We start from the raw sequence: 144,179 nt of genomic DNA, 5'->3' as shown, positions 1-144,179 counted from the left end.
GAAAGATATGGAGATAGGAGATAGATATAAGTAGAGAGAGATGGATAGGTAGAGAGGGGGAGAGGGAAGGAGGGAGGGGTAGAGAGAGAGAGAGAGAGAGAGAGAGAGAGAGAGAGAGAGAGAGGGGGCTAAGGCTGTGATTGAGAGGTAGAAAGATAGGTCTATATTTTGGGGGAGAGAGGAGAGAGTGAGGTAGAGATTTAGAGAGAGGATAAAGGTGAGATAAAAGTAGAGACGGGGAGAGGGAGAGGTAGGTAGAGAGAGTGAGAGAGAAGATAAAGAGTTATATGCAGATAGATGCATAGAAAGAGAGGGAGAGGGGAGATAGAAAGAAGTAGAGAGAGGTGGAAAGCGGGAGAGAGGGAAGGAGGGATAGGTGGAGGTAGAGATGGCGAATGAGAGGATGGAAGAGAGATGTATATAGAGAAAGATAAGTTGGTAGGGAGGGAGATAAAGGCATGTAGAGAGATAGAGATGTATATGTAGAGAAATAGAGGTAAGTAGGAAGTGAAGGGAGGTGTCTAGAGAGAGATATGAGACATAGAGTACAAACAGTAAAGGATGTGAGAGGGAGAGGTCTAGATTTTGGGAGAGAGAGAAGAGAGTGAGATCGAGATGTATAGAGGAGATAGAGGGGAGATAAAAGTAGATTGGGCAGGAAGGAGGGGTGGCGTGTGAGACAGAGAGAGACAAAGAGCGTGAAAGGGAGAAAGAAATAGAAGGTAGAAGAGAGATGTATGTAGAGAAAGATAAGTTGGTAGGAAGGGAGAGAAAGGTATGGAGATAAATGGAGGTAGGTAGAGAGTAAGCGGAGGTGTGTAGAGAGGAAGGAGATAGAGAGTAGAGAGTTAAGGATGTGAGAGGGAGAGGTAGAGAGATAGGTCTACATTTTCGGAGAGAGAGGAGAGAGTGAGATAGAGAGGTAGAGATGGGATAGAGAGGAGATAAAAGTAGATTGGGAAGGAAGGAGGGGTTGTGTGAGAGAGCGATACAAAGAGCATGCGAGGGAGAAAGAAATAGAGGGTCAAAGAGAGATGTATGTAGAGAAAGATAAGTTAGTAGGGATGGAGAGAAACGTATGTAGAGAGAGATAGAGATGTATATGTAGAGAAATAGAGGTAGGTAGGGAGTGAGGAGAGGTGTGTAGAGAGAAAAGAGATAGACAATATAGAGTTAAGGATGTGAGAGTGAGAAGTAGACAGATGGGTCTATATTTTGTGAGAGGAGAGAGTGAGATAGAGAAGTAGAGAGGGGATAGAGGGGAGATAAAATTAGAGAGGGATGGAAGGAGGGGTGGTGTGTGTGTGTGTGTGTGTGTGTGTGAGAGAGAGAGAGAGAGAGAGATAAGGTGGAAGAGAGACGTGCATAGAGAAAGATAAGTTGGTAGGGAGGGAGAGAATGTATACATAGAGAGAGATAGAGAGGTATATGTAGACAAACATAGTTAAGGAGGGAGGGTAGGTGTGTAGAGAGAGGAGTGAAAGTAGAGACTTAAGGATGTGAGATGGAGAGGTAAAGTGATAGGTCTAAATTTTGGGAGAGGGGACAGAGTGAGATAGACAGCTAGAGAGGCAATTCAGGTGAGATAAAATTAGAAAGGAAAGGAAGGAAGGAGAGAAGAGAGAGAGAGAGAGAGAGAGAGAGAGAGAGAGAGAGAGAGAGAGAGAGAGAGAGAGAGAAGGGGGGGGTAAATGTAGAGATAGATCGAGAAGTATATATAGAGAAATATAGGTAGGCAGGGAGTGAGGGAAGGTGTGTACAGAGAGAGGAGATATATAGTAGAGAGTTAAGCATGTGAGATATATGTAGAGACATGGTTCTAGATTTTTGGAAAGAGGGAATGGAGTGAGATAGAGAGGTAGAGAGGGCATAGAAGGGAGATAAAAGTAGAGAGGCGAGGAGGGAGGGGTAGAGAGGGCATAGAAGGGAGATAAAAGTAGAGAGGCGAGGAGGGAGGGGTGAAGAGAGAGAGAGAGAGAGAGAGAGAGAGAGAGAGAGAGATACGTATAGAGAGATAGATAGTTATATGTAGATAAATAAAGGTAGGTAAGGAGTGGTGGGATGTTTATAGAGAGAGAGGAAATAGAGAGTGGAGAGTTAAGGATGTGTGCGAGAGAGAGAGAGGTAGAGAGTGGATAGAGGGGAAATAAACGTAGAGGGAAGGAGGAAGGGGTAGAGAGGTGAGAGAGAGAGAGAGAGAGAGAGAGAGAGAGAGAGAGAGAGAGAGAGAGAGAGAGAGATGGAGAGAGATAGAGAGAGAGAGGTATATATGTATAGAAATAGAGGGAGGGAGGGAGTGAGGGGAGGTGTGTAGAGAGATAGGAGACAGAGAGTAGAGAGTTAGGGATATGAGAGAGAAATATAGAGATATGTCTAGATTTTGGGATAGAGAGAAGAGAGAGAGAGAGAGAGAGACCTACAACTCAAGAAAGATAAAGAGATTGAGCTAAAGAGAGCTATAAAATGTTGATATGAGCTTATTGATTACTAAAATTTATAAGATCTTCTAAAATCTAGAATTTTCATTATAACTCCTAGAGATCTGAAACCATTTTCAAACATCCTGCCAATATAGATATGCAGATAGATGAGTCTAGAGCTCAAGGAAGATAAAGAGAGCTAGAAAATATTGATAGAAGCTTGTTGATTACTAAAATTTAGCTGTCTAAAAATTTATAAGATCTTCCAAAATCTAGAATTTGCATGTTATAACTCCTAGAGATTTGAAACCTCTCAAACATCCTACCAATATATACATGAAATATAACTTAAAGTATTCACATTTCTCTTGGTCTTTTTCCTTTCTTATACTTAAATGTTATATTTCATGTATATATAAATTATTTTTAATATATATATATATATATATATATATATATATATATATATATATATATATATATATATATATATATATATATATATATTTCTGTGTGTGTGTGTGTGTGTGTGTTTCATAGATTTAGGCTCAAGATCCCTCCGTCAAACAAGATACCATTTCAAATTTTGGCTAGAGGGCCTGAAGCATATTGAGAGCTTGTTTTAATTGACACTTTTTTTTTTTTTTGCTAAGTCTGTGTTGATGGGCCTTTTATACTCACCTAACATATAAAATTCAGGAGGCGGAGCCTCTCCTAAAAAGAGCTAGGATTATGAAATCCCCACTCCCTAAGGTCTTATTTGTTGGGTCACAACGATGCAAAGGTAACTCAACGTTCATGTGCCTTGTTCAATCAAGGTGGTATTGTCGATTACAGAAGACACTCACACGAATCGCTCAGAAATAAAATACAAAAGACATAAGGGGATAAAGGAGAGACATAAATAACCATGCGAGTTTGTTAATCAAAGATGAGTACTTTCAAACAATTAGATATTATCAATAACAAATCATATAGTAGTAGGTGAAATTTCCATCCACATGTGAGCTCTACGATCTTACATGCAAATGGAGTTGATTAAACAACTTCATAGACCATAACAATGAAATCCACAATATTCAAAACATTCATGCTATCTAAGATGAGAGAAGATATCAGATCACAGAAATACTAACTTCATTCAACACAGATCGTGCAACAAGTGATCCACAAAGCAACTTTCATTGATTACTTATGAAAGAATAATGGTACCAACGAGCATTGATACTCGAGAATTTTAACAAAGTTTGAAACTTAAAATAGTGGAAATGAAAATGCTGCAAGTAAATCCTAACTAGGACCTCCAATCTTCAACTTTTGAACCCTTGGACTGGTCCGATTAGTTACATTTAGAGTGTCATGCCCCCTATTTCCTAGGAACAAAACATGTCTACGACCTAGTTACAAAATGGTAGGAGTCACGGTCGACATGCAAGTCGCTACTTTTGAACTCCACTTAGCTATCACTTGACGCACGTAAACCAAGAGTCTTCTTTAGAGGTGACTGAGCCTCCACTTTCCACGTGGGTGTGTCTTCCTAGCAGTGACATCTATGCATGACAACTGTGATCCAAGGCACCGTTCAAAACTGCAGTTATCACCAAGATTACAGTTTACCCCCTCTATGGTAACAAGGATGAGCTAAAAGTTAACTTCTTGTTTGACGCCTATTTGTCTTGTAGTTGCGATAATTCCCCAAGTAGTAGTCTATTGAAGTGGATGGTGGTGCTTGATCCGAAATTTTGAAACCCTTAACACTTCCCTTACCTCCTCCACCTTGTTGTCTAGTTCATCTACTATTTGTGTAGCTTGGTAACACTGAAGAATCAAGTGCATGTATCTGTCCATTGCTACTACGTCAAACTCAACAATCGGCGAGAAGTAGTCAGCTACATATACATCCAATTTTCTCAGGACTGCTTCTGAGTAGAGTGCACTAGACTACATTAAATTTGTCCCATACTTACTCAATAGTTTGTTATATATTGTTCATATTGTTCTAATAAACCAAAGAAGGATGGGTGTTTCTTGAATACTTTGGCTCTACACTGATCAATCATTTCCACCTTTAGCTCCAAGATATCAATACATTATTGCAAAGTGTTGAAGTCCTCTTCCCCTAGCAAAACTTGGTTCTTTATTACATCTTCACCCAACCCCTTGATCTTCTTAAGAACCATAGCCTCCTTTGAGAACTTATTGGACTGAGCTTACCACTACATGGAATGGAGGATGAGCCCATTTTCGAGAAGATGGGCGTCTTCACATATATTCCATAGCATCCTACAAGAACTCCCTCACTTTGCTTAGCTGATCTTTGGTTCTGACCACATTAGCCACCTGGGCGTCTTCACATATATTCCATAGCATCCTACAAGAACTCCCTCACTTTGCTTAGCTGATCTTTGGTTCTGACCACATTAGCCACCTTCCTCATTTCATGCAATGCCTTTACCTCTTCTTGTGGGAGTGTTGAGGTTGAAGGTAAAGTGTCATCTGCTCTTGAATCAAATGGTTTAGACATTTCAACAAGCAATCGTTTGTATTATTGCAGCTGAGCTTTAACTTCCTTCTTAGATCTATGCTCCTTTTCTATCCTCGTTTTTTATTGTAGAAGTGACAACATCAAAGGAGGCCATCTCCGTCTATATAGTTTGCTTACGAAGATTTACTTGGGAGAATTGGTAGCTAGGGGATGTTGGTCGTTCACCTTCTACATCTGGTATCAAGGTGGCTATACTGGCTATTGCATTTCCCGAATAACTTCTCGAAAGATGGTAGACAGTTTTGGGCTCTTTTGTTCTCCTTGGGGATTTGATGATTGCATCTTGCAAAGTAATGCTTGGGGGAACGATCTTCTTTTTCTTCTGGAAGTTGAAATTCAACCACTACGGCATGCTAGAGTCTTGTTGTTCACCTTGGGTGGTGACTTGGGTAGTGTTGCCCCACATTTGAAATACCTAAAATTTGAACTTTTAATTGGTCCTAATATTGTATGAAGGCTCAAATATGTGTCTCTGCAAAATGAGTGAGCATGTGATTTAAGGTTCTCGTTTTCAATCTACATTGTGGTCAATCATAAATATGTCGGTCAAAATGTGAAAATGGATGAGTTTTGGAAATTACAAGGAATTGAGAGAAATCGCTTTGTGAGTATGTCCTAAGCATCATTTTGTGTCATATGACCATTTTTTGTCTGAACCCAGTTCAGAGTTTGTGATTTTAAATTTTCAAATTTTGATGTCCCTCTCTCTAAAAAAATTAAAATCCCTCACCCTAAGTTTTCTTAATGAGGACCAAATGATGGTATATGCTCATTTTCCTACATTGAAAGCATGTTTCAAATTTTAGAGCCTAACTCCTTACCATTTAAAAGTTATGGCCGATTTGAGTTTGTGATTTTAAATTTTCAAATTTTGATGTCCCTCTCTCTAAAAAATTTAAAATCCCTCACCCTAAGTTTCGTAATGAGGACTAAATGATGGTATATGCTCATTTTCCTACATTGAAAGCATATTTCAAATTTCAGAGCCTAACTCCTTACCATTTAAAAGTTATGGCCGATTTTCCTAAATTTGGGTATTAAATTTTAATGGGAAATATTTAAATTATTTTTCAAAAATATTTTAATATTTTAAATTGGTTTCTATATATTTCCTATTGTGATCATTTCGGGGGGAAAGTTACTTAAAAATACCTTTCATCTCCCTTTTTCCCACTTCATGCTCAATGGCTTCAAAAGTCAAAATCATGACCTTTGAGAGATTAAGGTTAAGAACGCTCCGTTTTCAAGAATTCCTAACCCAAATTTATAACTTCAAAAGAAGAGGTTAGGATTGCTCCAAAATGGAGCATCTACCCAAATTTATAACTTCAAAAGAAGAGGTTAGGATTGCTCCAAAATGGAGCATCTCTAACTCACAATTATAACCTCTGACAAAAGAGGTTAGGGTTGGTCCAAAATGGAGCATCTCTAACTCACAATTATAACCTCTGACAAAAGAGGTTAGGGTTGGTCCAAAATCGAGCATCTCTAACTCACAATTATAACCTCTCACAACAGAGGTTAGGATTGCTCCAAAATGGAGCATCTCTAACCTTCCTTTCTAACATTGTGTGGGCCCGCTTTATGAGTTACATGAAAAAGTTAGAAATGTTTTTTTTTGGAGCATTATTAACCTTTTTCACAAGATAATGAAACTTTGATGGAGATGGGTTGGATTCGAGCTCCACTCGATTTGTTTTAATCATGATGATCAAGGAGAAAACTAGCTCAAGATTGAATTGGATTGAGGAGACGCTTCAAATGTGCATGTTCAAGGTCACTAAAAACTCTCAAGAGTGTCGATCGGCGGATCTAGTTGAATGTGCTATTTGAATCTCTCCTGAATTGATGCTTTTCTCAGTAGATTAGCCACACCAACTTACTCATCTCCTTTAGTATATGGTCTCATATGTGGCAGAAATTATATTGGTCAATATTCATGTAAAATGCAGAAGCACAGACTGTGCACCTGAACTATATAACAAAGCACCTCAATGAGAATTATCTCATTGTCTACAATGTTACATTTGAATATGCTTAAGACATGTTTGCAAAATGTGGAAGCATAGAACAAAGCCAACAAACTGTTCCAAAGAACACCTCAAAGAAAGTCGACTCGGGTTAATTTGGTCTCCTAGCTCGATGTGTTGTATATTATACACAATATGGATTTGTTAAAAAGGCTTTGGAAACTTTAGGGAAAATGCAAGACGACAGATGTAAATTCAAAAGCCACAACCTTCGCCAGTGTTCTTCTTCTCTACCAATGTCGAGATAAGAGCTTTGACAATAGTTCATGAGCGAAAATATGAAAGCACAAGGTACGACACACATATATAATGCAAAAGTACAAACTAAGAAGCTAATGTGTTCGACCGAATGTCTCAAAGAGATACCATCTCCAGGAGTGAAATGAAATGATTGTAGAATACAACCAAATGGATTTGTTGAAGTGGCTTTAGAATTTTTCAAGTAAATATCCAATGGACAGGCTAAAGCCAAATATTGCCACTTTTGCAATTGTTTTTCATGATTGCACTAAGGTAAAGGCATTGAAATAAAACATGGACATTGCAACCGAATTGCTCGACAAAAGACCTCGAAAAGATGTATCTCATGGGATGCAATGCTCACAGCAATGCATAAATGATTTGTTGAAAAGGCTCTGTAACTCTCAAGTAGACGTTGTTGGCATGATGATGATTTTTGTATTTGATGACTTCATGTGTTGTCATTGATGGCACACATATGTTTAAACCAATACTACTATTAAGTCATATGTATTGTTAATCGGTATCATTTGTATGGAGTAAGTTCAACTAGGATGAAGATATCTAAACCGGTATATGTAGACAATCGGTATATGCAGCTAAGACAATTGGTTTTGGTCAATTCCATTGTTACCAGTTTTGAGATGCAGCGAAGAGAGACAAGGAGGCGCGTGGAGACAATCACCCAGTATGAATTCAAGTGAATCGGTCTGTGAGTTTTAAGTAGTCAACACTTAACCGGTATCGGTGTTCTAACCGGTTTCCCAGTTTGTGCGATGAGTTATCACCGGTTGTGATGTGTTACCACAAACCGACACTTTGGCGGTGATTTGTATCATGTTAAGGAAGATTGTGATGTGTTACCACCAACCGACACAGGGCTTGGGATCTTTAACAAGATCTGCTCCTAACAGAGCATTTGTAGACCTTAGCCAGTCAGTTACCTATTCTGCAGATAGTTCACTTCTGAGTTCCATCTCACCATGGTTTTTCTCAGTTGGGTTTTCCACGTATAAATATTTTTGTTATGGTGAATGTTTTGATTGTGGTGAATGATTTAACAACACTTTGGATTATATGAAAAGTCATTGGTATATTGGTCAAGTGTTTTTACCGGTCTGTAATTAAAGTGTTACTATTTTTGCTTTCACTGATTCACCCCCCCTCTTAGTGCTTTACAAGTTTATCAGATGCAAGATGTGGATGCGTAGACAAGGAAAGTTAACACATCGACAAAATTATTCAAAGAGATATCATCTCATTAAAGGTTGTGGTCATGAGATAATAGAAACACCAAATTGTTCGAAAGGTATAGTAGCCATGAAGTTCACTTAACACGTGTGCACAATATGAAACCATTCACAATGCACCCGAATCGTTTGATAGCGCGCCTCAAATATATGTCTTCTCATGATCTACAATGGTTGCTGGAAATACTCAAAATCAATTTATTGAAAAGGATTTAGGAAATTGGAGTAAGGTATTTCCAAATTCAACTCATCTACTCAATATTGCAGAAGACAGAGAAAAAAATTATTGGCCACCATAGTGACAAATTGGCAAGTTCGCATGAATTTGTATACGTGGATAGGATAAAATCCCAAGACAGAAGATAGTTTTCTCAAAGTTGTTGACTTTCTTAAGGAAACTGATCAAGTGAAGAGCACGCCGATAAGACACCTTATGAGTTATGGTTTGGTCATACACCTAGAGTTAAGTATTTCAAAATCTTTGGTAGTAAATGCTATATCAAAAGAGATTATTCCATTGGAAATTTTGATCCTGGATATGATGAAGGGATATTTCTTGGTTATTCTTATGAAAGCAAAGCATATAAATGTTATAACAAAAGATTGAAGAGAATTGTGGAGAGCACTAATGTCAAGGTGGATGAGCTAAACAGAAGTCAAATCAGAACTTATGAGAGAGAACTAGCAGTGGAAATGATCATAATTGAACCGGTAGCACCTACACTGGAACAGAATGTTGAACTAGTTACTCTGGCAGTATCAGAAAATTCAACAGTAACTGAAGATCAGAGCACAGGAACAGAAAATCAGAAGACTCCTAAGTATGTTAGATTAAATCATTCAAAAGATTAAAACATTGGAGACAACATTAAAGGAGTGATGACAAGAAGAAGGTTGGCAGTTGATGAGGTATGTTTAATTTCTCAAATTGAAACGGCATCAGTAATTGAAGCATGTAAAGATGAATGTTGGATAAAAGCTATTGAAGAGAAATTAGATCAGATAAAAAAGAATAATACATAGACTTTAGTTCCTCGGCCTAAAAATAAGAATGTTATTGGGACTAAATGGGTTTTTAAGAATAAATTCAATGAAGATGGACAAGTTGTGAGGAATAAAGCTAGATTGATTTGTAAAGGATATTCTCATAAGGAAGGAATTGATTATGATGAGACTTTTGCTCTGGTAGCTCTGATTGAAGTTGTGAGATTATTTCTTGCTTATGTTGCCCATAAGAACTACAAGGTTTATCAAATGGATGTTAAGTGTGCATTTCTAAATGGAGATCTTGAAGAGGAAGTTTGCATTGAGTAGCCTGATGGATTCTCACTTTTAGATGAAAAAAACATGGTTTGTAGGTTAAAGAAAGCTTTATATAGATTGAAACAAGCCCCTATAGCTTGGTATGCAAGATTGCATAAATATGTTTTGAGGCTTGGTTTCACTAAAGGTAATGTTGACAGTAATTTATATTATAAGATCACTGATGATGACATATTGATTGTTGAAGTCTTTGTTGATGATATCATTTTTGGAGGTGAGCATAAGTTATGTATGGAATTCTCTAATAATATGAAGAATGAATTTGAGATGTCTATAATTGGGGAGATGAATTTTTTCTTCAGTTTGCAGATTACTCAAACTAATAAAGGTATTTTCATCTGTCAAACTAAGTATGCTAGGGAGTTGTTGAAGAAATTTGGTATGGAAAATTCTAAACCAGTTGATACTCATATGGTTACAAGTGAGAAATTGACTACAATAGATCCATCAGCACCGGAAAATCATACAAGGTACAAGTCTATGATTGGAGGTTTCTTATATCTGACTCATACTAGACCGGATATAGTGAATGCAATTTGTATTGTATCAAGATATCTGAGTGAGGCGCTAATGTTCGAAACAAAGGAGAAACATGAATTATAGAACAATCTCCAACACCTATACTTTTTGTCCCTCGTCACTACATTATATTTTTATACACACAAACCATTATTTTCACTTATTTCCTTGTAACTAGGAATTTACATTGAGAGAGCATTATAATAATTAAAATTTTCCAATTATAGTTAGACAAAACAAATTGTCAAAAAGTATCTAGTTTATTTGAGTGTAGAAGGAAATAGAACACTCAAGGGAGACATCTTCTTTACTAGAGTTCGATTTTCACGCCTAAATTTTGGTGAACCCAATGTTCTCGTGAACATTTTGTTAAAATTACATTTTTTAAAACAATTGTTTAAATAGTTAAACCAAATTAAGCCTTATATTTTCATTTAAAAGGTAGAGATGTTGTGTGTTTTGTCACTCTTCAGACTTTCACAACCCAATATACTTATTTTGTTGAGATAGCAAGGAGTCTCTAAAACTTAAATATGTGACGCTCCAAAAATAAAAAAGGCCCTCTTTGAGACGGACCAATTATCATGATCAAGAAGTATTCTAGAATTTTATCCTGTAACTACTCTTTGGTATACCTTAGTTAATTATTTCTTAAAACATTAACGGAACATTGATCTGCAGCACACCATTACTAACCTTGTCCACTACAAGCAATGAAATAGAGAGAAAGTAATTGTTTTCATTTTTTTATATTAATCTCTTTTCTCACAAAGCCCCTAAGTGCTCCATAATTTTGATGTCCAGCATGTGTTTTTGTCAAAAACTTACTGCCAATGCTTATTGTGAAGCAAAACTTATTGCCAATGCTTAGTGTGAAGTCATTGTTAGTGAAATAGAATTCTTTCGTGCATCTATGTACTGAAACACACGACTATCAACAAAATGTGACTCGATATGGGATCTCCTCCTCATCATTTCACTCTAATAGTCAAGGTGCAACGTCTTATTTTGGAGGGTGTACACAAAACAATTTTTTCCAAGCCAATGTAGTTGCCGGTGCTAGAGCACCTAGCCTACCACAAGCCTCTATGAGGCAAGTATTGAATCTTTTGCATTTTGAAGGATGCGAGCTGTAAATAAGGTCATCAAGACCATATTTGATGTAATAAGGTCAACAAGACCATTGGTTTGTATGTTGAGTCCCAATAGGAGCCATGTTGGCACAAATTGGCAAAATTGGTCTAATATGGGAAAAATGCCTCCATAGGTCTAATATGATGTTTTGTGTTGTGTAAGGGTCTTTTAGGCCTATTTGGTCCTATTTGGATCAATATTGAGTCATAGGAATCATGGACCAAGTGTAGACACCATTTGGAGCAAAATTGTCAACATTGTCAAAAATTGCTCATGCAACTTTTTATGTTTTGAAGGGTAATTAGGTAATTTTAGTGAAGTTGGTTTCCAAAGTGGTTATAACCGATCGGAGGCCTGAAAAGTGTTTAAAAAGGCCCTTCCCATGTTGATTTGGAAGTTGATGATGAATTTAACACAAAGGAGAATAATAACACTTTCAAATTCTGCAATTTTCCTTAAATCTCAAACGTGATAGTTTGACCACGGCCTTTGTTCTTCATGTTTCCTTATATATTTGCATTGTAAACCTGTTGGAAATTGTAGGGGCGTGAATCTAGTTTGATTTGCTCTTTATCTCATAGATTTTCACTATGTTTTTGAAGAGTTATTGTACTTTTGCCAAAATCTGTCAAAACCTTCCTTAGGGTTAACAGTGTGCAATAAGAAATCTAAATTCTCATGTTTGTTATTGGATAAGCCCCAAATTGGGCATAATTATGTATATTAGTGTGTTCTTTCATGTCAATGTGCTTGTAGGGTGTCTACCAATGATTTGCACGTGCTAAATGAAAACCAAGTGATTGTTTCATGTCTCAGACTGAGAATGGACAGTGGTTTGGAGTTATGACAAGGGTATGGATGCCAAGGAGGGACTTCCAAGGGTGTTGAAGCCTTGGAGGTGGTGAAGAAGAGTCTATTGAAGTGATCCAATGGTTAGGAATTGATTAAACACAGTGAACATGAAGATATCCTTGACTGCCACTAAGGCAGTGATATTGACTGAGACAAAGAACAGTGCCTAGAATCCTTTGTTGCAAGTTGTTGAATGAGAGGGAACTTTGGGTGAAGTAAGAGAGTGGGAACATTGAAACATCAAGACCATTTGGGAGGTATTTGAGTCCCTTGAAACAAGTATGTGTCTCAAAGCATTTGCCTGTCTTAAACCTGAGATGACTACCTTCATGTGACATTGATATGAATAATACCACTATTTGTGCAAACCAGTGAAGGAGTGTTGGTGTGTGGGGTCTAAGAAAGGCCTAGGAGGTTCTTGTAAACCCAATGGAGTAGTTGAAAGTCCCAAAGGGTGTGAACACTTTGTGTAATATTGATTGTCCTAAAGTACATGACTGTCCTAAAACATATCAAGGCTGCCCTAATAAGCAGTGTATTGATTGTGAATGAAGGGTAACCATGTTGGGTTGGTTGGGTGGGTATAGAGTCAAGAGTAGAAGTTTTGTGAAGCCTTCAGTGTCACCAAGGGTGATTGAGTTGTGAGAGTTCTTTACATGTTGAAAGTGGAGGTTGGAAACCTAGTGAAGGGATGGTGTTGGTCAAGAAGCTACAAAGAGTGTTGTTGAAGAATGATGTGAAAGGACTTGTGGATGAGCACAAACATGTTGTGAAGACCTAGTTGAGTATGTTAATAGTGGGTAGAGAGAGACAGAGTCTATGAGTGAAGAATGTGTCTTAAGGGTATGAAGATTTTGTGAGTAAACCCTAGCCTTACGAAGGGTTTGTGAGTGAGTGAGGCTTGTTACCTATTGAATTAGGTAAGTTGGGAGAAAGAAATCTCCCTAATTGGTTGAGTTTATTGGATGCTCTACATAAGTTACTATACCACAAGCTCCTAAAGTTTCTATATTAGCAACTCAGCAATACACATTGTTATCTAAACTACCTGATAGCTACTATAATATAAAGGAGAGGCTTCCAAATGATAATGTAGCGTCATAAATTGTATCCACATAAAGTTCCATCCTCACCTAAACCTCACCTTGTTGTTCTATCTTTTAGTGCCTGATGTCTTCTTTTATTTTGTTTACAACTTCCAAAAATCTGTATTTTCAACTCCCTTTCTAAACCCTATTCAAATATGAGTCCTAATTAACAAGACCAGGGTGCTAGGTGTGTCCTGGTCCTAGCTCAAGAATAGGGCACCCCCACCGCCCTAGTCCTAATCAAGACCCAAATTTCGTCCCATCAACAATCACTTCACCTGGGCGGGAATTTAGGTCACGTATCGACTTGCTTCAGAAATGATGAAAATAGGGCAGACAACTAAGAGGGGGGGAGGGGTAGGGGGGTGAATTGGTTGTCACAAAAATTTACGCAATTTAAACTTCTTCTCGGATCTGATAATTAACCATGAAAGCATAAATCAGCAACACGACTTGAACACACAAAACACCAAGATTTTTTATGTGGTCAAGGGGAAAACAACAATGGGAAACTACCCACAATATGATTATACTCTGTTAGAAGTATAGAATGATTACAATGAGGAATGCTTATGCATTTAAGCGCACTGCCTAGAGCTCACTGCTCAAAAAAAACAAGGGCTACAACGCAGGGAAGACTCGCTATCTTACAAATAGATTCGGATCACATCCGGAAGGTCATGAACTGGAAAATAGCATCTCCTTAATGCCCGGTTACAGTTCTGCTTAAGCACAACTTTCTTCATCACACTTCTCTGCTTCTGAAAGATTAATACAGTATTCGCACATATGCTTACTCACAACACCACACAATTACAAAGATATTATATATATTTATACATGACATCAACCTTGTGAAGATCATCAAAGTCGACTCAACACTCGCCACCTAATTACAAAAATATAACCACATGCTACAATATCACATGCAAACAAAGCAATTTCAGCCAAGACATAGCATGGACCCATATCACACACCTCGAATGCAAAACACCTCCAAGAATTATGCATTGAACATCTGCAACACACTACAAGCATCTAGTTAGCCAAAAACATGAAGGACACTAACACACCAGAGAAAATCATCAATTACGAGCTCAACGATCAATATGGACTACCAACACAAAAGGCACACGATCCAAAATCACCCACAAGCATCATGAATTACCACCGCAACATCTGCATCAACACAAAATACTAGAAACATCAACATCATTATACCAAACCTCAAAAACACTATCTACAATGACTGTCAACCTTGGAAAATAACTTGCGGAGCTCCAAACCACTAACAACCTGAATTGAGGATACACATCAACGTCCCAAACATATCTCTAAATCCGTAGATCGAGTTATTATAATGCGGAGCAATGAAAATTTCAAAATACTGACACTATGTCATCACTGAAAAACTGAAAAATCGATCTCAAAATAGATACCTATAACTCAATCAAATCTTCATGCGGACCACTGAAAATTACATTAAATTAACTACAAACAATCCTCTACAAACCCTTTAATCCGCAAACATTCATCTTCATCATGTTGAACAAACCAACATACTGAAATTCACTACAACACTATCAGAGACAGAGAAATATGTGGACATCAATGACAACACATCTCTCAGATATGTCTCAAGCACATATTTGCAGCATACTTACAACAATATCCCCTTTTGGCATTGATGGTAATATATGATGTGAAAAACAATCAATGACAAAGAAATCAACAGCTCTCTTTTAGACTTTTCATATTACTCTTTCCTCCTTTATCACGTCACAGTTTTTCACATGAATCTCTCCCCCTTTGACATCAATGACAAAGACACATATTTGCAATTAAAACACAAAACTAACTCACAAAATTGACTTACTGACTACTCCCCCTGAGTAGTAGACTCCACTCATCAATTTGAATAACAAGATATGACTGTGCAATGCATCGAACTGATGCATACCAATGCATCTTAGTTCTGATCAAGAGGGGCAATCACCTCTAACTTCTCTCTGAGATACTCAAAAGTATCTTTAGGCAAAGGTTTCATGAAAATGAATGCAATCTATTCCTTTGTAGGAACATACTCCAATCTGACTTATTTCACTCACCTTGTCTCTCAAAAAGAGAAACTTGATTGATATATGCTTAGTCTTGGAATGCAACACTGGATTCTTAGAAATGTTAATTGCACTTGAATTGTCAAAATAGATAGCAATAGACTCATCATACACTACACTGATATCTTTCAACATTTGTTTCATCCATTCCACCTAAGTACAATTGTTAGCAGAAGCAATATACTTTGCCTCTGCAGTAGATAGAGAAATAAAATTCTGTTTTTTGCTCAACCAAGAAACCAACCTTTTTTCTAAGAAAAATGCACCACCACTAGTACTCTTCTAGTCATCTACATCTCTTGCACAATCAGCATCAATAAAAGCACTCAAAGTAAAATCTGATGGAAAATTGTCATTAATGTCAAAGAAGGTTTTATGCTTATTGTGTGCTTACTATGTTCTCTCTATACCTCACATTATATATCTAATCATTCACATACACTTGCAGCAGCTTGCTTGTACAAATGAACATATACATCGTTTTATAAACATATATGTAACATATAAACAGATATATTTTGATCAAATATGGTCAAACTGCATCAGTATACCTTGATGGATTTGTGGCAAACATACAAATTGAAGAAGAAAAGTTTGACATACACAGTGATTTCAGTCCCAAAACAGAACATGATAGTAAGGGAAAACGAAATAAGGAACAATAGCAAACTAATGCCTATGATACCAAGACGTTATTCCATTTTTTGGTGATTATGAAATGCTACAGAAAAACAACTAAAAATATATATAAATGTTGCGGTTCGAATCAAAAATAGAATCAAATATATAATTATACACAGTGTGTGTGTGCACACACAAATATACAGCTCATGATTATATATACATATACAGATCTAACATATATCTGAAAGCAGATACAGTGCGACAGTAATCTGTTTAACAGTGATTGACTGTTACATCAGATTCGACAATATTCACCAAACATGGAAATGTCCAGTTCATTGTGAGAACAGTATGGCAAATCTCAACATAAGAGTTTTGGTAAGTCGTCTAAAAGATGATAGACGATCAGCACAAATATCTATAATCATTCGCCAAATTGGAGTGATATTTAAAGAACAGGGCAATTCATAAAGAATGATATATATAAATCACTGTATCGAACTCATAGTGTTGGCGATGTTCAAAAACCCAATAATAATCAAGATAATAAAAACGGTGTGCATATGTCTTACACAACCGACTCATCAAAATGGAACGTAGACATGGCAAAGAAGTATGTTCACTTATTTCAACACAAGATGCGATATCATTAAGGATGCAGTCAACAAATGAATCGTGATCTATAATGATTTGATTGTTGTATCATTTCAAGAAAGAGAGTTGTGATCAAATAAAACACGACAAAGGTTTAAGTCAAATCGCCTTGAATAAAAAGGTGTGGGTAGGAGTTTTGTTTAAGAAATAAACAAAACAAACAAAGAATGTCTTGTTAATAGCCAAAAGGTGTGAATTAGAAAGAAGACCAATTATATGAGTTGATTCATATTAATTACAAGATATTAAAAAGTTATATAAGGTATGGTTAGAGAAGCAAGCAGATCAATTAGCAACAAAAAGATATGATTACGGTTTAGAAAAGTCACAACTAATTGGGTTAAAAGGATACAACCTTTCATAGAAAGGTACGTGAGAGATATCTATATGTATATAAAGATTGAATTTGTAGTAGCATTAAGTGATGTTGTGCAGAAAGGTTGAAAAAGGTGTATGATGTTGTGAGAATAAGAATAAAGAGTATGTGGTTGCGCAAGAGTGTTGTGAAGGTATTTATGTATATCAGTATATAAGAGTTGCATAATATTGAAATCATAAAAGTTTTGTATGAAGTCAAAGTTCAGAATAATCAAAAGAGTAACAAAATACAAGGGCAGATATTGATGAATACATAGTTCATCTACAGCAGATCTGTGAATTAATTCCATGGTCAGAATTTGTGCAAAGGTTGGTGCTTCTTAAGTATGAAATTGGTGCTTCAATTGGGTTAAGTTGGTGCTTTATCTTGTGAGTGGGTGCTCGCTAAATCGGTTTGGGTAGTTGGTGCTTCTTGTGGGTTGGTACTCACAAATCAATTTAGGGAGTTGGCGCTTCGTGTGGGTTGGTGCTCACAAATCAAATAAGGGGTTGGTGCCTTTATAATTATTGTAAAATAATTCCATTAAACATTTATCAACCATGGTTTTCTTCCTCATTGGGTTTCCACGAGAAAAATTATTGCGTTCCTTGCAAATGTGTATGGTTATTTGAGTCAAATAAAGTAATCAATCAATCAAAGATCTGTATTTGGTCTTATTTGTTTAAGAGGAATCATCATCCTTTGTCAACTTTCATCCGATCACCATAGGGGTTCCAACTAGCTTTGTATCTTCCAAACCAAACTTCTTCAATAATTTTTTCACATATTTGGATTGAGATATAAAGATTCCTTTTTCTGACTGTGTGATTTGCAATCCCAGAAAGAATTTCATCTTTCCAATCATAGACATCTCAAACTCATTCTGCATTTCATTAGCAAACTCCTTGCACAAACTATCAATCCCTCCAAAAATAATATCAACAACAAAAACTTCAACAATCAGTATTTTATCATGATCAATTTTGAAGTATAGATTACTATGAGCAGTGCCTTTGTTAAATCCAAGGTTAAGCAAATACTTATCCAATCTGGCATACCATGCTCTTGGCGCTTGCTTCAATCCATACAATGCTTCCTTCAACTGGCACACCATATCTGCTTGATCAGTCAACTGAAATCCATATGGTTGCTTTATGTACACCTCTTCTTCCAATTCACCATTTAGCAATGATGACTTGACATCCATCTGATAGAATTTGAAATTCTTGTAAGCAACATAAGCAAGAAATAATCTCACAGCTTCAATCCTTACCACCGGAGCAAAAGTCTCTTAAAAATCAATTCCTTCCATTTGAGAATATCCTTTGCAAACAAGTCTAGCTTTGTTTATGTGTAGGGGAAAAAGTGAGACTAAGTATGGAAACCTTAATCCCACTCTCATACACACTCACGGAATACGAAAGAGCCTAGGGAGGTGACACACTTCGGGCTACTTCTTGTGTGGAAGAGAGAGTTGAGGATCACCTCTAAGGTTTTCTATTCCCTTGCTCTAAATGAAAGAGAGGAATGATTCAAAATGCAATCTAACCTAGGATGCAAGTCAGCAAGCAAACCCTAATCTGGAAATGCATATCAAAGGACAACTGATACACTACAGAAAAATACAGATTAGGAGGCAAAATCAAAGGTGCACCTATGTCTGAAATCTGAGCAGAAATGTCTGGGACCAGGGTGCCACGCCATTGTCCTGATCTGCAAGTCTGGAGCTGCAACTGACAGGGTGAGTTCTAAGGCCTGCAAGACACTGTTATGCCAAATCCTACTGACAGAGGGCGGGACCAAGGTGCCACGCCCCTGTCTTAGGCAGGATCAGGGCACCACGCCCCTGTCCTTGGGGTTTCTGGTGAAATCTGCACTCAAGAACTGTCTTTGTGTGCTCCTCCACACTTGAAACTTTCAGTGACGCTCGAAACCGAACCTATATCTAAATCTGTAAAATAGGGTTTTGAGCGGCTATATGGGGTTTTGTCTTAGTCAAACCCATGTGTTAGTGATTCCACCTCCACAAATAGTCGATAATGTACTGAAAATGTGTGCGCAAGAGTCTTGTTTGTGTGCAAGATCCTAAAATGAAAGCAAACAATCTAGAGCAACCCTAAAGAGAAAACCCTAATTGCTTATAATTGACAAAATAAATGCTCCAAATCCATGATGCAAAATGATCTAAAACATGAATATGAATCAAAATGAAGCTTATGCAAAGACATGAAAACAACATGAAACCATACCCAACCCTAAGGGAGAGGTACAAGCCAATCTTCAGTCGGTGATCTCCTATTGTTCTCCTACATCTTCAAGAGCCCCCAATTGATGAAATGGTGGTTGATGAATGAATGTTGAATGTTGTTGAAAACTTCAAAGATCTACTCTTTCGTTGCAAAGAAGGCTCTTTATGCTCCAAAGACTTGTTCTTAGATTTTTAGAATAAGACCCCTTCAAATGAAGAAAGAGAGCTCTTAAGTATGAAACCCTAGATCTTAATTTTGTCTTTAGGCCGACCTAGGATTTAAATTTCCTGCCAATCTTTTGGGGTTAAGCGTTGTTATATCATAGAATTATGCTCCCAAAATTTTGGGAAAAAAGTCGAGGACCATGTGCATTCCCGTCACGGTCCAACCAACTTTTCACCAAATTTTCGGGGTCGTTAAATGATGATATTAGAGCGCATCCAAAAGTTACAGTTGATTTCGAGATGTTTTGATATGTGAAATAGGGCCTTAAAGGTCGAAATAAGACAATTAGGGTTTATGATTAAATGATTCGTTGGAGGAAAAAAATGAAAAGGGGCATGCTTAGGGTAAAGGGCCCAACTTTATAACATGTAAAGTGATGAAACATGACTTTAGATTTAATTAAATTAATTAATTAAATACTTAAAGTGGAATTAGAAATGCAAGATGCAAGACACACTAAGTTGAGTGCTAACCCAAATGTGAAATTGTACCACCCTAGCAAGGGTATACAATTTACGACACTACAGCACCTATCAACTTCACCTTGTTCATTCAATTTGTTCCAAAAGAACCATTTAGTTCCTATTAGATTTTGGTCCTTAGGTCTGGGAACAAGAATCCATGTATTGTTATTTTCAATATGCATCAAATTCTTCTTCCATTGTTTTTACCCAATGTTCATCTTTACATGTTTCATTCACATCTTTAGGTTCAATCTTAGAAATCGAACAGTATTCAACCTGATCTTCAGCAATTCTTCTTCTTGTTTGAACACCTTTATTTCTATCTCCTATAATTTGATTTTCAAAATGATTCAACCTTACATACCTGGGAGTCTTAGGATTTTCTTGAATTTCAGACTTTTGAGTTATTTCTCACTTGCACTAGTTCCTTCACCTTGAGTTACTGGATTTACTAGAATGATCTGAACTTGATTTTGGCTATGAGGTTGCTTCCCTTTGTTTGCACTGTCATTCTAATCATCTAAATCATATCTACAAGAACTGTATTGTCTCTCATTGCTTTCATCAACCCTAACATTTGCACTTTCAACTATCTTTCTCAATCTCTTGTTATAAGACCGTTAGGCCTTGCTTTTAGTAGAATAACCAAGAAATATTTGTTCATCACATCTTACAATCAAACTTCCCTCAATCATCTCTCTTGATATAACATTTACTTCCAAAAAATCTAAAATATTAAACAGTAGGAGCATGACCAAACCATAATTCATAAGGAGGCTTATCGGTATCACGTTTGATATGCACCCAGTTAAAAGTGTAAACAACAGTACTCATAGCTTCTCTCCAATAAACATGTGGAACATTTCCTTCCAACATCATTCTCATAGAAGCTTCTTGAATGGTTTTGTTCTTCCTTTCCACAACTCCATTTTGCTAAGGGATTCTCGGAGCAGACAACTGTCTTCTTATCCCATGTTCTTCACAAAATGCATTAAACTCATCAAAAATGAATTGACCACCTTGCCAAATCTCAGACACTTCAGCTTCAAACCTATTTGTCTAAACCATAGCTTTGAAAATCTTGAACTTCTTTAGAGCTTCAGACTTCTCTCTTAAGAAAATAACCCACATCATCCTTGAATAATCATCAATCAGCAACATGAAATATATGTCTCCGCAAGCTTCTAACTCTATAAGGTCCATACAAATCAGTATGCACAAGATCTAATCATCCATTTGAAAAATGCTTCTTACTCTTAAAAGAAATTTCCGTTTGTTTCCCTAACTGACATTCTTTGCACATAGGGTTAGCAAGTTTCATCAACTTAGGAAGATCTCTCACAGCCTGAGTAGAACTTATCTTAACGATGTTATCAAAATTCACATGACACATCCTACTATGCCACAACCAACTTTCCTCAACCTAAGCAATCAAACGTCTTTTACCGGCACTATTTAAGTGAAAGATATTGTCTTTGCACCTGATGCAAATCTCAATTCCGAAGCTACCCAAGATTCTACACTTGCCATTCTTGAATAGAGGATCATATCTCTTGTCAACCATTTGTCCAACACTCAAAAGATTATGTTGTAGACCTTCTAGATACAAGACATCATCAGTATTATGCTTACCATTAAGAGAAATGGAACCTCTACCACGAATTATACCAACTTTGTCATCGCCAAACTTTACAACTCCTTCATACTTCTCCAAGCTCACAAACTTACTCTTATCACCTGTCATATGATGATAGCATCCATTGTCAATCACCCATTCACCTTTCTCTTCGACTTGTGTAGCCAAAGCTCTTTCCACATTCATGCAGCTAGCAAAATCAGTAGGTATTGGATCATCTTCCTTGATAGCAATAAACACCCATTCATTATCACTTGTATTTCCTTTATCTGATTCATCATCTCACACACATTCATCAGCAACATAATAACATCTCTTCTGAAATTTAGGTTTCAATTGTTTTCTCAAAACTCTTTTCAGACAGCTTGAGGACAAATGACCTATCTTATTACAAAAAAAAATATTTAAGAGCCAACTTTCCTCCATACTTACCGGCTCCTTTGGGTAATCTCTTGGAAATAAGTGTTTCAAGCTCCTGCTCTTCTTCTTCAATTTCCTTTCTCTCCTTCTCATATTTAGACATTCGGCTTGAATAACTTTCTCTTGGATCATATATCTGCTTATCCTTTCCAGAAACTGTGGCTTTGAATGCAGATTCTACCTTAGGAAGGGAATCACCAAACTCACAAGATTCAAAGTTTGATAGCTTTCCAATCAACATGTCGTTGGTTACATCAGTCACAGTCCGGATCTCCTCAATAGCAGCAACTTTGTGTTTGTAGGATGCACATAAGGATCTGAGCACCTTAGCAACAATCTCTAATTCTTCCAACTTTCCACTAGCACATCTAATATTGCACACCAGTGCATTCACCTTCTTCATGAAAGAAGTGATAATCTCATTTTTGCCCATCCTCAACATCTCATACTTTCCTTTCAAGCTCTGCAACTTAGCAATCTTCACATAACTGTCTCGTTCATACATAGTTTCCAACTTCTTCCAGATCTCATGAGCAATCTGCAATTCCATAACATTTGTCTTTTCATAATCTGTCAAAGCCCTAATATTGCATTCAGCTTCCTTTATCTCATCGGGAGTTGAAGGACCATTTGCAGGAACAATATACTTGTTCTTGGTAATATTCCAGTAAGCTTCGCCAATGCACCTCAGATGACACTCCATGCGACTCCTCCACAGAGAGTAGTTAGTACCATCAAATAACGGATTGTCGTTCTTGTAAGATGTCATCCCGGATAACCTCAAACAGTTAAGCTTCTTCGGAGGAACCTGCTCTGATAGCAATTGATGGAAATAGGGCGGACAACTGAGAGGGGGGGTGAATCAGTTGTCACAAAAACTTAAACAATTTAAACTTATTCTCAAATCTGATAATTAACCATGAAAGCATAAATCAGCAACACAACATGAACACACATAACACCAAGATTTTTGACATGGAAAACCCTGTTAGGGGAAAAAACATGGTGGGAACCTACCTACAATATGATTATACTCTGTTAGAAGTATAGAATGATTACAATGGGGAATGCACATGCATTCAGACACACTGCCTAGAGCTCACTGCTCAAGAAAACAAGAAGGGCTACAACCCAGGGAAGACTCACTATCTTACAAACTGATTCGGATAGAATATCATGAATTGGAAAATAGCATCTCCATAATGTTTGCTTACAATTCTGGTTAAGCACAACTTTCTTCATCACACTTCTCTGCTTCTGAAAGATTAATACATTATTCGCACATATGTTACTCACTAATCCACAGCACCACACAATTACAAAGATATTATATTTAATTATACATGACATCAACCTTGTGAAGATCATCAAGGTCGGCTCAACACTCACCACCTAATTACAAAAATATAACCACACACACTAAATATCACATGCAGACCAAGCAATGTTGGCCAAGACATAGCACGGACTCATATCACATACCTCGAATGTGAAACACCTCCAAAAATTATGCATTGAACATCCGCAACACGCTACAAACATTTAGTCGGCCAAAAACATGAAGAACACTAACACACCGGAGAAAATCATCAATTACGAGCTCAACGATCAATGTTGACCACTAACACAAAAGGCACACAATTCAGAAACATCCACAAGTATCATGAATTAACACCGCAACATCTGCATCAACACAAATTACTAGAAACATTTGCATTACCAAACATCAAGAACACTAACTACAATGACTGTCAACCTTGAAAACTAACTTGCAGAGCTCCAAACCACGAACCACCTAAATTGAGGATACACATCGTCCCAAACATATCTCCAAATCTGCAGATCAAGATATTACAATGCGGAGCAATGCGGATCAAAATAATGACACTGTCATCGTTGAACAACTGAAAAATCAGTCTCAACACAGATACCCATAACTCAATCAAATCTTCATGCAAACCACTAAAAATTGCACTAAATTAACTACAAACAATCCTCTACAAGCACTTTAATCCGCAAACTTTCATCTTCATCATGTTGAATAAAACCAACTCACTGAACTTAATGGCAACATTGTCACAGACAAAGAAATGTGTTGACATCAATGACAACACATCTCTCAGATATCTCTTAAGCACATATTTGCAACATACTTACAACAATCTCCAACAAGAGATCCAAATATTTTTTGGATGGTTAAGTATAAAAGGAGGCCTACCCTCATTTGAAAGATAGATGAATGGATCTCTCTCAATTACACTATAGCAAAATCAATTCAAGTGACCAAGCAATTAAGCATTCATCAACCATTAAAGAAGATGTCAAGTCAAGTTCAAGCATTCAAGATGGCATAGATGATCAACCTTCCATAAAGGCATTCTACATGACATCCTAGACCCTTGGCATGATGATTCAAGCAAGCTTCATCAAGGTATCAACTTTAATTCCAAACATTCAAATTCAAACCGAGCCTTTCCCTCAAAAAGAAAGTATTATGTTGCAATTCAACTCCATTTCAATTTCAAGGTTAGTTCCTAAATTCAAGTTCGACCTAAGGCAAACCCCTATCCACAACCATTTTATCTATGTGGAAATAATTGATTTAAGTGTTGCGATCGAAGATTCCAACAAAACAGATGATGATGAATAGGTTCGGCTTTTATAGGTGCCAAAAGCAGAGGACCAGGAAGCTCCCACCACCCTGGTCTGGAGAATTTTGCTCGATCTTCTTACAATGGATTTTGTGTCTCCCTAATTCGAAAAACGTCCCACTTGTCTACTCCATAGTTGCATGACCAAGGTGCCCTACCCTCCTAGTCCCAAAGTTATTCAACCCGAATTTCTAGATATAAGTTCCAATTCATTTTCCCTTCTCAGATCTTTGTCTGCAGCTCTAAATGAAATCTCGAACACACTGTCATTGTTGTTTGATTCAATTCCTCCTTATTTTCTCTAGATCCAAATTTACATTTCAAATACAACTTCAACTCCAAAAGAGGAATTAAAAATATGAATCCAATCAACATCTCAACCCTTTCTTTAATTGAATTGTGGCTAGATCTATTGGTTTCGATTCCTCTTGTAAATGTAAAGAGTTAACCCCATAAAAAATAGTAGTTTTACCTACATTTTGGTGAAGCCCTAACTCTCCACCCTTCATAGATAAACTAGTTACTCTTCAAGAAATTAGATTGCTCCCTTTGGATAAACCATATATGAGTTAGTTTGATGAGCACACAATTGACGAATATCATTGTGTCCTACGAAATGATACCTAGAGGTGTATCCATCCCAGACACTTAGTAATGGTAGCATTCAGATTGTTGATAAGAAACATGTGAACAAATCTATTAAGAAACCAAACTAGCAATTCCAAATTTACACAAACTCATTTTCATTACATTCAACAAAACTCATCGCACACAACTCCTCCTTCAACATCTTGTGAGTAAGTTAACATGTTTAGCATTGCTCCTATTTCTTTGCTAGATCACAAGTGATGTCAATTATCCTTAGTAACATTCACATCTAACAATCTTCCATACATAAGGAATGCATTCCTCTTTTACACCCCTACTAATTTTAACTTGAAAACCATTAATGGTGTTCTAGTTGATCATGCTAGTAGGGTGATTGTTATTAGAGAAGAAATCGTGTTCCTTAATTGCTTTCATAGAGAATAATGTAATAAATCTTTTGTGAATGTTAGTACCCATGATGGTCCTTTACTCAATCCAAGTACGATACAATTTGATATAGATAACATTAGTAGTGATCCTTGGATCTGACCTTTTCAAAGTAAATTTATGCATTCCATACTAATAGATAGTTTCCATGAATGTGGTCTCTTCAGTTATCAAAAAATGTCTCAAATTTCCCCATAACAATGTTGTGGACACTATTTAGGACACTAGATATAAGCCATTAATATTTTGTGGGGCCTTTTCTCTTTTGTCATGTCCCTTAAGGATCCTTGCATCCCACGGGTGTATTATTATTGAAAGTGTATTCTAAGTTCAAAGCTAGTTACTCGATGGCTTCTTCTACTACTCCTTCAACACCTTTGGTTACGTCCCCACCCATCTCTCAAACATTGAAGCATGCATCTACCTCTATGCCTTCCTCTTTGACAGCTAGAGACAAGCATGCATTTATATATATACTATTTAAATTAAACCATATACATATTGAATGAAAATAGCATTATCATATTATCGTTGTATTAACCGATGACTTTCAAGTCATGTTCGATATTACTACTATTGTATTGTTATTGTTAATCACGATAAGTATCGAGCACGATAGATGATTCGGCGCATAACTAATGGTGGTTGACAATATATGGTGAAGTGCTATGGATACGTAGGGTCATGACCCTACGTGGCATAAAGCTACGTAGGGGTCATGCCTCTACGTTGACATAACCCTTCACCGATATATATATATGCCAATGATATCAGTGCTTGTCGATAATGAAATCAATAATCGTGGCAATTACATTATATAGCAAGCAGTCCATAAGTAATATATTCATCAGTTATTATTTGTCAGAATAGAATACATATCAGCAATCCCTTTGAAATAAAAGACTATTGTTTTTCTCTATCAATGATCTAAATTCCTTAACATTGTATCAAAGCCAGGTCCAGGCTAGGAGACCCAAGCACATGAGAGGTGTGGCTTAAGGGGGGTTGTTGGTGTTGGAAATAAGCCACACCCGGACCGACGATGGACTGGTCCAAGAGGGGCCAGTAGCTCAGTGGTAGAGCACCCCAACAGCGTTGGAAGGTCCTAGGTTCGAGTCCTAGCTGGTCCATGTCTCAACAACGTTGATATTGCAATCCCCTTTATGTATAATTACTCTGTCAAACTGACTTTGCCCACTTCATACTCAACTGAAATATCACAACTCATCCTACCCTCTTCACAAAAAAAAACTATCTTCTATAAATACACTCTGCAACACCTCACCACACCAATTAGGTCAACTCCAAAACACATGCAAAAATGAGTTGCAGATCAACCCAAAGCATAACTCAACTCAAGGCACATCAAAAAACATTCTTCAAGGCAAATAAGATAGGTCAAGATCATCCACAAATGAAGGAACTAATGCTATTGCCCAAATCATCATCAATACCACCAAAACTACTAACTATTCACCTTCAAGCCACTAGAAAGAAACCAAAAGCATTATGCTGGCCAAAAAGAAAGCAATGTGGACCATCTACAACCTCTCTAAAATCATTTCCAAAAGAAATTAATCATCAATTGTTGGCGCAAGCGAAGAAACCCATTGAACTGATCGAAACAGAGTAATCCAGATAGACTTTGACAGTATAACATATTGGTTATTGCACTACGGAGCATGTAATCACATGAAACTCATAATGTTGAACCAATATACCTTCCTTATCACATTCCCAAGTGCACATAGACATATCGGCTACTGTAGAGTAATGCAAAACATTTTGGTGATCATCTAAGATACATAGCTCTATTAAACAGTAACTCGGAGATCAGCCAACCATAACTTTTGTTGTAGAAGATATTATGACATAAAATCCAAGAAACATACTCCTTAGTGACTAACAAACTTGTCCCTAAAACTACAAGGCCAAGCCATGCAAGTCACAGACCAAAATACCAACTCACATACTCAGAAAAAATACACTATTTAACCCTTAGACAGTTTTACTCAACCATACAAGTAAGGCCAGAAGAATAACTGACGTTTATCTAACTCCTTGAAGCATAGAGACATCATGTAAGTACATCTCATACTCAAAGCATAAAGCATGTGTAACAATGTGTTACCATATACATACAATACATCTAAGTTGATCTGGTTTCTAAAGACTTAGGACAGAGACTTTGGAAAAATTAAAGGGCAACATGGCCAACCAATAACTAGAAAGAAGGGTCGGTAAAGCACAACACTTAAACACACAAGGTTATAACTTAAAGCTCAACAACTAGGTATAGCAAGTCAACTTCAAAAAACACATGACTCAAGGGTTTAAGGAAATGAGGCTAGGAGAAGAGCTTTTCATACTTGGCCAATTTTTTTCTAAGGTTTTAGCATAGAGAGAGCCAATAAAATTAATCAGGGGTCAACCATAACTATTCATGTTAAAATGTTGCCCTTTATTCCTCTCTTGATCCTACTCTCGGCTGCAACTAGATCGTTGCTACTGCTTCCCCTGCTTGCTTCACGCCCTCCAGTCCTGTTGGTACTGCATTTGAGGCTTCTGGGGTGTTATGTGTTGGTGGCAACCGGCGCTACCCATTTTGTGCCCTCTCTGCAATGTTTTGTTGTGGCAGTGTTCCCTCCTACTGTGGACCCTGGCGTTGGTGTGCCTTGTAGTGATGCGGGTGCTCTTCCTGGCACGGAGCCTTCTGCCATCTCCCTTCTCCCTGCCAGCATTGCTAGGTCTGCGTGTGATGCTCCACGAGTGAATGGTGATGTTGTTGTTCCCCATGGGGATTTGCCTGGTTTTTCTGCACTCAGGCCCTCTGGTGTCCGGGTTTCTGGTGATTCCTCTTGGCTGGGTGTTGCTTCTGCCCTCCCTTCTACTGAAAATGTTGTGGGTACTAGAGCTTCTCTTTCTGGTACCGCTGGTGCTGCCAATGTTGCGGGTTCTAAGGTTTCCAAACCTTCTACTGGTGGGCGTAGCTTTGCTTGTGTCGCTCGTTCTACTGCTCATCCTGCCAAGGGGATCCGCCCTTTTCCTTGTGCCAAGACCTCTCCTGTGGTGGTCTATGGTCCGGAAGTTGCTGAGAATACTGATTACTACAACGCATTGCGTTGGTATGTAGATTTACGGGTCTCTGGCCTTCTCTCCCGAATCTCCATCGTTGGGTGAGTGTTTCTTGGAAACCTTTGGTTGCCTGCAGCATTGAGCTTTTCCCTTGTGCTATAGGCTTTTTCATTGTTGCTTTTGCTTCTTCTGTAATGTTTCGGACCTATACGATGTCGAAAGACTGATCTACCGTACGGTGGAAGGGATGCCCGTACGGTGGCTGGGTGGTCGTTCGGTGACTAGGAGTCACTTGTACGGTGTTGGGTGGTCGTACTGTGACTAGGGTCACCCATGTCTTGGGGGTCGTACGGTGACTAGGGTCACCTGTACAATGGCTTGGTAGTCGTACGGTGACTAGGGTCACCCGTACGGTGGCTTCTCTCCTTCTGTGTGCCTTACACCTGCACCCCCTTTCGCTACGTATTTGCCTTCGTCAATAATATAATTGCCAGAAGTAATATAGTTCAAGGTCACAGAGATGGTGTGTTGCGTCAAGAAGAAATGATGACCAAAAAGTAACCAGGGCAAGATAGCACTTCAGATTAATAATGATGTACCCAAGCCCGTGCTGACCTTGCTCCGATCCCATCAAAGGATGACAAATTAATCTTACCAACCTTTCATTTGATATCATAGTTGTAGTAGCCATGACTTCTACTGCTCGAGTATTTCATTCGGAGTTCAACATAATCCTTGAAGGATATGTCTCCCTCGAGATTTGCTTCCTTCCAATCTTGATTTAGTTGTTCTTGCAGATCCTGAAAAGTGGCCTCTTGATCCCCACGAGGTGCTTCTATTCTCTGGGGAAATGTCGGCATCAGTGGTCGGAAATGGGAGCGTTGTGGGTTTGACCTTCCAATGACTGAATTATCGCCATGATCTCCATTTGTTTTACCTACGACCAATTGTCGCAATGTATCCTCCATGATTTTCTGTCGTTGTTCCCCTCTGATCATTGTTTTGTTGAGTTGAGCTTGACTTCTAGTTAGCTCCCTTAACAGTGCCATAACTTCCTTGGTAGGATCTTGTGGTTCCCCCATTCTATCGACAGAACGGTACCTCCTTCTGGTGTACACCTGCATCCACTACCCGACAGGCTAGCAAGATCACTAGCTCTGATACCACTGTAATGTTCCAGACCTGTACGGTGTCGAAAGATTGATCTACCGTACAATGGTTGGGTGGTCGTTCGGTGACTAGAAGTCACTTGTACGGTGTTGGGTGGTCATACGGTGACTAGGGTCACCCGTGTCTTAGGGGTTGTACGGTGACTAGGGTCACCCGTACGGTAGCTTGGTAGTCATATGGTGACTAGGGTCACCCGTACGGTGGCTTCTCTCCATCTTCCACATGCCTTACACCTGCACCCCCTTTTGTTGCGTATTTGCCTTCATCGATAATATAATTGCCAGAAGTAATATAGTTCAAGGTCACAAAGATGGTGTGTTGCGTCAAGAAGAAATGATGAACAAAAAGTAACTAGGGCAAGATAGCACTTCAGATTAATAATGATAAGACTCCAGATTTCAATAATGTCGAACTAAGAACAGAGCAGAATAGGGTGAGGGATGAGTCCCACCGAAACTGCGGATACCAAGCAAGGAGGGTCTTTCACCTCCGAAATGGTGGACAATAGAACTCCAACTGGAATTCGCAGAAACAAGAGAAATACCAAATTTTGCATACCTACACCAATGACTAACTCGGCCATAAATATGGGCTCCAGGGAGTTTCTCGAAGGGTTACAAACGGGCCGACACCAAACAACGTTCATAACTAACTAATTAATAAAAGGGGCCCGAAATATATTATGAAGTACGGAGCCATACAATAAATTATTTAAATTAACTATTTAATTATATCAGAGACATTACATCTTCCCACAATCGTGATTTGGTTTTGGGCAATCTGTGGGCTTGGGGAGATCACTCTCACTCAGCCAAACCCTGGACAACTTCCTTTAACCCCCTCACCGAACCACTGAATGTGTGTTTGGTTTGGGTTCGCCTACCTAATTGGCCTCTTCATTTTTGGGAGCACTCCTGTTATGAGGCCATTGGTAACTCTATTGGACGATTCTTGAAGGTCGATGATGCCACGTCCTCCATGGCTCACTCAACCTTTGCCCGCATTTTGATCGATATTGAAATTTCCAAGCCTCTCCCTAGCAATGTGGTTCTTATGGTTGGGGACAGACCTTGGACTCAATCATTGGACTATGAGGCCCTCCCATTTCACTGTTGAAGGTGCTTCTCTACGAGTCACTTGACTTCGAACTATTCTCTCTCTCAACACAAAGGTTCTGCTACTTGGTGGAAAGACGCTATTGTTAATCATTTAACGATCAATGTTGCTAATACTGATGACTCCTCTCTGGCGGATGATGACTCCTCCCGAGATGAGGTAGTGCCTCACACTGTTGTTGAAGCTCCTATTGAACCCCTCAATGTTTGCCGCCAAATTTTTTTGCATTATTCAGTTGCTTCTCAGTTTGCTTACAGGTTCTAACATTTTTTGTGTTTACAAATCTTTGTTTGAAAGAAGTTTCATATTGATTTCTGTAATAACAATCTTTGATTTTCATATTATATTCACCAGTTTGTGTATTGCAAGTTTAAAATTAATATTTTAACATATTTTGTATATTGGTATATGTGTTAATATATCTATGTATTTCGTTTAAGCTCCAATCTTTGCAAAAAAAAGAATTCAACAGTCTAACATTTGTAATCCTCTTGCACTGATATCTTGCTCAGAGACTAAGCTTTCCTTGCAGTTTGTAACGCCTCTGCATTATCTATGCATTATCTCTATCATTTAATGACTTTTCTCTCATATCATATTTTGCATCACATTATATCATGACGTCTCTGTTTATGCATTTATATCAGCAACTTAATACATTTGTTTGCCTTTGTGTGGTGTTTCATTTCTCACGCTTATGCAAATTTAAAAGGTTTTAAGTCAAGTTTTAAAGTAAGTTTTAAAAAGTCTTTTCATTCACGTATACTTTGAGTTTACTTTATAAAAGCTTAGTTTCTTTAAAATAAGGTAAAGTTTTAAGTTTAAATTAATAAGCTTCCATGTATTAAAAGATTTAAAATTTAAAAAAAGTTTAAACTTTAAATTTATTCAAAAACTTTAAAAGGTTTATATTTTTTATATATATTAAGTTTTTTTTAAATAAAGTTTTTAGTAGTTTTCTTTTATTACTATTAAATATTTAACCTTTTTTTAATATTAAATTTATTTAATTAAAATTTAGTTTCTTAAATTTAAATTTGTTATTAAAAATCTGAAAATAAATTTTTTGATAAATTTTTTTATTATTGAAATTTGATTTTTTTAAATCAAGGAAGTTATTTTTTCATTTTTAATCAAAGGGTGTATTTTTTATTTTATTTTTCAATACTAATCATAATTTGTTTATTATTGTAATATCATGTCTACTTTAATTCTTGAAATCAAGTTAAATAGTAGTAATTATCATTCATGGAAAACACATTTTTCTTTTATTTTTCGTTTCAAACAACTTTTAGATGTTGCAACTGATAAAACCGTTGAGTCCGCTACAATTGCTCCTCAAGCCAACCAAGATAGATGGAAGGCTCAAAATGAGGAAGCACTTGGTTTAATTGGTATTTCAATGGTTCCTGATTTGTATGTTTTAATTGGAAATTGTACAAAAGTGTATGAAGCTTGAGAAATTTTAAAAACAACTTATGATAACTCAAATGAATCCCGAAAAATTCAGCTTCAAAATCAACTCGAAGATCTTAGGTCTAGGGATTTTAAAACCATGGATGAATTCTTATTAAAGTTGGATTCTATTAATAGTCAATTAACTGGTTTAGGAGTTACTCTAGCTGATTTACATTTAATTCATCTTATTCCTAAAAAATGTCTTCCTCGTCAATTTCAGCAATTTATTACGAATATTCAAGCTCAACTTGCTATTCCTAGTTTAGCTACTCAATTAACTTATGATATTTTTCGTAATTTATTACATCGAGAGGAAGCTAAATTAATTCAATTTGGTACTTTTAAAAGTAGTGAACATGCTTTTATGTCTAAAAACCAAAATCATAATAATAATTTTAGATTCAATAATAATCACAAATCTTCTAATTATCAATCTCAGTCTAAATCCTATCATAACAAATCTCATAATAATAATCATAATAATACGTACAATAATCAAAGGAATAATTCTCGAACAAGACCCCATTGCAAATATTGTGGGAAAGATGGACATATTATTAATAATTGTTTTATGAAGCAAAATGGTAAAAAGCCCATGAACCAAAATAATCATAATAATCAACAACATAAACCTCATTATAAGAAAGGTAATAATAATGGTAATTCATCTCGTCATGCATTTACATGTACTTATAATGTTTCTCAACCACTTGAGTGGATTATTGATTCTGGTGCATCTCAGCATGTTGCTTCTCATAAAGAATGTTTTGAATCTTTGCTTCCTGATACTTCTAATATTCTTGTTCAATTAGCTAATAATCATAGTTGCAAAGTTGAAGCTATTGGTGATGTGAATGTTCCTAATGGAAAATTACATGATGTTCTTTATGTTCCTGAATTAAAATCAAATTTGATTTCAGTTCCTAAACTTTGTCAAAATTATAAAATTAACTTTTATAGGGGCATGTGTTGTATCATTGATCCAAAAACTAATCATGTTATTGCTACTGCTAAAATGGATTTGCTCCTACAAAGTATTCCTTGCTTACTACTGTTGATTTTACTATATGGCATGAAAGACTTGGCCATCTCAATTCTGATTATATTTCATTGATGCAAAAATCAAATATGGTTGATGGATTGCCTACTATTGTTCCTTCTCAAATTGTTTGCAATGGTTGCATGAGTGGTAAGATGCATAGGGAACCCTTTCCTCATGGTCAATCTTGGAGGGCATATACTAAATTGCATCTAGTTCATAGTGATCTCTTGGGTCCCATGGAGAATCCATCCATCCAAGGCTCAAGGTATGCTCTTACCTTTGTTGATGATTTTTCAAGGAAAACATGGATATATTTCCTTCATAGTAAAGATCAAGTGCTTGATGTGTTTACTGAATTTCATATGTTTGTAGAAAGGCAATTTGGTTCTAAAATTAAGATTATTCGTACTGACAATGGAAGAGAATATGTCAATAATGCATTTAATGATTATTTGAAATCTTTTGGAATTAAACATGAGCTTAGCGTTCCTTATACACCACAACAAAATGGTGTGGCGGAACGAAAACATAGGACCATTGTTGAAATGGCTAGATGTTTATTGCATGCAAAATATATGGATTACAAGTTTTGGGCTGAAGCTATGGCTTGTGCAACTTATTTAATTAATAGAACACGTACCAAAGCCTTAAAGGATAAAACTTCTAAAGAAGCTTGGTCTGGTAGAAAGCCCAATTTGCAGAATTTAAGAATTTTTGGTTCCACGGCTTATGTTCACAAACCTAGGGAGAAAAGAAAAAAATTAGATGATATATCTTTTCCTTTTATTTTTGTTGGTTATGATGAAAATACTAAAGGTTATAGAGTTTACAATCCTATTACTAACAAGGTAAAAATTGCAAGAGATGTTTGTATTGCAGGAAAAGGCAATCATGATTGTTCTAAAGTGGAGGATGATGAACTTGCTCAAAGCAAAGTTGTGCTTGTGGAGGACCAACCTCCTCCTCTTAACCCTACTCCTAATGCATCTCTTTCTATTCCTTCTAGTGATAGTGATCATGATAATAATAACTCTACTCCTCATGACTCTTCTTCTAGTGATGAATCCATTACTTCTAAAAGAAGACCTAAATGGTTTAAATCTTTAATTCAAAACAATGATTAGACTTCAAGCTAGAATGGATAGACTTCAAGCTAGAAGAGTTAATTATTGTAATTATGCTTTAATGACTACTATTATGAATTCTAATTATCCTAAAACATTTGATTAAGCTAAAAATCAACCACATTGGCAAAAAGAAATGAAGGAAGAATATGATACTTTAATTTCTAACCAAACTTGGGATTTAGTTCCCTTGCCTCATAGTAAAAATATTGTTTCTTGCAAGTGGCTTTATAAAACTAAATTGAATGTTAATAATCAAGTTAGTAAATTTAAAGCTAGATTAGTTGCTAGAGGTTTTTCTCAAATTGAAGGCTTAGATTATACTGAAACTTTTGCTCCTGTTGCTAAAATGCCTACAATTAAACTTGTGTTTTCTTTGGCTTCTAGAAGGAATTGGCCTATTCACCAAATGGATGTTAAAAGTGTTTTTCTTAATGGTGATTTACATGAAGAAATTTATATGGCTCAACCTCCTGGGTTTATTAAAGAAGGTAATGCACACTTAGTTTGTAAATTAAAGAAATCAATTTATGGATTAAAGCAATCTCCTAGGGAGTGGTATTCAAAGATTAATGCATTCTTTCTTTCTCAAGACTTTATTAGAAGTAAAAATGATCTGAACTTGTATATTAAACATAGTGAAGATGATGTTATCATTATTATCTTGTATGTAGATGATTTGATTCTTACTTAAGGTTCCAATACTTTGATTTCTAATATTAAGTTTCAACTTAATCAAAAATTTCAAATGACTGATTTAGGTCTTTTACATTATTTCTTAGGAATGCAAATTTGGCAAACCTCTAAAGGAAATTTTTAATCTCAAAGTAAATATGCTCAAGATCTCATAGATAAGTTTAACATGAATGATGCTCACCATGTTTCAATTCCTATTGAATTAGGCACTAAGTTAATGCTTGATATGCAAACTCCTCTTGTTGATCCTACTTTGTATAGACAATTAGTTGGAAGTTTGAATTATTTAACTCTTACTAGGTTGGATATTGCTTATAGTGTTGGTTTGGTTTCAAGATTCATGTCTAAACCTCAACAAACACACTTTAAAGTTGCTAAAATAATTTTAAGATATATTAAAGAAACTATTAATGTAGGTTTGTTTTATGATGCAAATTTTGATTTTATTTTAAACAGTTTTACTGATTCTGATCTAGGTGGAGATCCCAATGATGGGAAATCTACTTGTGGTTATTGTTTTTTTGTTGGTTCAGGAGCAATTTCTTGGAATAGTAAAAAGCAACAATCTACCTCTCTTGGATCCACTGAAGCTGAGTACAAAGGATGCACTAATGCCTCCAAAGAAGTCTTGTGGCTTAGAAGACTACTTGAAGATTTGGGTCTACCTCAACACGAACCAACTCCATTGTATTGTAACAACCAAAGTGCCATTGCCTTGGCTAAAAATCCAGTTTTCCATGCAAGGATAAAACACATTTCTCTCCAACACCACTTTATTAGAGAACAAATTGAAGACAAGCAAGTTTCACTCCTCTATTGCAAGGGGGAAGACCAAGTTGCAGATATTTTGACCAAGCCACTTTGTAAAGAAAAGTTCCAATTTCATTGTAAAAATCTTGGATTGCAACCCATTGAAGGGTTTGATGTAAACTCCCCAAGTAAAGCTTAAGGGGGGGTGTTAGAATATTTAATCTTTACTTGGCTTAAGTTTATTTGTATTTAGTTTAGGATATTCCTTTGGAATTCCTACATGTAATTTGTCCTCTAGTACATGTGTGAGGACAAGTCATTTCTTTTATTTTCCTTTATTAAGGAATATTAGATTTCCTCCATAAGAGGATATGGACACATATGACAAGTCATTTCTTTTATTTTCCTTTATTAAGGAATATTAGATTTCCTCCATAAAAGGATATGGACACATGACACACACAGTTTATGAATGGTGATATTCTATTTAAGAGATGTCTCCTCTCTCATTTCTTCTGAATGACATTATTGTAAAGAGCCTCTCTCTCTCTCTCTCTCTCTCTCTCTCTCTCTCTCTCTCTCTCTCTCACACACATTCATTTTAAGCATTGCCTCATTCATAATATCACAGGGGGTTTTTCTTTGTTTTTCCCCTTTCAAAAGTTCTTGTGCCTCCTCTTTCACATTTGGGTGATTGCTCCAAGGTTTTTGCATTTCTCTTGGTAACATTTACTTCATCAATAAACTTACTTGGATTTTGTTTTTCTTTCCTTGCTCTTGTATTTCCTTTCAATAAACTTATATTTTTTTAAATGCCCCTCCAACTCATGCATCATTTATAGATATGTTTTATATCTTATAATTTTTTTATAAGCCCCTCCAACTCATGTGTCATTCAAGCATAAGGGTCGTTGTCGATGTTTCTCCTTTGTGTGCAAAAGCCATTTGTGCCTCTTCAATGACCTTCATTGCTAATGGGTTGGCTCCCTCCTCGGATGTAGCTGGTATTGCAACATCTAGTGCAACAACAGTTCTTAATAGTGGTTTGGCTTACGATTTCGACCCTTCGCCAACGACTATTGGTTGTGTGCTAGGGCAAAAGATTGTTGCAGACCTAAAGGCTCGACCTGGCCTTGTTCTGGGATATATTGTGAAGAAACGAGTTTATGTCATTACTACTCGACCTAGACCTGCTCCCCAACATGCAGTACAGCCACTTTAATGTGCCAATTCCTCTTTGGTCATTGTTTGTGGTGAGGAACTATAGATAATGAGGATTTCTACCAGAGGCGTGGTTTAGTTAGATAATTCCCCACCATGTGGCCTACTCTTCTTGACCTAGACAACTAGCTTCAAATCCCTTGAAGATCTTTGGTGTTTGTTAAGATTGAACTTTTTACTTGTGCAAAGGGTTTTGTTGACCAGCGTTTTATGACCACACCAACACTGAATAAAGTTGCCAACAATCACTCTATCCTCTCTTGATCAAAATCCCATGTATGCTAAGATTGCAGAAAGATCATACGGTGATTCCAATGTTCCAATTGCGTACTTGCGACTTTATGATGGATATAGGCTCATTTGGTTTGATGTTCCTGGCAATCCAAGGGGACTTACGTGCACTGAAGACTTGAACAAATTTAAAACTTCAAGGAGGGTATATGAATGATTTAACAGTAGATAGCTCTTTTTGGAACTTTTCTCAATGAATAATGTGGAAAGTAAATAGGAAGGGTTTAGAAAGGTTCTAATATAATCCTAGGAAATCAACAGATAACAAAGACTTAGGTGACATCAACCACACTTTGTTTCGCCACTTTCAGACAACTACACAAAGAGGGTGCAATCTTCAAAGGTTGTTCTTGTAAGATTTTAAATCATCTATGAACACCATCAAAAAGCAATGTGCATTCGATAATCCTGATTAAGAACAAACATATAAGGCTCAATCCAACCTTGCATTGTAGATAAAAATCAACTAATTGCAAAAGGTATGAGCGAATAATCTTGCCATAAAGTAAAGTTATCTATTTCATTCATCTAAATACTTAAAGCAAATCTAATCTAAGTGAGGAAGATGAAACCATGCAAGCTTTTAAAATAACACAAGTGAACACCAAAAGCCAACGTATCACTCTTATTATCTCAACAACTCATAGCAAAAATCTCATATAATTCGCCCTTTTCTTACAAATGAAGGGGTGACCCCCTTTTATAGGCCCCAAAAAGAAAATGGACATCCTAAATTACATTTAGATCAATGGCTATGACTCAACCACGACAAACCCTAATTAGGGTTTGACCAAAGATTCCCAAAATGTGTCACTGAGTAGTGAGGATAGTCATTAATGAAGAATCTTGCCTACTACATATTAATTACCCTTAGTTCACAAAAAGGGCATCCATGATGCATTAAATGCCCATTATATTTTCAAGTTGCCCACTATGCATTAATGATCCACTAACTCCTTAAAAATGGTAGTCATCATGCAACCAATGAGCCACCACTTGGTCAAAACGTCCACCAACAACTAATGACCCACTATGTCGTCATGCATTCAATAGATTCTCATCCAAAATAGGATAACCATTATCCCTTTCATTGATGGAGAATGTGATGAATCTAGTCACGACAGCCTCCAGCTCTCCTATGGAGACACTTGGCACAATCTCCAAATTTGAATTCCATTATAAAAGTGTCATCTTCACACCTGGAGAAAAACTTATCCCATCTTGGTACAACTTCTTGATTCTTGCGCATTGTGTTGGAGAACAAGGAAACATTCTCCAAATGTTCGTTCGAGAAGGATTCCACGAAGAAGAATTCATGCAGACTATCCTTCAGGTGATCCACTATCAGTTTCTTATCAATCAACCTTCTTGCAAACAATGTTGCCATTGCATTGAGGATTTCTTCCTAAACCTTTTTAACTGATGCCCTCAACAATGTTGACTCCTTGTTGGAGCTTTTAAAGAATTCCTTTCCAATGTTGACTGCATAAAACCATCAAGGGAAATCATATATCTTGTTTTCATTAATATGACCTTCCCATCAATTAATGTTCAATTAATGTTTGCCTGGGAATCCCCATTAGTGCTTTCAGGCATGGAATTGTTAAGTCCTGATAGATATGTTTCTCTTCCCATGAATTGTCCATAGTCTCTAGCATGCTCACGATATAGCTAGGATCCTCTAGTAGGAGTGAGCCAAGTCTTCAATAAATTTACATGTCGAAGAGAAGACGTCCTCTACCCATTAATTAGAGCATTGAGCCATTTTCCTTTCTGCAATCCCATCCATGGATTCCTTCAAAAGAGAAGAGGAACAAAGGACTAATCTTCCTCTCTAAATGGACACCTCAAGCGCCGCACATATTCACACAAGACTTTATTCTCGCTCTTCAATTTCCTATTTTTCTCTTCTATTATTTTCATCTGCTCCTTCAATGCTAAGGAAGACTCATCAAAATCATCTACCATTTGTGCCTTGGAGGCACCTCCTAGGTCAACTATCGTGACATCGTACTCATTAGGAGTAATCTCGCTCATATCCTTGTCGACTCTAGGCACAGCCAAGTGTAATGTCCTAGATCTTGATTCATCCCTTGTGATCTTGGAGAATTTCCTTGTCGCCTTCTTCTTTGTTGGCCTATCTATCTTGTTCACAAGTTCTTCAAGTTCTAGCGCAAGATCTATCTCTACCTCTGGTTCTTTTCTCATTCTTTTTTTCAGCCATTCTGGAGTGGCTACTTGCTGGTCCAACATTTCTAGTTGTACTTGTTCCCGTGAAACTTCCTCAAAAGTTCCTAAGTCTCCAATGTTTGTTTCCATTGGAATTGAAGGAAGTTCATGGCTTTGACTCCTCTGTTGAACAAGCCTGTGGGAGGTGCTAACACTGAGAATATTTTGTGCTTGTGGAATGTCATGATCATCCTTCTATGGTCGATTTCTTGCGGCCTCTTCTATGAACATTTCAACTTCATGCACACTGGAAGAGCTAGTGGGTGATTGTGCTTCTTCTATCCTTGGTCTTTTCTGTTGTGGCTCTTCATGCTAAACTTCCTTTCTTTTCCTTCTTTGTGATGTCCCGAGAACACTTTTATCCTTCCCAGGTTCTATACTTTCCTGTAAAATTTCCTGTTCCCTAGTTTGGGCTCCTAATGACCCTTTTGTTGCATCGTCATGGGATTCCATGTCTCCAATCAGATCGTAAGTTAAGCGAGCATTCTTGGCTTTTAACTTCGCTATGTGTCGTTCAACCAAATGCCTAGAGAACTTCAGAACTGGCCTACTTAGAACGTCTAAATAATCAACTTCTGGTTCTAACCAGTTTGGCACCTGAATAGGCCTATTTTTCTCCTTTTCATACTTCGGTTCAACAATATTTTCATCCTCTTCAATCTTATCTGGCACTTGTATAACTTTACAGATTCTTATCAGCCTAAGAGGCAATCTGGAAAACATCCTCCTAACTTCGAAGTCATCCTTGGCATCGGCTCAATAATCTTCTAGCTAAAACTTATGCTTGTGCTTTACATCAGGAACCATCCTAATTTTATCATATGGGTCAAAGAATGTCCTTGCGTTATGAGATGCTAGGTGGTAAAATAATAACTCATCCACTTTCTTTTATGTTGTTGCCAATGACGGACAAATTTCTTTGTAATTCCTCATGACAATTGGAAATTCAAGCCCCAACTTCTTCTTCTTCAAAACTTTGTCATAGGTGGTCAACTATTCGGTAACCTCTAATAGCACCATCTTGTTTGTTGGATACCTTGGAAGTTTATATGGTTGGTCAACAAATCCTTGGACCCGAATATAAGTAAACTTCAGAAATTGAATGTACCAGGCTCCATACTTCTTTACGAACTTCCTTGCCTCCTACGACAACCTTGAGTGAAGTCCTCCTTGCAACAATATGGCGATATGCATAGTGAAGGTGTCACCAGCCATCTTGAAAGAAGTGCAATTGCGGATAGCACTCATGAACTTTCAGCTATCCTGATCCAAATCCCATGGATCTTTTGCTTGGCAATCCGTTAAACTTGCCCATTCTAGCTAGCAGGTAGATAACATACAAGCTCATATAGAAAGATTGAGATTGCTTTAAATTCCTCAACTGCTCGCCCAAGTTGTGGCTGACTATCTTTGCCCAATCTATCACCCTATTGCCTTCCATTACTTCGCCAATGAAGTAAAACATCCAAGTTTCAAACATGAAGGCTTGTGGACATCCCATGACCCGGCTCATCATTAGCACAAGATTAACATATTCTTGTTGAAAATCCATTCCAATGATTTGCTTGGGTAACTTTGAAATATGAGGCTTTGGCTTTTACATCCGTGCCTTACTGATTATTCCAACGCATCTCTCAAAACCAGCATCGTAAATCAACGTTGTTCTTTCCTTGCTCTTGTACGTCATGGACTAGTATGCAGGAATCCCAAAAGTTTCCCCAATCACTTCAGCTGTAAAGTTGGCTAAGAGCTTCGTAATGCTTCGCACATTCCATAATCAGCTTCGGGCACTGAATGGCAAGAAGGAAGCCAGCAATTGCTACAATCCCACTTTTGACTATCTTAGTGGCAATGGTTGATGGAGGACGTCCAGCTGTTCCATATACTCTTTTTCTAAATTCTCCCAATCTAAAAGTTCCCAAGTTGGTGTCATTGACTTCTCTCCGTTTTGAAATGATTTTTGACCCCGGGAGAAATCCTCTTTGTTTGTTCTTGATTTGTGCATGTCTGGAGGTATTTGACGCCTTGCTGGATTCTGGCATTATTGCAAAATAAAATAATTAACATTAAATTTGTGACAAAAGAAATCTAGAAATCCATCCAGAAAGGAATTTCACATTGATAATTCCAAACTTGGAATAAATAAAAACCTCCAAAGATGAGAACTTCTGGAAAATAATAAAAAATGTGTTGATTTTCTTCACTTCACTCTTGCTTCCAATTTCTCCAAAAACCTTTGTGAAGAATGAATTTCAAATCGTTGTTTAAATACAAATCACCCACTAAGTTGCTAAGTTGGCAAGGGGATAAATTTAGCAATCGCATTAATTCACTTCAATCATGCGTCATGTTTCCTTAGACGACTCGCCATGCAAGTGGACCCCACATCATCTTGAGTTCAAAATGGAAACTTCTATAATTTTCCAAGTTGTGCTTCATTAATATGAAATATTCTCTTTACATGTCGTCAACGCATCTCTTACGAAAATCTTTCTATCCTACGTGTAAAAGAGATATTTTGGAAGATTTTCTTGCCTTGGAAGAATTTTAACAATCTTTTCCACTTCTGAAGGATTCTCGGATGCCTAGAAATCTTGGAGAGACAATTCTTACCTATAGATAATTTGTGTTGAGGGAATTTTTAGATGCTCATGTATATTATGTCCTGAAAGAAGAATTTTCTGACAAATTGATCACTTTTTCATGTCCAAGGAATTTCATCATGTCTGGAGTCCTAGAGAGAGAAATTTTTCATACTTAGCCAATTTCCTTGTCCTAGAAATTTTCACACTTGGGCACAATTTTTTTGTGGTGAAGGAATTTCATCCTAGGAGGAAAATCCTCCTTGACTAGATTCTAGCGCTCTTCATCTTCCTTGGGCGCATTTTGAATGGTGTGGAGGAATTTCGTGAAAGTTGAGGAATCCTCCCTAACCTTGGTTTTGCACCTTCCAACCTTCTTGGAGTGCATTTGGGCACTAGAGGAGGAATTCTTGTTGAGGAGGAAAATTCCTCCTTAGCATGTGTTTGGCACCCACCTACCTGCCTAGAGTGCATGTCAAGAGGAGTGGAGGAATTTTGTCATGTTGGAAAAATCCTCCTTGGTATGCATTTTGTGCTCATGCACTATCCTTGAGCGCATTTCTGAAGGGGTGGAGGAGTTTCCGTGGTGAGGAAAATTCCTCCCTTACATGGTTTTGGCACTCAAATTTTTTCCTTGAACACATTTAGAAGGTGGAGGAATTTCCTTCAAAAGGAAAATTCCTCCATGACTTGATTCTAGCGCCCTCTTTCACCATTAAGCGCATTTTGCCTATGAGGAAGGAAATTTTGAAATTTGAACATTCCTCCTTGACCTTGGTTTTGTGCCCTCTCTCTATCGTTGGGCGCCATTTTGATGAGGTCATGGAATTTTGAGGATTTTGGAAAATCCTCCATGTCTTGAGTGCCCACCATCCCCTTTGAGTGCCACTTTGGGATAGAGAAGGAATCTTCAAGAGAAGGAAAACTTTTTCATGCCTTAGAATAGATTTTCATGCCTTTGCCATTTCAGGAAAGGATTCCAGACTTAGCCAAATTTCTAATCATTTGTCTGCTTTTTCAACTTTTCGGATTTAGAACTTGAATTTTCAAGGATGTTCTGCCATCAGTGTCCTGCCAACTGCCAAAGATAGACTTACTAAAAATAGTAAGTTCTTCCAAATATCAAATTAGGGCAAACTGAGGCATAGGGACACTTGCTAAAATAGACACTACTAAAAAATAGTAAGTTCGTTTGAACACAAAATTAGCCAATCTAGGACACAGTGAAACTTACTAAAAATAGTAAGTCCTCAGAATTCACTCAAATAGTAAGTCTTCAAGGGTTCCTACCGCATTGTTTCGTTCAAATTTCTCAAAACCCTAAGCTATTGACCTCAAATCTAAGTTTGAAGGGTAAAAACCCTACAATAGACAAAACAAGCTCCAAACTTAGCCAAATTTACTCAAAACACCTGCAGACTTGACCAAAATTCACCAAAACACTTGAGAACCTAAGGAGATTAGAGAAACTACTATTAAACCACCCAAAAGACCAAGTGTACCAAAAATGTGTGGGGTCCCCATTTGGAATGGGGTGATGTGTGATTAGGTCACAACAGGTTTTTTCATAGTTGAGTTTGCTTCATCTGATCACCGAAATATAGTGTTGGGACAATCTTGGACCTGGAGAGAGCATTCTTATTTTGTCAAACCCTAAACTCACCCTTTCAATCCCCTCACTAAACCATTCTTTGTGCATCCGGTTTGGGGTAAACTGCCTAACATTCCGCTTCAATTTTGGGATGATTCCTATTGCGAGGCCACTAGCAACACTATTGGTTGTTTTTTAAAGGTGGATGATTCCACTCCTCACTTGGGTAACTCCACCTTTGCTCACATTTTTGTTGACATTGGCATCTCCAAACCTCTTCCTCGGGATGTGGTTTGATGGTCAGGGAGAGATCTTGGACACAACCACTTGATTATGAGGGCCTCCCCTTTCGTTGTCAACATTGCTTCACTACCGCTCACCTAGCTTCAAACTGCTCTCAGTCATGTAGGAAAGGTTATGCTACATGGTGAAAAGATGCTAAGAAAGAACACTTAACTATTGAGGTTCCCTCTAAGGTGGACTCTAACCTAGAGACTTTTTTGCGTTGTGTTTCGAGTTTGACCCCGTCGTGTCCTGATGTTCCTTCTACAATTCATTTTGTTCCCCATTAGTCTTTGGGCACACAAGCCCTCTTAACTACCATCTTCTCTAGTGGTCATTGATGTGCCTCGAAATCTTGTTGCCCCTCCTTCGATGGTTATTGATCCAGCAACTAGAGAATCACCTCTTGTTTCCCCAAGCACTGGGGTGATGGATGATAGCATTGCCTGGACGATAATTCATCGAAGGAGGAAAGACCCTTCTCTTTTGAAATTGATGAAAGAGAATTCTACGATACAAGGTCGAGACCCTTGTCTTCTCTCTTTCTCAATCTCACCTCTCATAATATTCACTCTTTTTGCCTTGATGGCTAACTTGTTATGGGTTTGGGCCCTTTCCATGCTTATATAAATGAAACATATCTATAATAGGCAATAATAATGGAATGAAGAGCGTTTTGCTTTCCAAGTAGAGTTTTCATCCATTTAAGCTTTCTCCAAGGTATATTGTTTGCTGCAATTCTTGTGTGTTTCCATCACATGTTTATATCTCTAGTATGTGCTCTTGACATGTTAAAGTATTTTGTATGACTATAATTACATCCATATTGAGATAATTTAAGAGTGTTAACAAAGGAAACATAGGTTATGATCTCTAGGAAATTATGACATCTAGGAAAGTATCTCAAGGCTTTACAAATCAAATGGTATCCAAGCAAGGTTATAACCTATAACCTAGGATTTATGCAATTGTGTTGCTAATGTCATATTTTGCCCTCCACAAGATTTAAAGGGAGTGGAAAATCAGTACCCTTTGAGCCCAAAATTGGAACAAGAGAGTGGTTGAGGACAGTGAATAACAAGGGATGAAGGTGATGGAGAAGTTCACATTAACAAGTTGGAAGAAGGTAATGAAATTTTCTTTAGGCTGTTGGAAAAATATTTGCAAGGATTTCCAATGTTAAGAAGAAAGTGAATAAGCTTTAGAGTATGATGCTTGTCTTGATAGTAATGTTGAGAAACTGAGAATTTGAGAAGCAAAAGCAAGAGCAAGGAGACTCTTCATTAGGTGATTCTTCAAAAGTAGGGCAAGATATCAATATTTAACCTTATACTATTGGGATTAGCAAAGAGGAGCTTGACCAATGGGTCTCTCAAATAGACATTTACTTTAGCTTTCATAAAATATCTCCTCACCATTAAATGTCTTTTGCAAGGTTAAAGTTGTTAAGGATGCTCTTACATGGTGTGAGAGTAAGCACTATTTAGAGTCTCTAAACTGCCACCTATATCTAAGTGGGAGGAACTTAAAATGATATTATGCAAACAATTCTACCCTATTTTCCATGAAAAGTTGAGGATGATACAATGAGCCAAAGGCAAGATCAATACACGCAAGCCTATGCTAGTGAATTTTGGAAGAGTGGCTTGGTCCAAGTGCACTACCTTGAGCTAGACGAGGTAGGGCACTTCCTACAAGCATAAACAACAAGGTAAGAGAAGCAGCTCAATGGTGATAAGAATTAAGGGAGAGAATATAGATATAAAAGCAAGAAAAATGCTAGAGGAAGTTTATTGTTCTCATTGTTAGAGAAAAAACATTCAAATGAGATGTTGGATTTTGCATCCAAAATTAGTACTTTCGTGGGTGAACGAAGGGAAAAGAAGAATGCTACCTATGCAAGCAAAGGGCTTGAAATTGATTATAGCTTAAAGGTAGACAAGACAATTTATTGTGCCATAATTTGCAACAGCATTGGTTTGGTAAGTGTTGGATCATAAGGAAGAAGAGCTTGCTAGAATTTTCCATATCAAAATCCACACAAAAGGGAAGAAATTTGATGCATTGATTGGTACATGATTGCAAGGAAGCATCACTTCTTGGAACTTGTCTAATGAATTTGGCTTGAAGACTAAAGAACATCCTCATTCATATTTGTTGCAATGGTTTTAAAGGAGTGGCCATAGCAATCACTAAACAATGTAAGTGATGTTTACTAAATCTTGAGTTTAAAGAATGAGATGATGTTGGGTGCAATTCCCTTAAATGTATCTAGTGTTATTTTTGGGAGCCCATACCATATGAAAGTGTTAATATCTTCTATATGAGAGAATCATTTGTTTTAATGGGAAGGACTACCTCTTGAATTTATATACAAGAAGGTCCAAACTTTCTATGGCTAGTACTACACAAGTAAGGAGATTAATAAATGCAACTGGAAAGATCGTCTCCTTATGAATCATGGAAAAAGGGAACAAAGAGCAACACAGATAAGTCATGGGTTGTTGTCGTACAAGGAGCAATGATAAAAGGGTTTGCATGTGTGAGAACTCTAAGTTTTCTCAAGTCCAAAAGGTACCAAATTGAAAGAATGGTTGATCAAGGAGCTTGTTTGAAGCATTCAACAAGAAGTTGTGTTCAATTAGTTTTCAATTGTGTTGGTATGTTGTGTTGACAATAAAGATAGGGGTTGGAATAAGTGAGTTTGAGGGCCCACAAGATTTGGCATGCACTTATCCATGTGTTGGGGAAGCTAAAATGAACAAAGCCAACGGTATCCTAAGGGAGATGAGATGTGGGGAAAGAAGTTCCTCAGCTCTTCAAATGATTTTTTGGGGACCCAAAGCCTCTTAATGGGGGAGTCATAAACCGAAATTTGGTTTGAACAGTCTTATCCATTGGGGACATTTTGCTTCCACTTTGGTCAAGATTCATTGCAGAGCCTTTCAACCATGAATTCGTCAAAGTTTTGAGTGTTGCAGAAAAAGAAAGACTAGAATGATGTTAGAGGAGCATCTAAGCAGTTCAAAGCATCCTGGGAGTCTTCAAAGCAAGTTGTAGACTTCAATATAAGTAGAAAACAAAAAGATTACGAAATTGTTGGTTTGTAAAAACTATAGTTTGAGGACTCGGTAGCCCAAAATTTCGACTCAAACTCAAGACTTTGACAAAAACTTACCAATAAAAAAAAAACTCATAATTACACAGCAAAGAAAGAAAAAAAAAAATCACTACATTAAGAGAACATAAAAGTCCAATTTGACTATAGACTTGTCATAATTCAAACATTAGACATGTCATATGACCCTCAAACTCCCAAAATTTGAAATTTCAGTCACTATGTTTGTAATGTTCAGGCACCAAAAGAGTATGAGCTTAGGACTCGAGAGATCAACTCTAAGACTCGGGAGTCTTGGAGCAGAACTCAGCCAAGTACTCTCCAAGACTCGGCCAAACTCAGCTCAAGGGTTTGGTCGACTCAGCTTGGCCAGCTCAAAGAATCGCGAGTTTGGCAAGTTTTGCCGAGTACTAGATGAGTCTTCAAAATATGATAAAACCAATGATTTCTCCATCAACCACAGCAAAAACAATTTCACTACCTAGCAGAAGTGACAATTTCACAACTATGGAGACAAAATGTGGAATATGAATGGTTTTGTCAATTGACTTCTCTTGACATTTGTTCTTTCATTTTGGCATGATGGGAGGATAGATTAAAGTCATTCAATGTTTGGTACATGAAGCTTGAGGGGTTGGATCTCAATGTTTCCTTCATTCTTTAGTTCATTTTACATTTGGAAGTGTAAGAACAAGGGACTTTGAGTTGCAGAAACACATTGCAAGTGTGACGAATGAATTTCAGACGTTGACATGACTCCATGTTGCCCTTGCGGCACTGTAACACATTTGTAATAGACTAAGATAACACCCATTCAGGATTTCTCCAGGGTATATCATTTGTTGCAGCTGTTGTCTGTGTTTTCTGTGCATGTCTATATCTCGTACATATTGAGATAATTTAAGTATTTGAAAGTGTTAAAAAGTTGACAACTAAGGAAATATGTAGGTGATGATCTCTAGGAGAGTTTCTCCAAGGTTTTTTGGATCATTAGAAAGCAACATTAGTCTTAAAAGTCTGTTATGAAACAGAAATAAGTTAAAAATGACAGTGATGTGAACAATTCAAGCACATGGCTGGCTTGATATAAACATGCAGCTGGATCCCAAAATATGATTGCTCAGCAAAATTTTACATACAACAAATGATGAAATACTGGGTCATCGTGTACCATTCAACCTACCATAATTTTTGTGAAACCCATTAGCTTAATGCACCCTTACTACTTCCCCTTGACATGAGAGATCCAGCTGCTCCTGAAGCTGTCGAGACAACACCTGTTGTAACACCTGGCTTTGAAAGGTGAAGAAGCCTGCATAAATGTGCATATGTATGCATCCCATCAATTCTATCATATACGTTGCATGGATAAATCAGGAACATAGAATATAGAGGAGAGCATCGTAGCATAAGTAAGGATTTAGTATATTACGGTGCAAGAAACTCAGAAAATGATGAGATTGCTGCCACTGCTTCATGGTAAGTATCAGATGTAGATGGTGCTGATACTTCTACCAGTTGAAGTCCTGGTGTCACAGGTACTGCTTCATCAATGGCATGGAGCTTTGGAATTTTATGGACAGAAGTCACAGAGACTGTGATTCTGACAGTCCTTTGAATGTGGAATGCAAATCCAACCCTCAAAAGTTCATGATCAAGTTTGTACCCCAATGCATAAAAGAACCTCAGGGCATTACTGCTCACTCTACTATCCTCCCTATTTCGCACTAGCGCTGAGACCTGATCAGAAGCAGCACCTTTAAGGGCTCCCCCAATGTGTGCAACAGTCCTGCAGTTTATACAAAAAATAGATTAATTCTGTAGATAACAACTAACAAATAATAAGGCTTTGCTACTTGAGAACACTTAACTAGAACGAGAATGTTTTAACAACTTAAATATACTTAAAAAAATAGACTTATTTAGGAAACTTATATTTTGAACAATAATTTCACCATTAAAATAGGAACCATGCAAACTACTGGGTACCCATCTACATATAATTCTAAAGAATAAAAAATAAAGGTTCCTTAAGAATTTCTTTCATTTCAAAAAGCAGCTGGGTTTACCCCCCATAACCTCAAGGTAAAAAATCAATTGGAGTAAAATCCATGTCTTCAAACCCATTTGGAGTCTCCCCACAAACTTTACTACATTTCATTGACATTGAAACACTCTTCAGCTTCCCAACATCATCAATTTTACGCTTAAATTACAGATACAGGAACTACCACAAAAGGAGATACATGATCTGATCATATTTCTCCAAAGGATGTCACCAAGATTTGCCTTCAAAAGTTACATAGTGGGTTATCTCAAAATATTAACAAAATCCGATCTCATTAAATTTAGTTTTAACTTAAAAAGATAAATTTGCTAAATAGAGTGCACGTCCAGACTTGAAGAAATTAAGAATGATCATAAATGACTTTGATTTATAGGAATTTTGTTTGGTGCAGGGTCCAATATCAAATTTCAATAAATTATATTAACTGTCTACAAATACCTAGCATGGCGGAGCTCAAGAGAAAAAATCAACTATTTTGCAGTCTAGAAGGTTCAATAGATTTTTTCTAAATTATTATCACCATTCATGCTACTATTCTTAGTGTTTTAATGGTTTGATCCGTAAAAATCATGCAATGCTCCTTTTGTCCATAATAAATCTTTCCTCTTCCTGCTTAAAATGAGTGGCTATCAGAGGGCCCTCTCTGTTACCTTATACAGGTTATATGATACTTTACAGTGCAGATGAACCCTCACACCCAAGGAAAGAGAGCATTCAAACTAATCATCTACTGACAACAAAGACGAAATTTTTACAACAAAGATCTAGCTGTAAGAGGGAACAAAACTGATAAAATATTAAAATAGAGTACAAACTCATTAAAACTCACTTAACTACAGACTCATCAGCCACAGGAGAAACTGACATTAAGCCATTATTATCATAGTTCACAGACTCAGACTTGGAGTGTACTCAGGAAGCCAAATTTCCAACTTGGTGAAACTCGACAACTTAAAAAACACTTAACAAAAAAAAAGCATAAATTTTATGCAAAATAAAGCTACAAAATGTATCAAATGAGTTTGGTGGAGTTTGGGGACAACACCCCCACCGGGGCTGAGGTACAGCGCCCCTCACGAGAGTTTGGGAGCAGCACCCCTCAAAAGGATCTGGAAGCAGTGCACACCATTTTCATATTTTTTTAGAAGGCAAAAAACAATGCTTATCAAGCCAAGAAAGCAAAGTTTTTGGAGTGTTTAACCTAAATTTTTTTCCATGTTGCTGGCCTAGGGACTGAAAACGTTGGACTCACTAAGTTTTGCCAAGTTTTCCAAAGAACTTGATGTCATATTTTAGTGAGCTAAACCTGCAATTACTTGGGGACATGAAAAATTCACCAAGCTTGCAATCTATGATTACTATCACCTAAAACACAAAACAGCATGCTATGCATCTCAAATGAACAGAAAATCTGGACAAAAACATTAATCTGGACAAAAAAATTAACTCCAGATAAAAAAATTGCAGCAGGATCTTTGCTGCCATCAGTCAGCAAGCTTATCATGGTCTCTGCCCTGAAAAGCAGCATGTTCAACTTTCAGAGGCGGTATAATGCCTTCTGCAATCAAATCTAAAATGCTAACTCCAGATTGCAGAACACCTGTCCTCTATAATAGCTTTCTATATAGAATAGTCATGGTAGCACTGAATTTCCTCAGAAAAATCATAATCATGTATAAAATCCTTCCATCCACCACCATCATCTCTGTAGGAAGTCTTCGTGTAACTGAGTGAATGTTTACTGGGGTTCATGTCATGCAATAGTTGGGTATAGTCCTTATCTAGCCAACATTACTTATTCCACCTTATTCACATATGCCACCATATCTGATGGAATTCCCCAACCAAATATGCTAACAGGATTTCATATGTGTTTTCCCCATTTAAAATTCTTCTTCCTCTTTCCCAATCCTCTAGGTTTGAGGGTGAATAATATTTTCCTTTTTTCAACTTTATGGCTCTCTGTAATGTCCCCTATCGGTACAGTGCCTTAAGCCTGCTTCCAATAGCTTGATTATGGATAATCCTGCAAACACAAGGATAGACACACACAATACCTACAACATATACACAGCATGATTAGCCTAAACTATCAGCACTTACATACAGACAACGAAAGAGTATTATAGGCTGAAAAGGAGAGCAAGGGACTGCTTGTCTACCAAATCCAAGGGCTGGTTGCTTCTAACCCCCTTGCTAGATGGGTAGTCTCCCTGTGCTTTCCCTCTAAACCTTAATACTTTCAGACACTCAGTTATCTTCTCTGTCTTGGAAAGACTGGCAGGGAGATTATAACTGGCTCCTTGACTTCATGGGTCTCTTGGCCACATGATAGCCCCTCGTTGCCACTGGTTAACACCTCCAGTGCTCCCTCCAAGATAGAGTTGGAAAACATTATCCTAATATTACTTAATGGTACTCAGAACTATACATCTAATGTATTATCTATTAATTCTATAGTTGTATTCTAGAGCAATTTATTTATATCTTCAATCCTATTTAGAATTATCCTCATCTTTACCTCAGATTTCTACCTACAGAAATATTATAATGAATAAAGAAATCACTGTGTAAGTTGGCTGTGACTCTGACTTGAATATAAATAAATAAAGGAATTAAATAATATTATCAAATATTTATGTATTTTCTAATTACTGAATATATAAATTAATAATATCATTACTGCCTACAAAGCAATAATTATATTTAGTGGGGTGTAAAGGCAGACAGATCTGACATGCGTCAGATCTGATCTGCCACTATATAAGAAATTAAGAATTACTGTCATGTGTTGCAGTCTATAGTACTATTACTATTAAATTCTGCATTCAAACATTATTAGCTTTCATATGTTAAGTATTCGTGTTCAGCCTATCTCCCCCAAAATGGAATCGATTCTCACTATATATATATATATCTTGCAAAATCGAATAGTTACATCTCTTAATCGCACCTCTTCATCATTCAAACAAATCGGCTTATTATTCAGATCGCACCTTTCCATAATTAATTTGTTATTTCTCCCAAATCGCATATGTATGTTAATCGCTGCCTTATGATAATCGCTGATTATCATTTATTTACTTTATTTGTTAATTAATTGATTTTGACATCCCTTGGGCAGCAATAATATATTTACCTATGTTTGATGCTATTCTCCTTTGACTGATAATCATCTTTGGATAATCGGTCCTTGTGATCTCTTCTCAATAATAAGTGATAATTATGGTGGTGGTCATGCGATAACATCAATGTGATTGCTGACTGTTTACTTCATGGGTTAACAGAGCAATTTATTGCAGATCGATTTGCTTATCAAGATGATGCTTGTTCATACTCTTTCTCTGTTATTATTTGATAAATATGAAATTAATATTAATATTTAATAAATATAAATTATATATTAAATCTTGTTTATTATTATTATTAAAATTTTATTTAGTTCATTCTTATTCATTTATTTGGTTACATATATATATATATATATTTCTCTAACTTTCATCCCAACCAAATGAGCTGCTTCATGTTTACCAAATGAGCTGCTTCATGTTTACCATTGTAGGAAACTCAGTGATTGGTTTAGAGGATTGGATCCATCTTCTCCCAAAAATCTTGTCAACACTAGGTTTCAGAGCTATAAAATTTTCGGGCAGCTGGAGCCTGGAGATATAACCTTCAGGAATGAAAACAGACTGAATGTACAAACCTAAATTGGTAGACTACTGGTAAACACTTCCACCAACAAATCTGACAGACCAACAAAAAGCACAGAACTGACTGCATCCATGATAAATACAGTAAAGCCATCGAATGGATATTAACCAGTGAAAATGCCAGGTCCAGTGCAAAGCTGAACCCAGAACACCTTCAGATTTGGCCTATTTCTGTCACACACCAAAACCTTAAATGTTCTTCACCAAAGCAGAGCTAAATAATGATTTTTCTTTGGATCCAAAACTCATAGGTTTAAGAATGATGTCTAACACTAAATGTCATTATTAAACCTCATCCAAGCCTTTCTATGTCTCAAAATGTTAAACCAAACTCTCCACACAGCACATGAGAAGATCATCATGCATGCAAACAATTGATCTTTGATGAATCTTATCAAAGATTATGTTGACGTTTAAATAATAATTATTGATTAATGGCCTTTGGTTTGAGTCAAGGGGATGAGTTTTTAAAGGACATACTGGAGCTTCCACGTCTAGAAAATCAATCCAACTCTTTGTTGACTAACTGATCTGACAGCCAATTCCTTCCACTTTTAATATTATCAAAGCTAATATAATCAAAAATTAAAGTAGATCATACTTAGGTGATGGCATTCAACTTCCACTTAGGACAGCTTCTGCTCTTGATCAAACAAATCACAACATTAGAGTCTCCATCTATCTCCAAGCTTTCCCAACATTTACCAGTAGCCAGACAGCTGCCTTTACGAGTGCTTTAGCTTCAGCAACACCATCAAAACATATAATCCGAAGTCCATAATGGACACCAATTTCAGTGATCCCCAACTGTACCTGAAAATTTTACCATACCCTTCTTGACCAGGATTGGTCTCAACTATTAAATCAAAATTAAGCTTTATCCATGTCTCCTAGGAAGGTTTTCATTTAACACACAAGGTTTAAACATTTATTCAACTGCCCCCTTCAAAGGGGATTTTATCACACATCCTCAACTACTCAGGACTTTTTCTATATGCATTTCCTCTCAACAACACAATCAAAATATTACTTTTTGTTGTGTTTACATTACTGCTTCTCATTTAATCTCAATGCATCAATTTCTTTCTTTCAAATTCAAACTGTAGAAATAACATTTCAGAAATTACATTAGTCGTGGAAAATAAGTTCTCGGGATCATTCCTCCATGAATTGAAAATTTTGAAATCATGGTTACACAGAAGCACCATTCAGCAATGATGTGGGTCTGCCAAGTACACACCTATACCTAGTATGCACCCATATCCATACCCATACAACTATATTAAATATTATGACTTCTAGTGTACTGTGTGCACATGCATACATGCAAATGTAATCTAGACACTGTGCGCCCAAGATTTGTGGATTCATACCCCAAAACCCCTTTGGTTGAAAGGAATATATGCCCTTATTCATGCATTGTCTTTCATTTGTTTTAGCAAAAATATCAAGAGGACTTCCAATTTACCAACTAGAATCCACATAAGAGAGCACAATATTATTTCAAATATTGCTCCAAAAAGAATTTGGGAGTCCTTCAGCCAGATGGCAAACTTGCCAACTTCCCGAATAAGCTTTAATTTAGAATCTTACAAGCCAATCTGTGAAAATATATTCATTTAGACCACTACCTATCACAAAAAGGCACCTTGAGCAAGATATTCTTGTCTATCAAATGGTGCAAGAAACTAGCCCCAAGTATCAAAAGAAAAAGGACAGAGTCTAATAATATTATTAGTTCCTGCCAAGGCAGGATACTATTGCATTCATCTAATTCTATTATTCATTACTTTAACCAATGGGTGCATAGAATTAAAAAATTTGAACAAACAATCTATAGTTTAAGTTTAATTTTTCTATTTATTTTATATTGTAAAAATGAGATTATGACATTTTTCTTTATTCTATTGGTAATAGTTGAAAAATAAATTGAATGAATGATTCAATAATCGGATAATCTATTCAACAATATACAAGCGTATATAAAGAGATTACAAGACGACGTTCTAAATTAAGAACAAGTCATTTAAAGTGAACTACCAAAAAGCTAAACACTAAATAAAGCTTAAAAACTAATTAACTAAAAAGAAAAAGCTAAATGCTAAATAAAGCTTAAAAGTTAATTAACTAAAAAGCTAAATGACCATTAAACAAGGAACTAAATATAGGTGACTAAAATATAATTAAATATTCTAATACCCTCCCTTAATGGTCATTCTATCTACTAACTACCCTACAGAAGACACTACAGGTCTTTTGATCACAAATGAAAAGAACACTCTGCTACAGTGGACACCCTCCTTGGATCTGAAAAGTGTTAATGACCAAGAATACCAAAATCCATCCAACCTGATGTTGGGTAACCAAACTGAAACCTGAAACCATGATTTTGAGGAAAAATCGGCAAACCCTCCAAAACTGAAGATACAAATCATCATTTTTGTGGAAAAAAATGGTAAAAACCCTTGAAACGATTTTTGTGGAAAAAATCGAACAAAACCCTGAAACTTCGCATGGCAAGACCCAAAACACCACGTGGTAAGACACCAAACATCACACGGTAAAACATCAAACATCATGCGGGAAAACACCAGACAACATCACATGGTAAAATACCAGACATCACATGGTAAAACCCTGATTTTTTAGAAAAGAATCAAGCAAAACGCTCCCATGATTTTTTATGGCGAAAAATCAGAAAACCCACGCAAGCTTTGCAGATGACAGTTGATAATTTTTAAGGAAAAAAATCTAAACCCTGCGAACAATTTTTGAGGAAAAAAATGTGAAAACCCTGGGACCTGTAGGACGAGGTCTGGCCTAAATCAATCTGATCAAGGCAACGATATTCAGATATCGTGAACATGCACTGTTTCCAGGTGTTGTGGCAGTTGTTGAACTTTTGACTGTGTTCCAACATGATGTTGGTCAAAGATGTCATCACGAAAATGGAAGTTGAACAAGGTCAACCTAGTGAAAGCATGAGACAGAATAATCTGATTCAAAAATCAGAATAGATACAGCTGCACAAAAAATATGAAACCCTGGAGGAGAATTCTGGCACAAATTCCAAGGCATGAATTTCGAGGTATGGAAGAAACCTAGAAATTAAAAAAAATCTGCAAACTTAAAACAGCATAAACAGTGCCCAGAAAACACCAAAATTCCCGACATCCATAGAATTAGCAGAAATTGCAGACTGTTTTTAAATTCCAAAGCAAATTCACTAGCACACAAATTGAGGTGCGGAAAACAAGGCACCCAGAAAAATCTGAGACCAACCTAGAAAAACTCTCAAAAAACCCACCAAGAATCTGAAAACAAAATGCAGATATGACGGCTCAAAAATTGAAGCACAGAAAACTATGCACCCAGAAAAATCTGACGACCCAGTTGAGGTCTCAAAAAACCCACTAAGAATCTGCAAGCAAAATAAAATTTCGACTTGAACTTAAGGGTCAAAACCCTAGTCGAAAATTGCAGAAACCCTAGGAAAATTTTCAATCTGGAAAAAAAAACTCCAGGTTGCAGGAACGAAAATCTCTAGAACTCTAAAAAAAACATGGACTGCTGCCCAACATAGAAATTCACCCACAAACCAGAAACCCTCAAAAAGCCTTCTAAAAAGAAAATTCGTTTTTTTTATTAAAAAAAACAATAAAAGAAATCTGGAAAATATTCCAGAAAGAAGGGCATGAATTTTTATTAAAAAATTCACCAAACTCTAAAGAATCCCATTGACCCGCTCTGATACCATGAAAAATAAATTGAATGAATGATTCAATAATCGGATAATCTATTCAACAATATACAAGCGTATATAAAGAGATTGCAAGACGACATTCTAAATTAAGAACAAGTCGTTTGAAGTGAACTACTAAAAAGCTAAACACTAAATAAAGCTTAAAAGCTAATTAACTAAAAAGAAAAAGTTAAATGCTAAATAAAGCTTAAAAGCTAATTAACTAAAAAGCTAAATGACCATTAAACAAGGAGTTAAATATAGGTGACTAAAATATAATTAAATATTCTAATAATAGTAAGTATAAAATTCAATTTTCCAAAAAAAAAATACAATTTTTGTGCATTCAATGTTGCATTATTAACTGGAGTGCATGTACTGAAAAAACCATAGCACAACTTTGTCAAATGTACAACACGTATTGATAAGCTTATATTTTAGCATCTCACTAAAGACACATTCATGTCTATTCCTTTTTAAATTTTAGCATGTGCGGATTTTTAAAAAAAACACAATCATATTCCTTGGGTGGCGTCTCATCATATTACTTTTATTTGTATTGCTTTCAGTATTTTACTATTTAACATCTAAGACCATGGTCTAGGTAAGTTAAGCCTATTTTCAGGCACCACACAGTAAAGTACAGTGCTACCCAGAGAGAGAAAATGATGAGGAGTTATTAATAAAGCTGTATTTATTTATTTTTTTAATTCGTTTGTTAAGGTAAGAGAAATTATAGAGAGAGTTGTTTAAAATTTTAAAAGTTATTCAAATATAAAAAATAAAATCAGTTAGTAGCACTAATTTATTGTAGATCTAATGAATGTTTGCATGTATTTATTCATTTTTTAAATAAAATGTTAATTAGGTCTAAATTATTGAGAAAATGTTAATATAAAATTTCATAAATACAATAATATAGACTGCAACAATGGTTATAGCAATTCAAATATTTAATATTTTTTTTAAAACAACCTTATATTTTGAGGGATGGAATGCTACATTTTTATGAGCACCTAAATAATTTCTTATAAGAATTTTTGTTTGCAATCTTTTTCATATTTTTCCTCTGTTTTATCTCACACACAAATTTATCCAAAAACTATCTTTAACAAGTATCAAAATATAACATCTATTATTATCTCAAAAAATGGCTCTGCATGCGAATAATTTTCGCAATTCCTATGCGACAACTAACCTGCTCCGAGGCCTCCTTATGGCAACTATTTGGGCTATGCAAATCAATTTTCTGTTCTTGCTAGCAGCCACCAGGAAGATGGCAATAGTATTATCTCAGAAGCAGCAAACACGCAAGATCAACAGACCTTTTTTGCGAAGGCCAAATATTCGCTGATAGATATGGGAAGGGCCCCCCCTCCTCCCCTAAACACTGACGACCAGAATTGGCAGAAGGTTGGACGCAAGCAACCCAAATGCCCAGCAAGTGGGGCGAATCGTCAACCAGCATGCCATTACCATCGTCCACTGAGTTATATGGAGAAGGGTTTTTTAAAACCTACCCATAAAGACAAAACCATAAACCGGGGAAACACTATCCGGCGAAAAATTACAGAGAAGAATTTGTGGGGCAAGGAAACCCTAGCTAGACATTCACTGCACCACCATCAGAAACCATCGGCGGATAAACAAATTAAAGGTGACCAATCAATGCGTCCATCAGCCACAGAGGAAAGGCTAGTGATAGAAATTGACAATCAAAAGCTAACAAAGCATCAGAGGCACTGTAAAGAATTCGTCATCTTTGCTCAATGGGAAGGTACAGGTACTCCAGCCAAACAAATCATTGAATGGTTAAAGGCATCCTTTCAGGGCCTAGTAAGTATCAACATCCTCCCTGAAAATTTCCTTTCAATAGAATGTAGCAATCTAGATTTGAGAAATAGGCTTCTGAATGGGGATATTCCAGCATATAAGGGTTTTTGCTTAGAATGCTGGGAATGGCAACCCCTTTTTGATCCATCATGTTTAAAACCTTTTATGGTAAATAGAGCAATATCAATTGATAACTTACCAGTAGAACTTCGTAATTTAGAAATCTTAAGAATGATAGGCAATAAGTTAGGGAAATTCGAAAGTGTCAAAAAAACCCCATTTAAATTTTCAAACAATGTTCTCATGGTGAATATGGATATCAATATCAAAACTTTAAAAAACATAGTTTTAAAAATCAATAACCACATTTTAAACTTCGAACCTTCCTTTTATAATGGCCCCATCGTAGATGATATTCCCAGGAAAACCTCACCTGTGATGTCATACCCTCGGATAAAACATAATAAAGAGGGTGTCAAAATTAAATTCATGGAAGGAACTGGGGGTTTCACTCTGGAAGGCGATGAGTCTTTAAAGATAGAAACTAAGCATCAAGCCTCTGCAACGGATACGGCATTGGATCGATGCTATAAGTCCTTATCTAAGGACTCCTTGAATAGGAAGACAAAATCCCCCTTCCTCCCATCTTTGGAAGTAGTTATGACAAAAACAATTGAACCTCGGAACAAGGAACAAGATTTAGAAGATGGGGAGATTAGTGAGCTACCAGTGCAAAAGGAACTGTCGTGTATATGCACTCTAAGGGGAAAACCTCAATATTAACTTTGGAATAAGCATAGAATTGAGGAAGGAAATAGTGAGCCCCCTGGGGCATTCAACAGAAGTAAAATTATCCCTTTCAGAGCAACCATTGGTGAAGGAAATGTGTCCCCCTGTTAAGTATAAAGGATCTGAGCAAGAACAGCCAACAACACAAGATAAGGATATGGAGGAAAGTGGGTGGGCAGAGGAAAATAGACCACCCCAGAATATTGATTCAGTGGTGGCAGAAGTGGTAGAGAGAGAACAAGTAGAAAGGGAAGTCAACATTATTTCCAACTTTATTGGGGAAGAAGTAGTTAATGGCCTTATGGAACAGTTTGTTGATGAGGTTTGTAACTCCGAAGAATTGGAAAGGCAGAGGGAGCTATATGTGAAAAATTTAGCGGATAGTGCCAGAGTTAATATGGAAACTAGAGAATTGTTCATTGACCTAGATAATTTGGAAAATGAGAACCCAGACATTCTAGGCATTCATAATATAGAGGAGAGCAAAGACTCTCCTGGCTGTGCCAAGTCCATCAAAAGGAGGGGTAGGAGATCCCTTCCTGAATTAAGAGCCAAGGATGGGGAAGTTGTGGGCCAATCCAAAATTTCATCACTATTTAATGTAGGGGAGGGGAAGTTCCTCCCCACAGAGCCATGAAACTCTTATCATGGAATGCTAACAAGCAGCGTGTCATAAAACGTTCTATATCAGAATCAAAACCAGACATTATTCTAATCCAAGAAACTAAAACGAACCCAACCGATATAGACCTCTTTGAGAAGAAATTAGGTTTTAGAAAAGTGAAGTATTCCCCAGCACTTGGGGCTTCAGGAAGCTTAGCAATCATCTGGGATCCTAGATATTCTTCTTTTACACCATCAGAGATAAAACAGAATTGGATAGGCTGAAAGGTAAACTGCTATAATAATAAGTTAAGATTTAACCTGATCAATGTATATCGCCCTATTCAGAACAGGGATAAAGTTCAAGTCTGGATGGAACTTGAGACTTTCTTAAGAAACAATCTGAATGAGATGTGTATTATTGGAGGAGATTTCAATGCCATTACTAAGGCATCAGACAAAAGAGGTGGTAGTAATAAGTTACCTACAACGGCACTCGACTTCATTGATTGGATCAATAGGAATTCTTTGTTGGAAATCCAAACAGCAGAGAACACCTTTACATTGGAACAACAGAAGGAAGGGCTTTGGCAATATTGCTGAAAAGCTAGACAGATTTTTTATTCATGGGGGGCTTATGAATTTTAATTACACTATGGAAGCAGAGATCCTTCCTTTATCCGGTTCAGACCATTATCCACTCCAACTTAACCTTCTGGTAGAACAAGGTCCAAGAAAATGCCCGTTCAAATTTGAGAACATGTGGTATAAGGATGATAACATCATCATCCTGATTGAACAATGGTAGAGGGAATCAGTATTTTCAGGCTCAAAGATGTATATTGTTGCAAACAAACTAAAGTTAATCAAAAGGAGGCTCTTGGAGTGGAATCGAGAGCATTTTGGTAACATCTTTGATAAGAAACTTTTAGTAGAAATGGACCTCAAGGATGTTAACAGGGAATTTTTGGATCGAGGGATGGATGAACCTCTCTTCTTGAAGGAAAAAATATTACTAACAGAGTATGAAGAGATTTTGGCAAAAGAAGAAATCTTCTAGAGACAAAAATCCAGAGAAACATGGTTGAAAGATGGAGATCGCAACACAAAGTTCTTTCATAACAGTACCAAGCAGAAAAGATGGGTAAACCGAATCTCTAACATTAAGAACTACCAAGGAGTAAATCTGGAAGACCCGTCAGAGGTGGCAAAGGAAGCGGTAAGGTTTTTTGAAGGAATCCTTAACAATACAGCTGGTTCCAATCTTAAAGGCCAACATAATATAATTAAAAATATTCCAAAACTCATTGATGCAGAACACAACAAATGTCTGCTTACGAAATTTACAAAGGAGGACGTTAAATCTGCCCTCATGAAAATGAACCCAGATGGCTTCCCAACTAGTCTCTTCCAAAAATTCTAGGGTTTTATGGGTCGAGAGATCACGGAGGCCTTAGAGGGTGTTAGAAACTCAGGTAAGATCCTAAAGGAGATCAACAATACCTTCTTAGTGCTGATTCCGAAAAAAGAGAAACCTGATAGCTTCAATGAATATAGGCCCATAGCCTTGTGTAATACCCTTTATAAACTACTTACCAAAACTCTAGCAACTAGACTCCAAAAACTTCTCCCTATCATCATTAGCGAAGAACAAACAGGCTTTGTGCCCGATAGATCAATCTATGACGAGGTAGTCATAGCTCAAGAAGCTATACATTCGGTCCAGCATAATGGAGCACCAAGCATGCTAGTCAACTTAGATATTAGCAGTGTTCCACGGGGACGCGTCCCCCCCCTTTTTGGGTGCGTCCCCCTGTCAGAAACGTCTCGGGGACGGGGGGGACGGGGACGTGATGTCCCCCGCCGTCCCGCCACTGCCACCCAAGCGCCGCCAGGACGCGGAGACGTCCCCGCGTCTCCTAGAGAGACACGGAGACATGGAGACGTCTCCTTGGGAGACGTTTGGGCGTCTCCGCGTCCTTCGAGAGACGTGCAGACGTCTCTCCAAGGACGGGGAGACGCCCAGACGTCTCCTGTCGCCCCTCGTATATGCAATGTTTAAAATTAAAATTTTAAAAAAAGTGACTTTTTAAGTTTTTGAGGGTTAAGGGGTAACTCTAATTGGATGTGGGCCGATAGAAAAATAACACCCGATGCCTTTAGAAAATAATAAAAGTATTTTTGGCCTCGCAGGGCGCTGCCCCTCAACCCAGCCCTGTATCGCGACAGGGAACGCGCAAGGGGCGCTGCCCCTTGACCCCAACTTGGGGGCGCTACCCCCAAACCCCCGTTGAAAAATATAGGGGGAAACCGCGCCGATAGAAGTAGGGAAAATCTAGCCTCCGAGTCTGATTAGGCTTCATATAACAACACAACTTAGAAATCTTGGTATTTAGATTTAGTATTTCAAAATTCCTATAGTCTCATTTGAAATGTAATTCTTACACTGTAATATTGTCATACATCTTTTCCAAACTAGTTTTTCAAGTACTATGTGTATATGTATAACTATATCAGCACCACCACCCTACCACCCCCCCGCCGTCGTCCCCCCGCCGTCCCCAAACTTAGGCCCTTGGTCCCCCCTCCCCGGAAACGCGTCCCCCCCGTCCCCAACGCCCGTGGAACACTGGATATTAGTAAAGCATATGACAAAGTGGATTGGAGATTTTTATGCAAATGTTTGGAAGCATTTGGCTTTGCCAAAACTTGGATCAACCTTATCTTTGAATCCATATCCACCCCCAAATTTTTTGTCCTGGTCAATGGCACACCTGAAGGTTTTTTTAGTAGCTCTAGGGGACTTAGGCAGGGAGACCCCATGTCTCCTTCCCTCTTCATCATTATGGCAGAGGCTCTTGGTAGGTCTATCTCAAAGGCTAGGGAAGAGGGTGGAATCATAGGTATACCCATTAACAATTGTCTAACTCCCATTACCCACCAGCAATCCATAGATGATACAATGCTTTTTGGACGGGGCGACATTGGGGAAGCAAGGGCCTTCAAAGGTATCCTCAAATCCTACATGGAAGCCTCGGGTCAAGAGGTCAATTTGGAGAAGTCAAAAGTGTTCATGTTCAACATAGAAACCGCATCCGAGAAAGAGATATGCAGGGTCTTGGAGATCAGACCTGGTCTCCTCCCTTGCAAATATTTAGGCATCCCTTTAGATAAGGGAAGCAGGACATCTAAGTCTTGGGATCACGTGGTGGAAAAAATCAAGAAGAGAATTAACACTTGGAAAGGGAAATGGCTGTCCTCTGCAGGCAAGGCAACCTTGGTCAAATCAGTTCTGGCAGCAATGCCCATTTACCAACTATCTTGTCACAATTTATCGGTTAAAAAACGGAATGAGCTAAATAAACACCTTAGAACTTTCTTTTGGCAAGGTGCCAATGATGATAAGAAAATATCACTCCTATCTTGGGATAAGATTTGTAGACCAAAAGGAGGAGTTGGCATTAAAAATATCAGTGACCAAAGCAGGGCCCTAGGGGCAAAATTAGTATGGAGAATGTTCAGACATCCCCATTTAAAATGGGCGAGAATCTTGTACCATATATACCTTAAAGAAGACAACCCGACAACCCTATCCAAATATTTAGAGAAAACAATCCGCCCAGAGGCTCTCGCATATGGAACTTTATGCTGGAATGCAGAAATATTATCTCAGATAAACTCACATGGAACCTAGGGTGAGGGGAAGTTGCCTTGTTTTGGTCAGACTCTTGGGGAGGGCATAAGGCGATTGAGAAAATCCATGATTTTGGGCCTACAAGAACACTCCTAGAATCAAACAGAGGGAAATTGATTGGAAACTACATTTCTCCCTCAGAGGATGGAGTGGAGTGGAAATGGATAGTCAGAGAAAATGAGGATATCCCTGTAAGGGATAAAGATAAACTCATGGCAATCCTAAAAGATGGAATCATTTCCTTTAGTCTAGGCAAGGATAGGCTTGTGTGGGATGGCTCCAAGAATGGAGAATACAACTCCAAGGATGGGTATTATCACATCACTAAAGCTCAACTTAGACCCAAGACGAAGCTGCCTCTAAAACTCTGTTGGGACAGATGCTGCCTACCCAAGGCTAGAGTCTTCACATGGCTTGCTCTCCAGAATAAGCTCTTGACTGCTGAAAAATTTATAAGGATGGGGTATGAGGGACCCAATAGATGCCCTCTATGTGAAAAGGATGAAGAGGACACAAATCACCTCCTCCTTAATTGCAACTATGCAAACAAATGTTGGGTGTGGTTTACCCAGAAACTAGGCTAGTCCTCTGCCTTTCCTCAAACTATTTTAGGAATGCTCAAAGCCTAGCCCATCCTAAGAAGAGGTTGTCTATTTGAAGGCTTATGGATATCTCTTCCATCTACCATAATTTGGGAATTGTGGAAGGAAAGGAATAGACATCTTTTCAAAGATGAAAAATTAGAAGTGAAACAGGTAATCAATAAAATTGAGGCTGCTATGATCGAAAAAATCAACAGTATGATCAACTTCGGTCTGAAGAAGAATGCCACAGTAACTTATTGGGATGAGAAGATGAAGGGGAAATGGAAAGGACTATCTATCCCACCCTATATTGGGGATGGTCCTGAAGTAAATTTAAGGATAAGAGCTGAACGTAAGTGGCAACCTCCAGGGGAGGGATGGCTCAAGCTAAACTTTGATGGGGCCTCCAGAGGCAACCCAAGGTTGGCAGGGATAGGATGCTCTATCCATAACTGGGAAGGGAAGGAAATTGCCCTCAGGGCTTACCCAATAGGTAATAAGACTGATAATTGGGCTGAATTGGTTGCCCTGTTGGAAGGCCTTAATATTTGCAGAAAGATGGGAGTGAAGAAATTGGAAATTGAAGGGGACTCAGCAATTATTATCAACGCTCTAAGAAAAGGCAGTATGCCCAATTGGAGACTCAACTCACCATTGACATGGGCCATTGATTTAAGCAAAGGTTTCGAGAGATTTACGATCAACCACATCTATAGGGAAGGCAACAAAAGGGCTGTGATGAGTTAGCTAACTTGGGAGTTGATGGCATTCATCTTCCCTAAAGCTCTATCTTAGGCCCTCATCCAATGTTTTATATAAAATGCCATATTATAGTTTTATAGCTTCTTCTCATTAAAAGTTAGATATCATAACATCGACATCAGAATCCTAAAAATTATTGCTCAAACCAAGGCCATCGGATATACATACTAATTCGTCACCGAAACGCCCAGTCTGGCCGAAATGACTCTATCGAAGAAGCTTACCATTATCCTATTGATAAAGTGACTTATCGAACAAATCTTGGCCGCAATGAACTTCCAAAAGGATTCACCAAAAACATTAGTTTCATCGACATAAAATGCATCGAGGACATCAGGAGTGGTCCCACCAATGAAATAAAGAGTTTCGATGAAACCACAGCATCGATGAGACATGTGAACAGCTCGCCGAGGGAAGGAGTCTTGCCGAAAGAGTGATATCGAAGGAACCAATGGATATTTTATCGACGAAGCTATTTTGAGGAAGAGCGCGTATCGAAGAGGCACAAAAGATGTTAACCAAAGATAGCTTTCTCATCGATAAGACTTTTCGAGAAAAGGAAGGTGTCGTAGAGGTGCAAAAGTTATGGGCCGACGAGCACAGTTCCATCGAAAATCGAAAAGTCAAAGGAGGATATTTTTCTTTCGTCGACATAAAAAAATTTCATAATTGACCTGACCGATAAAACGGTTGCAAAACACGGCGATGAAAGGATTCCCGCCGAAAACGGGGTTTCGATGAGCCGATGGAGGATTACATCGACATAAACACGTGAGGTAGAGCCTTTCGATGAAAAATAGAGATCGATGAAGCCTCAAAGCTCCTTAATGATGACGGTAGTCTCATCGAAACTAAGGAGACATCGATGAAACATGACATTTCGAGGGAAGATAAAGTTAAGCCACTGAAGTTCATGATTCCATCGAAAAAGGGTGCAGCCATAAAATTGATGAGCATCGATGGACAAAATGTAGTGCTGCTAGACGAATGATTACTTTCTGCTGCAAGGATCAATACAAATCTTTTGTGACCGAATGAAACTTGGATCAATAGCCTATGTTTCTGTTTATAATGCCAAAATAATTACAGAGTGGTCCCACCGATGATGAACCACGGTATCGATAAGACATGTGTACAGCTCGCCAAGGGAAGGAGTCTGGCCGTAAGAGTGATATCATAGGAACCAATGGATATTTTATCGACGAAGCTATTTCGAGGAAGAGAGCGTATCGAAGAGGCACAAAAGATGTTGACCAAAGATAAGACTTTTCGAGAAAAGGAAGGTGTCGTAGAGCTGCAAAAGTTATTGGCCGACGAGCACAGTTCCATCGAAAATCAAAAAGTAGAAGGAGGATATTTTTTCTTTTGTCGACATAAAAAATTTCATCAATGACCTGACCGATAAAACGGTTGCAAAACACGGTGATGAAAGGATTCCCGCCGAAAACGGGGTTTCGATGAGCCGATGGAGGATTACATCAACATAAACACGTGACATAGAGCCTTTCGATGAAAGTGTAGAGATCGATGAAGCCTCAAAGCTCCTTAACAATGACGGTAGTTTCATAGAAAATAAGGAGACATTGATGAAACATGACATTTCGAGGTAAGATAAAGTTAAGCCACCGAAGCTCATGATTCCATCGAAAAAGGGTGCGGCCATAAAATTGATGAGCATCGATGGACGATATGTAGTGCTGCTAGACGAATGATTACTTTCTACCACGAGGATCAATACAAATCTTTCTGTGACCGAATGAAACTTGGTCTATGAATCATAGCTAAAATTATATAATTCTCCTAGTCCTGGGATAAATCTTAGGAATTATGTGACCTGACTAGAGCATTTTCTGATTATCATCATGACATCCGCTATAATATGGCAGTCCATTTCAATGTGTTGCTTGATTTCCGACTAACATATGTTGACATAGTAATTCAAGACGTTTGCAGACTTTGGGTTGGCTGGTCTGTTTTGCAGGGCAAGGATACCAGGAGGGAATGATAGTATCTTTCAAGCCTCATCCTAGGATCTATATCTGAGAGAAAATATAATGCGTCCAGAACTTTCATAAAATCCACAGCATTTGTATAATTTTCACATTTATATTTCAATGGCAATATGGCCAAGCAATGTAAGGTAGAAATACCATCATAAGATTCTGTACTTTTTCTAGGAAGTTAATCTTCCTTGGGCTAGACTAGAGGTTTTCTTGCCTCGGTTCTTTCGTACCAGTGCCCACACTGAACTGAGATGTAAAATACTTTAAATCAATATAAAAAAGAAATAGGGCCTAAATATGATGATCATGCAATATTTTACAATCAAAATTCCTCTCTCTCTCTCTCTCTCTCTCTCTCTCTCTCTCTCTCTCTCTCTCTCTCTCTCTCTCTCTCTATATATATATATATATATTCTTCCTCCCTCACTCTTGCCCCCTCTATCTTAAACTGACCAAATCCTATTTGTTTTCTACTCTACACTAACCACACGATTGGCAGGAACTTGACGCATTGTGTCCCTTGTTATATATAACTGCCCATACTTTCCATTTAGGATTAAATGATTAAAAGCTGTCCTTTAATTTAAATTTTCAAAAATTAAATCCTAGCCCACCAATTGAATCTTGAAGTTTTTTATGACAAGAAATATGCTTATAAACTTAAATGCAAAGAACCCATCAAGTCAAAAGCTCAAATTGGCAGAAGATACTGACACATTACCATACAGGCTCTGGCTGTTCCAAGGAGCACAAAAGACGAACCTCTGAAGATGTTCCTGCAAAATGACATCAAGCATGCAGTCTTCAAGATGAAACACATCTAGACAATACCATTGGAACCAAAACAAATGTCCCTATGCAAAAGAATGATGCACTCTACATCTCGACTCTTCAGGCATATAGCTTGAAAGATTATATTTCAATAATCAACCATGACATATGATAAAATATACTTACCAAGATTTGACCCGCTTTTGAGCAGAAGTTCATGTACCTTCAATTTTTCCTTCTGAACCCCGCACAGTCCCTGCAAAAGGACTTCCAGAGCTTCCACATGCTGTAAAATTTTCAAAATACATATAAGATCTTCAAAATTCTGAATAAAATAATTCAAGATCAACAGCAGATAACATCTTTAAAGATTTTAGAAGAAATAATTCAAGAAAAGCAAAACTGCACATAAATATGTTTGGTGAAAAGCACATAACTACATAAAAAGTTGATATGAAAATCAGATTCAGACTATAAATCAGAAGCCAATTTAATCTCAGGAGCATATGTATTTAAGACATTCAATTTATCCACTCTAGCTGGTGAAACAAGTACTATTTCCATGTACATACTTAATTTCCTCGGTATTGAAAAAACATTTTTTTGTATGCTTCATGCACCTAGACGCATTTCAGAATACTTGTTTAAGGCATTCACCCTATCAGTTAGAGCCAGTGGAACCAACACCATTTCCAAGTACATGATTTCTAAGGCATGCCCATGTGTGTTCCTGCCGTGTCCTGATTCTCTTATCAATGCTTATGTTGCGGCATGTTTTTAGCATTTGATTGTCTTATTAGTTGTATTAATCATGATGATTCTGTATTATTGACTTGTTGCTGATTAAATATGAATTGTCATGATTCTATGTATCATCTATGGGCTTGTTTGAAACTTTCTAAAACAGCTCAAAATGCACAGAAAAATCAGAACAGTAAGGGAAATTCCAGCAGAAAACAACTATATCAGAAGTATAAATCTGCTGATAAAACATCTGCAATGGAGGCTAACAGCCTTCCTACGCTATCTAAAGGACCTAGTGGAGGCTGTTGAACCGTGGCAAAGGTCACTTTTCTTGAAGTACTCAGAGCCAAGGAAAGATCAAGGACCCAACCAGAAAATATATCCTGCAATAGATTACCAGCAAGCTGATTCAAAGTCCTCACCAGTTGAACTAGAAGGTAAGAACTAACTGACTCTAAGGCAACTAACTGTTTTTTTATCTCCAAGTGTTTCAAGGCAATATCGAATCACACCATGGAAACTAAGATAAAGGGCAAGAGTAGAGTTGGGCATGGGCAGAAAATGTCCAATTTCTTAAGGGTTTGAACAAATTAAAAAGATTTCATTTCCACCAAGGTAAACCTGTTGGTTGTACCCTTGAAATCATATGATATTATCATTGGGATGGACTGGCTACAGCAACACCAAGCCTGTGGACTGCCTGAACAAGAGAATAATTGGCTTGGATGACTAAGGACTGTGGACCACTCTGCAGGGCATTCTGAGGGAAGGAGAGATCAAAGTGATCATAGCCAAACAAAAAAAGAAGGTTGTTTAGAAAGGCAGCCAATTGTTCTTTGTGAAAGCTGAAGATATATTAGCCAAAGATAAGTCAACAAACTTTGATCATCCCTTGCTACATGAATTCAAGTGTATGTTTCCTGAGGAGCTGCCTGGGACGACTCCTAAGATAAAGTTTATCCATCGAATTGGTACCAAGGGCTACCCCTATATCTAAGGCTCCTTATAAAATGAATGTAATAGATCTGCAGGAATGAAAGGTGAACAAAATCATTTGTTTGGATGACAAAGGACTGGACCACTCTGCAAGGCATTCCTAGGCAAGGGAAGCTCAGAGACAAATGAAGAAGGTTGTTTTAAAAGGCTGCCAATTGTTTTTTGTGAAAGCTATAGATTTAAGAGTCAAAGACAATGCAACCAACTTTGACCATCCCTTTCTACATGAATTCAAGGATGTATTTCCTGAGGAGCTGCCTGACATCTCTCCTAAAAGAGAGTTTGACTTCTCTATCAAAGAGGTACCAAGTGTTGCACCTGTATCTAAGGATCCTTATAAAATTAAGTTAATTGATCTGCAATAATTAAAGGTGCAGCTAAATAAACTAATTGAGAAGAGGCTAATTAGAACCAATGTGTCTCGCACACTTTGCATCAAAGATGAGGATATTCAGAAAACAGCCTTTAGGTCAAGGTACGGGCATTACAAATTCACAATACTGTTGTTTGGGTTGACTAATACACTACAACATTCATGAATCTGATGAATAGTGTGTTTATAGATATTCTTGACAAGTTTTGCTAGGTATTCATTGATGACATTCAAATTTATTGAAGAAATCGGCAAGAACATGAAAGGCACTTATAGTTGGTTTTGCAATGTTTAAGGCAACAAAAGTTGTGTGTTTTCCTTCTTTCAGAAAGAAATAAACAGTGAACCACGGGGACGCGTCCCCCCCCTTTTTGGGCGCGTCCCCCCGTCAGAAACGTCTCGGGGACGGGGGGACGGGGACGCGACGTCCCCCGCCGTCCCGCCACCGCCACCCAAACGCCACCGGGACGCGGAGACGTCCCCACGTCCCCGCGTCTCCCAGGGAGACGTGGAGACGTGGAGACGTCTCCTTGGGAGACGTTTGGGCGTCTCCCAAAGAGACATGGAGACGCCTCCACGTCTCCTTGGGAGACGTTTGGGCGTCTCCCCGTCCTTCAAGAGACGTGCAGACGTCTCTCCAAGGACGGGGAGACGCCCAGACGTCTCCTGTCGCCCCCACTTATATGCAATGTTTAAAATTAAAATTTTTAAAAAAAGTGAGTTTTTAAGTTTTTGGAGGGTTAAGGAGTAACTCTAATTGGACGTGGGCCAATAGAAAAATAACACCCGACGCCTTTAGAAAATAATAAAAGTATTTTTGGCCTCGCGGGGCGCTGCCCCTCGACCCCGCCCTGTATCGCGACAGGGAACGCGCAAGGGGCGCTGCCCCTTGACCCCAACTTGGGGGTGCTGCCCCCAAACCCCCGTTGAAAAATATAGGGGGAAACCGCGCCGATAGAAGTAGGGAAAATCTAACCTCCGAGTTTGATTAGGCTCCATATAACAACACAACTTAGAAATCTTGGTATTTAGATTTAGTATTTCAAATTTCCTATAGTCTCATTTCAAATGTAATTCTTACACTGTAATACTGTCATACATCTTTTCAAAACTAGTTTTTCAAGTACTATATGTATATGTACAAGTATATAAGCACCACCACCCCGCCACCCCCCCCGCCGCCGTCCCCCCGCCGTCCCCCCCGCCGTCCCCAAATTTAGGCCCTTGGTCCCCCCGTCCCGGAAACGCGTCCCCCCCGTCCCCCTGTCCCCCCGTCCCCAACGCCCGTGGAACACTGGAAATAAATTACCATGTGTTGATGGGTGTTTTGTGACCACACCAACACAGAATAAAAATGCCAAAGACACTTTATCCTATCTTGAGCAAAATCGCCTTTTATGCTAAGATTGCAAAAGTTCATAAAAGTGATTCCAAGGTTCCTACGCGAACTTGCGACTTTATGATAGATATAGCTCATTTGGCTAATGTACGCTGGTAATCCAAGGGGAACTTATGCTTTTGTTGTTCTTCAATTCTCTTGATGCTATGGCTGGAACTTCATCATCGGATATTGCAGGAATGTGATGCTTCTTCCTTGAACGGACTTAACTGGAACTGAAAAAAGGACAAAAGGGAAAAGGTTAAGAAGTTCTAATCTACTTCTAGGGACAATGAGGGTAATGGATTATGCTCCAATGGACGAATTCCTAGTAACCAAGTCCTGCTTTGCCATGCTCAGCAACAACTCCACGAAAACTAGTGCAATCTTCCAAGGACTATGCAAAGAGTTTTCATATCACAATGAGCACCATCATAACGAACAATGTACATTCCATGATAGAAGTTAAGCATCCATATAAAAAATGTTCAAGCTAACTTTACACTGCAAATAGAAATCATCTAAGTGCAAAAAGTATGAACCATTGAAATTCATCAAACATTGCCACAATCTCCATTGACATCAATGCACTTCTAGCAATTTGAGAAAACGAAGGAACGCCATGCAACAAGATGAAATAAACATGAATCCACCTTATCTTCAATGAAATCAAATTTTAGTTCTCCAAGTCTTACAACAATGTCTTCTCCTTCTCCTACTCTACTTCTACTTTACGGAACAAGAGCTCTCTATTTCTAATGAGCTATCTAATTCCTTACAAATGAGAAGGCATGGGCCTTTTATAGAGATCCTTCCACAAATGAACGGCCAAGATTGATTTGCAATCAAGGGCTAAGATTATTGTTGTGCGTTTTGCACACACACCCTGCTTCACAGGGGACCCCATGTTGTTTTTGAAAATCTGCCTGGTAGAAGGAAAAGAGAGAATGAAAGAACTTGCAATTCGAAGCCATAACCGATACCGAATCTGCAAAACCCCAAGTCGACACCACAAAGAGAAAGGGGATCGAGCATTTGCCTTGGAAACTTGCTCATTTAACCCAAAAATCCCAAAATAAACCCCAAACTCGCATTCTTTCCCAAAGGTCCGAGTTTGGTAAGCAGAGAGGGCAAACAATGAAAATCGCAAGTCAAAAAACACCTTCAGAAAAATCACACATTCTTATTGCAAAACCCAAATTTGAGTTTTAAGTAGAAAAGGCAAGTAGGAACCTGAAGTCACCTTCTACACCCTAAGTCACGCATTTCAGGACAAGAGACCGAATTCGTAATAGCAAAAGTTCACGCAATCCATTTTTAAATCCCGAAATTCACACAAACTCGACACCAAATGAGTGTGGCATTTTGAATCAAGGTACTGTTGTGACGTATTCACACATCGCCCCATTGCAAATGGGGACCCCTACTTTTTCCTTTCTAGGGTTTGTTTTCTAGGTCTTTTAGGGTTTTGTCTGTTAGCCTTTGCAAGATGAGTGTTGTCGAGGGGATCGTTGGATTACAGGCTTTGCTTGAGCCAGGGTGAGTCCACATGGCCCCAGAATTAGGGTTTCTTTGAGAGTCTTCCTTAGGGCCTGGTTTTGGTCTCATTGCTAATTGTGTCTTGCTTTGTGAGTCGATATCATTCCTGAAGGTCCGAGCTAGGTCGAGTTGGTGAGTGATGAAGTCTGAAATGTCATCCTGATCTTCAAATGCCCTGAAATTTGGCTAAGTCTGGAATGTCCTGATCCTCAAATTTGGCTAAGTCTGGAATGTCCTGATCCTGAAATTTGACTAAGTCTGGAAAACTGAAGAATCCTCCAAAAACTAGATTTTGCAATATAACTCCTGGAGGTCCGAAACCACTCTCAAACATCCTGAAAGTATATATGGAATATAACTTTTCTTTTTTGTTATACTTAAACGTTATATTCCATAAAATGATCCTGACGGAGAGTCCAAAATGTCAAATTTCATTCCTGACCCTTCCAAAGGGTCCAGAGCGAAATTCTACATAAGACATTCTACTTTGACCAAAACCTAGAACTAACGCATTCCCAAGCTTGAATGAAGGCAAAAGCACTTGTTTGAATGAAGAAATGCAAAAAAATGAAGTCAAGATCATGGCCTAAGGTGAATTTTGCTCCTGACCCTTCCAAAGGGTCCAGAGCGAAATTCTTATTTCCTCTATTTTTCTCCTTAGCATGACCAAGTTTGTAGACTTTTGAGGCATAATTGAGAAAGTTTGATGCAACTTTGCCTTGGAGAGGAGATTTTAGACCTTGGGATGATGGATTCTAGCCTGGGAGAGGAATTTCGCTCCTGACCCTTCCAAAGGGTCCAGAGCGAAAATCCTTATAACTCTCATTTTCCTTCCTTGTTTTGGATGGGTGTTGGTTTATTAGGCTTTGTGTGTGAGTCTTGATGTGTTCTTGCCTTGAGAAGTGTTTTGAAAAGTGAGGATCTTGTCCAAAGCGAATTTCGCTCCTAACCCTTCCAAAGGGTCCAGAGCGAAATTCTTCATAAGCCTCATTTGCTCCCTTGTTTTGGATACCAACCTTGTTCCATGTGCGAATTTGGGAAGGAAATTAACATGTCTCTGCCTTTTGAGGTGATGGAATGTAGAAATGTGAAGGATTTTGGCCAAGATTAGGAATTTCACTCCTGACCCTTCCAAAGGGTCCAAAGCGAAATTCACTATAATCCTCATTTGCTACCTTGAATGGGCTTAAAACCTGGTTCCTCAAGTGGAAAACAATCTATATTTGCCTCCAGGAGAAGATTGAAGTTTGAAAAATGAGCAATTAAAGCCTAAATCAAGATTTTCACTCCTGACCCTTCCAAAGGGTCCAGAGCGAAAATCAACCTAAGACTCATTTCTGGCCTTATTTGACCAAATTTTGATTTGCAAGGCATTTTGAAGGGAAAAGTAGACATGTTTGGACGTTGGAAATGTTTGAAAGCTTTGAAAAAATGAAGGATTCTAGCCAAGAAGGTGAATTTCACTCCTGACCCTTCCAAAGGGTCCAGAGCGAAATTCCTTGCAAGCCTATTCTTTTGACCTTGTTTTGGCTTAAGACCTTATCCCTTGGGTGAAGGATGATGTTTAGTTACCTCTTGAGGTGATTTTGAGTTGGAAAAAGGAAGAATCAAAGCCCAAATCATGATTTTCGCTCCTGACCCTTCCAAAGGGTCCAGAGCGAAAATCCTCCTACACCTCATTTCCTTCCCTTTTTGACCAAATTGTGATGTCCAAAGCATGTTGAAAGGGGAAATGGACATGATCTTGCCTTTGAGAGTGTTTGGAAGTTGTGAAAATGAAGGATTTTAGCCAAGAAAGGAAATTTCGCTCCTGCCCCTTCCAAAGGGTCCAGAGCGAAATTCCTTATAAGCCTACTTTTTAACCTTTCTTGGACATGAAACCTTGTTCCTAGGGCAATGAAGGATGAAATTCTACCTTGCAAAGAAGTTTCAAGTTGAAAGAATGATGATTTTGGGTCAAGAATGAGATTTTCGATCCTGACCCTTCCAAAGGGTCCAGAGCGAATTTTCTCCAAACCTCTCTTTGCTTTCAATTTTTTTTGCTAGATCAAGTGTGGGCTAAGGTAAATTCAAGGAGAAGTTGCCCCTGAGAGTGACTTTAAGTTGCTAGAAACCATGAAAGATGAAGGAATTGAGCCTAAAAATGATTTTCGCTCCTAACCCTTCCAAAGGGTCCAGAGCGAAAATCCTAAAAACCATCTTTTCTTCCAAAATTTTAGCAAAGTCAAACCTGGACAAGGGTGAGAGAAGTCATTTGGATTGCCTTAGAGTGAATTTTGGTCGCCAAGAATGCAAATTTTGAAGCCAAACAAGAATCTCGCTCCTCACCCTTCCAAAGGGTCCAGAGCAAAATTCTTAAGATCACCCTTTTTCCTTGCAAATCAAGTCAAGATTTTGGTTTTTGTGACCTAGAGAGGAGTGAGGCAAGGTGTTCTAAGTCTTGGAGGTGATTTGAAGTTGAAAGGATGAAGAAATAACCCTAAAACAAGATTTTCGCTCCTAACCCTTCGAAAGGGTCCAGAGCAAAAATCCCAAAATCTACCTATTCCTTTCAAATTTATGCTAAGCTATGCCTAGACCAAGGTAAAAGATGCCCTTGTGATTGCCCTTAAGTTGATGGCTGTCTCCAGAAGTGATGATTTTAGACCAGACGAGGAAATTCGCTCCTGACCCTTCCAAAGGGTCTAGGGCGAAAATCCTTCAATCACCTATTTTGCCTTGCAAAATCAAGATAAACTTGGGTTGGATGAGAGAAGAAAAGTGTTTCCTTGCCTTGTGAGGTGGATTGAAGTTGAAATGATGAAAAAAATGAGCTACAAACAAGAAATTCACTCCTAACCCTTCCAAAGGGTCCAGAGCGAAAAACACTAAAACCATCCTTTTCTCCAAAATTTGAGCAAAGTCAAACCTGGACAAGGGTGAGAAAAGCTATTTGGAATGCCTTGGAAAGATGTTTGACCTTCAAAAATGTGAATTTTGAGCTAAAGTTGGAATTTCGCTTCTGACCCTTCCAAAGGGTCCAGGGTGAAATTCTTATAGGGTTTGTTCCTGGAGAAAATCTTGGGCAAGTTTCATATTGATATCTTTTCGTTGATGATTTAAGTTGAAAATGCTATGTTGAAATGAATTTATCATGTGTCCTTAATCATCTTTTTGTTTGTCTTGCAGTTAAAAGGCGACCTCCTCCAGCCCAGCATCATCAAGGACGACCTCTTCCAGTCCAGCATTTGAAGGAAAGGTACACCATCCATCCTGAACATCAAAGACAAACGAGGTTAAAGTAAGGGTCCATTGAAGAAGCCAATAGTTTCAGAAGAGTTAATTAAAGTTAGCTTCTAAACATCAACCAAGTGTCAGACAAGGTGGGATCGCAGTCATCACTCCTCTAGTCGGGTTGGTCCACCTCAGCGTGTCCAGATTCAATGTACCTGACTCATGGGAGATGACACAAACTTCGATGTACCTACCCTGGTTCTCCATTGGTCGAATATTCTAGAGAAGACATGTGTCCAAATAATGCAATTATTTCATTGGCTAGAATTGAGTTTGTTGTAAAAAACCCTAATTAGGGTTTCATTGTAAAATCTTGGCCATTGATCTCAAATTGATCTAAGCCATTGAAATGTATTGTGGGCACTATATAAGCTCTGGCTCCTCATTTGTAAAGGCTAATAGTTAGTCATTAATAGCTAGAAGGTTAATAGTTAGTTCATAGAGGTTAGAATAGCTAATGATTAATAGCAAATAGAATAGCAGTTAGAGTAGAATAGAAAGAGAAGGCAAAGATTGTTGCCAATATGTTGTTGTAAAAGGCTTGTAAAACTTCATTGAAGAAATGGTGAAATCTATGGGTCGATTCAACAATTTGCATGGTCTCTATACTTCTCAAATTTGATTTCATGTTATTAGATGAGTGGAAGAAATGTGTTTGATTGATGGTGAAATTTGTATATCCATACTACTAGCAGTTTGTTGATTGCAGACTTGCCTTGTGTAGTCAACTGGAATCATTCAGCTTAAGCTTAACTTCAATTGTCGCTTCTTCACTGATATGCATCAACCTGATGGTGTCTATGCTTATAGCGATGATCTGAACATCATAAAGCTTTCCTCCAAAGATCGCACTAACCTTGTGGAGATGGTCCTGGGTCGAAACAAGACTTAGTTAGAATTTCACCAAAGGTTATTCATTGCTCCTACATTCTTAGTGTCAGAATTAGATCCTTTCCTCGCCCTCATCCTTTTTCTTTTTTTTTCCAAAATCTAGGCCAGTGAAATCTTGTGATTCCAACAAATCAGACGTTTAGGTCGTCAAGTGTAAGTCCCCTTGTGATTCTAGCAAAATCACATCATACCACAAAGAGCTTATCCACGAGTAGAGATCCTACATAACAGGAACCTTGAAGCTTCTCCGATTGATCCTTCTGCGATATCTTCAGCATTCGGGAGCTTTATTCAAGAGAGGATAAGGTACCTTTAGGTATTTTATTCTGTGTTTGGTCATGTACAAAATACACCTCAAAAGGTACCTCTGTCAAATTCGCCTTCCAAGCCGAAATTCACACATGTTTAAACCGACAAAACCCCCAATGACATTCCCAATTATCGGTGATGAAGGCCGAAATCAAAAAAAAAAAAACGAGAGCTCCGACATTCATTTCAAATGAAAAATGATGAAATCCCTTCTATTAGCAAGCCTCCAAAGGCCAAGTTTCGTCCATTACCTTGAGTCGGCTAAGCATTTAAATAAAAAGAAAAGGGGAAACGTCTTAAAACAATGAAAATCGCACATTTTCGCTAAAATGGCTAAATTTCTCCCATTTCGTGAGGAAATTAAAAAGAAAGCAAGGGAATGAAAATTGCGCAGAGCGTTTAATATAGCCGAATTTCATAAAGTTCAAAGGCGTCTTACATAAAGTCGCACTTTTTTAGTCAAATGGCCGAATTTTTTAACTTAACATAAGAGGGACGTTTAAAATGAATATTGTCGTATTTGTCTCGCATTTTAAACTTAAAACCCTAATTTCGCACAAGCGGGATTTATATTGTTTTAAAAGCAAACATCTTTCCTCTTCGCCAAAACAAAGTCAAACGTTGCCCCAGAAATTCCGTATTTGTTAAATTAATTTATTTAAATTTTCAAAATGATTAATCGAGTTTGAAATTGACTGTTTGCAGATCAACGACGTTGAGAAGATAGGATCCCAATCGACACCTAGAAGCGAAAATGCAAAGCGCAAGATCAAAACGACAATCCCAGACGCTGCCAATGAAGAACGCACTACAGAGCATAAAATGAAGCACAGGGAAGCGCACCACCACTGAACCGGCAAGACCGAAGACAAAAAGAACACTCAGAATGTTCAAGTCTATGAATTCTCAGAAATGCATAGCTAGAATTAATTCCAGAAAATCGGTTGCAAAACTGAACTGTTTAATGTACATGACTACCTGTGGGCCCCGTCTAATGAATTTAAAGTGAGGGAACACAAGTCAATTATTTCCAACTACCAAATTGACCTGAATTGATGCCAAACAGTTGTACGTAGTTGAAAAAGTGGTTGGGAGGATAACTGAGGATTAAATGCACATGGGTTAAAGCTACCAAGTTCTAGAAGGCAGATCGGGATTGTTGGATGCAGTCAATCCTGGCCTTTGGATCAATTTGTAAAATCTATAAAAGGCAAGATGCCTCTCATTGTAAAAGATTAGAAGGTTAGAACAAGTTAGATTTCAGTAGTTAGAATTTGCTAGTTAGTGTTTTAGGAGTTCGATGCAATTTTTTCAAATTAGGAGTAGCATAGAACTGCTGAAGAAATTGTTGTAATGGCAGCTGAAGCAAATATATGAACATTGAAATATGGTGTTTGTTGACTTTGTTTTCTTATGTTTGCATGGTTTCCCTTTAGTTGGTTAGTTGGAGTTCAATGGTTTTAATAGCAAAGTGTGAGGGCTTTTGATGCATTTCAAGTTCATACCATTGGCAATCTACTGATTGTAGGTCGCCATGCACGATTAGTCTGAACCCAAAACTGTGCTTAGTTCAACTGTAGGTGTTTGTTTTAGGTTGCGCCAGAATTGGGTGCCTAGATGAATCCCCATAGTCTGAAAATACATTTATCCTTTGGAGCTTACACCGTTCTTGTCGAGTTGTGAGGGTGTCTCTGGCAAAACAAGAACTCGTTTATCAAAATTTGTCTACCTGCTGCATCAACGGTTATCATCATTGTCCTTAGGATTCCTAAACCCTTCCCTTTTGATATTATTTCCCAGTCTGAGAATTGCAGCGTCGTTGGATGCAAACCAGCTTGTTGTAAACGTAAGTCCCCTTGTGTTTCCAGCAAAACACATCAAACCGTTGAGCTATCCTGTTGTCATGAACTGACATTTGGAACCTTGAGGTTGTCCCCTTTGATCAACTAAAACAGCATTAGGGATTCCTTACACAAGAGAGGATAGGATACTCAGCAAGAACATTCTATTATGCGTTGGCCGGAGAGAGTTGGTTATCCAACTTTAGCCACGTCAACAATTACAAGATGGAACCCTAATTAGGGTTCCAAAGTAAATGACCACCTTTTATGCAAAAAGAATTAGAGTAAAGAACCAATAACTAGATGTCAACTAAGCATCAAACAACTCATTATCTAGAAGTAAGTGCCCCTTATCTCTCTCTTTGTTGGCAAATTCAATGAACCTAGACATTACTATCTCAAGTTCATCTATAGAGACACTTGGAGTAGTCTCGTGTTTGTACTCCATGATTCTTGTATCCTTTTCACACTGACTGAGAATCTTCTCCCAAGCTGACTTGAGTTACTGAATCTTGTTCATGAAACTGATGAATGTGGAAATGTCGTCCAGGCAACTTCCCGAGAAAGAACTCATGTCCTTGAAAACATGTTCCTTGACCTTGCTTTACAAATTATCTGTGATCATTTCCTTATCTCCCATTTCTTGCGCAAACAATGCCTTGAGGAGAGAATTTCCATCTGAATTTCTTTGAGTATCCTCCTTAGCCGGTCTGATCCTTCATTTGATTTCTCGAAGGCTTCCTTTCCTAATATCACTATGCAGTACCATATGGAGAAGTCATATGCTTCCTTTTCCTTGATCACCCCTCCATCCATCAATGTGTCTCAAGGAATCTCCATCAATGCTCCTATGCGTGGGATAGTCTCATCTACTCTGGGAACGGCAACATGTAGAATTCTCAATCCCGATCCGCCTCTTAGCATTTGGGAGAACTTCTTGGTTGTCTTCTTTTCTTGTCGATGACTGTCATTCCTTGAGTCTTTTCCTTTTGATTTTTTATCTTGGATTTCTGGAGGAAATTCAAGATGTTGTAAATTCTTCTTCTCACTTGCAATTAAACCTTGGATCCTTGGGGTCTAGAACTAGATTGCCTTGAAGCCCGGATATTTGGAGTTTGAATGTCCTCCTTGACATTTGGAATTGCAATTCTTCTTCCATGAACTTCTTGGCACTAAATTTCTGCTTGAACTTGTATGTCATAAATTGGATCTGCTCATCTTGGACGTCCATGCCTCTTGATGTCCTGATGTTGCCTTTGGATTGGACAAATGAATCCTTGATGTTTTATCATTTTCTAACTTGTCAAGAATGCCATGTTTTATCAAAATATCTCCTTAGGAACTTCAATTCTATGTCTCCAGTCACTTTTCTTCTATGGGTGTATTTGAAATATGTGGAAGGATTCTCAATGTTTGGGCGCCAATTCTCCATGGTGGAGGATTCTTCTTGCTTGAGTGCACACGAAATAACACAGATTCCTCCCAAACTTAGTAAAATTTCATCATTTCTTGCCTCTCTGGATACTTAGGTGCATTTGGAAGGGAAAGAAGGAATTTTTCCTTTGTGAAATTTCATCTTGTCTATGCCCTTAAAATGCTTGGGGCGCATTTGGAAGGAATTGGAGGATATCTTTGCCTTGGAAAAAATTTCATGACCTTTTTCGTTTTTTGAGGAATTTCGGAGCAAATATCAACCCTACAGAAGGAAAAATTCCTTTCCTTGTGAAATTCTGCCATTTCTTGTTTTGTGAATGCTCGTGCGTGCTTTGTCCTTAAGGAGGAATTTTCAAACATTTGGCCAAATTTTCAATTTTCATGACACGAGGAATGCTTGGGCACGTTCTAGACTTGAAGGAGGAATTCTCTGATACTTAATCATTTTTTCACTTTCCAAGAATTTTGTCTTGCTTAGGAGTCCAGAGGAAGAAATTTCCAACACTTAGCCAATTTTTCGTTGTTTCCAAGAATTCTATCCTAAAGGAATGAATTTCCAACACAAGGCCAAGTTTTCATTTCCATGACTTCATGAATGCTTGGGTGCACTTGGAGGGGGAAGAAGGAATTTTCCTTTAATCAAATTTTTGCCATTTCCAAGACTTGGACACCTTTGGAGTTGTAGAGGAGGATTTTTGTCCTTGCAGAAAATTCCTCCTTGGAGTGTATTTTCCACTCTTGGGTGCATTTTTGGCCTAGAGGAGGATATTTAATTTTCACCAAATTCCTCCTTCGCTGAGAATTTCCACTCATAAGTCGACCATTGGACTAGAGGAGGATTTTTCCTTTTCACCAAATTCCTCCTTCGCTGAGAATTTCCACTCCTGGGTGGACTTTTGGGTTGGAGGAGGATTTTGCCTTTTCCCTGAATTCCTCCTTCGCAAAGAATTTCCACTCCTGGGTGGACTTTTGGGCAGGAGGAGGATTTTTCCTTTTCGCCAAATTCCTCGACTAATAATTTCCACTCCTATGTGCATTTTTTACCTGGAGGAGGATTTTTTATTTTCACCAAATTCCTCCTTTGCTAAGAATTTCCACTCTTGAGCGCACTTTTGGGCTGGAGGAGGATGTTTTCCTTTTACACTAACTTTTTATGCTCTACAATTTATCTCTGTTCTTCTGGACTTGAATTTGGATACATGTTCCACTTGCAATTAAAAATACTTTCTAAAAATAGAAAGTTTTATCCAAATGGGAGTAACCCGGGGACGCATCCCTAGCCTAAAAAACCCCCGTCTCAGTCCCGAGGACGTTTCGGGGACTTGGGGACGGCCAAGGGACGTTTCCCCCCATCCCAAATTGCCAAGAATTTAGAGGGGACATCCCCAAAATGGGGGGACGTCTGCCCTAGCTAGGGGGACGTCCGTACGTCCCGGGGACAATTGGGGACGGCGAGACGTCCCCCACGCATAAGACTATTAAAAATATTAAAAAAATAAAAAATGTTGTATTTTCAATTTATTTTTTTTATTTTCTAATATGGGCCCCTATTAATTCAAATTGTTATTAAAAAAATTAAAAGGCAACATTAATTAAATTTTAAATTTATTAAAATTTAATTCATATCAAACGTTTAAAATTAATTCATATTATAAATAGAAAATATTAAATTGTTAAATTAATTGGTAAACATTTAAAAATTTAAAATTAATAGATAATAAATTATAAATAGGAAATCAAAATAATAAAATATTAATTCATTAGTACTATTTTGATTTTCATATCGTAATTGACAATGAAACTATATGGCAGCAGTGTAGCCTATGGGCATTTTGACATTTTGTATGTTATTTCTTTAATATCTATTATGATATGCATATTGACAGTGTGAATGAATTGAAATTATGAATTATGAATGAATAATTGCATATCGAGTATTGAGAATGTTGTATGTTCAGAATTTACGTTCTAAAATGTTTTCATAGTATCATACACATGCTATATCCATGTTTTCATATGAATATAATGTATATATGCATGCTTTATACATGTTTTCATATGAACATTTAGAATTTTCCTATATATTTTAAATTTTCCCTATATTTTATATAGTCATCCCCTTTGTCGTCCCCCACCATCCCCAAATTTGGCAAAAAAAATTGTCGTCCCGGAAACGCGTCCCGTCGTCCCCTACCATCCCGGAAACTCGAGGTAACATAGGAAATTAGGCCAATCGAAGCCATAATAAAAATTTCTAAAAATAGACTTTCTAAAAATAGAAAACTCTCAGAAGACGCTCAAATTTTACTAGGAGGGCCTTTGAAGGATAAAGTTTTGTCAAAATGTGAAATTGGTGCCACATTGAAACTTTCTAAGAATAGACAATTCTCAAAAAATGCTGAAATTGGGGCTTCCTTGAAGGATTCTCTTTCATTTCCTCATATCAGTTCTCAGGGTTATCTTGACACTTAACCAAATGTCCATCATTCCCTTCCTCTGGTTGTGCATTCTTTGTTCTATTATTGCAATCTCTTCCTTGGACGATGATATCACCCACTCAACAATGTCCTCCCCTCAACATCCAAAGTCTTGCTCCCCGTAATGTACCTGAAGAAAGACAAGGAAATGTTGTGAAGTACAAGTATCAGTTAAGTTCATAGTTAGCAAAATGCAAAGTTTGAAGGACAAAGCAATAAGCACAATGCATTTCTCAATACATTAAAAACCCTTATTCTCAACTTGATGACAATATTAAGACAGTATCATGTCTAGGCTGTATATTCCTTAAGAATCCATTCCCTACATAGTCACTTCATTACTTTCAAAGATCAAAGATTCAAAATCCAAACCAACAAGACCTTATAACTCATTCCTTAGGGTTGGGAGACGCACAAACTACAAAAGACTTGGTTTATTCAACAAAAAGAGGGGGTCCCCATTTGCAATGGGGCGATGTGTGAAAACGTCACAACATTCAACACCAAGGACATGTAATTTTTCAAGGAGTGGTTGCTGATCCTACAAAGGTCAATTCTATTTTGGATTGACCACCTCTGCCAAAGTAATTTCAAGGAATGTGACGAGTACCACCAAATGTTCATGGAATATGACTCAAGGATTGCAAATCCTATAACTTCCTTGCAAAGGATAGTAAAAAGATTTGAGTGAATGTGAGTCTATACTTGGTTAGCTAATAGGACAGCTTACTTATGCTCCTATCATGCTCATACCTAGTTCAAATTATCCATTTGTTGTATGGAAAAATGCATCTTTAGATGGATTAGGGGCTATGTTGGGACAAGAAGGGTGTGTGGTCACCTACAAGTCTAGAACACTCAAAGAAAAACTATGCTACACATGACTAGGAACTTGGTATTGTGGTCCACGCTCTAAACGCTTGGAGGCTTTAGCAAATAGGTAAGCCATTTGAGCTTAAAATGGACCAAAAGAGTTTGTAATATATCTTCATACAAGAAAATATGACTCTTCATCAACAATGATGGTTGAAATTGTTGAGTGATTCTGACTTCATCATTTCCTACATGAAAGAGAAAAAACATGTTGCTGATACACTCAACAGGGGAAGATATTGAAAAATAAATTGAATGAATGATTCAATAATCGGATGATTACATTGAACGATATACACACATATATATAGAGGTTACAAGACGATGTTCTATAATTAGAACATAACGCTAAAGTAAAAGATTAAAGAGCTAAACGCTAAATTAAGCGTGAAAGCTAAATTAAGCTTAAAAGCTAATTAACTAAAAAGAAAAAGCTAAATGCTAAATAAAGCTTAAAAGCTAATTAACTAAAAAACTAAATGACCATTAAACAAGGAACTAAATATAGGTGACTAAAATATAATTAAATATTCTAATACCCTCCCTTAATGGTCATGCTATCTATCACACCAAGCTGCCCTCTAAATTTGAGAAACTTTGCTGGGTTCAAGGACTTGGTGAGGATATCTGCAGTCTGATCTTCTGTAGGAATGTACTGCAGTATCACTGATCCATCTTCAACATGCTAGCGGATGAAATGACAATGAAGCTCCACATGCTTTGTCCACTCATGGAAGACTGGATTTTTGGCTAATTTTAGAACCCCTTGATTATCACAAAACAAGGGAGTAGGTCTTGGTTGAGACATTTGCATGTCTGCAAGCATCCTACGTAGCCAAATTGCCTCACATGTTGCCTTAACAGTTCCCCGATACTCTGCTTCGGTCGAGGAAAGAGCTATTGCCTGTTGCTTCTTGCTGGTCCATGTGACTGCACCTGTACCAAAGCCGAAAACATACCCAGAAGTTGACTTTCTGTCATCAACACAAACTGCCCAATCTGAGTCTGTAAAACCAACCAGCCTAGGATCTTTGCTTCTATTGTACAGAATGCCAAAATCAGGAGTGCCCTTCACATATCTAAGCACACGCTTCGTTGCAACCCAATGTTCAACTTTTGGGGTTGACATGAAGCGAGAAATATAGCTCACAGCATAACTGATGTCAGGTCTAGTGGCAGTGAGATAGATGAGGCTGCCCACTAGTTGCCTGAATGAAGACTCATCCACTATAGGTGAATCTGATTTGACTGATAATTTGAGCCCTATCTCCATAGGTGTAGATGCAAGTTTACAATCTTGCATTCGAAACTTATCTAGTAGGCTCTTAGCATACTTTGACTGAGAAATGAATATGTGGCTATCAATCTGCCAAACTTCTACATCGAGACAATAATGGAGAAGTCCAAATCTGTCATATCAAAATGCTGACACAAATTTTGTTTGACCTACATGATCAGATGTGCTGCATTGCCAGTAATGATGAGATCATCAACATAGACTACTAGAAATAGAATATCATCACTAGTATGTTTGACATACAAATTGGGATCTCAAATACTCCTCTGAAAGCCTTGATCAATCAAGCACTTATCAATTTTGATGTACCATACACGAGGAGCCTGTTTGAGGCCATAGAGTGTTTTGACTAGTCTACATACCTGGTGTTCCTTACCGGCAACCTTGAAACCTAGAGGCTACATCATGTAGACTTCTTCATACAAATCACCATTGAGAAAGGCACTCTTGACATCCATTTGATGGACTTTCCATCCAAATTGCACTGAGAGAGCGAGGACAAGCCTAATAGTAATCATCTTGGTTGTGGGAGCAAATGTCTCCTCATAGTCGATGCCCTCCTTCTGTGAAAACCGAGCCTTGTACTTATCAAGACTTCCATCAGCTTTATACTTGACTTTAAACACCCATTTGCAGCCAATGGGCTTCTTTCCTGGAGGAAGATCGGACAATACCCCAAGTGTTGTTTTTCAGAAGACTATGTTGCTCCGCTGCCATAGCCTTTTCCCATTCAGATACACCTTTAGCCTCTGAATATGTTTGAGGCTCATAAATACTGTGAATGTTGGCCATAAGAGAAAATTAACTATGTGTTGCTGACTCTTACCTCTAACGGATCTACCCTCAATGAGCTCATCATCATGAAGATCACCAATGGTCTTGGCCCACCACTTAGGCCGGAGAGTAGAAGTACCAACATCTGCTGCAGGATGAAGAGTGCCTGGAATATCTGGAGCAAGCTCCTCTGGATGTGGATCGAGAAGATCCTGAGGAAAGTCAGGGGGTGCAATGTCATGCCTGGGAGACCCCACAACTTCAAAGTCAACTAAATCCCTCCCATCAGGTGGAGCTAAGGGAAGACGAACACCCATACTTACAGCCTTTGGAGGGTGATCCTCAGTGCTCAAATTAGGAGAGGAAGGCTGAAAAGGCTCTCTTTCTTCATCAAATACTACATCTCGACTGAATATGAGGTGATTAGTGTTTATATCAACCAGCCGATATGCCTTGTGGTTGTCACTGTAGCCAATGAACATCAATTTCTAACTCTTTGGATCCAGTTTGGTGCGCATGGCATCTGGAATCCAAACATAAGCTGTAGAGCCAAAAACTTTCAAATGACTAATTTTGGGCTTCCTGCCAGACCAAGCTTCCTCTGGAGTCATCTTCTTAACGGCCTTTGTGGGAGACCGGTTCAGAAGGTAGACTGCAGTGAAGATCGCTTCCGCCCAAAAGTGTTTTGGAACATTTCTATGCTCCAACATAGACCGAGCCATCTCAGTGACTGTACGGTTCCTGCGCTCAACAACACCATTCTGTTGTGGGGTGTAAGGTGTGGTAAGTTGATGCTTAATGCCATGTGATGCACAAAAGTTGGTGAACTTTGTAGAACAAAATTCCCCTCCATTGTTGGACCGAAGAGTGACTATCTGACAGCTAGATTCTTTTTCCACTAAGGCCTTAAACATTTGAAACATGGTGAACAACTCTGATTTCTACTTAAGAAAATAAACCCACATGCATCTGCTGAAATCATCAACAAATAATAGAAAATACCTGCATCCAGTGACTAATGGAGTGTTCATGGGACCACAGATGTCTACATGAACGAGTTGCAAGACCTTGGATGCTCTCCAAACGTCTCCATCTGAAAATGGAATCCTATGCTGCTTTCCAGCTTGACACGCTCCACAAACTCCATGATTCTGAGTTTGAATCTTAGGTAATCCTATGACTAGATCCTCTCGAACCAACTGAGAGAGATAGTGGACATTGAGATGCCCATATCGCTGATGCCAAAGAGTGCTGATGAAAGTACTCCTCGCTGCCATGGCAATCTCCTGAGAACCAGTAGAATCAACAAGTCTATAAAGACCATGATCCTCAATACCAATTGCAACTGTAGTGCGAATCTCCCTGTCAACAATGTTGCACTTGTGCAACCCGAAGACAACATCCAGCTGTGGTGAATGCTGCATAATCTGACTGACTGACAGTAGATTGAGCTTCATACCAGGTACAAAGTATACATTGAGGAATATTAAATCCCTCCCACCAGATGAAATCTGAACGTTGCCCTTGCCGACAACAGTATACTCTTCACCTCCACCAAAGATCACTGAATCAGTGAAAGGCATGTACTCTGTAAACCAATCCCGACGATGTGTGAAATGTCGAGAGGCTCCAGAGTCAATATACCAAGCTGATGATTGAACATCAGAGGAGGAGGTTTGGGCCATGAATGCATAGAAGGCAGATTCCTTCTGATCAGGATGCGTGGCAGAATTGGCTTTCTGCTTGGACCCTCCCTATTTGGATTGTTGGGATGCTATCAATTTCCGGCAATCTTTCACCAAATGGCCGTATATATGACAGTAGGAACACTGTAAGCTCTTCTTTTTGGAAGATTGTTGAGGTTGACCTTGACCTTGTCCTTTCTGCTAGAAGGACGGAGCTTTACCCTTGTACTTATGCGAAGCTGAGGTTGTGAAAGCATGCTCAATGGATGAACTAGCGCTGCTTCCAAACTGCTGCTTCCATCGATCCTGTTGTAGCAGCTTGTTGCAAAGACCAGGAAACTTCAAATCAACACTAGTAGAGGAGATATTGAGCATATCAATGAAATGCTCGTAGGATCTGGGAAGGCTTTTCAGCGTGATCACTACCATATCCTCTTCCACCATGGTTCGGCCTATAGCTTCTAACTGATCACGTATTTCCTTGATCTTCGTAAGATGTGCCTGGATAGATGACTTCTCATTCATCATGATAGAAAACAACATATTCTTCAGAAAGAAAGCTCAGCTCTTGTCAGACGTTTCATGAAGATCCTTCCAAAGATCCCAGATCTCTTTTGCTATTTTACCTGAAGGCACCTGTGGGAGTTGATCATCTGTGACAGAGAGTTTGATAAGCATGACAGCCTCTCGATTCTTCACATCATGTTTGTCTCGATCTTCACCTACTGTTGTAGGACGAGATTCCTTGCCCAAAACAAGTTGATCAAGGCAACAATACTCAAAGATGGTAAGCATACGTTGTTTCCAAGTGTTGTAGTTGCGGCCATTGAACTTCTGACTGTGTTCCAACATGATGTTGGTTAATAATGCCATCACGGAAATCGAGGTTGATCAAGGTCAATTGAGTGAAAGCAAGAGACAAAAGAATCTGATTTTTTTTAAAACATAATAGAAGCAGCTGCTGAAAAAACTGAAACCCTACAAGAGAATTTTGGCACGAATTCCAACGCACGAATTTCGAGGTTTAGAAGAAACCCAAAAATTAAAAAAAACATTGCACACTTAAAACAGCATAAATGGTGCCTAAAAAAAAAGAAGAAATCCCAACATCCACAGAAATAGTAGTAATTGTGAACTGTTTTTAAATTCCAAGGCAAATTTGCTGGCACAAAATTCAAGGTGTGGAAAACGAAGCACCCAGAAAAATCTAAGACCAACCCCAAAAATCTCTCAAAAAACCCACCAAGAATTTGAAAACAAAATGCAGATCCGACAACTCAAAAATTGAGGCATGGAAAACAATGCACCCAGAAAAATTTGACGATGACCCAGTCGATGTCGCAAAAAACCCACCAAGAATCCGCAACCAGAATAAAATTTCGACTTGAACTGAAGGGTCAAAACCCTAGTTGAAAATTGCAGAAACCCTAGGAAAATTTTCAACCTGCAAAAAAAAATCTGCTCTTTAAAAAAACAACAGTTTTAAAAAAAATCTCTTCAATAAAAAACTTCGAAAAATTTTAATAACAAAAAATTTCGAATTTTTTAATTTCCATGCTCTGATACCATGAAAAATAAATTGAATGAATGATTCAATAATCGGATGATTACATTGAATGATATACACACGTATGTATAGAGGTTACAAGACGATGTTCTATAATTAGAACATAATGTTAAAGTAAAAGATTAAAGAGTTAAACGCTAAATTAAGCATGAAAGCTAATTAACTAAAAAGAAAAAGCTAAATGCTAAATAAAGCTTAAAAGCTAATTAACTAAAAAGCTAAATGACCATTAAACAAGGAACTAAATATAGGTGACTAAAAAAAAAAATTAAATATTTTAATAGATATGTGGCTGCTATGTCCCATCTACAGTGTGAAATAAGCAAGAAATTCTACAACAGAAGTTAAACACCCAAAGCAGACCCATACCGATCCGGAAGGAGGATCTGCCTGATAACATAGATTCCTTATGACAAAAGAGTTTTATGTAATACAATCAAATTTCAAACTGGGTATCTCACACACACCCAAAGTGCATAACATGTAACACAATCAAGACACACACACACACGTAACACGTAACACAATCAAGTTTCAAACTAGTTATGACACACACCACACACGCGCGCACATACACATGTAACACGTAACAAAATAAAGTTTCAAACACACACACACACGCACACGCACACAACACGTAACACAATCAAATTTCAAACTGGGTATCACTCACACACACACACATGTAACACAATAAAATTTCAAACTGGGTATCACTCACACACACACACACACACGTAACACAATCATGTTTCAAACTGGGTATTGTTGTGACATTTTCACACATCGCCCCATTGCAAATGGGGACCCCCCCTTGTTGTTGAATAAACCAAGTCTTATGCAATCTACGTCATCTATCGACCCTAAGGAATGAGTTATAATGTCTTGTTGATCTGAATTTTGATCTTTGAAGGTGATGAAATGCCTAAGCAGGGAATGGATTCTTAAGGAATATACAACCTATATAGGATACAATCTTAATATTGTCATCAAGTCGCGAATTAGGATTTTGGTGTATTGAGAAATGCATTGTGCTTATTGCTTTATCCTTTGAACTTTGCATTTTGCTAACTATGAAGTTGATCGATACTTGTACTTCACAACGATTCCTTGTCTTTTGCAGGTACATTGCAGGGAGCAGGACTTTGGATGCAAAGAGGACATCATTGAGTGGATGATATCATCATCCAAGGAAGAGATTGTAGTGATAGAACAAAGAATGCACAAGCAAAGGAGTGGAATGATGGATATTTAGCTAAGTGTCAGGATAACCCTGAGAATTGATATGAAGCAATGAAAGAGAAACAACGAAATTTTGGCTAGGTCTACAAGTGATTTGAGAAAATTTGGCTAAGTTTGGAAGCTTGTATTGTCTATTTTAGGGTTTTTACCCTTCAGACTTAGAAATGAGGTCAATAACTTAGGGTTTTCAGAAATATGAACAAAGAAATGAGGTAAGAACCCTTCAAGGACGTGTTGATGTGTTTTTTATGCACATGCGAACACAGAATAAAATACCGAAGTATCTTATCCTCTCTTGAACAAAGTTCCCGACTGCTGAAGATCTCGCTGAAGGATCAATTGGAGTAACTCCAAGGTTCTATTATGTAGGATCTCTACGTGTGGATAAGCTCTCTGTGGTATGATGTGATTTTGCTGGAATCACAAGGGGACTTACACTTGACGACCTAAACGTCTGATTTGCTGGAATCACAGGTCCTATTAACTAACTGGAAGACAAACAAATGACAAAAGATGGCAGGGTTCAGGAAGTCTACTCTACTACCTAGAATGCGAGAAGATGGATGAACGACTAGGTGAAGTCCTACTGGGCTGGGTCTCACCATCAGGTTGAACAATTCAACACCAACTCAGTGCGATCTTCTAAGGGATGCTTCCAATACGTTCAAATCGTACACCATCTGACAATGATCACCATTCAAGATAATGCATGAACAATAGACGTGTAGCGATTTAAGATTAAACTCATTTTATGCCAGTTGACCACGCAGGGCGCACTTACCATCAGTAAGAGGCTAGTGGTATGGACTAGATAGATTCCACACAGGTGCATTCAACAATTTTCTTCACTCAATCTAATCATCTATCATCAAAAATGAAGATTCAACAAGAGACCATGCATATTGCAACGAAACGACATATTTCACCATATCTTCAATGAAAAAGAAGTCTTTACAATTAAGGCAACAATGTCTTGTCTTTTCTTCCTAGTCTACTCTAATTGCTATTCTATTTGCTATTCTACTACTTATTCACTGACTATCAGCTATTTACTAACTATTCTCTATTAGCTAACCATTGACTAACTATTAGCCTTTACAAATGAGGAGCCAGGGCTTATATAGCGCCCTCAATACAATTCAATGGCTCAAATCAATTTGAGATCAATGGCCGAGATTTTACAATGGAAACCCTAATTAGGGTTAGTTATAACAAACTTAATTCTGACCAATGAAATAATTGCATTATTTGGACACATGTCTTCTCTAGAATATTCGACCAATGGATAGCCGAGGTAGGTACATCGAAGTTAGTGCCATCTTTGATGAGTCAGGTACATTGAATCTGAACTTGCAAAAGTAGACCAACCCGATTGGAGGAGTGATGACTGGGATGCCACCTTGTCTTTCCTTCAAATGTTGGACTAGAAGAGGTCGTCCTTGATGACGCTGGGCTAGAGAAGGTCGTCCTTGTTGATGCTGGGCTGGAGAAGGTCGTCCTTGTTCTGGCCTGGTCTTCTTTCATCTGCCAAAACAAACCAAAAGATGATTAAGGACACATGATAAATTCATTTCAACATAGCATTTTCAATTCAAATCATCAACAAAAAGATATTAACATGAAACTTGCCCAAGATTTTCTCCAGGAACAGACCCTATAAGAATTTTGCCCTGGACCCTTTGGAAGGGTCAGGAGCGAAATTCCAACTTTAGCTCAAAATTCACATTTTTGAAGGTCAAACATCTTTCCAAGGCATTCCAAATAGCTTCTTTCACTGCAATCCAGGCCTAGTTTTACTCAAACCTTGAAGGAAAAGGTGACTTTAGTGTTTTTCGCCCTGGACCCTTTGGAAGGGTCAGGAGCGATTTTCTCCTTTTGTAGCTCATTTTTTATCATTCCAACTTCAATCCACCTCACAAGGCTAGGAAATAGCTTTCTTCTTTCACCCAATCCAAGTTTGATTTCGTTTTGCAAGGCAAAATAGGAGATTTTAGGATTTTCGCCCTGGACCCTTTGGAAGGGTCAGGAGCGAAAATCCTCCTTTGGCTTAAAATCATCACTTTTGGAAACCAACATCAAGTCAAAGGTAGTCTCAAGGGCATTTCTTACCTTAGTCAAGCCTTGTCTTAGCATAAATTTGAAAGGAATGGGTAGGTTTTAGGATTTTCGATCTGGACCCTTTGGAAGGGTCAGGAGCGAAAATCTTGTTTTAGGGCTATTTTGCCATCCTTCCAACTTCAAATTACCTCCAAGGCATAGAACATCTTGTCCTTCTCCTTCCCATGGTATAAAAACCAAAATCTTGTCTTGAATTGCAAGGAAAAAGGGGAATTTTAGAAATTTCGCTCTGGATCCTTTGGAAGGGTCAGGAGCGAAATTTTCTTTAGGCTTTCAAATTTGCATTCTTGGCAACCAAAATTCATTCTAAAACAATCCAAATGCCTTATCGCACCCTTGTCCAAGCTTGGTTTTGCTCAAAATTTGGAAGAAAAGATGGTTTTAAAGATTTTCGCTCTGGACCCTTTGGAAGGGTCAGGAGCGTAATTTCCTTTCCTGGCTAGAATTCTTCATTTTCACAATCTTCTAATCTCCAAGGATTTCAACATGTTCATACTTCATCTCATCATGCCTTGGACATCAAATTTTGGCCAAATAAGGCAAGAAATGTGTCTTAGAGAGATTTTCGATCTGGACCCTTTGGAAGGGTCAGGAGCGAAAATCCCTTCTTGGGCTAAATCTTTCGTTTTTTCAAAACATTTCCAACGTCCAAACATGTGTACTCTTCCCTTCAAAATGCCTTGCAAATCAAAATTTGGTCAAATAAGGCAAGAAATGAGTCTTAGGTTGATTTTCGCTCTGGACCCTTTGGAAGGGTCAGGAGCGAAAATCTTGATTTAGGCTTTAATTGCTCATCTTTCAAACTTCAATCTTCTCCTGGAGGCAAATATAGATTGTTTTCCACTTGAGGAACTAGGTTTTAAGCCCATTCAAGGTAGCAAATGAGGATTATAGTGAATTTTGCTCTGGACCCTTTGGAAGGGTCAGGAGCGAAATTCCTAATCTTGGCCAAAATCCTTCACATTTCTACATTCCATCACCTCAAAAGGCAGAGACATGTTATTTCCTTCCCAAATTCGCCCATGGAACAAGGTTGGTATCCAAAACAAGGGAGCAAATGAGGCTTATGAAGAATTTCGCTCTGGACCCTTTGGAAGGGTCAGGAGCGAAATTCCTATTTTTGGACAAGATCCTCACTTTTCGAAACACTTCTCAAGGCAAGAACACATCAAGACTCACACACAAAGCCTAATAAACCAACGCCCATCCAAAACAAGGAAGGAAAATGAGAGTTATAAGGATTTTCGCTCTAGACCCTTTAGAAGGGTCAGGAGCGAAATTCCTCTCCCAGGCTAGAATCCATCATCCCAAGGTCTAAAATCTCCTCTCCAAGGCAAAGTTGCATCAAACCTTCTCAATTATGCCTCAAAAGTCTACAAACTTGGTCATGCTAAGGAGAAAAATAGAGGAAATAAGAATTTCGCTCTGGACCCTTTAGAAGGGTCAAGAGCGAAATTCACCTTAGGCCATGATCCTAACTTCATTTTTTTTGCATTTCTTCATTCAAACGAGCGTTTTTGCCTTCATTCAAGCCTAGGAATGCATTAGTTCTAGGTTTTGGTCAAAGTAGAATGTCTTATGGAGAATTTCGCTCTGGACCCTTTGGAAGGGTCAGGAGCGAAATTTGACATTTTGAACTCTCCGTCACTTATACTTTAAGTTATATTCCATATATACTTTCAGGATGTTTGAGAGTGGTTTCGGACCTCCAGGAGTTATATTGCAAAATCTAGTTTCTGGAGGATTCTTCAGTTTTCCAGACTTAGTCAAATTTCAGGATCAGGACATTCCAGACTTGGCCAAATTTCAGGATCAGGACATTCCAAACTTAGCCAAATTTCAGGGCATTTGAAGATCAGGATGACATTTCAGACTTCATCACTCACCAACTCGACCTAGCTCGGACCTTCAAGAATGATATCCACTCACAAAGCAAGACACAATTAGCAACGAGAGCAAAACCAGGCCCTAAGGAAGACTCTCAAAGAAACCCTAATTCTGGGGTCCTGTGGACTCACCCTAGCTCAAGCAAAGCCTGTAATCCAACGATCCCCTCGACAACACTCATCCTGCAAAGGCTAACAGACAAAACCCTAAAAGACCTAGAAAACAAACCCTAGAAAGCAAAAAGCAGGGGTCCCCATTTGCAATGGGGCGATGTGTGAATACGTCACAACAGGATGCTACCAGTAAAATTTGAGCAAATTCTACGCACTTACTACTTTTGGTAAGTTTCACTGTACCCTAGATTGGCCTAATTTTGTGTTTAAACAAACTTACTATTTTTAGCAATGTCCATTTTTATAAGTCTATTTTAGTGTCACGCTATCTTGATTTGACCTAATTTGATGTTTGGAAGTAATTACTATTTTTAGTAATTCTATTTTTGGCAGGTCTATTTCACACAATTGGTAGGACACTAATGGCAAAACATTCCTGAAAAATCCAAGTTCCAAATCTGGAAAGTCGAAAAAGCAAGCAGTTGATCAGAAAAATGGTTGTCCAGAATTCCTTTCTTGAAGTGGAAAAAAAAAGCATGAAAATCTATGCTAAGGCATGAAAAATCTATTCTAAGGAATGGAAGAGTCTATTCTGGGGCACAAAATCCAAGAAGTCATAAAGGAATTTCTCGAAATCCTCCTCTACCCCAAAATGGCGCTCAAGGTAGGTTGGAGAGCACAAATAGCAAGTCGGAGATGAAATTTCCTCTTGGATGATATTCCTCCATCACCCCAAGAATGCACCCAAGCAAGAGGTATGGGTGCCAAAACTTAGTCAAGGAGGAATTTTCCATTTCTTGGAAATTCCTCCACTCCTCCCAATATGCACTCAAGGACAGAGTTGGGCGCCAAAACCATGCTGAGGAGGAATTTTTCTCTTGAAGGAAATTCCTCCACTACACCAGAAATGCGCTCCAGGATAGGTGAAGAGCACCAGAATCCAATGAAGGGGGAATTTCCAGTTTTCATAACATTCCTTCACCTTATAAAAAATGTGCCCAAGGAATATGAAGAGCACGAGAATCCAGTCAAGGAGGAATTTCCTCCCAGGATGAAATTCCTTCACCATAGCAAAATTGTGCCCAAGTATGCAAATTTCCAGGACAAGAAAATGGGCTAAGTGTTGAAGATTTTTTTTCTCCAGAACTTTGAACAGGATAAAATTCCTTAGACATGGGAAAAATAGTCAAGGGTTAGAAAAATCTTCCTTCATGACAAGGTGTGCACGAGAAGACGAAAAATTTCCTTCAGGAACATAAATCTCTCTAGAAAGGATTTTCTCTCTCCAAGAATTCCAAATGTACAAGATTCCTTCAGAAGTGGAAAAAATTGTTGAAATCCTTCCAAGGTGAGAAAATATTTCAAGTGACAAGGACACTTCAATGCCGGAATTCAAACTGGAGACTATGCCAAGTGTCTCTGTAGCTTTGTTGCCAGAAATGTGACAGGAAAACTCTGTTTCACGTTTCAACGACCAAAACAGTGTTTCCTATCGCCAACGCTTGTTTCCAACAATCCATCACGTTTCATGGGCGTTTCCAATCTGAGGTCATGCAAAATTTAAATGGGAACATGGTAGTTGATTTTTTAACATTTACAATGTGTGATCTTTCTGTTTACAAACGTTCCAACTACTGCAAGTCCAGATTAATGGGAGTATAGTCAAGTTATATAATTAATTTTTTTACTGATAAATTATAGACTGACACTGACAAGTAGTTAGTTTTGGGGGCATTTGAAATTCTATATCATTCATGGATTAACCGCATGATTTAGATGCATATCCAAATCATAGGCCAGTTTTTAGTCTTTTTCTATTTTTTATCATTAATTAAAATAGTTTTGTGTTCTATAAAATATTAAATTAATTATATATTTTAATTGCAAATTTATTTAATGATTAAATTGTTAATGATATTTTTTATAATTTAAAAATAGTTTGGATTTTCTTTAATAATAGTTTTTATTTTTTAAATTAATTTAAATAAATAATTTTTCTATATATAATATTTTAATTTTGTTATAAACTTGCATAGAATAAAATTTTGAAAGAAATTATATATATATATATATATATATACACACGTTTCTTAGACGCAACCTCTGATTATCCCATTTCTCGTCACGTCACCGTTGTCATTGCAGTTTCCATTTCTCATTTCTGGTAACATAGTTCTGTAGGAGAGCTGGAGAGCTGGAGGTCGTCATGGCCAAGTTCATCACATTCGCCATAAATGAACAAAATAATCGTCGTCCAATTTTGGACAAGAGTACTGATTGCATGAGGGCATGATGGCGCATTTATTGCCGATGGACATTTTGACCGAGTGATTGCCTATTCAATGCATGGCGGCTATCATATTCAAGGAAGTAGCGACTCATTTAATGCATGACAGATGATTTTGAATGTAATGTGGCATTTAATGCATCATGGACGCCTTTTTGGGAGCATAGAGCAATGAATAGGCAGTGGGCGTGATTCCTCATTAATGATTATTCCCACTACTTGGCATCATATTTGGGAATCTTTTGGTCAAACCCTAATTAGGATTTTGCATGTTAAATCTTGGTCGTTGATTTAATTGTAATCTAGGCCGCCCATTTTCTTCTTGGAGGCCTATAAAAGGGGGTCACCCCTTCATTTGTAACAGAGGGAGATTTGTATAAAATTGTTGCGACAAGTTTTTGAAATAATAATAGTGAAGCATTGGCTTTTGGTGTTCATTTATGTTATTTCAGAACTTGCATGGTTTCACCTTCCTCACTTAGTTTAGATTTGTTTCAAGCATTTAGATGAACAAAGTTAATTGCAATGTTTTATGGTGAGATCGCTTGCTCATACCTTTTGTTGATAGATGATTTCTATCCACAATGCAAGTTTGGACTGAGCTCTTGTATGTGTGTGCTTAATCTAAATTGTTGGGTGAACATTGTTCTCTGATGGTGTTCATTAATGGTTTAAAATCCTACAAACGCAACCTCAAAAGATTGTACCCTCTATGTAGTTGTCTGCTAGTGGCGAAGTATAGTGTGGTTGATCTCATCTGAATCATTGTTATCTATTGAGTTCTTAGATTCAAAGTAGCTTTCCTAACCCCTTTCCCATTTTATTTTCCGCATTATCTTATTGAAAAGACCCAAAAAAGAGAGCCATTCATTGACAAATCATTAGCTAAATCTCCTTGAAGTTCTAAAATTTGTTTAAGTCTTCTTCAAGTGTGCGTAAGTCCCCTTGGATTACCAACAACATCAACCAAACGAGTCTATATCCACCACAAAGTTCCTAGTACGCAGTTGGAACCTTGGAGTCAATGTATGATCTTCCTACAATCTTAGCATACATATGATTTTGATCAAGAGAGGATAAAGTGACCATTGGAAAACTTTATTCTGTGTTGGTGTGGTCAGAAAACACACGTCAACATAGATTCCTTATGACAATATTTTTATGTAGAACAATCAAGTTTCAAATTGGGTATCACACACACACACACACAACACATAACACAATCAAGTTTCATGCTAGGTATCACATGCGCATGCGCGAGCACGTATAACACAACACAATCAAGACACACGCATGCACGTAACACGTAACACAATCAAGTTTCAAACTAGGTATCACACACGCGAGCACGCACGTAACGCAATCAAGTTTCAAAGTGAGAATCACACACACACACACGGAACACAATCAAGTTTCAAACTGGGTATGACACGCGTGAGCGCCTGCCCGGTCGCACACACGCATGCATGTAACACATTACACAATCAAGTTTCAAACTGGGTATGACACACATGCCCGCGTGCGCATGCACGCACGCATGCACATACGTAACATGTAACACAATCAAGTTGCATGCACGCACGCACAAACATGTATATATATTCAGACTATCCAAGACAAGATGAAAAGAATATGTAATGTTAATATGCTTTCATATATATATATATGAAAACGTTAATATATTAAGATGAAAAATTGTATGACACACATCAAACTTACACCCATTCTATTCACACACACACGTAACACGATCAAGACACACACACGCACATAACACGTAACACGATCAAGTTTCAAACTGGGTATCACACACGCACAAACACACGTGTGTATATATATAGACTAGCCAAGACCAGATGAAATGAATATGTAATGTTAATATGCTTTCATATATATATATATATGAAAATGTTAATATATTAAAATAAAAAATTGTGCTTTCGTATTTTAATACGTAATGTTAATTAATTTTCAAAACTAGTAATATATACTAATATCTATAGAGATAGTTCCCAACTATTTTAGTTTAGAATAAGAGGCTATCAATAGTTGCACAAGCGAACATGGTCTTGAAATAACAACTAGATGCATGCATCTCTTACAGCAGTTCACCAACATCTCTTACAGCAAGTAGATGTTCACTGCAGTGTATTCAGTGAACACTTAAGCAAAAAATCGTTCACCCCAGCAAATTCATCAGAAGCAGTAAATGTTTTCCCTCACAAAGTAGCAAACTCATCTCTCAGTGGGCAATGAGCTTAGAATGTTTAGCATTCCATCTTCAGTTTAGACACTTGATCTTTCATCTTCTTGGCTTTGGGGAGCTGTGGGAAGGTGTTAGGTTGCTTCTCCACATTTGAGAGAGGGTTAACTCCCATGTTTTGCTGTGTAAAGCTGTTAAAATGGACTGTGCAAGCAAGAATGCAAGTCAGAGTTTGATTGGCAGTGGATTGCAGGTGTTCTAGAACATCTATATTTGAGATTGTCGATGCCAAGTTGGCATTCTCAATCATCTGTAACTACATATTTCATAGTGGAACAGAAAGTTGTTGCTTGATAGACTGGAGTTTTTCACCTAATTTAGGTTTTCACCAAGGCAATTCTAAGTTGTCTCAGTTTGTATGTGATCTCTGTTTACTTGATATGCATGTCATTTCTTGTTTGACATCCTTAGTAAAATGATGATATTCTTATTAAGAATTTGTAAGAGATCTGAACACATAAGATATCTGTTTCCTAATAGCAGTGTGTGGTATAACCATCCTGTTTAAGGATCAGGCTATAAAAACCTTCTAGTAATCTCAGACTCTGAAGTACACCCTGTCATAAGTTTGCAATGACCAAGAAATGCATAAAGCACTTCATTATGGACATGTAAATGACTGGGTTCAATGATTTATGGATTCACAAGAATTTGCACCTATATAAACCTTGCAAGAAATGAGAAATTTTTCATGTATTCAAATTATGTCTGTTTATAAATAATCATTCTTGTCACATTTAATGTAAGTACATCAATAGGCAAAGCATGGGATCCATCCCAAAAATGATATATAATTCTACTCACACTTGAATAACTTGTAAGAACTCTGAAAGTGCTGAAGCAACTCAAATTCTTTACTCCTTATTGACCAAAACACATTTATGTTCTAGCATGTTTTACTAATTTGCAGAAATTTTATGGGGTTCATCCCACAGTGTGATGGTTAAGTTGTGGCATTGTTAATAGTGCCACTAAGGTTCAAATCCCCACTGGGTTCATTGTGAACCAATGCGGCGTTCATGCTGGTGATTACACAGGTGTTCATGCCTGTGCCAGACCCTCGCTGGGCTGGTGTGCTCACAGGCTTTGTGCCCCTCCTGGGCTACCATGCTCGCAGGTCTGGTCTGTTGTTGCGTTAATGCCAGGGTCTGTTGTTGCATTAATGTCAGGGATGAGGTCTCCCGTTTGTGGCCTCACCTGGCTATGGGCCAGGCTAAAAAACCCTGTAGCCAATCAAAAAAATAACTTGCAGGAAATTTATATTAATTGAGATACCTCAAAACTCGATTCTATTAACTTCAAAAGAAACCCACTGAGAGGGACATGTCACAAACACTTGAAAATCGAAAAAAGTTCTAGTGCCAAATGGAAAATAGAATGAAATCAATATACAGAAAGTTGCAATATTTTCTTCCACGATTGCATTTTGGAAACTCTGGAGACTTTAGCAAAAAAACATAATTAGGGACTAAATAATAAGTTAGTGAGAGCTGCAAAATGAATAGACAACAAACTCATCTACAAAAACTACAGTGCATCAGCTTCCATGAAAACATTGCAAGAACTTTGAAAATGTTCCAGATTCTCAATTTCCTTGCTTGCTAGAGTCCTAAATTGTTATAACAACCCAAGAATAACTAACAAAGTCCATCATTTAATGAACTTGAAGGAAACCAAAATTTCAAAAGGCGGACAATAAATTATAGAACAAATCAAGAATCATTATTACAAAATGAAACCATATCCTTATCATTATCAACATAATCAAGAATTGTTAAAATTTCCTAAAAGAATAAGCACTATACCTGTGTCTCTATGATTCCTTGCACTATGCATTCCTTGGATTCTACTTTTGGCTTCATCATGTACCTGGAGGAAAACAAGATAGCATGCAGGGTTAAATTTAGACTTAGGATTCAAACTTAATCATCATGTTTTAACTATTGATAATAATGGAGGGAGACTACCAAGGGGTTTCATTAGGAGCCAGTCTAGGCATGTGACTCTTCAAACATTGTATACATCAGTTTTATTTTTCACTTTATCATGAAGTTATGCGGCACATATCTAGTTGTTCATTGTGTTATGTGAAAACAAAAAACAAGTGGAGACAGAATGATCCATGGGTAGATCAGTTACCATATTTAAACCAGATTTGGATAGAGCAAACATCTGGTTCCATTGCCAGGAACTGTTTTTATTTTGTTTTTGCAAACATGGCTAAGAAGTCTCACATTTCCTGGGGTTTGATGCTCATCTGGCTTGCTAGCATAATTTGATGTGCTGAGATAATACATATAAATGTATTGTTTTTAATCCATGAATACATCGGTCATTCAAGAATGTCTTCAAATCTTAAGTCGACATCTCTCTAAAAATGAATAGATGGTTCATTAAAAATTATGTTAACACATTACAGAACCTAATGGCATTTAATTAAAAGCAAATATATGCATTTCAATATAAATTCAACTTATCTTTATCTGCAATCCCTGTTTGATTGTACCTACAGAATTTACCAAAAATGAACATAACTATTTGCGGTCCACCTCTTATGAAACTGAATTTATAAATTGTCAAGGAAATACTTCCTTGATAATAATTGGATTTAGCCTTTAATAGTCCACAAAATTCTCAACTGATCTGTTTCCATTTTTTACTTTGATTATTATTTCAGTATCAACACTCAACTAATTTCATCATAGCCATTGCTCATCCTATTTAGTCTTCCCTCAACAGAAGTACCAGGAATATGCTATATTCTGTGCACAAAGAATTTGGGTGTTATCCTTTTGAATCTTTACTAACACAGGTGCATACATTCTAACTGGTGTTATGAGACTGGCCAAGTACATGTAAGGACTTGGGAACCCAAGTCTGGGGCAAGTCTGGCAAGTTTGGGGCCCCAATTCATGGACTCAGCAAGTCCAGGGTCGGGACTTATAAATATGATCACAATGCCCCCTTTTTGTGAGAAAAACAAAATTACTAGCACAATGCCCCCTTTTTGTGAAAAAAACAAAATTACTAGCCCATAACAATCCTTCAACACAGTGTTTTAGACAAAGCAATTTGATGATCAGGATCCATGAAATTGTGCAAACTCAAAGTCTGCACAGACTTGTGAGTCTCAACACAACTCTATTGAGACTTGCTGAGTTAATATTTTTATCAAAAAGAAAAGAAAACAGCATAAAAAAGACAGTCAAAACCAAAATAAACCAACACTAAGAAGTCACTAACAAGTTAATACTGCCATTTGAAAATTTCAAGCATATTTTGACTTCCCCACTGCAAATTTCACACTCCTTGGATTTTATCTTTCTTGTGCAAGAGTTGGATATGGTTAGTTCAACTGTTGTTTTGTGCAAAGGTGTTGATAAAGAGAATTGGCTTTGAATATAATATTTTAACTAACAAGCATCAAATCAAGGTATGAGAACAAACCCTTTCCTCTTTATTTTCCGCGTTCTTTTCCTCCTCCACTCTTCATGTTTTCAACTTGTATTTTATAGATTCCAAAATGAACCCAAACCCCAAAATTTGTTTGAACTAAACCAATACTATGACCGATAACTTAGTTCTGTGAGAATTCATACTTGTTTTTGGAAGCCAAGAATCTGCTTCACCCTGTCTACCCATGTGACACCAATATCCCAACAATTACTCTTGCCGTAAACATAGCAGATTCCTTAAGTTCCCAAATACACACAATCCAAACACAATACACACTTCACAAACAAAAACACAACAAATGGTACTCTATGCAAGTAACTAAAATAGAACAAAGATAAATCTTTTGGGGAATCTAAGATTGGTCGATTCCAAGGATGCTCCCAGATTGTTCAATTTTTTGTACATTTTTTCAAGGACCCCTCTTTTCTTAGGTGTGCCATGATCCACTCTCTCTCTAAGTATTCTCCATTTCATGTACATCTACTAGAACTCTATACTTGGCACTGCTCACCTCCAACTACGTGACTTGCGTGTGAACCTCCTTTATGTGTTGCACTGTGCACATAACCCTCAACCACCACATTCATGTGCCCTCCTTCCACCTTCAAGAAGTCTATGACATCCTTGAATGATGTTCCAAATACAATGTGAAATGGGGTCCCACCAATCGACTATATGCAAACTTCGCTTGCAACAAAATGGAACCCCGCTATGTAGGCTTATCTCCCACCAAACATCACCATTTGTTGATAGGTGATATGTAGAACTAGTTGAGCCTTGTACCTAACTTCTTCCAAAGTGCTTACCACAAGTGACTAAGGAACTTGGCATCCCTATCGAAAGAAATGCTCTACAACAACCCATGCAACCACAATACGTCATTAAAGAACAAATTTGTCACTCTTAACACATAATTTGTTTGCCTAAAAGGCTAAAAGGAATGAAATGTGCCATCTTTGAGAATATATTGACAACTAGAAAAATTGAGTTATCATTGCTTTGTGTCTACGACAATCCAAAAACAAAGTCCATGAATAGTTTCTTTAAAGGTTAATCCAACATTGAAAATGAATTGTACAATACTATGTTTTGTGCCAAACCCTTCACTACTAGACACATTCTCCATCTCTCAACAAATTTATATACATCTTTGTACAAATCAAGCCAATGATACTTCTCCTCCAGCAAAATCTGAATTTAATCACTTCTTAAGTGGCCTCCAATCCAACTTTGTGGGACTCAAACATTGAGTACTTCTTCCTCGTATGATTAGTTTTTCACTAAAGAATGCAATTGGTCTTCCCTCTTGACTAAAAACTACATGAATTACAATTGCAGTGGCATCAAAACCAACTTGAAAAAACTTGTTGAAATCAAAAAATGTCACTACCAACATAGGCTCCTTTGTCACCATCTCCATCAAGACTTCAAAATTCATGGCAGTAGTAAGTAGTCCAATCAAATCCAGTCTTCCTCAGGTATCGAGTTAGTGGCACACATATACCACTAAGTTTCATATGCACTTCATATAGAAGCTCGCCAACCCATGGAAATGTAAAATTCCCCAATTATAGTTTGATTGTAAAAGAAGATGTTCTACTAATACGGACAGGAAAATATTTGCACAGCACAGTCAAATATGACAGAACATCTTGATTGGCTAAATTTGGATCCTTCTTGTTTATTCATAGCATGGTGTTTATGTTCTATCTTTTAATTACCTAACAAACTGTACAAGTATTATTCCAGACATTAACTCCAGTGTATAGAATATTTTGAAGGGAAAGATTTGTTGAATTGCACCTGGTTATTGGACTGCAGTTGCTATAGTGGATTTCCCGCAAATCATGAATTTATAGTGTAGGCTACTCCTTCATACGCTGGACCCAAAATAGATTGCCCATGCGAACCAGAATATATTACTGCCGGTGCCGGGAATTTGTTGTGTTGCGCAATCAGTGAACACGTTGCAAATGATAATGTGATCCTCTTCCGTGTCTGAACTTCTAACACTCTGCAAATGATAATCTGATCCTCTTCCGTGTCTGAACTTCTAACACGTTGCAAATGATAATGTGATACCCTTCCTTAACACTTGCTTGCGTAACAATCAGTCTACTCCCTGTTCGCATCCGATGGTCCTGGGCCGGAAAGCAACGATCGTGACTTCAGACAGTTACCCGATATCGGGTGCGGTGGTTTCTATACCCCTGCGGCAACATTTATATAATCATGCTTCACATTACTGTGTTAAGCCTCTGACAATGTACACGGAGTGCTCGATCTCTGCGGAATTTAACTTGCCACACAGTCGCACCAATTGGTTGCGTCTACAATCTTTGCCAATAGGAAATGCGGAATCTCAACCAGTAGGTCAGTAAGATACTGACAAAGAGTTGGGAATTCCCTGGATGAAGCGATACCACGCTCACGCGGAAAACAGAGGATTATCGTCTTCTTCGATATCTTTGTATATATCCAATCCATATTCTATCGCTAATGAATGTATCTTCCTCCATGCATCTGATTCCAATAGGCCAGACTGAACAGATGAAGGGAATCCAATCTTCAATGGTTGATAACGTATAGTTAATCAACGTCAATCTCCGGTCTGACAATTTAAAAAAAATCTTCTCCACCATGATATCTTCAACATCCCCGCTATGCCTTTTTATTCTTCCTGAAGTAGTTTCATCAACTGCTTTCGTTGCATTAACAATACAAATTAATATACAAATTAATAATATTAATTATTTATATTAATCCCAAGGTAAAGTATTAATATAAAAATAATTAATATCATGAGCTTAATTTCCATGGTTTATATCTTTATTTGGGGGACATTACAGGAAACTTCTAATTTCTAGAGTAATCTAAAGTACCATCAATTCATCTATCGTTGTCACCTTCTCTAAGTCCATCCTCAACCCTCTTTAAAAAATCAAAAATCCCAAGTGTGCAAGTTCCTTCTACATGAAACTGCACTTGTTCAAGATCATGTGCAACTCCTTCAATTGTACAAAAACCTACCACAAATGTGCAAGATACTCCTCTATTTTGTTAAACACCAAAATGTCATCCAAATACACAACCACACACTTACCAAGAAATAATTTCAAGACCTCATTTATCAACCTCGTGAATTCTCTTGGGGATTCGGTCAACCCAAATGGCATCATCATCCATTTGTACAATCCATCCTTTGTCCTAAACGTGATCTTCCACTCATCTACTTTAATTGTGATTTGATATCCATTCTTAAGTTCAATCTTCAAAAAATATTTTGCTACATTTAGACAATCAAAATTTCATCTGTGGTCCCTGAGAGTGCTAGTTGATAGTGATCTTTTTTATTATTTTAGAATTTGTACACATTCTCTATTCAACTCCCTTATTTAGCACAGGTACTATAAAGACTACTGAACTACTCACTCTTTATTTATCAAGCCTCTTTCTAGTAAACTCTTCTACTTGTTTGTTGAGTTTTGCACTCATGTCTAGACACATTTTGTGTAGTGCCTTATTTGGCAAACGAGATCTTGTGATCCAGCCAATGCAATGTGAAATGCTTTGCAGTAGCAATAATCTTTTTGGCATCTCGCTATTGATGATGTCTGCATACTCCTTGAGAAGCCTGACAGCCTATGCTCCTTTTAGTTGTGCAACCACCTTCTCTTGTACAAGCTTGAGAACTACCACATACCATTCCTTTACAATACTCTCCTCTTTGAGAAAATCCGTGCTAATAATCATCACCCCGCTTGTTATGCAATCTTCTTCTACTTGCATTGACAACTATTCAAACTTATTACAACGCTTTATGACAGTGATGATGTTCTTCCACCCATTATGAATTGCACTTCTATCACACTGTCATGGCTTGCCTAACAACACATAGCATGCATCTATTGGGATCACATGACACAACACCTCATTTGCATAACCTCAAATGTATAATGCAGCACTACATTTTTATGTCTTGTGAGTTGTTGTCTATTCTATAGCCAAATGACTCTATTTGGCATGGGATGTGACTACTTTCAAGCTCACTTGGTGAACAATCTTTACTAACACCAAGATATTTGTGTTGACTCCACCAATTATCAATTTGCAGGTGCTTGACCTGCACTTGGTTGCCAACAAGGCTTCTCCTCAAATTTGATCTATTTTCTTCTTTGACCAACTTGAGCAACACTTTGTGCGCCCTTAGGTTTTCTCCATGTCCTAGAGCTACATTTTCTGCTTCATTTTCCTCTTCAACCTGTGCAACATGCATTCTCTTCACCAGACAACCTTACTTTCACTTGACTTCCAGACACTCAAATGCCCAATGACTCGATTGTCTACATCTAATGATGTTTCTGAGACAGCTAGGCAAAAACAATTGATCAAGGGCAGTGAGTGTGCATTTTTAAGGCAACAACCTTAACACTCAAATGCCCAGTGACTTGATTGTCTACATCTAATGATGTTTCTGAGACAGCTAGGCAAAAAAAATTGATCAAGGGCAGTGAGAGTGCATTTTTGAGGCATCCCCACATCCTCAATATGTGTACAAGGCAAAAAATCCAATCATGATTCATGACACAAGAGCGACTAAGTGGAAGGAGTCCAAGATGGATCAAAAAGAGAGAGTGAAGGATGTCATGCTGAGTGATTCTTCTTGGCGAGATGTGAAATAATGAACATCAAGTAATATCCCATGTTTTTACCAGCAAAAGATATAGAGGCCCTATTAAACCTAATATTGAAGAGATTTATGAGGAGTCTAGACCATGTTTATCCAGATGACAGCCACAATTTGCCAAATATACTACACATTGCAAATCTATTGCATGTATAGTAATTCATCATTTTGTGGAGGTGGAAAAGCTTAACACACCTTTTGACATGGCCAAAAATGAAGTAAATCCTAAATGATCTGTGGAGAGGCACTAAAGAAGGGCGTCATGAAGGCCCTCAAGAAAATGTATAATGTGGAGGATGTGCAATAATCAGGGAGCAATAGATCAAATTTCCTGCACCCGATGGCTACAAGAGTTGGGTTAAGATGGATAAGCAAACAATGACACAATAAATGTCAATATGTTTAGTGGCATGTACCAACAAAAATAATTGTTCTCAAAACCCTTCATGTCGAACAACTGCATTTATTCTCGAGTAAACATATCAAATAACTACATCTATTCTTCAGTGAACATATAAAATAACTAAATCTATTCTTGTGTGAAGCAACTGTCCTTAAAGATCTACAACTCCCAATAGGCAAAACTTCAACAAGTTTCTCGAATCACAAGAGACCATCTTTTTTATTTTTCAAAACTTAATATTCCAAACTTGCTTATTTGCTCATTCACAGTCCAAGTGCAAAATCTGAACAGTTGGGAAAACATATCAAATAATTCTTGAGTAAACATATCAAATAACTACATCTATTCTTGAGTAAAACAACTGTCCTTGAAGATCTACAACTCCCAATAGGCAAAACTTCAACAAGTTTCTCAAATCACAAGTGACCACCTTTTTCAAAAACTAATCTTCCAAATTTGTTTATTGCTCACATTCCAAGTGCCAAATCTGAACGGTTGGAAAAACTTGGTATATTTATTGACCCCTAAAAGAAGCTTGGAAAAATTAATAATGTTGTGTTTGTCCTAGCTCACTACTCAGTGCTGCTTCATGAAACCAAGATAAATCCTCTTATGGCTTTATTAAGCATGGTGACTTTTCACAGAGAATCTTCTCCTGTTTAGAGCAAAAGTAATATATTCTTTACATGAATGGACCCAAACTAAAAAAAATAGCTGTTTTATTTTATCACCTAATCTGTCTACTTGGTAACTTCAAACAGTAGAAAAAAATATACCTCTAAATCTTTGAGATGGATGACAGGCAATATTTCTCTAAATCGCTCTCTTAAAAATAATGATGCTTTGAAGTCCCCCAACCAAGAACTGTAGTTTGAGACCTGATTTGACTTGCTTTCTGGAAAGACAGAATTGCTGCAAGGCACTTGTTGGCATCTAAATCCTCAGGCCAGATTTGGAATCTACCCTTTAGATAAAAGTGGTCAGAGACTGTGAGAGAGACAAAATGAAGTGAGAATGCTACACCAAACATACATAATCACGGAAAACATTTCTGTACAGAAAAGAAAATAAAGTTTATACATGCAGAAAATGATTCAAAAGGTCTCAGTATTTATAATGAAGATTTTCAAAGTTCAAACTATCTATGTGGTCAGGGAAAAAAATGATATAGAATAATGTTTTCTGCTTCCAATGTATAAGAGCAAAATAAAATTAAAAAGTTTGTATAAATTGTTTGCTTGTTTTTTTTGTTATTGTTTCTTTTTATTTTTTAATAATAAACTTCTTACAAGCCAGTATGTACGGTGCCCTCAGATCAAAGGTTAAAAAATTTCGTATATTTTTCACAAGTGGATGGAAAACTCTGTACTTGAAAAATGAATTAAAGAATAGTGCCCTTATAAATTCTTGTCATCTTTTTTTCTATTGAATACAGACTATATTTTGCTACCAAGAGACATAAAACCAGACATTGATAATGCATTCAATTGGGAATTCTGAAGCATATCAATGTGTTCATCAATAACATTTCCTTGACTGCAGACATAAGCAAAATTTCTTAAAATATAAATTCACAACAATGGGGTCAACCATAACCCCAGCAGGAATGTAAAAGGTTGTGATCTAATGAACATGGGTACATTCAAGACCCAAAAAAATACTTTTCAGTGGAAGGAAAGCCTCAAATCATAGTTGTCAGACTCACCAAGTTGGCAAGTACTCCCCAGAAATTTTGTCGCGCGAGTAACTCACATGGATTTTTGCTGATTTTTTTGCAAGTACTCACTGAGTTTTTTGAGAGAGTTTATTCAAAAAACTCAATGTGTTTGTGCCATTAATTTGGTTAGTCCTTGCACACACAAAAAACAAATCATTTTTTTAAAACATTTTTATGAACAAGAATGTGCCAACTACCTAATTTCTCTCTTACATGATAAAATTGCGAAAATAATGTGCAACATGAAGTTTTGTGTGGTTTCAAAGGCCTTAATTTAGACTTGGTGGCAGGAGTGCTGCCACTGACCCCCATGAGGGGTGTTGCCCCAAACCCCCACAAGGGTCACTGCCCCCTGACCAGGCTGGGGGTGTTGCCCTCAAATCCCCATGAGGGACACTACCCTTCAACCCCATTGGGGTCTCCACTCCTAGATCCCCAATAGTTATTGGGATCTCCTCTCACATAAGAAATTTGATTACAATGAGAGGATTTAGGAGTGGAGACCAGAATTGACAACTTCCAAAATAATCTTTATCACTAGCATAATATCATTGTACTATCAATATCAAAGATTCAAATGCCATTATTCTTATAAATTACAATACAACCTTCAGCTTTGCACAAGAAAGGTAGACAACAAGTCAAAAAAGGTCATTAATTTGGTCAAATCAGAGCCACAAATACAGCCTTCAATGTCGAGCGAGGAGCTGCAACAAAGTGCAAGGATTAAAACCTCTCCCCAAGTTTTCACTAGACTGGAGAAAAGGAAGATGTAAAATGTTGTGATATGCAATTTATGAATTATGATGATGATTTTCAAAAGCAATCATCTTAAATTCATAATAGTTGCCAAATTGCCAGCCAGCTATTGTATCAGGATTCCGCGTGATTCTGTTTTGTACTCAATTTGTATTCAAATGAATCAAATTAAATAAAAAACACTTTTGTACTCAATTTGTAATCAAATGAATCAAATTAAATAAAAAACACTTTTGTACTCATTTATGGACTCATTGGATATATTTTGTCATTGAATTTTGCAAAAAAAAAAGAGGTTTCTTGAGCATTTTTTTAAGTTGCCAAGTTTCTTCCGAGTTTCAAATTTTGGGTCTGTTGAGTTTTTGCCAAGTTTGAGTATGCCAACTATGCCTCAAATAGTCACCACTATCTTGGGAAAATATTGAATTTATGTTATGAAAACATCCAACTTGTTTGGAAAAAGATATCCTACAAATCTTGACTCTTCTTTTTGCTCACATGCCTTCTACAGCAATTAATGTAATGTCCCCATTTGGGATTGTCCTGAATCTTGCCCTTGTAAATATCAAAGTCTGCTAATTTTCACCCTTATTAATTCTGATATTAGATATTGATCCATTGACTTTCTTGTCTTCTTTGATCTTATGGATGGTTCCTCCAATTCCCCCTTCTCAATTGAATTAATCTCTTCTTTATATCTTCATTTGTGGGAAGTCACACCTCTTCATAAGAAATGAGTCATCACTTTTCATTGCTGCCCTTTGAGAATAATAAATTATTCTTCAAATTGATCTCCCTTGGATGTCCTCCTCAAATGAGACTTTCTCCTTTTTATATCCTCCAATGTGAGGGAGAGGTCACACCTCTCCATCATGTATGCCCCTTTGGCAAGAGACACACCCTTTCCACCATTAGCACCCTTTGAAACAGTGCAACTCTTCATTATTTCTGCCTTTTGAAAGGAACACAACCGTTCACATTCAGATCTGCACTTCTGATTCCCCAAATTATCTCCTCAAATGAGGTTCTCTTCTCCCTTTTATATCTCATGTTTGAGGGAGTCACAACTTTTCATTTCATGTCTTTGACCATTCATTAACTTAATTAATATTTTAATTATATTTTATTGTATTCTATTATATTTTAGTTTTAATTTTATTATTATCATTTATCATTAAATTGTATTTCAAAGTGGGGACATTACAATTAAATAGTATTTTGGAGGACATCAGAGATTCGGTGCCACTCCAATGTTTACATACACAACATTTTTATCTAAAAAACATACATTCTAGTGAGGAAAGTGTATCTACACAGCAGCTTGAAAACAACATTCTCAATTACAAAATTATAGAACTCTGCAGAAACTCATCCCGCACACTAACGAAAATTATAAAATGATTCACCTATTGAAGTTAAGAAAATACAATGTGTCCCTGATGTTCCAAAGAGTAGAAATATTAACATATGGAAAGTCAGTAAGAAAGTTAAATAGATGTAGGGAAATACAGGTTGTGATGTTGCTCACAATCAGAACTATTAGTTAATGACAATAAGTGTAACTCAAATAGAAAAATTACATTATTGAGTGAAAAAATGTGGAGTACACTGCCATCTCTGCTATTTGCCCTAAAACTTTTGATGCTTGAACAAATGTTTTGACCTACCTGCTGGGTGAATTGTTTGTATCTGTGGCTCCTATTACCCCATGTAAGCTAGGTTAGGAGGTTGCAATTGGTTCAAGTGCCAATCATGCCTCCCTGTGGAATTGTCTGCAGCAACCCTCTGTCTATTTCAGGACCGTCTTTGAACATTGAATCAAAAGTGTTAGAAGAGGAGAAGAAGCCTGTGGAACCAGGTTGCTCATCTAAGTAGCACTTTTTTGTTATCATTGTTTGTTTTGGTGAAGAAGGATTTTACTCTTCAATCTGCTTCTGTTGAGCATGCCATTGCTGTGGATAGATCTGGTAAATGTTCCTCTGCTATTTCCTTCTCCAAAGAAACACCTTTGCTAGTTCTTGGTGATGACATCCTGAATGAAGAAGCTCATTACACTCAGAAGGTCAGATATGCAGATTTAATGATCTTTGGCCAGGCCTTCCTAATCTACATTCTTGGGTATCTCAAAACTAGAAGCTTTTCTATTAAAGTCTGGTGAGATTTATCCATATGCCCAAGTTTTTTGTGTTGTTTTTTGTGAATCTGCTTTTGACAGCAAAAGTATTCTTGAGAAAGGCCCATCATTTCAGGGGAAGATAATTTTCTGCTCCAGACACCTTGGTGTCCTACTTTTAATCCAATTACTAAGTCCTTCTACAGTTCTTCTGGTCTGGGTTAGACCTTTTATCTTCCTTTACAGTTTTGGGTTGATTCATGTTTAATGACCATTGATAATACTCCTGGTTCCTCTTTGGTTCTATCTCCAAAAGTTCTCATTCCCATCATACCTTCCTTATCTTCCTTCACAGTTTGAGTTGATTCATGAGTAGCCAGAAACTCCTTTGTTCCTCCTTGGGCGCACGTATACCCGTATCCGAAATGGATACGTATCCAATACAGCCTGGATACACATTGGACACTGTACCCACATGTGCCCAAAAAACCTTGATTTTCCAAACATGTCGAATACTATGTGATTTGACTTTTTTCAAAATTTGACATAAATCTTTCTATATTTAATTTTTAAAAACTTCATTCATGCAATTTTTTTTTAAAAACTTGGTATAAACAAAACCTACAGCAAATGAGAAAGACAAATGAAATGTTTTTCTATTTCAACAACCCATTTTTTGGGGTCATCTTCCAATGCAACTCTACTATTTTTGCATATTGTAAATTTTTAAATCAACTTATAATTATTTATGTAGTAGTTATGAGTCTATGTTGCTTTTGAAGTAATGAAAACCTCCCCTACTAACTTAGAAAACTGTGTTAAATATATGATTACGTGTTTTTTATGAATGTCGTATACAGCCATAACCATATTGGGGATCTTAAAAAATGGCTGTATCCATATTTGTATCAGTATCCGTATCCATGCAACTTTGTAAAATAATCATCGTTCAAACTTAAAATTCAATATTAAAATATTATTATCAAATTCAACAATCAGTTTTCGACATCATATCATCATAATTGACATTAGATGATGTTAGAGACTCATAACATTTGAAGAACCACAAGCAGTCCCGTTGCTACTCACACTAAAAGTGTGCTCGCTTTCAGACTCCTTAAGTGCAACATGTTGGGAAGTCGAAGCACCCAAGTCATTATGCTCTAACTCCATATCCCACAACTTCACAGGGTTTTGGGAGCAGTGCCCCCAGCAGGGTGGAGGAGCAATGCCCAAGTAGGGTCAAGGGGTACCACCCCTCCCAAGGGTCTAGGGGTAGCACCTCCATCAGGGATCAGGGACAATACCCTTGGTGCATCCCCTGTTGCAATACAAGGTGGTATCGAAGGGAAAAGCACTTGCCACCAAACCCAAATGAAGACCTTCAAAACCACACCATTTTCATATTTTTTTAAAAAGAAAAGTCAAAGGTGAAAAAAACAAAATTTTGTAAAAAAATATGATGGGTTCTTTGCACTAGGATCCTCCCAAGGTTTTCTCGAGTTCGTCTTGAACAAACCCAACTCTCAATGTACGCACCATAAAATACTCTACAAGGGATCCAAACTGAACCACAAATCCAATTCAACTTGATCCCAAATCCGGTCAATCACCAAGCCAATCCAATAACATAGAATTTGGAATTTAAACTATGTCACCTCACCACACTATCCTAAAGTTGTATATACATCTTCAACCATTGTTGAACTAAATTTAATCCATACTAAAAGTTCCTAAATGTCATAACCATCTCAATAACTTAGAGGTCATTGATGTACCATAGAATAAATATCCTTCAAGCATGCCATGGAACTATCTTAATTTTGGTAGGCGGTGGAAGCAATAAGAGCTTTAAAATAATCAAAAACAATTACAACCATCTCAAATCGACCTAAACAACTTCAATCATTTTCTAAATTTCAAGAGTTACTCTTTTTTTCTTCTTAGAAATGAACCTTATACAAGAATACATTATTTTTCTTATGCATTCCCGCAACTACGAACTTTCAAGGATAAGATGAATCTCTCAATTGAGTTCCAATTGTACCAAGCATGAGACTTGAAAAAATATAGAATAAAGTAATTAAATTCTAAGAAAATATTCTACCCAACCTGCATATCAAAATTTGTTGAAAAAAAAACCCGTTGAAGGGGTTTCAGGAGTTAATTTTGCCTCCTTGAGGGCCACTGCTATGTAAACAGCACCACATCTTGGGTGGGTAAAATTAAAATTCAACAGTGCCTCTAGAGGAAATCCAGGGCCTTTAGGAGTTGGTTGTATTTTGTGAAACTCTCAGGGGCAGACGCTTTTCTCATCCTCACTTCCTTTGGTTCTGTTGATGTGTTTTTTATGCACATGCGAACATAGAATAAAATACCTAAAAGGTACCTTATCCTCTCTTGAACAAAGTTCCCGACTGCTGAAGATCTCACCAAAGGATCAGTTGGAGTAACTCCAAGGTTCTGTTATGTAGGATCTCTACGTGTGGATAAGCTCTCTGTGGTATGATGTGATTTGCTGGAATCACAAGGGGACTTACACTCGATGACCTGAACGTCTGATTTGCTGGAATCACAAGTCCTATTAACTAACTAGAAGACAAACAAATGACAAAAGATGCAGGGTTCAGGAAGTCTACTCTACTACCTAGAATGCGAGAAGATGGATGAACGACTAGGTGGAGGCCTACTGGGCTGGGTCTCACCATCAAGTTGAACAATTCAACACCAACTCAGTGCGATCTTCTGGGGGATGCTTCAAATATATTCAAATCAGACACCATCAGATACTGATCATCATTCAAGTTAATGCATGAACAATAGACGTGTAACAACTTGAGATTAAGCCCATTTTATGCTAGTTGACCACGCAGGGCGCACTTACAATCAGGAAGAGGCTAGTGGTATGGATTAGACAGATTCCACACAGGTGCATTCAACGACTTCTTTCATTCAATTTAATTATCGATCATCTAAAATGAAGATTCAACAAGAGACCATGCATATTGCAACGAAACGACATATTTCACCATATCTTCAATGAAAAAGAAGTATTTACAATTAAGGCAACAATGTCTTGTCTTCTCTTCCTAGTCTACTCTAATTGCTATTCTATTTGCTATTCTACTACTTATTCACCAACTATCAACTATTTACTAACTATTCTTTATTAGCTCACCATTAGCCTTTACAAATGAGGAGCCAGGGCTTATATAGCGCCCTCAATACAAATTGATGGCTCAAATCAATTTGAAATCAATGGTCGAGATCTTACAATGAAAACCCTAATTAGGGTTTGTTACAACAAACTCAATTCTGGCCAATGAAACAATTGTATTGTTTGGACACATGTCTTCTCTGGAATATTCGACCAATGGATAACTGAGGCAGGTACATCGAAGTTTGTGCCATCTCCAATGAGTCAGGTACATTGAATCTAGACATGCTGAGGTGGACCAATCCGACTGGAGTGATGACTGGGATGCCACCTTGTCTAACACTTGTAACTTGGTAGATTCTCAATTTGATGATGCTAAGAAGCTAACTTTAATTAACTCTTCTGAAACTGTCTGCTCCTTCAACGAACTCTTGCTTTAACCTCCTTTGTCTTTGATGTGCAAGATGGATGGCCTTTCCTTCAAATGCTGGACTGGAAGATGTCGTCCCTGATGATGCTGGACTGGAGAAGGTCGTCCTTGTCTTGGCCTGGTCCTGTGAAGGTCGTCCTTGATCTAGCCTGGTCTTCTTTCATCTGCAAGACAAACCATAAGATGATTAAGGACACATAATATATTTATTCTAACATAGCATTTTATACCTTAAACCATCAACAAGAAGACATCAAAATGAAGTTTGCTCAAGGTTCTCCCCAGGGACAGGACCTATCAAGAATTTCGCTCTGGACCTTTTGGAAGGGTCAAGAGCAAAATTCTCATTTTAGCTCAAAATTCACACTTTTGAAGGTCAAACATCTTTCCAAGGCATTCCAAATAGTTTTTCTCACCCTAGTCCAAGCCTGACTTAGCACAAAATTTAAAGAAAATGATGGTTTTAGTGTTTTTCGCTCTGGACCCTTTGGAAGGGTCAGGAGCGAAATTCAAGTTTTAAGCTTGATCCTTCATCTTCTTCCCTCCAATCTATCTTGCAGGGCTAAATAACATCCTTCCATCCTCAACCACGCCCTAAGAATCAAAGTCTTGGCCTCATACAAGGGAAAAAATAGTTGATTTGAAGAATTTCGCTTTGGATCCTTTGGAAGGGTCAGGAGCGAAATTCATTCTTAGCTTGTCTTCCCTCACTCAATTCCTTTCTTCTCACTTTGTCTCCCCTTGAATCCCTCAATTGGATCTATCTCCCAACTTGACAACATTTGCTTGATCCCCGAAAGGCCTAAAAGGGAAAATTCGCTCAAAATCATGGCCAGGGACAGGACCTCTCTAGGATTTCGCTCTGGACCCTTTGGAAGGGTCAGGAGTGAAATCCTTGTCTTAGCTCAAAATCTACATTTTTGGTGGCCAAAATCCATTCAAGGGCAATCTTAAGGGCTTATCTTACCTAGGTCTAGGCTTGGCTTGGCACAAATTTTGGAGAAAATGATGGGTTTTAGGATTTTCGCTCTGGACCCTTTGGAAGGGTCAGGAGCAAAAATCTTGTTTTAGGCTCATTCCTCCATCATTTCAACTTGAATTCACCTCCAAGACTAAGGACATTGCCTTACTCCTAACTAGGCCATAAAAATCAAAATTTTGACTTGTCTTGCAAAGAAAGTAGGTGATCCTAAGATTTTCGCTCTTGACCCTTTGGAAGGGTCAGGAGCGAAATCCTTGGTTTGGGCTAATTTCCATCATTTTTCAACACCAATTAACTTCAAAAGGCAAGAACATGTCTCCATGCACCCATCCAAGCCATGAAAACCTAACGTTTGACTAGACTTGCAAGGAAAATAGGTGGTTTTAAGATTTTCGCTCTAGACCCTTTGGAAGTGTCAGGAGCGAAAATCACTTTTTGGCTCAATTCCTTCAAGTTTGATAATCATTGCTAAGTCAAAGTCATTCCTGAGGACCTCTCCCATCAAAACTTGCCCTAGTCAACACTTGGCTTGGCACAAAATTGGGAAAAAAGGTGATTTAGAGAAAATTCGCTCTAGACCCTTTGGAAGGGTCAGGAGCGAATTTCTTAATTTAGGCTTATTCCTTCCATCATTTCAAGTTGAATTCACCTCAAAAGGCTAGAAAACACTTCTCCTCTCACGTCCAACCCAAGTTTGACAAGATTTTGCAAGGGGAAATAGGTGGTTGAAGAATTTTCGCCCTGGACCCTTTGGAAGGGTCAGGAGCGATTTTCATCATTTAGCTCAATTCCTTCAAACTTGATAATTATTGACCATTCAAGGACATGCCTAAAGACACCTCTAATCTTGACCCACACTAGACTTGGCATAAATTTGAGGGAAAAGATAGGTTTTGAGAAAATTCGCTCTGGACCCTTTGGAAGGGTCAGGAGCGAAAATCTCATTCTTGACCAAAAATCATCATTCTTTCAACTTGAAACTTCATTGCAAGGTAAAATCTCATCTCTCTTCGCCCTAGGAACAAGGTTTTAAGCCTAAGAAAGGTCAAAAAGTAGGCTTGTAAGGAATTTCGCCCTGGACCCTTTGGAAGGGTCAGGAGCGAAATTTCCTTTCTTGGCTAAAATCCTTCAGTTTCATAGCTACCAAACACCCTTAAAGGCAAGATCATGTTCATTCTCCTTCTCATCATGCCTTGGACATCAAATTTTAGTCAAATAAGGAAGGAAATGCATCTTAGAGAGATTTTCGCTCTGGACCCTTTGGAAGGGTCAGGAGCGAAAATCAAGATTTTGGGCTAAATTCTTCATTTCTCCAATTCAAAACAACCTCAAGAGGCAAAGACATGCTATCTCACTTCCATCCACGCCATAAAAACCAAAGACTAAACCTCCTTCAATGGAAAAAATATGTGTTTTTAGGAATTTCGCTCTGGACCCTTTGGAAGGGTCAGGAGCGAAATTCATCTTTTGGTCCAAAATCCTTTACATTTCAACACTTCCAAACATTTCCAAAGGCCACAAGATGTCCATCCTTCCCTTCAAGATGCCCTGCAAATCAAAATTTGGTCAAACTTAGGAGGAAATGAGCTTTAAGAGGATTTTCGCTCTGGACCCTTTGGAAGGGTCAGGAGCGAAAATCTCATTCTAGGCTAGATTACTCACTTTTCAAACTTCAAATCACTTCAAGAAGCAAACTTAGATCATTTTCCACCTGAGGAAGAAGGTTTCAAGGTCAAACAAGGTAGCAAATGAAGTTTATGATGAATTTCGCTCTGGACCCTTTGGAAGGGTCAGGAGCGAAATTCTCCTTTAGGCCAAAATCTTGTTCTTCAAAATCAATCAACTCCATCTCAAGGCAAGAACATACCAATTCATTCCCCAACATGCCCTAGAAACCAACACTTAGTCAAAATTTGAAAGGAAATGAGAGCTACAAAGATTTTTGCTCTAGACCCTTTGGAAGGGTCAGGAGCGAAAATCATGTTTTGGTTTGGATCCTTGACTTTTCCTATTTTCATCCTCTTTGGGAGGCAAACATAGATCCTTCTTCACGCATCTCCATCAAGATCTTGACTTTAGCCAAGGGAAAAATGAGAGTTTTCAAGAATTTCGCTCTAGACCCTCTGGAAGGGTCAGGAGCAAAATTCACATTTTTTACCAAAATCCTTCATCTCATCCACCATCAATCACTCCCTAGGGCTAGAACGTATCAAATTGCCCTTACTATGCCTAAGGAAGCTATGGTCCTGGCCTTGACAAGTGAAAATTTGATGTTTAAGGGGATTTTCGCTCCTGACCCTTTGAAAATCCCACTCTTGGCTAGCTTCTCACTTAGGTTCACTTCATTCTCCACCAAACTTGATCAAATCAACTTCCTTCTTTCACTATCAAGATATTCCATCACTCAACTGGGTCCAGGCAAGGTCAGACTAGGTTTTAAGGCCAAAGGAAGGCAAAAAGGGAGGATTTCACTCTGGACCCTTTGGAAGGGTTAGGAGCGAAATCCTCATTTGAGGCTAGCTTTTATCATCTTGAGGTCCAAAAATTCCTCTTCAAGGCAAATATGTATCAAAACCTACCAAACCATGCCTTAGAAGTTCCTAACTTGGTCAAGCTAAGAAGCAAAATAGAGGAAATATGGATTTCGCTCTGGACCCTTTGGAAGGGTCAGGAGCGAAATTTACATTCTTGGCTCGATTCACCCTCAAACTAGGCTAGATCCTTGATTCATTCCTTCCTTGTCTTAGCCAAATTTGCTCAACCACTCACTGACTTCCTCGAACTCAAACTGGACACCACCAGCAAAACCAAGCTTAAAGAAGACCTGGAAAGAAACCCATCTACTGACTCATCTTAAGCTCGAGCAGAGCCTGCTATCCATTGATCCCTCTGGCAACACTCATCATGCAAAGGCTAACAAGCAAAACCCTAAAAGACCTAGAAAACAAACCCCAAAAAGCAACAAAAGCAGGGGTCCCCATTTGCAATGGGGCGATGTGTGAATACGTCACAACAGGTTCCACACACTAACGAGGCTGAATTTCAAGCCTTGCTGCATGGTTCGAAGTTATGTGAGGCCCACAGTATTACTCATCTAGAAATTGAAGATGACTCTGCAATTCGGGACCAACTACTCCTAGTTGGAAACTCCAATCTCTATTAACTACGATTCTTGACATCTTAAACTGCATGCCTAATCATATAGCAAACTATGTCTTTCGGGAGGCAAAATTGGCTACCGATTCACTCTCCAATTTGGCAGCCAACAAGGCCGCCACCTTTTCTTGTTTTCCCGACCATTTGGGAGTATGATGCCATCCTCAGTGATGGCATAGCAGAGATTTCAAGAATTGTTTTCAACCATACTTTCCTCTCTACTTGTCAGCCTTTTGTCCTTTGGTTTGGCTCTCCCAAGTTACATCTAATGGGCAGCTCCGGTACATTTTTTTCCCCATATTTGGCCATGTGTCTTTCTCCATTGTCGCTGAGGTCAACCCCCATCTTATCAATTGCATTCCCAAGATCATTTTACACAATCTAAAGTTTAGGAGTGGCCTTATTAAGTGCGGGATTTCTTTTCTTTGAGTTATTAATATGGCCTCCATTATTCCTCCCTACAAATGGTGAGTTCTAGCTCACTTGACTCATGTGATTCTTGCCAAAATTTAGCTATAAATGGTAAGACGATGACGATTTTGGGCATTCGTTTTCTGTCTTCTAATAAAGTTAGTTTAGGCTTTGAGATGGTCTCACCCCTATCCGCTTAATCAACCCCTGTAGGCGAATGGCATTTCTTGGCCTCGTGACCAACCAATGGCTAAAAGTTGTCTTCCGAGCACGTAATGGGTTGATGCTTGAAGCCATTAAAATGGTCTTGGGGGTTGAAATGTTAGTGGCTGAGGACCGACATCATGTTAATATCGATATCTCATCCTGCTTTGTCGCCTCATTGTTAGACCTGGGAGAACCAAAAGGAAGGGTCATGTTGGTGGCTCAAACCCTGATACAATTCAACTTTTTGGGCAACTTAGTTCGGTGTTGTCGGTTGCTCGGCTCAAGGTTGGAATTCCAAGCCCGACTGACATCCCACGGTTTCTCAATCAAGGAGCTCTAGTAATTCGGCACCTCTTCCTTGGCAATTTCAAAGTCGTTTCCATCTAAGAGCATAGTTCCACAGCGGTTGAGGGCTGTGCCTTTCTGAAGCAAATTACGAAGATCGAGTCGGCCCCGAGCACAACATGGATGAACGAGTTCATGAAAAAAGTGGTCTCAAAGTGTCAAGTGGAGACTATGGGTGATGACCCAACAAAGGAAGAAAAGTGAAGCTTTCTTCAGCTCATTTTGGTTTTTAAGTCACCATGAACAGCTTGTGTCTTAACAAAGACTTACTAGTTTTTTGGTTTGTTGTTTATACGCTCTTGGTTAATATTTGTAGTGGGGTGTCTTTCTGTTAGTAGTTTTAGTACTGTTCATATGCTCGTATAAGGGAGCTATTTAGACTCAGTTGTTGTTTTGCACTCTCAGCTGATATACTTGTATAAACTCTTATATATTAATATAAAAATACTGTTCATCTAAAAAAAGATTTGTCGAAAAAAATGAGTAAAAGCCTTGTGGTACCATGGAGAGTACATGCAAATGTTTTATGTGTAAGTCAATAGTAAACTTGTATTTTGCAAGCAGAATAAACAAATCAACTTATTTGAAGTTGCTGCAAACACTCAATACCCCACCACTAGCTGGGGTTGAGATTACTCTTTTTAAGCAATCACTACTCCACAATTTATATTTTATTTTAAATTCAATTATTTGCAGTTTTGAAATGCAACAGATCACATATAAATGTATTTAAGATACATATATACATACATACAAACATACATACATACATACATACATACATACATATATATATATATATATATATATAGAGAGAGAGAGAGAGAGAGAGAGAGAGAGAGTTGACTTCTTTCCACAACGCAATAAAATTAAATTATGAGCAAACCATACTAGAAAAATTTTATGCAAACAATTTATTTGCATGAAGTAAGGGAACAAAAAGACTAGCGAGGAGCAACTATGGGTTCTTTATTAAATTATACATGTCACTTTAAATTATTTTATTTTTAAGTAATAGATATTTATTGTTTAAAATAAGATGATTTATTTTCCACTTTGATCAAGTGGGCAGTTTGTCATATAGAACATAAACATGGTTTCGCAACTATGAAGGCAACATGCTGAATTCAAATCTTTGTGTCATTTACAAGTAGTTAGCAACCCCCAACACAATTTTTTTAATTGTTTTAAATATACAGTGTCATTGTGGCAAAATTAGAGCACAAGTCCAAGTGCTTTGAAAGTTTTCCCGTGTAATCTTAATTTTAAATCATGTAACTCTAAAATAATGTAATGTCCCGAAATTGGGATGGACCTGTTTTCACCCAAAATTAACAATTCCAACCATATTCTCAAGTTAACTCGTCTAATAGTTATTGAATTGGAGAATTAATGAACAAATTAACATCATAAGAAATGATAAATAATATCGCTACTTTGAACTAAACTATAGATTATTTCCACGACCAATCATAGTAAGGGTTTGAAAGAAAGTATGAAAGGATGGCCAGTGACTATTCAGCCCAATTAAGCCCAAGGGCACAGAGCATCCAACTAAGACAACTCCACCCCTTGGCCCACAAGTGGTAGGAACAACCAACTAAGATAATTCCATCACTCGGGGTGGCCTACGTAATTCGAGGGAAGCCGGATTATTGAATGGAAGGTATGAAAGGATGCCCAGTGACTGTTCAGCCCAATTAAGCCCAAGAACATGGAGCATCCAACTAAGACAACTCCACCCCTTTGGCCCACATGTGGCAAGAACACCCAACTAAGATAATTCCATCACTTGGGGTGGCCTACTTAATTCAAGAGAACCCAGGGTATTCAGGGAAAGGTATGAAAGGGCATTTGAAAACTGTTCAGACCAATTAAGCCCAAGAGCGCAGAGCATCCAACTAAGACAACTCAACACCTTGGCCTACAGGTGGCAAGGTCATCCAACTAAGACAATTCCATCACTTGAGGTGACCTGCTTAATTTGAGTGAACCAGTCTGTTGCCTCTCCCTAACATATTTCCTTCAGTTCCATGTATGATTGCTTGTGGGACAAAGAATAGATAAACTCATTAAGTAAAGAGATATCATAGATTGAGAAAGTTGGTTAATATCTTGGTCAAAGACAAATAAAGACTATAGATACATGACATCATTATCCATATTGCATACCAAGCTTAAGATTATATAGATATATTGCATCGTTTATTAATATCGCATACCAAACTTGGTTGGCTTAGAAGTTTGCTTTCCTATATAGTTATCGGATTTGGTATATCTGGTCTGGTCTCTTTCTTTGTTTGCTGGTAAAATATCCAATTTGATTGTCTTCCTTATTCACCGATGTACTTTTGTAATTTCCCCTTCTAGGGTCTGCCATTTTCCCAAAGGTTGACATATATTACTATGCATTATAATGTTTTAATTCATATTATTAAACTAATGAATGAATTATTATTCGTAATACATTCAATATTTATTATATTTAGACCCATCTTAACTTCTTTCCTAACCCTAATGAGGAATGGGGATTTACTGTCATAGGGTGCTGACACCAATCTACAAGGAGGCTCCCTCAAGGTTTCAAGACTCCGCCCCTACCCCATCTTGGGCTCATCATCACTTGTGAGGATTTACTCGCCCCTCCCTACACACACCAACTTATCCTCTCATAGACATTAGCAAATGAATTAAAATGGAGTCCTGAATATAATAGTCTATTATGAATGTATAATAAATCAAGAATAAATCTGATATATGAAATGCAGTCTTATTGATAATGTATACAGTAATTTATATTGCATTTATGTACATACAGATACAGATCTAACATGATATCAATGGATAAATAAATATTATATAAATGCAAATCTACTATAACATAAATGAAATAAAATATATAGCCATGATACAACGTACCCGCCTGTTGTCTTAGTTACAATAGCAAATAATTGTAATGCTGAAAATGATCGATCTCCTCCTTGGTGATATTCCTTTTTACCACTCCTTTTTTTGTTACTTAGTCTGATGAGTATCAACCCTTAATCTCAACACCTTTGACGATGACCGATAATAGTCTCTATATCCTTCCCTTGATCGATGCCCTTCCTTCCATGATAGATTTGAAAAGCAAACAGAAAATACTGAGAGGGGGGGAAGGTGAATCAGTCTTTTAAAACTATTAAAAACATGAAACCTCATAAAACATAGAGAGAGCAAACATCAAGACGCAAACACCAATTATATCGTGGAAAACCCTTTCGCGTAAAAAAACACGGCACACAATAGCTTTTAATAACAAATGGGCACCAACCCAAATTATAAGAGTGAGCACCAATTCACTGAGAGCACCAACTCTCCTTGAAGCACCAACTTCAATAAGCTGAAGCACCTGCTCCAGTCTTTTACATACTCAAAAATTACTGAAACTTTTAGAAAGATCTTCACATTTTATCATATCCCCCTTATTTTCACCAGTTCACAAGCTCAAGCATCCTTCACAGAGCACACACACCTTTTTCAAAACTTTCCACATACATATATGACCATGAACTGAAACTATACTTCCGCTTTTTGTTCTCATTCAAAACCATCATATACCACGAACTAGAACACATAAACTTTCAGCTTGTCCTCATTCAAAACACACAAAAATTAATTTCCAAAAAAATTTCGAATCAGCCAATAAAAACGCAAGGAACAGTCAGAAAACATAAGACATAAAGGAATATCTCTGCCACAAAACAGTCAGCACCCAAAAACTAGAGTCCATGAAGTTTGTTCCATATTAAGATTCATAGACAAGTCTTCTCTTTTTTAGCAAATAAGGCTCAGAAAACATTATATAAAGTTTGACACCAAAAAAAGAGTCTTGAAACCTTACTCCCAACCTTACTGGAAATCTTTAATAGTTTAGGTCTAACTTTTGTCAGATATCATACTTAGTATGGTTACAATAAGCTCAGCCGCCGCCTCCACTTACTTTTAATAGAGTAAAAACTAAACCATCGCACAAGGAGGATAAAGAGAATAAAGAAAGTCTATCATAAATTCTAACACAAACCATGCATTATGCCTTACTATTTTATTTTCGGCTGTTTTAGAAAAATCAACCTTCAAGAAGACATGGCAAGAGAAGCTGACAACAAGTAGGTGACTTAGACAAGCAGCAAACTCAAGCTGGCAACCACGTAGCTCAAACGCACAGCCAAGTAGCTCAAACGCACAGCCAAGTAGCTCAACCAGACAACCAGATAGCTCAACCAGGCAACCAAGCAGCTCAACCAAGCAACCAGGCAGCTCAACCAAGCAACCAAGCAGCTCAAGCACACAACCAAGTAGTTCAATTAGGTAGCCAAGTAGCTCAACCAAGTAAGCAACCAGCTCAAGTAGACAACCAAGTAGCTCAACTCAACAATTGATAAAGATCTAATGAATAATAAATAGCTTGATGAGCATCTCATTTCAATTATTTTCAGAAAGCCAAGCATAGTTCCCTATTACTTTGAGTAATCCTTAAAAATTTACACAACCTTGATCATCATCCTTTGACATCAATGACAAAATATCCAATAGGATTTGTCTTTTATACCCTTCTATCGGTGGTGGAGGGTTATGATCTTTCCCACAGATGTGACTGTTGGTAGGAGAAATGTCCCTTGTTGTTAACTGCTGCCTTTCCATGATTAATCTTGTCTTGAGGCATCTGTTTTTACCTTAATGAATCGATCCTCTCTAATCATTGTTGCTTAGTCTAACTAATTCTTAGATGTGATCGCTGTCACTCAGGGAGGAGGAACGATCCATACAAGTAGATATTATTCAATATATAGTAATCCTTATTAAATACGGCCTGCTGTAGAGTAGTGAACTGTTGCGATGAAGGGGAAATTGTGAAGTCTTACTTCTAGTAAGACGATTTCCCAATTCTTGTTCGATGTGGATTGAGATGTCATGGCAGGGGCATGACAACTTTCTTCTCTTGATCGACTTCCTTCTCTAATTTGATGTGATTACTTTGATAAATGTTGTTTCTGCTCTTACTCAATGAGTGCAGTTTAAATAACGATTTCTGATTTGTTCCCTGCCTTTCCTCAATTGAAGTTCCTCCTTAAATAGCCTTCACTTGACAATGGAGGGTTGTGTCCCTTCCTGCAGTCACCCTTCCTTCAAGAGTGGTGTTTTTTCCCAAATGTCTTTTTATCCTTAACTAATCTAATCGCTGCTGTTAACACATTGAAATCACCGCCTTAAACATTATTGAGATCACTGCTTAATTGATAATGAGATCGCTGTTTTATAAATAGTGAGATTGCTGCTTTCTAAATAAAGAGATCACTGCAATAGTCTCCTGTAATCACAGCCTATCCCATATCCCTTATATCTCCTTTCATATTTGCAATTAGCATATTATATATATGCCTTTTGTCTTAAAAATGATAGTGTGGTTGGCTAACATAGGGTTTACATTTTATTTCATTGTATATTTCATAATACAAAAAGGAGTCGGCCCATAATTATCTAGTGATCATCTTTTATTATTTGCACTTAAACCCTCGTTCGGCTTCTTATTCCTTTAGCCGTTCACTTATAGTGCTGCGATTTGTATTAACCTTAGGCGGGGCATGACAAATAAAATAAGATCATGAAAGGGTTTTGTAGAGAGTACTACTCACAAGAGCTTTTGGGCCTTGCATTGAGACGTCTACTACTGCTACATGATTGATGACCATGGACTTTCTGAAGGAATCTAAGAATTGTTAAGAGAGAGACAAGATTTGGCACAGCTATAATGTTTGACGTAGTTTGGATTGGAGGGTTATGGGATTCTCTTATATATACAAGTTGAATTGGTAAACACGTTGTGTTGTAAAAACACCATCTAATTGATCATTGTATTATGGTTTATTGCAATTTCTAAAATGTAAATCTAGGAGCCATCTCACAACTAATGCTTTCTAGCTTACACTCTATGATGGCTACCAAAGGTTGGCCAATAGAACAACCTCTTATCCACTACCAAGGCCCTATGGCTTGCAATCTATGCTAGCTCGCAGCCATTGAAAACAAAACTTCTACTCAAGGTATAGCATTGCCTTCTAGAGTTCTTACAATGCAATGATTTAATGGTTCTCTTTCGACTTGTCAACATACCACGCCTAGAGGACAATTGGGCAAGCACACCAAACTATAATGGAAGCACTAGTTAAGAGTATGGTTCTTTTCATAGGTTATGAGATATAAATAAAAATACTTTGAAACTTGAGGATTGTCCATCATATTCAAAGATATTCAAGAGTGAATAAACTAATTTACCTAGTGCTTGTAAATTACTCCTCCAAAATCTTTTTCTAGCATGCAAATAGAGTTTTTGGGACCTATTTGGACAGAGTGAAAATGGTCTAATAGGAATATTTCATCTTTAATGCAACTAATGTTTCTATACAACAAATATGGACACAAGTTTCATATTTACTATCATTTGAATAATGAGCAGGGTCTCAATACCTAACGATTAATGGTATAATGAATTGGGTGTATAATGAGCGGGGTCACAAGACCTAATGATTAATGATTGCAAAGGAGACAAAATATAGAACAATGGAAAGTAAAAATGGTTTAAGAATAAAGCGTTGAGTTGATTACTTCTCCATTAGAGCTCACTAGTCGATATAAGACTGAAGAAGCTAAGGCTCACTCACAAAGAAACAATATTGTGCACCTTTTTGTAACAAAAAGCAGCTAAAAGCCTAAAACCTTTTTAAGGTGCATAAAAAGCAGATTATAGGAGACTCTTTGTATGCCTTGCAATGGAAAACAACATTAGGAGAAGAACTTTGCATGATTGAAGACAACAAGAGACAAATGCTCAACTATGCAATTTTTTTTCACATATAAACGACTTGAAACAAATTTTTTTAGAGAAAATTCTTCTTTGAAGTTACAAAAACCTAATACTTTAAGGATAGACCTGCCAGACACAATCATGTCAATAATTGCTTCTTAAAGGATGATGAATTATTGCAAATTGATGCAAATGCAGAGATACTAACTGTATTTATCTATGGGAAGATGATCTCAAATGGAGCACCCATGTTTTTGTTGAAGTAACATAGACATGTGGCTTCAGAAAAGAATGTAATAATATCAAAAGCATATCGGTACCTTATTGTACTACTGAGTCCTAACCAAGTAACCAACATGTGACGAGATGTATACAATTGGAAAACCACACTGTTTGTAACTTATACCCACAATCTTTTAAAATTTTAGTCATTTGTGTCACGCCAATCTCTTGCCTTCTGACGTTTGGTCTTTAACCTACAAGAGCCACTATAATGGTACAAAACTGTGAAAGAAATGTGTTGTACAATGTGTAAGGTTTGAGAAGAAGAATATAATAAGTTTAACATATGAAGATGGTTTAATCTCTATAATCAATCTATGTGAAAATAGCTCTGGCAACCATTGCATTTACAGCATCAGTACTAGCTGGTATCCATTAAATACTAAATAATTATATAGGGCAAATTGTCACAAAAATAGCCGCAAGCAGAAGGAAAACAAGATAAACAAAAAAATCACCAAATAAACATAAAATGCATTTCATAGTCAAACATATCTCTGTGAAGAAACACATAGGGTTTAACACTAGGCATAACAATTATATCATATATACGAAAACAGCCATAAGATAAAACCACAAAATTAAGGCCTTCATTTAACAGAGAATTGTTTTAGTATGAAACAAACACAACAAAAAATGATCGTACAAGTTTAAAGAAAAATAAAACTCACTGCAACCATGACAAGCTACTTACCTTAAGATTCTACACAAATTTGTCTCATGCTGTGAACGATGCTTGTGAGCAGAACTTGCAAGAAAAATATTACGAAATCCTAACAATGCCGATTTTTGAAAAAAATCAGACGAACCAAAACCAATCTCCCTGCAGCTGCTGCTTCTATTCACAATGAACGAAAAGAAGGTGTAAAAAATATTGGGGTTTTAGAGCAACTAAAATCTTGAACTCGAGACAAGATTTTTGCAGACTTTTAAACGAAAATATTCATTGCGAGTAAAAATTTGTTTTCAGGCGTGAAGCTAGAAGTGTTTGAACCGCCTGAAAGCTATTTTCCCCAGTGTGGGACATCTTTATGGATGAAAGCCGCTTCATAACATAACCTATCCGTTAATAAGGAGTATATTTTTTTCTAGTGTATTCGAATCATGATATCTTCGTATCCTGATTTTATTATTATTTGTTTTTTGAGATTGACTTTATTTATTTATAAATATGTTTTTTCGTTTTCAATTAAATTTGTTATTTAATTTAAAATTTAAATGTATGTTTTGCTAATATTTATAATAAATTCCCTAGTCATTGTGAGGTAATCTTGTATATATTTGTGTTGATTCATGTATTATGTCACATTTAAAGACATTCATTTATTCATTTGAAATCATCAAAGATAACATAAGAATCATTGAAAAGCATTATTATTGAACAAATATGTGAGGTGTCATGGACAATTGCATTAGCACACATCCTAGGTCCATTGGATGCTTGCTTGTTGTCCTTTATCATAGTCTTGAAATCATTTAATCATTTATCCTTCACAATTATATCAAAAGATTGAGTCAAACAAATTCCAACTTTAAGGCTCAACCTTAGTCTTACATTGTTTACTCAAGACCCTTGTGTTAATAAGTGGTTTTAGTTTTGGCAAGAATAATCTTCTAATGTTTGATGAGACATATTATATTTATCAATGGGGATGTGCTTGTAAACTTGATGTGTTAAAGATGATGATGATGATTTATTTTATTTAATGAATATTGATTTATACTTGTGCAATGTAATTGTGGTACCCTAGGTAGTTGTAATAAATCTACAAGTAATTAGTTGAGGTTGAATAATTTTGATTTAACCATGATTTAGGGGTTAGCTAGTTATGTATGTGTTTAAATATAAAAATCAAATGGTTGTGCCTAAATAAATTAATCTTGATAAATGTAAATGCATAATTAATGTTGTAGTTATAGTCTTCCATGAAGAGAGTTAATGTGCACATTGAGTGTGCAAGATTCATGTTAGGTCAATGGGGAGGTGGAAGATTGTTGAGATTGTTTAATCAATCTCACTCCACACAATGGGGCAATGATATTTGTTGTGTCAGCTAGTTACACCAAATCAACTTGGTCAAGAGCAACCAATATCCCTTGTTAATCATTTTATGACTCCTAGTCATATCCCTTTTATGGTCAGTCGTAATTATTTTATTAAGTTTGAGGGTTGGTCAAGTGTGTTACGAGAAATTTTATTCAATTTTATTGAGAAAACCCAAAACTGTATTTTGTGAGCCTTTTAAGAAGGGATTCAATAATTATTTTCATTGTTATCTTTTATGGTTTTCTATTTATTTAGTTTTTATGATAATGTTAGGGTTTCTTTTATTTATTTTTAGAGGAGGAAAAACATGTTGGCCACCACAGTTAAGAAGTGTTGGTTTACATGGTTTTGGGGTTTTTGAGGTACCATCATTAGAGAGATCTTCATGTTTTCGAGTATATACAATGGAATTCTTTGTCACTGGACTTGATGTCATTGATGTTATTTTCCATCACATTTGGGGCACCAGTATACCAGATTTAATCTCTAATCATGGATGTAATTTGTTGCTGCATTATTTATCTTCAATAGCTACCATATGTGTGGTTTTTCCCTTCACTGTAAGCACCATAATGATGTCAAAATTCCCCCAAAATTAGGCACCACTATTGTCATTTCTTACCTCATCTTACCCACCAATTTTTCTGTGGGTTATATGTTGGATGGTTGAATGGACCGAAATACTGGGGGGTTGGTTGAATCAGTATTCCTAGAGCAAATTAAACTTTACAAATATTTAAACCTTAGCAAATAATCTCATTAACATGAAATAGCAAATGCATAGTAAACAAAAAACATAATAACAAGATAGACACCAGATTTTTATACGTGGAAAACCCAAATGGGAAAAAACACAAAGAGGGTTGACTCTCAAGATAATATAACTAGTTATATGGTGTTTACAAAAAGGGTGGCTCACTGTCGAATGGCTCATTGCCAGATTACAATGCGGCTCACTGTCGAAATGCTCACTGCAATAGAATTAAGTGAACTGAGGAAAATTGCATCTCCAAATGCATAAGGTCAATTCCAAGGTAAGCTCAAGTAACAACACAACAACTCACAACAAATTTGGTAAGGGATCTCTCCAACCTATCCACAACTACCTGCAGCAAGTCTAGTAAGGGATTATTGCAACATTGTCTACACTATCAATTCAACTGCAACATTGTAACTCCACTCGCACTTTTCCACATACACCTTCACTCTTACACATACATCATACTTTACTATTCACACCACACACTACTCGCATACTAGCTCTCTCTTCCACAACTCATCCATCCATATTCATATGTCTTCTACATATATACTAGTAAGCACATACACCGAGATAATATGTCGGCCAAACATAAAAAGGTTTACACAATAGTGCATTGTTTGAATCAACGTGTTACACAAACATGCCTCGACCAAAATAGGGTAACCAAGTCAGCCTTCACGGATCTTCTACATACTTCCTTCACACGCTTCAATTATCAGAATAAAACAAGGGTCTACCAGACCCATAGATATGGACCCATAAGCACAAATTCTAAGCATAACAACTTCCATCTTCAAGATATCGATGCTATAGATTTTGGAGCATAGAATTCATAAATCATAATGCAATACAAACATTTGGATAGTAATTCAACTAACACAACTAATACCGGAACTCGATGTAAACCATGATAATTAAAACACAAGATTCTGGAGAAGAGGATCTTTAAAAAAATACTCTTGTAGATCATACATATAGGTAGTTGCTTAGTATGTGTTCAATATTGTTGCTATGCTTACCACATACAATATATGTTCATTATTACTTCTCTACTCAATATGCTACATTCAGTCCTAATCAGGTCACCAGGTTTGACATCAATGACAACATTCACACAAATCTAACATTATATTTTCTTAATGGGTGCTCAAATTGTTGAAACAACCACTCACTTGGGTGTCAACATTGTAACATAAAACTTCATATTAGGACATCATAAATAATGGAAACAAACACTCATCTAGGCACAATTATTGTAACATAAAAACTTCATCTTGGGGCACCCAAATATCTGCTAAAAGGCCTCCTATTAGACTCAAAACCTAACAACTAGATCCCTTCCTTTAGATATCATGTTTACTAAGTTCTTTCTCTCTCAATGGCTCCCAAACTTGCTAAAGCGGACTCTTGTTTCATATAATATTTGGCAACAGTTTGCATCCCTTTGTGGGCATCATTAAAAAAGTTTTATAAGCATTTTTCATTCTTCGAACACTAGTCATCGTACCATTAAATTTCATCTCATAGACTCAAAATAATTCTTCTTTCTAAAATATATTACCCTTTCTTTGTTATAATTACTATTTGGCTCCCTTTTTAGATTTGAAGGTGCATAAAACCATCATGTAATCTTAAGCAAATTATACCTTCTTAGTTGCATAATAAATCCTATGAAAAACCCACAACACAAAGAAAAATAAAGAATAAATTTAAACTTGGGGATGACCCCAAAATGCAACCTTCTATGTTCTGCATTGCCTCCATCATATATGTGTGTTTTAGTTGTGTTTACTCTTGTTGACCGGTTCGGATTGATCTCCTCGAGGTCCCTCCTCACCGATGACTGCTTCATGTTTTGAAGGAGGTTCTTGTGAAGTGAAAGGATTGCTTTATATGAAGTCTTAGATCTAAAAATTCATCCATTAATGAAGTCTTCATCAACATCTTCATCAATTATGAAAGTTTTTGGAGATATTGAAGAATGACAAGGGAATCATTGATTGTTGATTAGCATGTACCTCTTGCTTAGGATTTGGTATGATTTCATGTTGTTATCATGTCCCTATGTTGCGCTTCAAATCTAAATCACATTAGTTTTCAGATTTGCATTACAATTGTGTTGGATATCATTGGCATATGACGATAATGTATGACGTCATTGATGTCAATAAATGTAAGTGAACTGGTATGTAGATTGAAGAAGTTGGTAAACTGGTGGCGGGGTTTCACTAAGTGTGATGAAGAGGCATGAGGAGATTCAGTGAACTGGTGTCGGGGTTTCACTAAGTGTGATTATCGGTTGGTAGTCTCAGCTCTATGGTTATCGGTTTGGCAATCCAGCTTGTGTGATGAATTGATGATACTCGGTGATGAGTTAGCTAAGAGATGTGATCGAGGTGCCACGTCAGCTTTGTGCGCGTGAAGGATTGAGGCATAAGAAGATCGACCGTGTTTGAAGTCTACCTCGGGAATGATCATTCTTCTTAATGGTATAAGAAGAAAGCGTGATGGGTTACTGATTCCCATGAGCGGTGATGAATGAACGATGCAGATTGTCTTGTGATATGTTTGAAATTGTAATGCTCTATGCAATATGTTTGGATGGTTAGGATTGGACCGCCTGTGTTGTAAACCTAAGATACTTAGGGTTTAGGGTTTAGGGTTTATGCTACCAACCTATCAGTTGTCTATAAGGTCGATGATGTTTTTTTTGCAAAGTTGTTGGCAAATGTTGTGTGTATGTATCCAAGCAAAGAGATACTTGATACTTGCCAGACCAGTAAGAGGTAAACTGCAGAGTGTGATTGCAGAGTAGAGGATATGAAAAGGATCTGCCTTGGCATGTAGTGTTGTTATCAGATCGTAGTTTTTCCTGTTGTCTTCTAATCATTTCAACTGATGGAAAATCCCTTTACTGGGTAGCTTTAACAGGCTTATTGTAAAACCTGAAACCAGGTGACTCAAGGTCATTGAGTTCTTTAAATCCTCTAGCGAGGTAACCTTTAACAGGGTTTCAACCTTTAACAGGGTATATAGCCATCCCTTAACCGGGTGATCTCTAACAGGATCGGTTCCTAGCAGAACCTTATTGTAAAGTCTTTAACTGGACTAGGCTCCTAACAAGGTGAGCTTCAAAAGAGTTCAAAGTAAGCTTGTGTGTATTCATCCCCACCGTGGTTTTTCCCATTTGGGTTTCCACGTGAAAAATCTATGTGTTATGTGTTATGCATTTTTCATGTGATGTTTATGAAGTATTTGGTTGAAGGATTATGCATGCAGGGTTAATAGGTTATGGTATTTTTAGTATACCACATGCATATGTTTTTGGGTGAAGTTGATGTTGCATAATCGATCGTATTTGAAGTATTTAGACCTATCAGTTTATGGTGTCTTGTGTCTTACTATGTTTAACCAGTATTGCCATGGTTAAGTTTGGTAATGGTGATAACCAGTTAGTTTTTCTTTAGCAAGATAAATTGTTAAGAGAGTTTTTATCTATACTGATTCACCCCCCCCCCCTCTCAGTACCAGTTGGGGTATCTGTTGTTCATCATTATCCATCAAATTGTGATTTAAAGCATCCTCATTACAAGCATTTAGAGTTTTCTCATAAACATGGGGTAGAACTCTAGTTTACATTTAGGTCATAGCAATCTTACAAACACATAAGATTCAAGACCACACATTTTCAGTTACAATATCGTCTATTTGTGGAGGTGGAAATCACCAAAACAAGGGTTTTTATTAAGGAAACACCCTATATAGGCACAAACACACCATTTTTCATATTGCAGGTGTAGTTATAGGCTTCCTTTAGAGAAGGTAATTTCTGGGAAGTCTTAGTAGACAGGCATAGGTTCTTTGTCAAAAATTGGTCCTAGATTTTAGGGACCAGGGACCCCATGCCATGGTCCTCCTTGTTTCACTTTAAATTTCATAAGCATTACTCAGATAAACTTAGAATCTAGGTTTCTAGTTTGTATCTTTTCATTGTTTCTCGGATCAGGGCGTACAACATCCTAACCTTGTCAAATTAGGCTTTGTTTTCTCTCACACGTGCACACCAAAACTCTATTCTTATATCTAATACTTGTTGCTTCAATTTTTTTATCATTCAATTGACTATTATAGTCATTTAATCAATTTTGTTTATATTCTCATTGTGAGTTTACATTACCTCTACATCTTACACATTTCCTTTCATATCAATGAAGGAATAGAAACCCTAGAAGTATCTCTTCACTTTCTTTCACAAGAGTTATTCAAAGAGGATTATTCCTCTAGGTGCTTTTATATTCCAATTTTTGGTGAAAGTGGGGTTATGTCCTAATACTACCTAATTTTATTTTCACCTATATTTTTTTGGTGAACTCGACCTTCTTGCATTGCATTTCTTGATTAGATCTTATTATTGCATGTTTCTTTTTCTATCAAAGGCATAAAAGTCTCAAGAATATTGTTGTATGCATTTTATGTATTTAAGTTTTATATGCACTTTTTCATTTCAAAAATTAGTTTTTCAATCATGTCATATATTTATTTGCAATATTTTCATTCATATGATAATTGATTTGCTTATGATGATTACACTTTTAGTAAGGATTAACTTGATGAGGCTCTTGATGAGTTTCTTTATCAAAATAGTTAATATGTCATTTCATAGTGATGATGTAGATCATAAGTTGGATGACTCTCCTCATGAAGTCATCCCTATTAAGTCATCCTCCAAATCTAGTAGCATGGTGATATATGAAAATCCTCTTTATGATGATTTACCTCCCATTCAATCCAATAACCAACTATTTCATAATCATGACTACGTTATGCTAGATGATGCTCTTGGTGATTTTGTTTCTACTAAAACTGATTCAAACAATCTAAAAACATCCAAGAGATTGATTAACATGATAAATGTGACTGACTATAATTTTAATTTTCAAACACCTAATAAACCTCTTTTTGTGGTTCAAGGTGCTAGTCCTCAAACTCTTCAACCTCTTAGCAAGCCTCTCTTTGTGGTTCAAGGTGGTTATAGTAATTATACCTTTTGCACTCCTATCAAACTAGTTATTACTATGCAAGGAGGTTATCTCACCAAGAGTCCTTAGGAGCATGCTAAATAAATTACTAGAGAGTTATAATTCAGTTGCCAATACATACAATATAAGGAACAATAGGTAACCTAATCCTCCTCTGGTGATTCCTCCTTCTCTTCCTTCTTCTCAACCTATTCTTCCACCAATACCTCGTATATTACAACATATTGGTAAAGAGTAGGATCTTATTGAACAACTCCAAGCTACTTCTGCCAATATATATCTTTGGGATTCGATTTAAACTTCCTCCATGCATCATGGAATGTTACAAGATGCTTTAAAGAACTTAGATGTCCCACCTACAATGACACCTAATAACATGGCTTTTTTGATTGATTCTATGAAAACATCTAAAGCTCAAATTATATACTCACAAGATGAATTACCTTCTAAGGAGGTTCAAAATCAATATTCAGTCCTCTTGTATTTGTTGTCCTTATGAAGGGTAATGTTATAAGATGAATCTTAGTGGACAATGGAGCTAGTCTTAATGTTTGTAGCATTGATCTATTGTGTAAGATAAATGTGGATACTTCTCTCATTAAACCTTTATCTCTTTCTATTCATGGTTTTGAAAATGTTGCTAGAAATTCTTTAGGTACTATAACCTTGCCTATTAAGGTGGGACCTATTATTTTACCTACACCTATTCAAGTCATGCCCAATAGTTTGTATTACAATCTTTTGTTAGGATGACCTTGGATTCATAGTATGCAAGTTGTTCCTTATACTCTTTATCGTCAAGTTAAAAAAAAAAATTCTATTAAAGATCAAGTAGCCAAAATACATCCAAAAGGATCAAAGTTCTAACATCTGATATTTACTATCAGTTCATAAATCAGCTAGGTACTAACTAATTACACAAAATATACATCTAACTCAAGTCCCAACATAAACAATAAGTAGAATGCTATATCAAGAGTGCCCCAGATCTAGAAGAGATAGGACTCTCCATCAACCCTACTGTTAGGAATGATGTTTGTTCAAGCCACCCACCCTAACTGTCCTTCTTGCTAGACAAATTCTTTGCTTTCCATCAACTACTCCATGTAGGGGTGCACAAAGGTTTCCGCTACAAGTACATTGTCGACTTGGTGTTTGATGTTATTGATGCTTGTGGCATTAAGGTCTCTCATGAAGTTGTGAAGTGCTTCTTCAAAAGAACTCTTGTTTCCCTCTTGTCTAGTCCAGGAGAAGCCATTGGAGACTTCCCAATAGAATACTCTCATCTGCCCATCATTCATCAGATTCTTGAATTTTCTTCGGGATATCCTAAGCACAAGAGTAACCTGCATAGCAACATTATATAACACGAGTCTCCTTTGAGACTCTGTAAGTGCCTTATTCTTACTGTTAAAAACACTACCATTCCCAAGCTTCCATATATTCATGAGTATAATTGATGAAAAGACAGACCAGAAGATATTGCAATCTTTACTCACTAAAGGAATATGACCACAAATAACATCCATGATATTCACATTACCATTAATGACAAGACCAAAGAGCAACCAGATTTCCTTCGCAATAATGCACTCAAAGAACAGATGTTTAGCAGTCTCCAGGAGTCTACAAAAGGAGAAAAGGTTATAATCCCCCAGGAACTTTGAGGGTTAGTCTATTAAGGAGGAGACTCCAGATGAAAAACTTAACCTTGGGCTCAATGGGTCTGCGCCAAAGGAGATCATAGGTACATTGCCATTTGGATTGGCTAAAGTCAAGGAGCCAGGTCTAGTTAAAGTGCTCAAGAATGTCATTGTCATAAAAAAGGGTAGCATAAATGGATTTGGCTTTAAAAACATGGAGGGGGGAACCATTAGTCTAGACAAGGGAGGAAGAGCAAAGGGGTGCGACAACAACTAGAGAGGAACACGAGAGGGAGGCATATGCAAATTTCAACATAGAATATGTTCTAAAGTGAGTGCTAGGCATTCCAAATCTGTTCATCACACATTGCCACTAAAGCAACTTCCCATTCATAACAATATCATCAAAGTTTCTGATACCTTTTTCATCCCACAACTTAGTAGAACACCCTTGCAGTAGGATGAGGTACTTTTCCTCGTATTTAAGATTCCACCAAATAGACATGGTCCCATAGATACTATGATTGTCGTTACTATTTTCTTTAATACAAATGAGGTGTTTTATGTTGTCCCAAGCTTTCCATAAATATTTAAACATTACAGATCTTGCTAGCGAAACTGCAAATTTCCCATAGAGTAGATCCCACATAGGGAGACCCTTCCAAGATCGATTTTGTTTGGGTACAGAATGGGAAATATTGTGCCTGATCAGAATTTTCCATGGCTCATCCCCATGTAAGGCATTAAGAATCTATTTGGTAGAAAGTGCAATCCCTTGCCTCCTCAAATCTTCAAATCTTTCAGTCCCAATCCTCCTTTAGTTTTAACCATAGTACACCATTTCCATTTAATAACATGTCTCTTGAGTTCCCCTTTACCATCAAACCATAAGAAATCCCTAACCACTTTCTGAATCTGAGAAAAATGTTGAACATTGAAAAGCCAGGCTGAGGAATAATAGATCTTGTACGAAGAGAGGATTTTTTGACAGACCTGAAATTTGCCAACCAGGGATAGGTACCATCTATTCCAAATTTTCAACTTCTTGTCTATCTTGGCTCTAGCCCACTCCCACATTTCTTTGAGATTTGGTGAGAGGGCAAAAGGAATCCCTACGTAACAAAGTTGATGTTGAGCCCCTCCCCCCCAACCAAGGGAAGCCTATTAAACCAATAAAATGGGTGTTGATTCCGACCAAGCATAATAGATTTGGCTAAATAGATCTTTCTACCCGAGGCCAAACAAAATATATCCATCTTATTCATGAATTCTTCAATGTTGCCTTCATCCAAGCACAACAGGATGGTCGTGTCATCAACAAACTGAATGTTCAAAAGCTCACTAGTATTGGGGAGTTGTATCCCTTTCACTAGAGGGGAGAGTGAGGAATCTCTGAGAAGATAGAATAAAGCATCAACTGCTAAGACAAATAGGGTAGGTACAAGCGAGCATCCTTGTCTGATGGATCTTGAGAGGGAGAAGCCCTGGGATGTAGTACCATTTACTTCCATACAAGTAGTTGCACCTCTCAACAGGGTTTCCACCATCTTAAAAAAGAAAGTGGGGAAACCAAATGTTTTAAGCATCATGATAATGAAGTTCCATTCAATTCTATCATAAGCCTTCTCAAAGTCAATTAGAAGCATAGATGCATTTTGACTAGATTCTTGGGTCTAGTGCATTGCTTCCCAGTAGGTAATAAGATTTTCTAAGATATATCTTCCTTTGACAAAGCCTATCTGGGTATTACTTATAATGTTGGGAAGCATGCCTTCCAACCTAATGGCAAGTATTTTGGCTAGAATCTTGTAGGAGACATTGAGTAGGCTAATCGATCTCCAATTCTTGATACATGTTTCGTCTCCATCTTAGGGGATGAGCTTAATAACTCCTTTGTTAATCTCCCAACCTAGGGAGCCTCTTTCATAGGCCTCCCTATAAATATAGAGAAGATATTCACTGATCCATACTTTGTTTTTCTTGTAAAATTCAACTAGCAGCCCATCTGGGCCAGGAGCTTTGTCATCCTTGAGAGTAGTTTTAGATTTCTGGATCTCCTCTAGAGAGACTTCCCTACCTAGTTTAGAAGCCTCTTCACTACTGATCTTCCTTGGGATGATGCCTCTAATTTATTGTCTATCCAATTCCTTATTCCCTCCTTCATCCTTAGTTGTGAACAATCTTCTATAGTAATTCATGAAGGCTTGTAAAATGCCTTCTTGATCAGAAATATCCAGCCCATCATCACATATGCTATCAATATTCACCTTAGCTTGTTTCATTCTAAGTAAGTGGAAGAAGAAATTTGACCCCTTATCTCCTTGGTCAAGCCAATTAATTCAAGATCTCACTTTGACCCCTTGAATCCTAACCCCTTGTAAAAATCTGAGCTCGTCCTTGGTTACTCTCACAAATTTAGTAGCTCTCTCATTATAGGGTTCTCATTGAATAGTTGCTTCAACATTGATAAGTTTATTATACAGTTCATTTTCCATTCTCCTCGAATCTTTGGCTTCCTTTTTACCCACAATTTGGAATAATGCCTTCCAGCTTTGTACATTCTGCTTCCATCTGTCCATTTTATTGTTTAAAGAATTGTTGTAGCAATTAAACTATCGTATGAAGAGGGTTGCAACACAAACATCTTCATCTTCCAACAAATTGGTATTCAAAGCAAAAGAGGGGCATAAAGATCTGTCTAGGGGAGGAGTAGATAATAGAGAAAAAGTTGTTGAAATAGGGTTATAGTCAGACAGAGTGTAAGGGATAACCTTTAGAGAATATCCCCCACCTTCTCCCTTACAGAAGAACCAATCCTTATTATAGTATAACCAATCTAATTTGCTATAAATTCTCTTTCTACCCCGTTGAAGTTACACCAAGTTTACCAAAAGCCATCATGTTCAACCCTTTTACCAGCTACAGGATCAAGAAGCCTTAATTTGTTAATCATTTTGCACCAAAAAAAATGTTCATTGGGTTTCCATTCAAAAGCCAACCCTCTTGTCTTATCATAAGGGTGTTCAATCATATTATAATCTCCTCTTATAATCCAAGGTATGTATTCCAATTGTACCATCCACTTCCAGAGTTCAATTCTTTCTCTATTGATCATTAAGGGCATACGTCGAGGCTACCCCAAACTCTTGTCCTTGAAAGCTCATGACTATCCATACGACTCTATTGCATGGTGAGCATATGTTGGCATTATGTGAACTGGTATGAGGACATAATGACATTGTATGTTGTCATTGATGTCAATATGTTGAAGAGGTGAGAACTAGCATATGAGAGAATCGGTATAACGCTATGAATCGACATTTGTGCCAAAGTGAAGCGGTGTGCTTGTTCAAGGTGAACCCACATATGGTTATAGGAACCGGCACATGGAAGCATTGTATGACTACCGGTTGGTAGTCTCAACTTCAAGGTTTTCGGTTGAAGTGCTTCAAGCCTGTGTGGCTTAACTGGTGACATTGTGTGATGAGTTAGCATTGTAATGAAGAACAGATCATGTTGCCACGTCATCCTTGTGCGCGTGAAGGATCTTGCATGAAGAAGATTGTTCCTATCTACCTCGGGAATGTGCGAAGTCTATAGAATGGTGATAATGTGTGACAGGTTATCAGCCACCATGAAATTGGTGAAAATGGATGATGGAGAATGTCTTAAGATTGGATCAAGACTGTTGCAATTAATGGAGTGTTCTCAACGGTCGGGATTGAACCGTTTGAATTCCTTAACCTAACAGGTTTAGGGTTTAGGGTTTATGCTACCGACCTATCTGTTTTCCTATAAGGTTGATGTTGTGTCTCTTTTTGAGGTTGTTGGCAAAAGTTGTGTGTGTGTATTCGAGAGAAGGGATACGTAATTCTTGCCAGACCAAAAGAAGAGAAGTGATACCTGTAGAGTGTAAGTGCAGAAGGTGAAGAGGAGCTTAAGCAGATTTGCATTGGCATTGAGTGTTGTGTAGACACCCAAAATTGTCCAGTCTAATTTATTTATTTAATTATCTAAGCTTAATTCTTCTATTAATTAAATAAATCTTTATTTTATTTAATTAATTCATTTATCCTCCTCTAGCCTTATTTCTCATTTAAATAAATACATTTATTTATTTAAATTATCCTTTTCCTAAATTAAATAAATATCTTATTTATTTAATTGATCCCACTTCTTCTATTAATTAAATAAATCTTTATTTAATTAATTAATTCATTAACCTTTTCTACCCATGACACATGTCATTCATCTCTTAATTCATACACTACCTACCCCTTTCATTATTTTATTATTTCTTTTACCTACCCTCTAATCATAGCCGACCTCCTTTTACACCTCTCAATCTTATCCCTCCATTTCATATAGTGTCTTCTATATAAGGAGATGCTTCCTTCATTATCAAACCCTAATGAATTTTATGCACTTGACTACACTACGATCCTACTTGCAACCACATTCCATTCTTTGTTGAGCTCTTGTGCACATAAAATCTGAGAGCAAATATATCAAGCAAGATCAATGGAGATAGGAAGAATGGAGATCCAAACCCTATTGGACATGTGATGGTATAATCTTTGGGATTTCATTTGATTTGCATTGTCTTAGGTAATCTTCATATGTTATGGTGGATCTTTGTTGTTGTTAGGCTAGGGTTTTGTGGTTGAATTCATTTAGCCTTTCAATATCGTTATTATTGTTATCCATTTTCACCATATACATTTTGGCACGCTCGGTGGGACTCTTGTCCCTTTTGCATTTAACATCCTTGTTGCAGATTTTGTGTTTTGAAGTTGTAGATTTGACGTTTTCGGCAACATTTTGATATTTTCGCGTCTGCGTACTTTCGGATCATGTTTTTTATTTTCTGACGCGTCTGCGACACTTGGAATCGCATTTGTGTTATCAACAATATTTTATTTTTGCAGGTTCCGGGAATCACGTTTGCGTTATTAAGTCCTGTCTGCAGTGTTTTTAGCCGCGTCTGCGTTATGGAGCCGTGTCTGTGCCTCACAGAACCGCGTCTGCATCAGGAAGTCGCATCTGTGTTGAAGGTAATCGCGTCTGTGTTCACCGGTTTCAAATTTTGGGTTTATTGATTCAGTTTTGGGTTTTACATTTAGGGTTTCAGATCTGGTTTATTTTGAGCTAACATTTTCATATCTAGCTAACAAAATTGGTGCAGCTTGTCTTGAAAGCAAAATCGTTTGGTTGAAGGCCCCTATTTTCACAAAGTCTTTTGGGTTTAAAATTTACCTAACTTGTGTGCTTGCAGGAAGGGGTGATTATTTCAAACAATCCAAACTACTAACAACTCTTTGTTGCAGGTCCTTGGCAAGGGTTTTTAGATTTTTTATTGCGTGCCTTATTTTCATAGACTAGCAAACACTTCAATTGGTGCACTAAAATTGAATCATTGTCTTTTGTGTCTTGAGCAATAGACTCTTTTTGTTTAATCTTTAGAGGGTCTGTCTTCCCATGTGGTCATTAGGACTACTAGTGAGAAGAGAACGACCCAAGTGGTAGCGAGGAAAACCCACCTCTTCCGAACCACTATAAACAACTGTATTCATGGTGAAAACTATGGATAACATGTGCTGATTAGTTCATACCGACACTATGTCTCCCCATAAATCCGTTTGATCAAATTTATTTGATCAGTTGTAGGGCGTAACCCCTACCGGCTGGGAGCCTTCTGTATTTATAGAGCTGAAAGTGTCACATGTATGGCCACACGAGCGGATGCCCTTACTAGCACCTTTTTATTTTAGAAGCCCAAATCCTTCTAGTTGTTGGGGCAAGAGGTCGGACCTCTGGTAGTAGCCCACACACATACGGTTCTTAGTAGAGATACAAAGTTCGCCATGGGGAGTTTTCGTGGGGACTGATGCTTGGCTGACCCGAGAAGTGAGTGCCGAGGGTGGAGCCAGTGAGGTCAAGCATCTAAGTATCCGCTCTGAATAGCGTAGCCTCGGAGGTAAAACCCCATGTGGGATCAACAACTATTATCTTGGCCAGCCATAAGAATTGTGCTTGACTTATTTTAAACATTCAAAACATTCAAGACCAAACAACAAAACATTGTGTCTTTTGTGTCTTCAAGTGTATGCAAAAACAATTTTACATCAAAACAACACACTTTTCTTGGAGTCATTTTGAGTCTATACACTTGCAAACATTGGGTCTTCATCAACACTATGTCCTCTTGTCATGAAAAACAGTCAAACAGTTAGATT

General features: G+C 37.5%; 1 protein-coding gene across 7 annotated transcripts; it reads right to left on the bottom strand.

The window, feature by feature from the left end:
- Positions 1-48,205: 48,205 nt before the first annotated feature.
- LOC131030474 (mediator of RNA polymerase II transcription subunit 18) lies at positions 48,206-129,546 on the bottom strand. Of its 7 annotated transcripts, none has more exons than XM_057961312.2 (8): positions 129,146-129,508; positions 124,245-124,468; positions 108,825-109,035; positions 101,308-101,371; positions 68,328-68,427; positions 68,092-68,146; positions 49,012-49,368; positions 48,206-48,891 (listed from the first exon to the last, which is right to left on the bottom strand). In XM_057961312.2, exons 4-8 carry the CDS (start codon positions 101,365-101,367, stop codon positions 48,783-48,785), a joined length of 681 nt encoding a protein of 226 aa, XP_057817295.1. In that variant the 5' UTR covers positions 101,368-101,371; positions 108,825-109,035; positions 124,245-124,468; positions 129,146-129,508; the 3' UTR covers positions 48,206-48,782. The 7 variants fall into 7 exon arrangements, with proteins under 7 accessions (XP_057817295.1, XP_057817291.1, XP_057817294.1 ...); XM_057961308.2 differs by having other exon boundaries at positions 124,245-124,433; XM_057961311.2 differs by having other exon boundaries at positions 124,245-124,429.
- Positions 129,547-144,179: the final 14,633 nt, after the last annotated feature.

This window comes from Cryptomeria japonica, chromosome 8, assembly GCF_030272615.1.
Source record: "Cryptomeria japonica chromosome 8, Sugi_1.0, whole genome shotgun sequence".
Lineage (NCBI taxonomy): Eukaryota > Viridiplantae > Streptophyta > Pinopsida > Cupressales > Cupressaceae > Cryptomeria > Cryptomeria japonica.
Note: the sequence above shows the minus strand (reverse complement) of the source record. Positions and strands in the feature narration are given on the sequence as shown.

Excerpts from the sequence above, each read along its gene's own strand:
- LOC131030474 (XM_057961309.2), bottom strand. The coding sequence starts at position 101,367 with ATGATGAAGCCAAAAGTAGAATCCAAGGAATGCATAGTGCAAGGAATC. Across the intron at positions 68,428-101,307 it reads AAGGAATCATAGAGACACAG|CATGTGGAAGCTCTGGAAGT; the intron begins GTATAGTGCTTA and ends AAAATTTTACAG. Across the intron at positions 68,147-68,327 it reads CAAAAGCGGGTCAAATCTTG|GAACATCTTCAGAGGTTCGT; the intron begins GTAAGTATATTT and ends GTCATTTTGCAG.